Source organism: Candoia aspera, chromosome 16, assembly GCF_035149785.1.
Source record: "Candoia aspera isolate rCanAsp1 chromosome 16, rCanAsp1.hap2, whole genome shotgun sequence".
NCBI lineage: Eukaryota > Metazoa > Chordata > Lepidosauria > Squamata > Boidae > Candoia > Candoia aspera.
Genome location: NC_086168.1, coordinates 4691975 through 4817115, shown reverse-complemented (window position 1 = coordinate 4817115; position 125141 = coordinate 4691975). Strand labels below are relative to the sequence as shown.

The window sequence follows — 125141 nt, the reverse complement described above, 5'->3', positions numbered from 1 at the left end:
GATCATTTGAGGCTGGTCATTTGTGCCTGAGTGAGAACCCTGAGTTGATTTGTTTGATGATCCATTGGTTTGTTTTCTTGGCTATCTATGGTATTCATATTGTTATGAGCTACCCAGAGTTGCACTTTAAGATGGGCAGCTGTGCCATCTTTTAAATAAATAAATAAGCTCTCAGGAGTCTTCTCTAACCCTGAACTATAAAAATGTATATATTCTTTCTATCCTGCTTTGTCAAAGTCCAACTTTCACTTCCATAGAGTGTTGCAGGGAATACCATGGCTTGCATGATTCTGATCTTTGTAGATACAAATGCATCATGGCATCTGACTATCTTTTCCAAGCCCTTCATGGCTGCTCTACCAAGGGCTGGTCTGTGGTGTATTTCTGGACTGCTGGTCCTTTACTATTGATGGTTGATCCTAAAAGCAGAAGTTACCTACCACTTCAGTATCTTCATTGTCATTTCCAAGGCTGGTGGTCATACCTGTTGTCTTAGTATCTTCTCTATCCCAACCATAATTTTACATATTGCATCAATCTAAAGCCATGTAGGTGCTCCTGAGCACATTTTCCATTGACGTTATCCTAAGTAGCCTCCAAAATCAAGTTGTGGCCTTCAACAGCTTTCCCAGCCCAGAAAATGTTATTCTTCCCTCACCAAGAGCAAACTGAGATTAAACTAGCATGTAATTTATTGGGTCTCAGTTCTGTTTTTAAAAAATTGGCCACTTTCCAGATCTCTTGTCCCGAAGACAATCTTGGGGATGTGATACACAGTTTTGACAGAAGGTCTGCTGTTTCCTACTTGAGTTCTTGAAGACTTCTTGGATGGTTGCCACCTGCCCCCTGTGATCTGTTTGTTTTCAATTTATCAAGGAGCCCTGGAATTGTATTTTTTTTGGCTGCTTTAGCTTCCTCCCTGAATAAATTATTTCAGGCAAAGGGATTAGCCCTACACATCTCCTGCAGTGAAAGCAGATGGAACACGTTCATTCAGTTTTATTGCAGTATTTAAAGCAAGTTCAGTTATAGAATTAAAAGGGTCTATGGAGGCCACCAACCCCCCTTCCCTGCTTAGTGCAGGAATCCAAATTCAAGCACCCTTGAGGTCCCTTATTCTGTAACCCAGAACAAGAGTTTTCCATTCCCAAAACTAAATGTTCCTGATTCCTTCTCTCTCATTCTCCAGAGATCTTAGTTTCTAACCCCTTAATTATCCTGGTTCTGCAACTCTTCCCATTTCTTTCTCAAAGTGTGAGACTTGAAAACTGGACCGTATTCGGGGTCTGGCCAATCTTCTGCTAGCACTTTCCCCAAGTTTTCCCACTGCTCCCATCATTTCCCTTGCCACTGTTCCATGTTGTTGAGAAAGGCAGTGCCAAATAAATGTGCAATGGACTTTAGTAACACTGGGGGAATGTTTGCAAGCCTTGCTGACTGAAAAATCCAGCTTAGAGAAGCAACTTAATTAACAGCTGTCCCCACCCCGAGTTTAATTTCTCTCCGGGTTTGAAGAAATGTTAATACTTAATTTTCTGTTCTCAAGTCTCTGTTTGCGCCAATACTTTGTGTGTGTCTGTGTGTGTGTGTGGTGGTGGTGGTGATGGTGGTGGGGATATTCAGCTCCTTCCTTGCCAAGACGATGAACAGTATCGATCAACTGATTAAGCCATCAAGCATGGCAAATGTTTTAAATTTCCTAACCAGAGGTCTCAAAGCTTCTGCTTGTAGAGTTGTTACTCCTTGGGGTTATTTTCTGTTTCCTCCCCGCCCCCCCCCCCCCCATGTGCACATATGTCAGTGAGTGTAATTGGGGATAAAAGTTCAGTATAGATCTAAATTAACAGTTATCTCCATCCTGTATTTTACTGCCTCTTTTGTGGGGGGGGCAATAAAACTAATTAAAAAGTTAAATAAAATAAATGCATAATCCCTTCACTTTTGTTATAGGGACTCCAAGAATTTCATGGTGTCCAATGTAATGCATAGTATCTAATTCAGAAAACCTGGGGGTAGGGGGTTAAGCCTGACAATGTTAACAAATATATAATTTTGGCTGTCTTCGAAAACTTACCCAGTCAGCAAGCCTTTGTCCTTGTTTTCCCTTATTCAATTTTAATATCTTTTCCTTCTTCCAAGGGAGTTCCAGTTAAAACAGGGTTTCCCAGTTGCATCAATTTCTGTCTCCCAGAATCCTCAGCAATGGCTGTGCTGGCTGGGGAATTCTGGGAGTTGAAGTTTTCACACCTGGAAGTTGCCAAGGTTGCAAAACGTTGCACGGTAAAATCTTGGTGGGCTCTCTGATGACTCTCCAAGAATGTAAGTTTAATTATTGTTGACTTGGGTTGATCGCCTTGGGTTTTGACTTGGGTATTGTTGACTTGGGTTGACCACTCTGCAAACACAGTGGTCAAGTTCACTTCATGGACCTCACCAAAGCTAGCCAAATCCCAGGGAATATCTTGGATTTACTTCTGAAGAGACACCTGCATAGGATTGTGATGTAAAAGGTAGTATCACTCCAAAGTTAGCATTCTACCAGTTTTGAGGGCTTAAATGCAGAGGGTTTTTTTTTCCTTTTCCCCCTCCTCCCCTCCATAAACTCCCATAATCCAGGTTAAACACAATTTCCTCTGGAAGGTAGTTTAAATTCACGTGGCTTTGGTAGAGATGGCCAGCAAAGCTTCTGTCTGCCTCTTCAGTATTCACTTAGCATCTTTGGAAAGGAATGATTATTCAAAAGGAAATTAAACAGAAAACAACGGTGCTTTTTTTAAGTTGCTCATTTGCATTGGGAAAATGCTTGGATAATTTCACAACCCCGACATGAATACATGATCCGTTTATCTCACACTATATTCAGACTCGGTTGTTTGTCTGTTCTCCTGGTGCTGCACGCTTGACTATTCTGGGATGCCAGCAATTATTATCTGCAAAAAGTTTCGGGGGGAAGGACTTTCAGTGGTGGCGTTCTTCCCCTTTCAATCAGAGGAGATCGGGGTGGTGTTCTACTGCCAGCCTGGTTTTAAACAACAAAAACGTCTTCAAAAGGCCTGTGATCAAAAGAGAAAACTATCTTATTTCTGTGTTGCTCTTTGGTGGAATGAAAACGCTCGGCAGTGAGGTCGTTTATGGTCCCATCAACACTTTGAAGCAAAAAATATCAGCAGCAACTAATTAGTTGACCCACACCCAATAATAAAAGCTGGTGGCTGAGTCAGAAAGTTAAAGGAGACAGTATATAGTCTTTTAAATAGATCAAGCCCCTTTGGGGAGGATTAAAACAAAGCTCCAAAGGTGGTGATCCATCCTTTTTTGATAGGCATTTTTCCGAGGATAGAACACAACTTTTTGGTGGGCCTCCATAACTAACGTAAATAACATCCAGAGACAGGCCGACTTACTTCTCCCTGCAATTTCCACATTGACAAAAAGGTGCTGTTGTTTGTAAGAATGGGAGGAGAGAACTTTCCCCAGCTGGTTACAATATCTTCTGTATCTATCTATTTTGAAAACCTTGACCCCCTCTTCCTGAAAAGTTTGGAAACCCTCTTTTCAAGGTTACTGCCAAAACTGGAGTCGCAATATTGAGATGGACGTGATCTTTAAGACTGGTTGGGTCACACGTGGCACTAACCATAACATGGCTTACTTGATCTTCTTTTAGCAAGCTGTGTAAGCCCAGCCGTGGTGGCTTGTTCAATAAATCATGGTTTAAAACATGGTTTCAGTCCAGTGAATAAAACCCAACAATTATGGTGGCTAATCCGATGGCTAAACTTGAGGGGTGAGCAAATTCGTTGCATTTGCATGTCCATGTGTGGGATGCTGTGTACATAATTTTAACCAGGTTTGCTGATTTCTCATTGATCTTTCTCCTCCCTGTTCCTAGAAAGCTATCTGAATGGATTTTACCTCAAGTCAATTTCTCTTTCTTCCCTATAATCTGCATTACTGCATTAGTCCGATATGTTATTCTTGGGCACCATCACTGCCATTAATGAAGGAGGGATTGCAACGATCTGCTAGGTTGATTGGCTGCATAAGGTGACCAGATTTGGGCTGTAAAAATCATGACCACCAGAGGGCAACAAAGTTAACATTTTCTTTTATCTCCTTGCTGCCCTCTAGTGGTGGTCTACATTTTTGGAACCCAGATTCTTTCACTTTTATTTATTGATATGAATGTAAAAAAAAAAGACAGTTCTTGTATGTTGGATAAAGTTCCCTTGATTTTCTTTTATGAATTTCCTGTAGCATTTATTGACCCCTTTATAGACTGCTTTGTAAAGAAGACCAAGACAAATCTGTGCAAACAAAAATTGCTTCCTCTGCTTTTGTGGATCTCAGCCACCCTTGCATTTTACCGTCCTTGGCAAAAGAAAAACTCACTTAACATTTATATAAAACTTCCAAATATCCTCAGGGATTTCCATTTGTTTAACTTGCATTGTTTTAATATTCAAGAAAGAGTAAAAAAAGAAATGAATACATGGCACAGGAAAAGAATTTTAAATGTACAAGAAATCAGATAAAAAAGGTAAAAATATTTGTAATAGAAGGCATATCCAAAAAAATAACCCATTTTTTGAACAGCAGATCCTTAATCACATGGAAGACTATGGGCTGATCTTTCTAATAAGCCCCCAAAATAAATCTGGTCTATCAGATTCTTTCCACCAAAATGATCTTTTTAGCCATTGTTGTTGTTTATTCGTTCAGTCGCTTCCGACTCTTCGCGACTTCGTGGACCAGCCCACGCCAGAGCTTCCTGTCGGTCGTCAACACCCCAGCTCCCCCAGGGACGAGTCCGTCACCTCTTGAATATCATCCATCCACCTGGCCCTTGGTCGGCCCCTCTTCCTTTTGCCCTCCACTCTCCCCAGCATCAGCATCTTCTCCAGGGTGTCCTGTCTTCTCATGATGTGGCCAAAGTATTTCAGTTTTGCCTTTAATATCGTTCCCTCAAGTGAGCAGTCTGGCTTTATTTCCTGGAGGATGGACTGGTTGGATCTTCTTGCAGTTCAAGGCACTCTCAGGATTTTCCTCCAACATCATCCCCAATGAATATTTTGGTATATAGTTCAACATCACCTTGATGTATTTACACCTTCTTTCTTCCCCCTAGATCCATATTAAGAAACAATTAAATATTACATCCAAATGGGACAACTGTAGAACAAGCTCAGGACAATGAGCCCTCCAGCGTGTTACGCATTCAACATCCTGAAGTTTATTTAACCGATTTATGTCCTGCATTTCATTCAGGAGCTCCACCCCATATCAGACACTCATCTATACGCTCTTAATTCCCCCAGAGTTCTGCTCATAATGTTACAAATGTCTTTCAACTGTTTCCAGTTAATCTTCACACTTGAGCATCACAGTGGTTGATGAAAACATCCAGGCACTTCCTCCATAGGATGAGAGCAATCAGCCAAATTACACACACACACACAGACACACAAATGATGTGTTTGTTGATACTCCCCGACGCATTCCTTTTTAATAGGTGTCATAATAAATGATTAAAATCTGCACTTAGCATTTATGTGCTAAGTACTCTTCAGCCAGATATAATGAAAAATTTAAGCAACTAGCAATTATTAGGGCTGTCACCCAGTTAAAGGTTTTTTTTAATCGATTTTAGTCATCTAGCTTTTGATCTTAGTGTATGCCTACAGTATTTGTATTTATTGGAAAGGAAGAAAGATGGGGGCTTCGATGTAAAACAGGGAGACCCAGGTTGCATTGTTGATTAGTACCACATTTTGAACCTATGGAATTAGAATCCAAAACTGTTTTCCAAGTTGTATTTACATGTCGTGCCAGATTTACTTCTGAAATACTAAATGATTTTAGACATCAAGGCATACTCCCACAATTTAACTAGCTATTCTTCTGCAGAAGGGACTGTATTTCACACACAGCGCTGTAATAAACTGTAATCGGTAAGTTTGTCAGAGAGGTTAACATTTGCCATTTCTTCTCCATCCTTCCTGGATCGGACTCCATTTGAATGTCTTCTGCTCTCATGAAAGTGAAATGCTATCCTGGTAGGAAGTTCTAGGTTTGGTTGGTGTTTCCATACTGAGCTGGGGAAGAAATAAACGAAGAGAATGAAACCAAGGGCAGTTTTCTGTATGCTGTAGATGTAAAGAAGATCCATCATGGATTTCTAGTGGCGGTGGTGGAGAAACAGCCAAAAGCTGTGACATGGACAGCAACATCAATCGGTCTTCCTGGTGTCTTTCTCTGGCCAACAACCTCATTGGTTTGTGAAAAATGTGTCTTGAAAAAGTGGGCATGCTTATGAAAGTAGGGTTTGAGAAGGAGCCTTCAAAAAGAGACAGCAATAGCTACTGATTTTTCATCCGTTTTCTAAAAACCAGCTTGAAATCCCATCACATTTACAGCCTCTAAATTAGACAGTGTTGTTGGTAGCCATCATTAGCTTCCTGGGACTAGTCCCTACCATATATTTTGAGCAGAGTATGATATGGGACTTCCTCAGAATTCGCTTTGCCATGCATAGAAAATGGTGAACAAATGGACCTCTTGACTTAGGAAGCTGCATGGTGCCTTCCTAAGTCCAGCAACATTTTTGCAGCTGTAACCCATTGTAGAAGGGTTATCTTCTGACCCATCAGCCCATGAGAGGATAATATCCTCAGGTTGGGCTGGCCCAGAAGAGAAGTGCTGTTGACTTGCCTTAACTGGGATGGCTTGAAGTTCATCATGGTTAGAATCTTCTTCAGAGCTTTGTTAACCTGAGTCAAGGACTTGCTCTAGAGTGTTGGGAATCAAAGCTGCTCCATCAACTCCACCCTAGCTAGGTACTTGTTTTCCCACTGCCTGTGTTAAAATAAGGTCAGTCTTCTTATGTATATGAAAATATGGGGTGTAGATGTTCCACACAACAAAACAACTGGAATCTCCACGCCTAGACATTTGCGACAGTAGGAGTAACCGATGTTTTTGAAGTAACCCTGCTGTGTTCTGGTGTCTTTGAATCTTCTTATTTTATCATCTAGAAGTCATTCTCACTTTTCTGCTAGCAAATAGCAGGACATATTTTCTTGCTGGCTACGATTTTGGCTGCGTACCCTCTTTTTCCAAACTTTTATTTCTGAACCGCTTTGTCTTGTCTGAAACTCCTTTCTTTCCAAAGCTTTTGTTGCAAAGGGAGCATCCTTTGATCACATAAAGATTTCCAATGGCCAGGGATTAACCACTCTGCCCTTGAAGGCTGAAGTGAAAAGGGAATCGCACTGTGAGATGAGATGAAAGGGGCTGTCTGGAGCATCTTTCCCCACCCACCCCCAAAAGTAGGATCGATTTTTTGATAGGCGAGAAGGATTCTCAACAAAATGTTGCAGCATGAGCAGAGCTCACCTCCCTTTCAAATCTCTCACGGGGAAGTTTTGGCAATGCTGGGAGAAAAAGGCACCATTTATCTTCCCACCACCTCAAGGGTTGTACCTTTGTGGCAAAAACTTTTGAGGCTGGCCAGCAGGCAAAACTGGTCCCTAATTTCTCTGGGGAAGCTGGAAATGTCTCTTGTCAACATCAGGAACAATTTGAGCTAAATGAATGGCTGGTCTGGCTTATTATAACCCTCTCATTGCTTATTTCAGGAGGAATCTTCCCCATCCACAAAATTCTGGATCTGTGAGAGAATAGAGCACATTTTTAAAAAATCGCAATCCTTAACCACAAAAATGTTACTTCGTTGCTAGAGAAGATCTCTTCCAGATGTCTCAGGTGGCACCTCTCAGCATTTCTGGCCACTGGTCAAGCTGACGAAGGCCAGTGGAGACAGTAGTCCCAAGAAATTGAAGACACGGCATTGTGGGGAAGTGTGGATAAAACTAAGTTTGTGTATATTTAATGGTCTTTTATTTATATCAGCCTGTCTCATCAGGTGACAGCACTAGCTGACCATGGAAAAGTCAAGAGGGTGGACCTGGGTAGTACTTGCCTGAAGGGTCGCCAGAAAGTGCCAAGAGAAGAGGCAACAATGAGAAGTTAAAAAGCATTGGCACAGTGAGCGACGGCACACTGTTTCTACATTGTGTCAGGAAAACATCATGGGTGCGTCTATGAAATTAGCAGAATTGAGCTCAGAAGGAGGACCCTTGGTTTTTATTCAACCATAATGCTATTTCCGTAGCCTGACAATCTGATTTTCAACATCTGAGCAGAAACCAAGACCAGTAAATGCGGTGCCCTTTTGGCAGCGTAGAGTCATCCATCTTGAACCCTACTCATGAAGACGAAGCCAGGAGGTTGTAAGGCAGCTGAATCAGCTGAAGATCTGCTCACTTGGAGCCCACTCAGTGCTGAAGCAATGTTTTATTCTGCTGCATGCGTGGCTGGACAGTGCAATCTTTTATATTCTGATTCCTGGACTGATGGACAGCTCCTTGGCCTTTCAAGGCAATCTTTGGAGCCAAGTGGTGGGAAGATCAGATTAAAATATTCAAAAGATGTAAAGAGGTCATTTCCCCGGAGTAGAGATTGCTGCCATATTTGTAATAGTAATGATGGTCCAGGAGGATAAAGACTGTGAACAACCCAAGAGGGAAAACGCTTAAATGTTGTGTGCATCCATCCAATATTTCCTTCTTCTCTAGAAGGACTAAGCTATCCATGTCAGGAGTTAAGTTGGAGGTATGTCACCCTGTGACATCATGGTCAAGAAATGAATGAATGACTTCTAAGGGGAAAAAAATACAGAGGGACCCCATGCTTGCTTTGTGGTCATAGAGATCTCCAAGCAAGGAGGCTACACTGTAGGGAAACACTATCTTAGGCTGTTCTTGGTTGCATTTTTTCATGATAGACGTTTGGGCTGTTGGAAGTCCTGGCAAATCCAGCATGCCTCATTAACATGTAAATTGAGTTGTCCCACAGTGCAACTCTGAGGAAGCTGTTTGTTGCCACTCCCACTTCCTCTTTCTCTCTTCCTTCTTCTCCACCAGAAGCAAGCACGTGGATGTGTGCTGCTCTCCTCCATTCTGGGCACCATGTGGTGGGCCTGGAATTCCCCTTTCTTCCACGCAGCTCTCGGCAGCTGTAGGGCTGAGAGTTTAGGGCAAAACTAAGTATTTAGAAAGGAAAGAAGAACAAAGGAACTTCATCTTTTCCACCAAGATGGATGTAACAGAAGCAACAATAAAGTCAGTAAGAAATTCTTTTTCTTATCTCAACCTAATGTGCCTAAGCGTGTGCTTCTTTATGCTTGGGAGGGCTGAGTGTGTAAGATCCATAACCTGTGTTTTTCTGGCATGCTCACTGAAGCTATTTTAAAGATCATCTTTTTCTGTGCCAGCTTCTCAGCTGTGTTATAAGCTCTGCTCCATTTCAGTGGTTCTAGCAGGCCACTGAATTGACTTCATGGGCAAGCATATGAGGACTGTGTTTTCTGCAGGTGGCCAGGAGCCTTGCTGAGTCATCTTTCCTTGTTTGATTTTGACGAATGAGCATCTTTCTCAGGCTGGTCCACCTTTGCCCTGTCCACTAGCTTATTCTTCAATAATGAAAGGCCAGAACTGTAGCAGAATAGTTTCATGTCAGCAGAAGCAGGAAGGACTTCTCCAGCCAACTTCCCGTAGCTGACTGTTCCAAAAAGGTGCCTTTTTACCCCAATTGTTCCTCTTTGTGGAAAATGTATTATTTGATGCTTCTGTCTGATCTACTCCCACACTCTGATTTTATTATATGGTGTTTTTCTTCATGTCTCTCCTTTCAGGAAATGAGAAGCTGTAGTTGTCATTGGTGTTATGATGACAATTATAATGATATAAGAATAAATATTTTTGATTCATCAAGGAATAACACAGAGGGGGAAAAAATCACATCTTAGGTTGGTATTCTTGGGAAATTGAAACTCCAGCCAGGATTATGATCTAACCTGTTTAATATAAAAGCACCCAAAGTTTTGGCTATTCATTCTGAAATTAAACATATAAATGATGCAAATTCTTTAACAGATATTTCTATCCATGGGCATCTGTGGAGAGAACAGGAAGGAAAATGACATCATACATGTCACAATGCCATAGTAGCTTATATTCACATCTCTATTTCAGAAGATATAAATACAGAGTTTGGGCCCATCCAGTGCAGGAAGCCATAACATCTTTGGTTTTGTTTGGGCTTAGTGAGTTGTGTGAACCCAGTCATTCTGAAATCTAACTGTGGTTTAGCGTTTAGCATATTGTCAGCCTCGTGGGGTAAACCAGACAGGAATCACAACCAGATGAGCTAATTCTACTCTATTATAAAGCTACCCTGACAAAATCTTGCAAGTATGAAAGTACAATTCTCCCCCCCTCCCTGTCTCCTTTACAGCCTGTGAAACTAGGGAGGGTCTCTTCTGAGTCTCTTGCCCCATCCACTATCTAGCTGCAGGCTATGCTGTCTTTTATCTGACCATTCCTTTGCAGCATCTTTTCACCCAGTCTCCCCAGGTCATTCCTACACACCATTACACATATTGTGTCAACTCAACAAATGGCAATTTTTTTCTATCAGGGCAATTTGTGAACCCAAATACTGGTGGTAGCATGCTAGGGAGATATGGCAATTGAAACACCCAAATCTTAATTCATGGCCATTGAAGTGTGTTTCACTGTTTTCCCAGGAGCCAACCAGAAGTCACTGAACTGCTCCCAAGCAGACGATGGAGACCTATGTCTCTTCTGACATTGTTCTCTTGTAAGTGGGACTTGGAGGCAGGCTACCCCCAATTCAGAGGTAACATGAAGTCTTCAAGACTAATAACCCTCAACAGACCTGTCTGTTTGGTATATTGTTTTCTGCTACAGATTAGGGTTACTATGGTAACTAATCATTTTAGCCAGGTGAAGAGGGTGAAATTGAATTTAATTGTCCTCTCTTCAGGTGTTAATAGTTGAATTGCCTGAAGGGAGGACAGTTAGCTTGTTAGTCAGTTCCTTCTCTTTAGGCATGTAGAGAGTAAGCAGCTCTCAGAGAGCCTGTGAGAATGCAAAGCCTGTAAATAGGTTTTCGTGCTTTCTGTAAATAGATTTATTTTTATAGAAATGCCTGGTGTGTGACTTTTCTGATCTCTCCTGGGCCAAATGCTTTCTAGCACTCTGCCAACACTGTCCTCCCTGGTAAAGCCATCCAAATTAGTGGCCATCCCCATGTCTTGCAGGAATCACTCTTTGAGTGAGATGGGCGGTGACTAAATTTGAAATATAAGTAAGTAAATAAATAAATAAATAGGGACGCGGTGGCGCTGCGGGTTAAACCGCTGAGCTGTCGATCAGAAGGTCGGCGGTTCGAAACCGCGCGGCGGGGTGAGCTCCCGTTGTTAATCCCAGCTTCTGCACACCAAGCAGTTCGAAAACATGCAAATGTGAGTAGATTAATTGGTACCGCTTCGGCGGGAAGGTAACGGCGTTCCGTGAGTCATGCTGGCCACATGACCCGGAAGTGTCCTATGGACAACGCCGGCTCCAAGGCTTAGAAACGGAGATGAGCACCGCCCCCTAGAGTCGGACTCGACTGGACTTTACGTCAAGGGAAACCTTTACCTTTACCTTAAATAAATAAATAAAATTAGTTTCACCAATTAACAACCCTCTAGATGCTGTTGGAATACTATTTCCACTATCCTCTCCCTCTTCCCCTCCCTACTGGCTGGACTAGCTAGAGCTGATGAGTAGGGGGAGCTTTATAACATCTAGAGAACCTCACACTTCCCATCCTTGAAGCTTCTGAAAACCATCACCCACACTTTGACTTCTGCTGGGAAATTAATTGGCAACCAGCATAGACAACTTGTCAGGCCTTAGAGGAAGTAATCTGACCTTTTCTTTGTCTTACGGCATGCCACTGGATGTCCCATCAGGGACTGCACTTATTTCTCTTCCACTAGGAGATCCTTCTTCTGTCTTCTGTCCACATCCACCCCAAAGAGCCACTGATTGATTAATCTTCAACAAAATCAATAACTTTTGCTGAGCTTTTCATTCACCGTGCAACCCAGATGGATTCAGAGTCCCTTTGACAAGGCAAGGCGCACCTGATTAAAACCCAGCGCAGAAAATTACAAGTAGGAGTGGCCGGGGCAAAGATAGGATTGGTAGAACATATTATCGGGCAATCAGCAAATCTATCTTGGATTGGTGCTGATTGATTGAAATGATGAGTAGGAAAGGGGGATGGATGGACAGGCAGACAGATGATGGATAGGAGAGGGGGATTGATGGATGGATGATAGAGAGAGAGAGAAAATTGAGTGGATGGGTGGATGGATAAACTGAAAGACAGATACTTAGTTGAGTGGATGGGTGGATGGATAGATAGGCGGACAGACAAAGCAGTCTTTTAGCAGGATAAAAGGACACCCGCACCCCATCATTAGCACTGCTGCTTTTAATGATACAAAGACCGGCTTTAACTTCAGCTCTTTCTCTGTTTCCATAAAATCTCCCTCCTCACAAGGTGACTTTGCATGCTCTCTTCCTTTTGAAAGAGAAAGAGGAAGACCGTCTACTTTTGATATCAATTATTAATCTACAGGATCTTGGCATAAACTCCAAAATAGTTGTCTGCGTCTGTTATCTTTTCATTTACAAAAAAAAAAAGCATCCCTTTTTTCCCCAACTCGGCTTTGTTAAGTCTGCTTCTGGCAAAGACAGAGTGTTTCGAACGAAGGGGGATGCGGGCAAGTTGGGGAGAGAGATGATCCACGGATGTAGGGTTGGGAAGTCATATCCTCCAGCGCCACCTTGTTCGGGCTTTGATTTTCAGTTGACAGTCTGCTGAAGGATTGATCTGAGTGAAGATACATAATGCATGAGCTCTCCCACACACGTATGCACGCACACACCACCTTCATTTGAGCAGCTGTGCATGTCAAAAAGTTGAATTCTGCACTGCTTGGAAACTATCAGTTTGCAGAGAATATATATATATACAACCAAGTAGCTGGCATTGTGTACACGAACATCTGCACGGTGTATGGGCTAGACCCTCCCAAGTCCAGATGGGAGATTCCACAGAAGGTCATGGAGAATGGCAGGGCTAAGATCCTGTGGGACTTCCAGATCCAGACAGACAGGCAGGTACTGGCCAATCAACCAGACATCGTGGTAGTAGACAAGGACCAGAAGACAGCGGTGGTGACAGATGGAGTGGTGCCAAGTGACAGCAACATCTGGAAGAAGGAGTGTGAGAAGCTGGAGAAGGACCAGGGGCTGAAAGAAGAATGAGAGAGGATGTGGAAAGGGAAGGTCAAAGTGGTCCCAGGGGTGGCAGGGGCACTGGGGGCTGTGGCTCCCAAGCTGGGAGGGTGGCTCCAGCAGATCCCAGGAGCAACATCAGAGCTCTCTGTCCAGAAGAGAGCAGTGCTGAGATCCTGCGCAGAACCCTCAAACTCCCAAGCCTCTGGTAGAGGACCTGAGGTTGAGGAAGACACATGCCACCCATAGGGGTGAGAAGGGAATCTTTATATAATATTATATATAGGTGTGTGTGTGCATCTGTGTATGCCTGCATACTGGCACACATTGATATAACTTATTGATGTGCAAGATGTATATACCCACATACACAATTTATTTTATTTTGTGCTTTTGAGTCTGTCTTGACTCCTGGCGACTGCCTGGATAAGTCCCTGCAGTTTTCTTGGCAAGGTTTTTCAGAAGTGGTTTGCCCTTGACTCCTTCTTCTTCCTAGGGCTGAGAGGGAGTCACTGGCTGAAGGTCACCCAGCTGGTTTTGTGCCCAAGGCAGGACCAGAACTCACAGTCTCCTGGTTTCTGGCCTGGTGCCTTAACCACTACACCAAGCCGGGTCTCTATATACCCAAATAGCCAAAGAGTCCACCTTTACAAGAGGCTTTCTGTTTAGAAATAAGGTGTCCAGCTTAATGGTGTCTGCAGAGATATCGTACGAAATGTTCTTTGCAAATGTATGGAAGCAATTGTCCTTTTCCTTGGTTTTTCCAACTTCCCAGACTAGACTTCCATCCAAGCACCGTTTTGCTAGCTTTCAAGTCTAGATGCGATCAGCCCGCTGGGACCAGTTTCTGCTCACGCTTCCAATCATGACTGCTAAAAAAATTAGGACAAGGTTTCTCACCATTCCAACACACAATCTCCATGAAAATTGTAGTGTGAGCCCCCAGATGGATGGATACTTACTTACTTACTTACTTACTTTATTTAGTTTGTTTGTTTGTTTGTTTGTTTGTTTCTCGGATTTCGATCACTGCCCATCTCCCCCCAAAAGGGGACTCTATTAACACAGTTTTTTGAGGGGGGGGACAGAAAATTCCTCAGCCAATGGAAGAATGGAAAATTCCAACTTCACTCCCACAAAGAAGGGGACCACAGTTTCTAAAAATGTGAAGCGTGGAGCTTGCCTGCCAAGCTCTACCTTGTCCTGTCCTGTCCTGCTGAACTTCCACTCCAAGCATCTTACAACGGCATCTCTTCTAAAAAGCGAATTGTGTCATAATGCATTTGCAGAAATTCATGCTGCAATTTATTGTGCACATTACATGCTATGTATGCATGTTTTTTTTCTCCTCATCGCACTCAACCATCTTGATTGATTGATTTTTTTTTTAATTTATAGAATTTATGAGTAGCCCACTCCCTTAACGACACTGGGCGGCTTCCAAAAATACAATGAAAAGCATCATTGAACCATGATTAAAAATGAGAAATACAAACGTATTCAAGACCAAGCCAGTAAAGTCAGAGAACGTGAATATATTAAAAAACCAGAGCAAAGAAGCACAGTTTTAGCTCCTCCTAAATTGTAAAGATGGGCCTTGCTTCAGTCCCTCGAATTATTTGTTCCATAGAAAAGGTCTGACCTCTTTTGGACAGCCACAGTCTGCTAGAAGCTAAACAAAGTTGTTTCTTGATGGCTTTGCATGTTCTTTGAACTAAAAAGATGCCCACAGCCCTAAGAGAAGTTGGCTGAAAATGAGTGAAGACCAGGGGCAAGGAATGCCAACCATCTACTGCTAGTATGAAGGCCAAGGCATGAAGGGTTTTTGAAGGTCTACATTGGCCCTTCTGGTTAGACCTTCAAGGTAGACCAGCCTAGGAAACCAATGTTGTGTGAATCAGTACTACTTTTATTATAAAGCTATTGTAACAAGTCTGAATTTGCTTTTCCCCCACCCGGCTTTATCTTCATGTGAACTAGGGAGGGTCTTGTCTTGTCTGAGGCACTTTCTCAGGTTACAGTTCTGGCCCTGATTCAGATTTTTTTTTATCTCACCGTTGTATTGGTAGTGGCCCTTCCTCCTGTCCTTCAAGGCCAATCCCTCTGCCCTCTACACTTCTCTGCCTTGGACCACACCTGTCCATCTTATTCTAGTGTCATGTTGGTTCTCTCTTTGGAATCTAGAAAGGGTCAGAGGGAAGTAATTGGAACTGGGAAGTTTGACCCCACAGCTCTTATCACACCTGAGAACCTCTCTCAAGTCTGGTGAGCTTGGAACCCCACTTGAACTTTATCGGTGACTGTCAGCCTTATGAAGTAGACCAGCAGGAAACACGACCAGATGAGCTAATTCTACTTTATTGTAAGGCTACATGAACAGAATCTTGCAAGTCTGAAAGTATCTCTCCCCACCCCCTTTACAGCCCAAGAAACTAGGGAGGGTCCCTTCTAAGCCCTTTGCCCCACCCACCTTCCTGCTGCGGGCTCAGCAGCCTTTTATCTGACTGTTCCCTTGGTTGGGTCTCTTTGCCCAGTCTCCCAAGGTCATTCCCACAGGCCATTACATCAACATTTCAAGGGATGCAACTCACCGTTTCTTGCTGCCTCTTTTCTCCTCTTTTATTTCTTTCTTTTTCATTAGGATAGTAGCATCACCAACAACTTTGGTGCAGGTGCAGTTGAAAAATGAAACCCTGAGATCATAACTTCCCTATTCAGGATGTTTTCTTTTCTCCTTCTTAACATTTCCTAACTTCCTTTTGTCTTGTCCTCCCTGAAACCACCCAGGCACTGGTTTTGAAGCAATTTTTTAAAAAAAGTTCAATCCATGCAAAGAGCAACCTAATGATGGTTAAAAAAGAAAACAAGAGGGCTTTTGGGGGTGGGGGGCAGAGGCTGTTAGGTGCAGATTTGATAGATTATTGTCCATGTTATGAGGCAATTAGACCTATATTTTCCTTTTTAAGGTTTTCCTTCTTATTTGATGCTTTGTTGTTGGATGCATGGAAGATTGGATTATGATGGTAAATAAATCAATCTAATCTGTTTAAGTGGCTGTGTGTGTGTCAGGAGGGGGGAATATGATGTTCTCCTTTAATCAAGGGGGAAATGCTGAACATACTTTGCATTCATTTGTTCAAACTTGCTTCCCAATGCGAAGACTTGGGATCAAGTTGCCCAATTACTATTTCTGGGGCTGCGATCTTCAGAGCAATGTCAAAAACAGTCTTCTGTGATTACGTCTGTGCTTGTTGATTTGCTTTGCTGTTTCTCTGTGTTGGTCATTGGATGTGTAGATTTATATTTCTAGAAGGTTTATATTTGTATTTTAGAAGGTTTATATTTCTAGAAGGTTTATATTTTAGAAGGTTTGTATTTCTAGAAGGTTTATATTTATATTTTAGAAGGTTTATATTTCTAGAAGGTTTATATTTATATTTTAGAAGGTTTATATTTCTAGAAGGTTTATATTTATATTTTAGGTAAAGGTAAAGGTTTCCCTTGACATTAAGTCCAGTCGTGTCCGACTCTAGGGGGTGGTGCTCATCTCTGTATCAAAGCCGAAGAGCCGGCGTTTGTCCGTAGACACTTCCTCCGTGGTCATGTGGCCGGCATGACTACACGGAATGCCGTTACCTGCCCACCGAAGCAGTGCCTATTAATCTACTCACATTTGCATGTTTTTGAACTGCTCGGTTGGCAGGAGCTGGGACTAGCAATGGGAGCTCACCCTGTCACGCAGATATTTTAGAAAGTTTATATTTCTAGAAAGTTTATATTTGTATTTTAGAAGGTTTGTATTTCTAGAAGGTTTATATTTATATTTTAGAAGGTTTATATTTCTAGAAGGTTTATATTTATATTTTAGAAGGTTTATATTTCTAGAAGGTTTATATTTATATTTTAGAAGGTTTATATTTCTAGAAGGTTTATATTTATATTTTAGAAGGTTTATATTTCTAGAAGGTTTATATTTATATTTTAGGTAAAGGTAAAGGTTTCCCTTGACATTAAGTCCAGTCGTGTCTGACTCTAGGGGGTGGTGCTCATCTCTGTATCAAAGCCGAAGAGCCGGCATTTGTCCGTAGACACTTCCTCCGTGGTCATGTGGCCGGCATGACTAAGCGGAACGCCGTTACCTGCCTGCTGAAGTGGTGCCTATTAATCTACTCACATTTGCATGTTTTTGAACTGCTCGGTTGGCAGGAGCTGGGACTAGCAATGGGAGCTCACTCTGTCACGCAGATATTTTAGAAAGTTTATATTTCTAGAAGGTTTATATTTATATTTTAGAAGGTTTATATTTTGGAGGGGGTGGGTTTTTGGAGGCTATCATCCAAGAAACCATTAAAATATATATGACCTCTGGGAGAGACATAAAGAGAGGGAAGTCAGAAAACAGATACCTGTTTCTCTGCCGCCCATCTCGTATACAATGAATACCTTCTTATTGAACTAGGTGGAACCACTAGATCTTGATTCTCCTCAAGTCTAGTAGGGAAAGATCATCCAGACCTCCAAGAGAAGGAAATTCCAAAGAATGGGGGTGAATTCTGAGTGGGAAGGTGAGGTGCAGCAAATAAAATACAAATTAAGCAGTTTTCCAATCTGGGTGTCTTCGAGATGCGTTGGACTACAGCTCCCATCTTCAACAACCATGGCCATGCTGGATAGGGCAGCTGTTGGGAGATAGCTACTGTAGGTTCTCCAATGAAAGGCCAGATTAGGCTTGTTAAGGCTGATAGTCCAAGCCTTAGTCTTTGTGAGTTGGTCAGCCTAGAAATGTGGTTTGTAAAAATATGAATTATAAAGAAGCTGCTATTTTTGAATTGCCAGGAGTTGGTGGGTTCGGTGGTGTTTCAGGCAGAAAGTCCAAGGTGGGGAGAAGCACGGAAAGGGAACATCTGCCTCTTAAATGTCTGCTTCTCATGCAACAGTGGAATCTGTAGAAGTACCACCAGAAGGGAGGGGCAAAATTAATACCAACATAGAATTAAATCTTTGAAAGTAAAGGAAAGTCCAAGGGCTTTCTCACTAGGTATGGTAGTCTGTGGAAAAAGATATGATAGCAGCCTTCAGATACCTAAAAGACAACCATATAGAGGAGGGGGTGGACTTGTTCCTTGTCACCCCAAAGGGCTGGACCAGAACCATGGGGTTGAAATTGCAGGGAAATAGATTCATATTAGATATTAGGAGGAACTTCCTGGTGGTTACAGCTATCAACCAGTGCAACAGGCTTTGTCAGGTAGTGCGTCCCCATCACTGGAGATCTTCAGAGGCTTGATAGTCATCTGTCTGAAATGCCTTTGCAGATCCTGCATCAAGGTGATGACCTCTGAGGTCCCTTCCAATTCTGTGATTCACCAAAGTAGGTGCCAGTTAGCTGGGAAACAGGTCTGAGATCTACCAGGTTAGGTGGGTGAACCCACTTTCCCTGGCTTCAGAAAGGAGTCAGCTGCTTAGTGAAAGAAATCCCACTCAGAATCAACGGGGAGCATTGCTGATCACTGTCAATCTTTATTGGCTGATGTATGTTAAAAAAAAAAAAAGTTGAAGAGAAAGCCAAAGCGCGTTTAAAGTCTTCTAAGTTTGGATTCTGAGTTTGGACTGATGCCTGGCATCGCAGTCTCACAAGCTCTGCCAAGGAGCAGATGAAAATCCTATATGGAATGAATGATTCACTGCGCTAAAAAAGAAAACATCAGCAAACCTGTTAGGGGATAGGCAGGCTTAATCTTTTTTGGAGGGTGTCGCCAACATGCAATGGATTAACCTGAGAATATAAGAGGAGGACCCACCAAGGACAAAGGAACTAGATCCATTTTTGCAGTGGTGTACAATAAAATCTTTTCTCCAAGGAACTGCCCTACTGGTGCAAGTAGTATAGGAATTGGAGCATTTAATTAAGAGTGAATACATATTTCTTCCTTGTTTATCTTTAAGAAAGACTTAAGTGAAGGTCCCCCACCTCCTATGTCAGTGGCCCTCCAGCCCTGGACTTAACCAATACCAAATTAATTGCCTACAATCCCCCGAGGTGGCCTCCATGACACGTACCACGTGACATTCCTGTCCTTTTCAAGTCTTTGGGCAGGACTGGGGATCATCTGTGAGTTTCCTTCCAAGCTAATGAGCAAGCTGCCTTTTTAAAATGTAAGCAGGATGGTTGATCAATGTGTAGAACCATCTAAGATGCTGAAACATGGACCTTGTCAAAGCCAATGGATGGATTTAGAACTGACCGTGGTCCTGAAGTTCTTTCTTCTCTCTGTCCCTTGATTATACAGTTGTTATTCATCATTCAGGTTCTTCCTTCCTTACCACCCAGTTCTCTGTTGACAAAGGTTTAGAAGACATAGATATGGGAATCAAACTTTCATCTGAACTTCTCCTGCTTTCCCAGTTGTCAATTTCAGTGAATCACCTTAGCATTAAAAAAAATTATGGTCTGAACCAACCACTCCCAACCAAATCTCTCTCCGTATGTTGCACTGTTTCATATTTTCCACCAGATGCACCAGCTCCCTGGTGGCTGTGACATGAAAAGGTGATAGAAGAACAAGGAATCTTTGCCTGATAATAAAATTGATGTTAGACATGTTCATTATTTGGATCTGAATTCCACAAGCTGCCTGGGAAAGCTATTGTAGAAATTGAAAATGTATTCATTCAATGGGATCCATAACTAAGCTTGCAAGAATATTAGATCTGAGCACAGGACATCATGTGATTAACTAGTTTACCTGAGACAGAGCCTTTGTGAGATGCCAAGGAAGCTAAAAACTTCTTTCTCCATCACTCTTCTGTGTTCCTCATCAGCATTCCTTTCAAACTTCACCAGGGTAATCATGTTCATATTATTAAACTTGCTTTCGTGACCCATTCTCCCCCCAACTTCTCTTTTTTTACTGATTTTCCCATCTTCTCCTGACACCCTGTGCTTTCTTAATCCATCCACATCATTTGCTCCCTCAAGTTCAGCCTTGGGGGTCAATGATAACGATATGGTGATGAGAACTAGCTAATCAATCAACACTGATCCCGAGCTCCAAAGCATCAACATTAGATTTAATGCAAGGCATTCTTTTGAACCGACTCGGTGGATGCCAGAGGGCTGTGTTTAGAGTGACAGCTGGGGGGTGGGGGGTGGGCAAAGGAGTTGATTTTGAATACATACTCCTGCTGACAAATCAAATATCTGCACTGTGAACAGGACATAGCACTCAATGGGGATAGGTGTGGATCAGACCCAATTTAATTCAGTGGATTGATCTGATCCAACTCAAGCTGAGTTGGAAAACCACTTTCAATTTAATTCAGCAATGCAAAAGCAACCAAGTGGAATATTTTACTTGATTTTGCCAGTATGGAAAGTTGATTCACTTTGGAGATTGGATTGTGTTGGCTTCGAATTTCAATGCACAACTGATTCTTCATTCAGTCCCAGTGGCTTTAAGGTCTCCCAGTGACAACAAGGTTACATTTAATCTTGGACTATTTCTTTTTTTCTTTTTTTTTTAATTTTCTTTGGGGTGTAGAGGTGTGTACCAGCCCAGCCCATTTGGAAAGTGCATGATTCAGAGCCCAGAAAATGAATTAATTTGGCAAGTAGGTTAAACAATGTGCAAAGCCAACTGTAGTATAATTTCTGAATCTTCCTTCAGAAATCTAGGACTGCTGTTTCACAATGGTTGAAACATCTCAGTTTAGCAGAAAAATTGATGTGTTGGTTGTAAGAAAATGCTCAAAATCTATAATCTGGGTTAAAAGGTAAAGGTAAAGGTTTCCCTTGACAGTCCAGTCATGTTTGACTCTAGGGGGCGGAGCTCATCTCCGTTTCAAAGCCGAAGAGCCGACGTTTGTCCATAGACACTTCCTCCGTGGTCATGTGGCCGGCATGACTAAACGGAACGCCGTTACCTGCCCGCCGAAGCGGTGCCTATTAATCTACTCACATTTGCATGTTTTCGAACTGCTAGGCTGGCAGGAGCTGGGACTAGCAACAGGAGCTCACCCCATCACGCGGATTGAACCGCCGACCTTCCGATCAGCAAGCTCAGCAGCTCAGCAGTTTAACCCGCAGCACCACCGCGTCCCTATAATCTGGGTTAGGCCAACTCAAAATCACAAAACAATATCATGAAATATACGTGAGCTGGTAAAATTTAGCAGTGGAACCTTTAATACCCCAAAAGGGGAAACAAAGAATTTAAAACCATTGTGGTGGCACAATTCTAAAGATATCTTTCAAAGACTGACGTGGATATTTTATCATATTGTTCTAATTCATTGAAAACCTAACTTTTCTTTGAAAATTGGCCCACAGCCCTGTTTCCTTCTATCCACAAGGTGGAGCTACTATATCACACTAACAGGATTTTTCAGGGTTGTAAAAAAACCACTTTCCATTCTGCATTTGCCTTGTGAAAATGCAATACAGGATTATACAGTAAGAAAGTGTAATAAAGGATTAATGTCTCCTGAATTTGAGAGTCATTAAATCTGTGCCAACTCCTTGAAATCTGGGGATGCTGCACTTCTGGAGCCATTTCAGTTCTTTAAATGGCAGCACGCGCCCCTCTCTCACAGGGCTATCCCACAACCCATCTCCCGCAACTGTTTACTGATCCCCTTAGTTTGCATTTGAATTCTGTGGTGTTTTTTTTGAACCAGTGGACAATCTGACATCTGCTGGGAGACTGGCAGGCTTCCCTGGGCAGTTGGTGGACCACTGGGAGGACAGACTGCTGGACTAGATTGGCCAAAGGTCTGAATGAGCAGGACAGGGCTTCTCCTCTTCTCCTCCTCTTCTTCCTCTTCTTCTGAAGGCCATCTGCTGGGTGACTGGTGGGCGTCCTTGTGCAGTTGGTGGGCCACCATGAGAACAGACTGCTGGACTAGATTGGCCAAAGGTCTAATTGAGCAGGACAGGGCTTCTGTTCTTCATGTGGGTAATGCAAGACCATCAAGTAATCTCTTTGATTTACCAAAACATTCAAGAATCTCTGCTTCCCAGTCTGAATGCACATTTGCCAGTTATCTGCACCTTTCCCCTTTCGTTCAAGTCACTTAACAAGTTGATGGACTTCTAGCTCCCTCTTATTTAATAACCTGCTTTGCAGCCAATGGTCTGTTTAAATTACACTGCACGTTTGAAGGCAGTGCTAATTCAATACAAGAGGTCTGCCTTCCCATCATTAGCAGATCTAATTGTAACAAAGGGCAAATGTTAATCAGTCAGGGGATGGAAACAATTCTCGGCTTCTTAATGAGGTTGTCCCAGGCCTACTGGCAGACAGGATGAAGCAGCCATCCTTCAGCGGTGGATATGGGCACCACTGAAGGTGGTAGACATGGGTCACCACCTCTAGAAAGCTATCAAGGCTGATGCTGGGGAAATAAAAAGAAGATCAGATTTCTAAAGATAGGAGGTTTAAGTTGGAGGAGCCATACAGAGCTGTGTTTTTCTGCCAAGATCAAAGCAAAACTGGGGAACAATATGTCTCCCTGGTATTTCCAGGCCTCCCAAGCAAAGCTGGGGAGCAACCATTTTTTTTAATCTCACCGTTGTATTGGTAGTGGCCCTTCCTCCTGTCCTTCAAGGCCATTCCCTCTGCCCTCTACACTTCTCTGCCTTGGACCACACCTGTCCATCTTATTCTAGTGTCATGTTGGTTCTCTCTTTGGAATCTAGAAAGGGTCAGAGGGAAGTAATTGGAACTGGGAAGTTTGACCCCACAGCTCTTATCACACCTGAGAACCTCTCTCAAGTCTGGTGAGCTTGGAACCCCACTTGAACTTTATTGGTGACTGTCAGCCTTATGAAGTAGACCAGCAGGAAACACGACCAGATGAGCTAATTCTACTTTATTGTAAGGCTACATGAACAAAATCTTGCAAGTCTTGCATGCCCCTAAAAGTCATGGGGCTGAAGATGAAGATCTTGGGATCTGCTTTCAACAATGAAAGCAGTTGAAAGCACCTAAGAGACTTAGGTGAGGTTCAGATAACACTCAGATTAAGATATTGTATTCATATCACATTCTACGCCCACTGAAATGATCCAGTTTTGGCTTGATATGATGGCCTGTTTCATAGCAGATTGTGCCAATGGCTGGCTTCCTCCAACGGGCCAAACGTCAAAGCACCCAACTTCATTTTAACCTAGTTGAGTGGGTTGTGTGAATGGCCAATAATCTCCTGGGGAATATTGATGAAGTTATAAGAGAAAGTCATTATCTGCCATGGATTGTCACACTGAATAGGTTTCTCATGTGCTAAAGGACAAATGTGTTTTTAAAATATATATTACATGCCACTGGTATGTCAGCCATTGACCAACCTAGCATGCAAAATCAAGTATAATATTAAAATGTTCAGTTGTTAGTTACAAATTGTACATAGAATAACTTTACTATTAAATGTTAGTAGCAGTACACATCCCCATTCACACATCCCCATCTACTATAGAGCAACTATAAGACTAAAATCTGTAAAATGCTATCAAGTAGAAGAAAACTAAAGAAATCTAATCTGAGAAAAAATCTGTTTTCTTACCAAATTATATAAATTTTTCATGTGCTAAGTAGCTAAGGATTAAAATTTTACCAGGGACTAAGGAGCAGTCCCATGGTGCAATTTCATCAGTTGTGGAGCAAAATGATTTTCCGTACCCAACAAAGCCGGCTAGTTTACCACAAGTTTACTCCAGCTAGTTACTCCATTGTAATTATCCGCTGTGACTTTTGTGGCAGCTCAAGGCTGGAAAAATGGGGAAGTGGAACTTGTGTCTGATGGTTGCTGCTTCAGTTTCATTTGTGCGCATGCATGCTCGTGTCTGTTTTGCCTACTAAGCACTATTGTTCCCCTGGAGTAGCTGCGTGTTGGGAGTTCACAGACTCATCAGAAAGTTTATGGGCAGGAATTAATCATGAGCCCTCAGGACAAATTTGTTGAGTCGTAGCCTGGAGGTGGAGGCATGGTGGAAGGAAGGGAGAGATAATGGAGAAATTTTCACATCAGCAAAGAACCAAAATGCAGAGTTGTGCATATTGGTAGGGTGAATCCAATTGCTTTATTATTATTTTTTCCTCCAAGTGGATGCAACCAAAATCCAAAGTGATACAAGAATTCCATGAAAGGTAGAGAAAATATGCTAGTAAAATATTTTCGTTCTTTCACTTGGTTGCGTTTCTTCTACCTGGTCCTTCTTGCCCACCTTCCCTTTATTTAATTGTACTCACACACCACCCTTGGAACAGATGACCTGAGAGAGCCAAAAAGGTTAGAGATTGACAGATGGGGCTGTCCTGATCCCAAAGGCTAAGACTCTTCTTTATTTATTAGATAGATCTTGCCAAATCTTAATTGATTGGTTTTGAGATGAAGCCGAAAGTCAGCAGTTGTCCACCTCTGCTTAATAAGTTACATAACATTAGTTTGAGTTGAAGCGCTGAATGAGCTGATCAGATAATGGTTGCACTTAATGTACAAGCACATCTCCTTCCATTTTAAAAAACCTTCTTAGAGTTGATTGCGAGAAGATTTTTTTTTAATGTTTTTCCTGGGTTGGGTGCTCTGTTTCAGCTGCGATCAGCAGGTCTGAAGCATTTTTCAGTGGCTTCAGAACGGCACGAAACCTGTCTGATGATGCTGCGAAGGGGAGAAAGTCATTTTTAGCCTGGGGGATCTCCTTCAAGTCTCAGAAATATCAGAGCAAGCAAGCAACCCCAGTTGAAATCCTCTTGTGAATGGAATTTATCCCTCCAGGCTGGATGGTGACTGGCAGAATGCAAATGTCGTCTCTCCAGGTGTCAAATGGGCAGACCTTTGGATAAAGCCCTAAAATAGGGTTCGACAACTTTTGTAAGTGCATCCCCAGTGTGTGATCTCACACAATTGTTCTTCCCCTATTTTGAAATCACACAGAGGTCTCACGAGATTTCAGCAATCTAAGCTCCTGAGTTCATGGCACTCTCGGAAACTAATGCTGAAGCCTTGTTTGATTTTTTCACCCCATCATGTTCTGGGGTGAATTCTTCCAACCTGGTAGTGCTGACCTCTTATAAAGCTGGCCATCTTGCAAAAATACTTTTGTTTTTAATCTCCCCCCAATTTTTATTTAATTTGGCAGAGTTAATTGCCATCTCCTGCCCTATGGAATTTGCCTTTCCTTTTCTGTAGGGAAACGCGTGACTTTCACCAACAGTCTCTCTAATTGCTACTGAACTGCCACACTTGTTCAAGACAACTTCCATCCTCCAACAGAACTGACCCAGGGGCTCTAGTTTCAAAAAAAAATCAGTTTTGCCCATCAAGGAATTCCAACTCTCAAGCGACTTCATTAGCAGGAGCACCTCCAGCCAGAAGTGTGGTGTTTAATTATCCTAAAATGCCCTGATTTCTCCCTCCAATCTTACATGTAGAAACCTCATTATCTAAGACAATGTGGTACATTAAGTGGCTGCTGTTAGCTTCAACTTTTCAACACTCACATGAGTTTTGCAGTGCTGAAAGTGTCTCCTTTAACCAGGTCAGGCTATAAGAATAAAATCTGGCAGAAGGGGGGAATCAAACTTTTTCATAATTTCATAGCTTCCATGAAGCCCCCAAAGCCATTGTTCCCAAAGTAAAAACTTTCTGAGTTTTATGCACACCCCTTTTTTCCCCAGTAAGAACATCCAGGGTGTTTTTCAAAATCCTTTTCTGCAAGAAGAAAATGTCACAGGAGGTTATGGGCCAACTAACCCTCCAGCAGCTGGATGCTTCTCTCTAGAGCAGTGTTTCCCAACCTTGGCAGCTTGAAGATGTGTGGACTTCAGTTCCCAGAATTCCCCAGCCAGCCTTGGGAATTAGAGCTCTGGGAGCTGAAGTCCACACATCTTCAAGCTGCCAAGGTTGAGAAACACGGCTCTACAGTAGAGTGCCCAGAGATGTTTCCTTCATAGAATCATGGAGTTGGAGAGGATCCCAAGGGTCATCTAATCCAACCCTTTGAAAGGTGCAGGAAAACCAATTAAACCATCCTCAAGAGGTGGCTGTCCAGCCTCATCTTTAAAAAACGCCAGATATGAGAAGCCACCATAGATAGACTCTTCCCCACATGTACAGATCTCACCCTCTGGAAGTTTTCCTTGCATTGCAACAAAATCCAGATAGATGCAACTTAAACACAGATGATAGTAGAAGGTCTAGAAAAAGAAAAACTTGGGGAGGGGAGACCCACATCCACAAGAGCATCCATGAAGTGAGTGATCCTGAAGATGGAACCTGCTTGTCTGAAATGGAAAAGTCAAAATCAAATCAGATGCTCCGGTCCTGTTTCAAGATGTACCCCTGGATGAGATGGTCAACTCTCTCTCTTCCTTCCCAAAACAGATTTGATGGGATTTCAACTCCCATCATTCCCAGTGACTGGGGAATAGGGGAACTGGAATCAACCAATCTGGAGAACCCTACATTTGGAAAGGGTGGTCTCGTCTCCCTATGATAAAAGTGCCCCTTTCCAATGTTTGTCTTTCGGTCCTTGATTTTCCTTCCTGCCCTAAGGCTGTTCACCTTGATCTTTTCCAGAGGTCGCCAAGGGTGACCAAGCAGACGGCTCGCCTGCTAATGTGTCGCGTTACCACTTTGCATCAATCTCGTCACGTCCTCCCCAGGCCGGGAACGACTCTGGCTCAATTGTGGGCCAGCGGCTATTGAATCAGAAAGATCTTTGGGACTGGGTAACTGTTTATTATTCCCAGCCGGTCTTCATTGCCCTTTCCACACCAGAAAGCTATGGATGGCAGGCAGTAATTCTAAAAGAGGCAGAAAACTGTTTTCTGGCCTGTTCAGGCATTCAGGTTTGCAAGCTCACGGCTGCAAAGCCCCATGTGGTCTTTCTTAGCAGGCTTTGAATCTCCCACTGTAATGGTATGTGGGAATGACCTTGGGAGACTGGGCCAAGAGGTGCTGCCAAGAGAAAGGTCAGATAAGGGATAGCATAGCCCATAGCTGTATAGTGGGCATGGCAAACACCTCACAAGGGGCCTTCCCTAGTTTCTCAGGCTGTAAAGGAGAAAACTGTACTTTCAAACTTGCAATGTTCGGTTAATGTAGCTTTACAGTAAAGTCGAATTAGCTCATCTGGTCGTGTGAAAGCCGTGGTAGGAGAGTTCTAGTCCCGCCTTAGGCCTGAAAGCCGGCTGGGTGACCGTGGGCCAGTCCCTCTCTCTCAGCCCAACTTGGTGCAATGCAGACCAGCCTCCTCATGGTGCACCTCTGGCAACGTGACTTGTCACGGCTGAATAGTCTACACTTCTGGCTGCTGGACCTCACAAGGATTTCCCAGCAAGAAAAAGCAGCATGAACACCCAACTGCTATGCCATATGACAAAAAATAAATAACTTTGTTCCCATCCCTGAACTGCCACAACCCCCTCCCCAAACATGTTCTGCCTCTGACTGGGCTGTTAAGCTTGCTGATTCCTGGCCGGTGATTCAACAGGCTTTGGCTGATGCCCAGGCTGCTTACAAGTTTCAAGCCAATAAGCATCGTTCTTTGCCACACGATTTCAAGATTGGGGATCAAGTGTATCTATCTACCAAATTCATCAAGTCCCCACAACCCTCTAAAAAGCTTGCTCCCAAGTTCATTGGTCCTTTCCCTATTGTTGGTCTTATCAATCCAGTTACTGTTAAGTTGGACCTGCCTCACAATTTGAAACGCTTGCACCCTGTTTTCCATTGCAGCTTGCTCAAGCCTGTCCACCACTCTTCCCTCTGGCATCCCCAACCTCCTCCTCCTGCTCCGATCATGATTGACGGCCAACAGCACTTTGAGGTCAAGGAGGTTGTTGATTCTCGCAAGCTTCGCGGCACCCTCCAGTATCTGGTCCGATGGAAACACTTTCCTCATCCTGAATGGGTGTCTGCTCACCACATTAATGCTCCTGATTTAATTTGCTGTTTCCACTTAGCGTACCCTTTAAAGCCTGCTGCTTAGTGTTTTCTTTCTTTTGGGGGGGGCAGTATGTCATGTTCACTGTTTCAATGTGCACTGTACATTGTAACGTTTCACATGCCATGGCGCTGACGCGCGTTTCTGTTTGGGAGGGAGCTGCTGTGAGACCTTGTGCCAAGCTCTGTATCTATGTTCATTTCAATGGAATGTGTTTGGGTTATGTGCTCGGCTCAAGGCCTTTTCCCATGGACCATCAGAAGCCGTTAGGAGCGCCTGGGATTGTGAGCCTGGGAAGATTCTACGGGGGGAGGGATCTCATTTGCACCGAGGGTTTTTCGTTTGCATTTGGCGCGCTTTCATCATTCTCAGCTTTCTTTGTGATCCTGCACACTATTCTTTAATAAATCAGATATCTTTGCATTCCTGCTCATGAGTCTGATGGTGTTTTAGAATAGGCATTCATTACAATAAGTCTGGTCGTGTTTCCTTCTGGTCTACCTTGTAACGCTGACACCCACTTAGAGAAGCCCATTTTTAAAAAATCCAGGGCAGCTTCCCTCCCAACTAGCATACCCATCTCCTTGACCCTGGGCACACAGGGTGGGGCTCGGATCCACAGCTGGCCCAGGACTGGCCACTGAATGCCCTCTAGATGTTTTGGGCTCTTAAGGCCATCATCTCCGCCTGACTGTGGGCAGTGGTGCAGCCAGGGTTCAGGAGCCCTGGAGAAGAGGTTTCTTGAACCTAGGCACAAGCTTGTCAGCAGCTTCTTCCCTGCCTCCACCCATCTTTCTTTTCCTGCCAGTTCCTTTCCCCAAACATCCTTCCTTTATTCCTCTGTCTTTTTTACTTGTTATCATTTTTCTTTTTCTCTGTTTCTGTTTATCTATCTCAGACTATCATTATCTGTCTAATGTATCTATTTCCCTATCCATCTCTCCAATCTATTATCTGTAATCTGTCTGCCTACCTATTTGTCATCTAGCTATACATCCATCCATCCCTCTCATCTATCTATTTATCTATCCATCTGTCCATCCATCCACCCATCCTATCTATCTGCCTCTTTCTCTCCAATCTATCTTCCTTCCTTCCTTCCTTCTATCATTCTATCATCTATCTACCTTCAATGTTCCTTTGGTCTGTATCTTTCTTTCTGTGTGTTTCTCATTCTATATGGCTTTTTCTTCCTTCCCTCTTGATCTTTCCCTCCATAATGGTCCCTCATTTTTTAAAACTGCCCCCCAGATCTTCATTTCTCCAGGGCCTCCAGTGCAGAGGGGAGGAGAATTAGGTAGCGTGAAGGTGGTGCTTAATTTGGGGCCCAGGGGGTTATAGGGCAGCCCTTTTCATCTGGCCCTTGTGGCATTCACTGCCATGCTGGCCGTGATCATCTTCAAGGAAACTTTTGACTGGCCAATAAATTCTATCATTCTTTTCAGCCAAACTGAAGAATTTGGACAACATACTAAGGGATGGTCAGGGGTCAGGAGAAAATTAGTGCCGGTAATTTAAAATCCAGATTACATGCAAATGGGTGTCTGTCCGTCTCTCAAAAGAGAAGCAACAATTTACAGACAGCATGATAGGCTTGTCAACTTCTACCCTGAGGCAGTTTCAGTTTTTCTGAAAAATGTACTGCAGAGTTGGTTAAATTGAAGGGGCAAATGACCATTCTGGGGCTGGACAGAAGAAGAAAATACTCATTCAATTCCTATTATATTCCTGCTATTAGATAATGTATTGATCGCGCTCTTAGCAATGTGTTTCCCAATCTGCCTTGCAGAGTGAGCATCTAAATCCTCATCCCATGGCAGATGGATGGGTCTCCAAAAACAGGAAGTTTTCTCTCCACCTATGATTTGTGAGTGTGAACCCCACCAGTGACTGTGAACCGTGGTCCTAAAATGGAGTGGTTAGGGCCCTCCATGGAATTCCTTTTTCTCCCAACCTCTGTAAAGATGTTGAGGGATTAGCCTCCAAAGCAAACGTTGGCAGGGAAATCCCATCTCTAATGCAGAGTTAGCAATCATCCAACAGCAAGGGATTATGGGCTTCATTTTAGCACAACCATCTCCAACCCAGAAGTCTCCAGGTGTGTTGGACTACAGGTCCCAAAAGGCCCAGCCAGGCTTTCAAGATGAACTCCATAAAACTAGAAAGGAAAGCATGGCCCAGTGGAATGAAAGTATCTCAGCCAGTGGTCTCCTCACTTGGTGCCCACCGAGGATGGGGTGGGAAGACCTGGAAGATGACTGACGAGTGAAGAGTGAAGGTCTTAAGTGAAGATCTTCACTCTGAAGAGTGAAGCCTGAAGCCTGAAGATGACTGAAGATCTGAAAGATGATCTGAAAGATGACTCTGGTGGCTGGGAATTTCATAAATAAATAAATGTATTAATTTATTTATCTATGAAACGTATTTCATTATGAAATGTATTTCATAAATAGATGTAGATTTAATGAGGTAAAGAGGGAAATGCAACAGGGAGAAGTCATAATAACCATATTTGAGTAAATTAAATTAGAATGACTTTGGATCTTGCCCCACCCACTTTTTATTCAGACCACAGCCACCTTCCATGTTGCCCTGCCCACCTCAGGGAGTGGGCTTGTGACACCCCATCATTAGGAATGGTAGAATTCCCAATGTAAGTCAGAAGAACAAGTGTGTTGCCACTCTCAAAAGCTGAAATGTTGGAAGTCTGACCTTTTCAGCTCTCTTGGACCACTGAATATGTCTGTTGCATTTGCCTGGACTTTTCCACACTTCTGCAGCATTACTTATGCACCGCAAAGTGAATTTGCAACCAAAGGTGAAAATGGATGATCCACTTAGTTGACGTCCTTCAAAGATGCTGAGCTCCCACTGATAAAGAGGTCAAAACGTCCTTCGATAAACAGCATTTGGGGCAATTGTGTCAGCAAGCTATTTTTGGTGCATTGATTTTATTTTTCATTACTTTGAGTATTTACAGTTTCACACACTTGCCTCCTGCCCCAAGTGTTTAGGCTTGTGCACCCGAGATTATTTTATTTTTTATTTATTTGAAGCCTGCCCCTTCACCCAACCTTTCAGCTCCTCCTTTTGAGGTAATGTTGTAAAGGCAGAAGACAAAAGGCAAATAGGATTATAAAACAGAAAGGAAAAAATAGCAATGTTCTTGATATACCATCTTGTCCTAGAGAACAATATTCAAAAGATCATTACATGAGCAGCTTGCCATCCCTTTTCACAGGAAGAGTTGTGGTTTGTTTTAGCTATGGTTGGTTTAAGCCACAGTGAGCTGGGTTCACACAACCCAAACTGTGGCTTGCACATCTCAATGGCTGAATTCCTACAAACACAAAGCCCAAATAAGATGGTGGTTTATCCTGATATGCAAATCCAATCTCTGCCCTGAAATTGCCCTGTAAATTTGAAATGCTCCCCAGACTTGGAAACCACCTTGCAGTTTGCCGGACACAAGAAAAAGTCTAGCCATGCCGGACGAACGATCGAATTTATTCGGGCAATAGCTTTTGTGGCCGCGAGTCCACTCTGTCACAGGCAGTGCAGGATTAATTGTCTCTAAATGTCAGCTGGTGACCTCCCATAGGATTCCATTTTCTGGTGGATAATACGAATTCTAGTGAGTCCTTTGGAGGGTCAATGAAGTTTTCAGCTGGGACGGAAAAAGGTCTTCCTGTGGTTTCTCAGTAGGGGTTCTCCAAGAACACAGTTGAATCCCTTGGATGGCAGATGAATCTTTCAGAGCCTGAAGTTCACTGGAAAAAAAAATCCAAACCTCTTTGTCTGCTTGGGTGACCATTTTCTTTGTCTGGGGAAAAATGGAATTTGTGAGCTGAAAAAGTGTGTGATGAATGGAGCATCCCCCTGCTGCTAACTCTGAGCTGGCCAGACCTTCTGCTTCCTTTCCCTCAACCTGAACAGGACCAAAATCAGGAGGTCAGACTTGAAAAAGGAGAAGAAAACAGCACCATTCAAAAGGGTGGAAGAGGCATCTTGAAGATAACCAAATGCTGTGGGCTGAGAAATCAAGATTGAGAGGTCCTCATCTCCTTATCTGGATAATGTGCTCCACATTTTAAAGATAGATAGACAGACAGGCAGGCAGACAGTTTATTGATTGATTAGTCTTACGGCCAAATCAAAAAATAAAATACAGGTAGTCCTTGCTTAACAACCCTTCAGTTAGTGATGGTTCAGACTTATGACGGTGCTGGAAAAACTGACTTATGACTGCTCTTCACACTTATGGCCACTGCAGTGTCCCCACAGTCACATGATCACGATTTGGGTGCTTGACAACTGGTTCACATTTATGACCCTCGCAGTGTCTCATGGTCGCCATTTTCGACCTCCCCAGCTGGCTTCTGGCAAGCAAAATCAATGGGGAACAGCGAGATTCACTTAATGACCACATGGTTCAGTTAACACTTGCAGTGATTCCCTTAACAACCGCCACAAAAAGGTTGTAAAATTGGGTCTGATTCACTTAATGACCACATAGCTCAGCAACCAAAATTCTGGTCTCAATTGTGGTCGTTAAGTGAGGACTTCCTGTAAAGGTAAAATACAAGACGTACTTCCAAGGTAAAGTAGGTAAAAGAAAATACAATAATAAAATACCTATGTGCTAAATACAAACACATGAAATAGATATACTGTGTTGCACTATATATTCTTTTTTGCCTTTTAGTATTCATAAATAACAACACAGCGGAGACTTACAGGGCTAAGCTCTAAGATCTAAACGTTCTCCAATTATAAAATAATGCAGTGGACTTTGCAGCTTCTGATCAATGTTATATTCAGCATTAACTGTGCAATTTCAGCAACTCTTTGAATGTTTGAAGCACCCTTCTGTCCATTTTTGTTGTTTTTAGTAACATTGATGTAAAGTTCCTACCCTGGAAGGGTTAGTTTACTTTAATCAATAGAGTGTTAATAGCTTTTTCTTGCTATTGCATAAACACCACTGTATTTTCTCTCTGTCTCTGTCTCTCTCTCTATATATATATATATATGTATCTACTGTATGTGTATGTGTATAAAAAAAGACTTTTTTTTACACTGGAAACTACCTTCTCTTCCAAATGTTTTTCCTCTCCTTCAAGGGATTGAACCAAGCACCACCACCACCCCACTCCCAGGATAAGTCCACACATTCTTTGGAATTTCTTTGGGGGGGACGGGTCCAAAGAAAGATGTCCTGAAGATGCCTCTAGCTAAAGAATGTGTACTTAGAAAAGGTGGGGGAGGAGGGGGACGGGGGAGAAGAGGAAGAGGAAGAGGATCGTTCATGGTTTGTGGATACAAACATGGGAATTATGCTTGGTTTATCTTGGTCGAGCAAGGTGTGTGAACTTCCTGGATTGAAGCCGAGTAGCTTCACTTCCTGCTCAGTTCAAGAGCCCACACTGAAGCAGCTGAAAAGACACTGTTTCTCCTCTTCAGCGGCTCTAAAGAGCTGAAGGGAAATCAAGTTAAATTCTTTCCAGCTTAGAAGTTAGTCTTTATGGGCTTCCACGTCCCATAAAGTTTTTTTAGATGCTGGGAGTTTAACGCTGCCGTTGAAGTTATCCCTGCTCTAATTCCACAAGAAATAATCCCTCAAGCTCCATCGTTACTGGACTTCCACAAACAGATGCCGCGCAGGTGTTTTGGGTCTGTATCCCAAAGCTCTTGGCCAGCATGGCGAAGACATGCACCCAACATGCACCCTGACGCACGTAGACCCAATAGTCTGAAAGGACTTCTTGTCTCTGAGATAGGAAGTTCTACACGCACAAAAGCATAAACATGGGCATTCGTGGTCTGTTATTAAACTACCATCCCACTTTCCCGAACGTAAGATATTATTGCTTCCTGACACAGCCGAAGATCTGCCAGATGAGCTAATAGATTTTTCTCCCTTACATAAAGATTTATATAAAAAAATTAAGATATATTAAGATAGCCAATAAGAGCATGGTAGGAAGACTCATGCCAGTGCTGAAGTTCTGACTGAGTAGATTTAGGTCACTGCAATGATTGGAATTGGGGGAAAGGTTAGCCACGTTCAGCATCCACTCCCACTGTAAAGTTTCAAAGCGAGTTGATGGATTTCACTTTTTTTGTCTGAATACTAACAGGGTTCACTGAATTCAGAACACTGCACCCTTTTCACATTTGTTTTTACTTCTTCTTATCCTCTAGGCAAGGTTGCCCTCTAGAGTTTCACTGTAGAAAAAGTGGTTTCCCTGTTGGTGGCCAAGGACAGGCAGGACCTTATCTGTGCCTGGTGGTAAGTCTAGAATTGCATGAAATAGGGATTCAGCCATCGACAGATGGATCACTGAAGGCTCAGTAGATTCAACATGACACGCTGATTTTTTTAAAAAAGGAATATTTGGAACGGTGATTCATAACTTAGCGATGTGGCCGGGAAAATAATTCCCATGATTTTAGTGACCTTGCTGGCAAATAGGATTTCACCTGGATTACATTTTTTCAAGGCTATGATGTTATGATTCTCAGAAGGATGGGGAAGAAAGCTGATCCTGAGGATTGTATTCGGAACGCTGAGAGATGGATCTACTTATGTGAGGTTGGGGAGAATGCTGAAGCTAAATTTCATCTGATGAAGACCCTGGGCCATGCTGCAAAGCAAAAGTTTTCTTGAACTCAGCACCCAACATGCTAAGCCATCATGGTTTGCATGCAATGGTTAGCTTTTCCACACCGTGCTAAGCCATAAGCCCTGGTTTGCACATCCCAAATGGTTGGGTTTTCATGCTAAAACAAGCCCAGGCAAACCATGTCAGGGTTTAGGAAACAGGTCAGCCTAGTTTCTACCTTGCTTCTTCAGCAGCTAATCCAGTTTGGTCCACAAAACTGCCGTCTTCTGACTCCAGGAGTGTCAGAAACAGCAAACTTCGACCAGCTTATGTCCTAACAAAAATGTTAGCCGTTAAAGAGCTACAAAACACTTGATTCCTTCCAGTTTTTGTCTGCAAAGAGGACAAAGTTCTGTGGTTTTTCAAGGAGGACCAGTTGTGTTTGCTAAAAAAAAAAAAAAGTTACCCAGCTGGCATGCAAAGCAGTAAACACATGTTTAAAGAAGTTATTTGAGTTTTAGAAAGCAGTTATTGCATAAAAACACAAATGGGTTCCCTTAGGTGTTTTTTGGCTTAATGCGTTGCAAGAACACAGCTTGCCGATTTACTTGACAATTAATTAAGGTGTTCTAGGAGACCAGAAAATGGATTAATTCAATCATTCAGGCTAGGCACTCTGGGCCAACGCAAGAGTTTTCTTATTGCTGCCATGATGTGAATGCATCTTACATGCAAATAGTAATACCTGTGTGTTCACTAGAGGGCAGAATTGCTCTTTGCATATCTTTTGTGTAGTTCTCTCACCTCAGCACAATACAGGTAGTCCTCGCTTAACAACCATTCATTTAGTGATGGTTCAGATTTACGACGGTGCTGAAAAAACTGACTTATGACCTGTCCTCACACTTATGACTGTTGCAGCATCACTCCGGTCAATGAACACGATTCGGATGCTTGGCAACTGGTTCACATTTATGGCTATTGCAACATCCTGTGATTGCCATTTTCAACCTTTCCGCAGGCTTCTGGCAAGCAAAATCAATGGGGAACTGCGTGGTTCGCTTAATGACCACATGGTTTGCTTAGTGCCCACCATGATTCACTTAATGACTGCTGCAAAAAGGTCGTAAAATCGGGTTGGATTCACTTAATGACTGCTTTGCTTAGCAACTGAAATTCCGGTCCCAATTGTGGTCGTTAAGCGAGGACTACCTGTAGACTACAGAAAGTGCAATAGAACCACTCAAGAAAGGCCCTGAACTTGAAACTTCAATGCCATCTCCAAAACATCTTGATCACTTTGGTGATTTGGGGATGAGAACCGAACCTACAAGAAACCTTGCAGATTGAAGGGCTAATATTTCTTGGTTCTAGTTGTCCAACCCAGCCTTCCTGCAGGATATTCCACTATGTTCTCACCCATTGGGGGCGTTCTCTTCTTGCCAACCATCTCAATAGGCAGGGAATGTTTCTCTGGGGTGGGGTGGGGATCATGGGTTGGTTTGCAAGAGGACACGAGGGGCTGGTGGGTTGGAAACAACCCAGCCACGCCACGTGGCAATTTTCATCATTGTTCAGCAACGTTGAAATGCTTTGTCTTTCAATCTGAACTTTTCATTGTTGTCAGGGTATGGGGGAGTGACCTTGGGAGACGGGGTGAAGAGATGCTGCCTAGGGCACAGTCAAATAAGAGACGGCGTAGCCCACAGCTGTATAATGGATGGAGAAAGAGGCTCAGAAGGGACCCTCCCTGGTTTCTTGGGGTATAAAGGAGACAGATTGCACTTTCAGACTTGTGAGATTCTGTTAATATAGCCTTACAACAAAGTAGAATCAGCTCATCCAGTTGTGTTTCCTGTCTGGTCTACCTGGGCAGGCTGACAGGTGCACAGGAGAGTTTGAAAACACAACTCTGGATGACACTTTCTTTGAGCAGAAAGGAGTCTTTACCAGTTGAAAGGACATTCCATGAATTTTTTTAAAAATTAAAAGCTCATTCACAGAGCAACACCTGAAACACACCACCCTTGGCACTTCCTAATCAATTTCACCCCTTCCTCCTATTTTGGGTTCCTCTCTGTATTTGGCCTGATCAATTTCACTTCCACCTCTGGAGGGGGAAATTGACCAGACAACTGGGAGCCATTTTCCCCTTACAGAGAAGAACTCAGACCCAACAGAGACCTTCTAAAGAAGACCTGAGGTTGATGTTCTCCAGATCAACCATACACACAAACAGTTGCTGGCTAAGAGATACTGGAGGCCAAAGGCCCCAGAGCTGAGGGGCCAAATGGGAGGAAGTGGTCTTCCCATGGGTCAGTTAGAGCCCAACAGCCACCTCCTGATATCAACCCTTCAGGGTAGACCCAACTAGGAAACCAAAGTTATGAATTATAAGGTTACTTCCTTGCAAGCCTGAATGTGCTTCCCCCCTCCCTCTTTTTATCTTTGTGAGAACTGGGGAGGGTCTTGTTTGAGATGCTTTCTCAGATTACAGTCCTGGCCGGGACTCCAGTTTTTTTTATCCAACTGTGGTCTTGGTTGCAGTTCATCCTCCTGTTCCTCATGGTTCTTCCTTCTGCCCATTACGTATTCATGCAACCTAGAAGTTTTCTTTCATTTTTCTAGGGAAAACTCCATTTTCCAGCTGGAGCTCCAATGAGATGGAGGTTCTATTGTGAGAACATGCATTTGGCAAAAAGGAACAGGGGATCCTAGGAAAGGAAAGCGGGTGGTGCGGACGAAACTCAATAACCAGCTCTGAGCAGGAAAGGAAATTCAACCCGGAGCCACCAGAGGGCGGCCAATTTCTGCCTCTTACATTTTGGCCACCCACATTTTTAGGGGTAAATAAATATTCAATTTATACTCTAAGAAGTGGGGGTGGGGGGGCTGAACAATTCAAAAAAGGAGACAAGCCTTGAAAGTTAAAACTTGACATTAAAAATGAGTGAGGACCAGCATTATTAAACATGTGGTGATTAGCATGAAAGATACATCATTTAAGAAGACCTGAAATGTCGGAAGCAGCTTCTTTGCAGCAGCAGAGAAAAGAGTTGTTGTTTTTTAATTCAAAATCTTTGACATTTCAAAGATTTCCTTCAAGAATAAAGGTGAGTGCTGCCAGGTATTTGTTTCTGCCTGAGAAAACTTGGATTTGAAGGCAGCGTACTCATTTTAAAATTACAGTTTGTTGAATTCTTCCCTCGAAGAGATTTTTAAGAGGGGGGTTGGGGTCTCATTGAGTCACATAATGCACCAAAACACAGCCTGGTTTAGTTACAGTTTGGGGCACTGTCTGCATTTGGTCAAGTATGTGGCGTGAACCCAGCAACTCTGGTTTATTTGATAAATCGTGGTTAAAAGAAGCTACGGTTCACCCGATGGATGAACCTTGCCATTCTCGTCTTCCACTGCTGTTAATTCATCTTCCATGTTTCTTTGTTTTAAAGAACTTGGTTGCTTTTTCCACAAAGGGGGGGTCACAAACGGTGGCCCCCTCTCTCACCATTGTCACCAAATGTTGTGCTGAAATTTTCTGCCACGAAAAAGCAGGAAGTTGGCAACTGAGGACAATTGCGTAATATTCCCCCCAAAGAAAGCATTGGAAATGGACCCTCGCCACAGGGACGGCTGTAACAACACCAAACATCTGGATTCCAAAGTATTCCTGGAATGAGGAGTGTGGTAAATGCTCCCCCCTCAAAAAAATTTGTTACAGAGGCAAAGTCAGAAGAATGGCCTGAAATCAGGCCCTCTCCGAGATGCCCGCTTTCAACCCCGCCCTGTGGCTGTCCACGAGGATGGTTGGGGAATGATGGGAGGTGTAGTCCAAGCTTCAGGTTGGGGCCCACCCCCTAACATCAGGTCCCTCCAAGGGGAAGGGGGGAGATGACACTCATTCCTGCAGTCCCCCTGCCCCTTCCCCACATGGCCACAATTGGGAGCATTGTGCCCTGAGAGGGGAAGAGACTCCACTGCCCATTTCTCCTGGGAGATGGGGCCTGGAGTCCCTCCCTGGCCGGGCATGATGGAAGCTTTATTCCTTCCAGGGGAGGCAGCTCCCTTCTCCTCTGCCCTGGGAGATGGGGCCTGGAGTCACCCTGGCCGGAAATGATGGAGCTTTGGCTCAAGGGGCGCAGAGGGGGCGCGCAGAGAGCGCCCTACCGGCCTCGCCCGCAACTGGGCACCGGCGGCCGCCCGGCGGAGAGCGATGGGGCCGGGCAGCCTCCCGCGGAGGGAGGCAGAGGGAGCTCGCTCGCTGCATCCGGCGGGGCGGGCGCCAGCCTCCCCTCTCGCCCGCGGCGGCGGCGGCAGGAGCGCCAGGCGGGCGGCAGGGCGCGCTGTGGGTCGGGCTGGCCCTGCTCGGCGGCGGCACCGGCGCGGGAGGCGGGAGCAGCAGCGGGAGCCGCGCGGAGCTCGCCGGCCGCCTGCGCGTCCTCCGCCCGGGGGCCTGCCAGCGCCCGAGCCCGGCGGCGGCGGCGGCCGAGGAAGCAGAGGCGCCCGGCGCGGCCGCGCCATGTCCGGCAGGGTCGAGAAAGCAGGTGGGTGGCGCGCCGGGCCGGGCCGGGCCGGGCCGAGCCAGGCAGGCCTCGCCCGCCGGGGGACAATCCGCCAGGCCGGCCGGCCGGCCGCGGATGATGGGCAGCGGGCGGCACAGCGGCCCGGCCTCCTGGAGGAAGCCCTTCCCGGCCGGGCCGTCGGGAATGGGGCAGCGCTCGCTCGCCCCCCCCCCCATCGCTCGGGACGAGTGTGCAAGGCGGCGGGTGTGCTTTGCACGCGCAGCGGTGTGCGGTTAGAGCCCCGCGCCTTCCGGGAAGGGGGGTTTGGAGAGGCGGCGGGGGGGCGCTCCGTGCACGTGCGGAGGGGGGCGCGGGCCTCCTGCCTGCGTGTCCCCGTGCGCGCGCGCCCGCGCGCGTGCGTGTGCGTGCGTGTGTTCTGCGCCTAAGGTGGGGGGTCGCCGGGATGGGAGAAGCCCTCCCCGCGTGCCCCGGCGCCGCAACGATCTCAGCTGCAAACGCGTGCTTTCAGGCGCGGGTGCAAATGCGCGCGCGTGTGTTGGGGGCGCCCCGATGCCCGGGTCCGTAAATGCACGCGTGGAAGGCGCGGAAGACCCCGGATCATAAAGGCTGCCCGTGATTGTGTCTCGTAGCCTTGCGCGTTACATTGTCTGCATTTGTGTATATTGGAGTTCGATTCTGTTTACAGATGTGGGCGTGGAAGGTGTACGTCGGCAATAAATGCGTTACATATCAAATGTTTTCGCTTCCTGTCTGTGCCTAAACATGGATGTTAAAATTTGAAACATTAGTTCAATTTCAGTCATTGCAACAAAGTAACCCGTGCAATCGATGCGGAATGTATCTTAAAAAGATACATTCTTTTTTAAGACACAAGAAAAAAGATGGTTATTGGGGCTTGGTTGACAACTGTTCAAGTGCAGAAGTTTAATGAATAGCACCCTATGTTTTATTTATAAAGCATGCAAATAGGCAGATAGATGAATATCTGCCTGGGTGTAACTGCATTTATGTGGAGAATGCCTGCTGCATATTTGCATGCTCCTTTTATAATATGGGTGCTATATACCTCTTTACAAATCGGATATACACTTACGTGTGACATGCACATTAGTGTAGGAAGTGTAAGCATATCTAAGGCCTGGGCTACACATCTGTGTTGCAAGTGCATTATGCATTGATAATGTATTGGGTACCTCTGAGATGAAGCCGCGTTTTTCTTTGTAGAATGTGTGCATCTTTGCATGGAAATTGATCCTCTGTAGCTTGGCACTTTCCCGTGCTTTTTTATATTTCTGGTTAATTGTTTTAACTCTTTTAATTGTTTTGAATTTTATTCATATGCGTTTGGTTTTGTCCGCTTCCCACGTGAGATGGGCAGTTATATAAATTACAGTTATTTTTATTATTATTTAAATCGATTGGCTGCCCAGCTCCGGTGGACTCTGGTGATTGATTGAAATTGAATGAATATTTTTTTTAAATAAACCTTATCGGTGCATCTGTGTATGCATCTGCGTATATAATCTATATGTATGTAAGAGTATGTTAGATTCACACCAATCTGATGGCACATTATCAATTAGTAATCTATGTATATAAAGAGAGTCAGTCTGGTGTAGTGGTGAAGGCATCAGGCTAAAAACCGGGAGAATGTGAGTTCTAGTTTTGCCTTGGGCACAAAGCCAGTTAGGTGACCTCGGGCCAGTCGCTTTCTCTCAACCCTAGGAAGGAGGCAATGGCAAACCACTTCTGAAAAACCTTGCCAAGAAAACTGCAGGGACTTGTCCAGGCAGTCTCTGAGAATCAGACACAAGTGAATGGATTTTATTTAAAAAAATGTATATTTAGATATATACTCTTTGAAACACTTTACCACCGGGTACCTGATTGGTCCCAACCTGTAAAACATTAAAAACCTAGCTGTTTGTCCAGGCATGAGAATCACGAAGTTAGTGAAGCCTGGGTGGGATGGGATGGGATGGGATGGGATGGGATTGTATTTATATCATATTATTATATTATATTATATTATATTATATTATATTATATTATATTATATTATATTATATTACATTACATTACATTACATTACATTACATTACATTATATTTATATTATATTATATTATATTATATTATATTATATTATATTATATTATATTATATTATATTATATTATATTATATTATATTATTTGGCTTCATGCCTAAGGCAGAACTAGAACTCACGGCCCCCCGGTTTATAGCCAGGTGCCTTAAACCACTACACCAAACAGGCTCTCTTTACATACATAGATTATTGATTGATCGTGTGCCATCAAGTTAGTGTCAGCTGTTAGCAACCCCATAGACAGTGGTTGGAAGATCTGAAGGACCAGGTTAAGGACAGATAGTCATGGATAAAATCTATCTATGGGGTTGCCAAGAGTCAATACCGATTTGATGCCATGTAATCAATCCATTCACCTCTTTATAATGGTTTATAAATCTGTACAACTCGTTCACAATCCTACTTCTACTGGGAAGACCTGTTGGCATCCTCCTTCTGACCTCCAGGAGACCCCCACATCCATGCAGTCTTCCTCTTGACCCATGGAATAACAATTCTATCCATTTTTCATAGCCCCGGGGCCTCTCTGTTGCTGAGATGGAGTGCTTTTTGACTGTCATTGAGTCAGCAGAAAATCATATCATCCAGACATTTGATCTGCCTGTTGCTTACTCCTCCCCTGTTCCTGGGCCCTGCCTGTCCCAACTTCCCTCCAGGCTAACAGATGACAAAGCTCAACAAATTTTATATACCTTGAGCTGCGCTCAGACGGTGTCAGAGGATGGTGAAAAGACTGCTTTAACTCTGGTATGGCAGAAGGACAATTTAAGCCTGTCTCGGTCCTGGGCTGGAGACGAGATGCAGATAATGTGGTGGGGACACTGCAGAAAAAAAAGAGGATGATAGGTTATATTCAGCTAGTTGCAAGTGGGGAACACCCTTAGAACAGACAAAGGCCTCAACTTTTTGGAAAATAAAGTTACTACCCAAATCTTACAGTATGGACTTCTGTGGTGGGTCACCTAAGTAATTCAGGCTTAGTCAAACGTTAAATGTCCTTGGCCAGTTTTGGTAAATGGTCTCCCATCCCTGGAGCAGGGAATTGGGAAGGAATTAAGCCATTTATACAACATCAAGTAGCCAACAGGCTGGGTTCACACAACTTTGAGCCACTGAAAAAGCTAATCCAAGCTTTAAATGTTGTGTGAATCTGCCCACTAGTCAGATACGTGTTCAAATATTTGTGGGTAGTGTGTAGCAAGGGAAGGAGTCTTGTGTTTCAGCTTGATGTTTATATTTACTATCATAGAAGAATCACAACTGAAGGATTTCTATTGTGTTTTCAGACTGAGCGGTGTTTTGAGGAACTGGAACACACTGTTAGATGTGTCGTATCTCAAGCAAATTTGGGGAAAATTATTTTTCCAGCATTTGAAAGGAAAACATGGGACAGATTTTTCCCAAACAGGAGGCAAAAAAAAAAAAAGTTCTCAGATGCAGGTGCAGATCCACTCTAGTTTCTGACTTACTTTCTTGTGGATTGAGGAAAGGAATAGATTCTGGGTGTGAACCACCCAAACTTTAGTAAAAAAAAAAAATTTTTTTTTTTTAAAGCTAAGCTTTGCAAAACCCCGGGCTGAAATCTGTTTTTGCCGGGCCCAAGAACACTTTATTTTGTGGCATTTATTAAACCACAGGAAGCAAAGCTACTAAGGAGCATTTTGGACAGTAAATGAAGGTTGATTTTATATACATAAATTTATTTTGGAGCGGAACACAGTCTGCTGGTATTCTGCATTTGGATTCCTTGTTCCCCAGCAGACTGGATCTGGTTGAGCTTTCTTGTCTACATCCTGGGAGGGAGAAATGGTTAGAAAGATGCTCCACTCCTGAACTAAGTTCACCGCTCCTTTGTGATGTACCCAGGGTGCTATATTTAGAGATTCAATTAGTGTTTGGCAAGTCAAGCAGCGAATCTATTTGGTTTCATTAGGCAGCATTTTATTGGCAAGGAGAAATCAATGTGGTGTGGCCGTCGGTGGTGCAAGGACTCGCTAGGTACCTTCCTTGGGGAAATGCTCAGAAACGGTGTGGTGCCACGCATGGCTTTTTCTCAGCTGTTCAGCTGTTGTATAGACCATTTCAGATGCATCTTGGGGCTTAGAAGAATTAGATGCCCACCTGAGATGGTTTTGGAAGTTGGGATTTCTCCAGTGGCTTTGGAAGTGGTCTGTGAGCTTTGGAGGGCGTTCTCCAATTTGGCCTACACAGTGGAGACCAGAACCAGGTGGAATAATCTTCTCCTTCTCCTTCCTCCTCCTCCTTCATCATCATCCCTTCTCCTCCTTCATCATCATCCCTTCTCCTCCTTCTCCTCCTTCTCCTTCTCCTCCTTCTCCTTCTCCTTCTCCTCCTTCTCCTTCTCCTTCTCCTTCTCCTTCTCCTTCTCCTCCTTCTCCTCCTCCTCCTCCTCCTTCTCCTCCTCCTTCCTTCCCAAAGACAAGAAGAAGGTGAAGGTTTCTCCAAAGTTTTTCATTCTGTTCTCCAAGGTCAAGGGTAGAATAGTAAAATCTTGAAAGCTTGTCCAGGTTTTGTTTTGTATAAAACAAAAAGACTTAATGGTCAGGGATAATAAAAGATGTTGTCCATCAGCCACTGGTGCAGATTCCATTAGAACGAGGTGGGCTAGTAATGATTAGACCAGTTGGCTGGGGAATTCTGGGAGCTGAAGTCCACAGATCTTCAAGTTGCCAAGGTTGAGAAACACTGGATTAGGCACCGTGGGGGCTGACTGAAAGTCAGGAAAACCAGCACAGTGCATCAGGCAGAGCTGTGGCAGGCCACCTCTTCTGTGATTGAGCTTTTTAATTTATTTCCTGCTTCTCGATTAAAACTTGGAGTTTGCAGATCAACATGTCTGCTTTGACTGTCCTGTCTCCATGTATATGGGAGATGCGATGCTCAATTCCCATGGATGTGGGACGATGTATGTGTGATACATTCAAAGGGCAGCAAGCTAATGAGTGATTACCTAATTTCCGCTCTCACCCCATTCTCTACTTTTGCTGAGGCTATGCAGGAAAGCCAGAAATGGTTTAGTTCTGGCGGTGGCTGAATGCTGGCATTTTGTGAGAGCGAACAAGGTCAGCTGCTGTTGAAAATCCTGTGGATTTAAACTAGAAACACGGCATCAGTACCCTCTCCTCTGCATAGGTTATGGGCCCAAGGAGGTGATATTTAAATGCTTCTCAGGGTGTCAGAAGGGAAAGGCAGTTTTGAGCTGGGGGGGGAGGGGAAGCAGCAGAAAATGACAGCTGGAGCTTGCTGGAATGCAAAACAGCTGAGCAAAGCCTTAAGCAAAAAGCTGAAATTGGAAACAATTTCTAAATTTATTACCTGGGTGTGGACAGTCCTTTGAATTCTGGGTCACAGAGACTTGAGTCTCCCTCTCTCCCTCTCAAAAAAAATAGAGCTTGGTGTATCCTGAGTGGAGAACATTTTCATTACCCTGAACCTGTAATTTGTTTTTGCCAGAATGCTGCTTTTCGGATTTTTCACTGCTTTTAAAGAAGATGACCGGTCCTTTTGCACTGGGGAGGCAATCCACTGACTGGGTGGTTGAGTTTATTATCACTCGGTTTGAATTTGAAAATGTCGAGTGGTGGAATTTATGCTCTGTCCTGCGGGCACCAAGTCTAGACAGAGATTTGTGCGCTTTCTGATGTAGCTGCTTCACCTTCAGTAGAAGGGAAATCCCTTTGGAATGAAGATGGTAAAGTTCTCTTTGGTAGGACTGGATCTCAGCTCTTCCCACAGAAATTCTTCAGATTCTTTTTTTTCTTCCGATAAGTACTGAGCCCAAAATGATCAGAAAAGGATTTTATGGAAGAGCTGAGATGATACTGCAGGTGGGTGGGCCTGGAAGGGCTCAACCCATCACTCCCCATGTGCTTACATTTATGCCTACCTAAATTCGAATACCTTCCATCTCAAGATCTTCTCTTCTTCACTTTTATTACTGGTGTTCTGGCATGACAGACCTTTTTATCCTTGTAGTTCTCCTTCTATCTTTGTTGGGGGGGGCTGGCTGTTAATCCCAGAGTCTCAGGCTAACTCATGCAGAGATACAACAGGCAACCTCGGGTTGAATTTAGGAATCACGGCATTGAATTATAGCTGGCTGCTGTCGTTCTCGCTCAAGATGGAGACACTCTTGATCTTCTCTTTCATTGGAGAGGCAGGCTACTGATTCCAGGGTTTCAGTAGGTATTCTCCTTGAACACCATTCAGAAAGTGCTTTGACAGTTATGACAGTTATCTCTAAATTTGTTTGTGGTGGAGGAAATTCTTCTCTTTGGTTGGGATGATCAGGAAACCTAGAGTCCCACCACAATGTTGGAAATTGGGGAACATACTCCAGTATCCTGGAATTAGCCTCCATGTAGGAAAACAGCGTTGACGTGCGTAGGTGACCGTCTTCTCCAATCTTACCTGTGCTTCTTTAGATTCAGCTATAAATGCTGATCATCTGTAATGTGCTGGGGATCCTGAGTTTCCAGTTTGCACCTGTAATGGTATGTGGGCATGACCTTGGGAGATGGGGGTGGGGGGGAAGAGATGCTACCTAGGAACGGTCAGATAAGAGAGGGCAGAGTCCTCAGCTGCACAATGGGTGGAGAAAGAGGCTCAGGAGGGACCCTCCCTAGTTTCTTGGGCTGTAAAGGAGATGGCAGGAGATTTGTCCTTTCAGACTTGCAAGATTCTCTAATGTAGCCTTACAATAAAGTAGAATTAGCTCATCTGATCATGTTTCCGGTCTGGTCTACCTCGCAAGGCTGACATCACCTGGTTTGATGGACAGATATAGATTTGTGCCATGCCACCAGAGGTGATGCTAAGATCTAACACGGGAGATACAGATTGATTAGCTGGATCAAAGGTGTTCCTGGTGTAAAGCTCATTGATTAGTCTCTGCTTATTCTTGATCCAGGTAAGCAACCCTTTTTCCAGCTGAGCCTCATCTTCCCAGGGCCTCCTTTTGCCTCCAACGTTGAGTACATTTTCTGGGCAAAAAAAAAAAAAAAGATCATTTCTACTTTGCCCCCAAATTGCTTCTTAGTTGTGATTGCTTTTCTCCAGTCCAATTTTCATTCTTTTTTTTTCTTTCTTTCATGTTTCCCACCCTGCCTGGCCTCACTTCTCTCATTCTGGCCTTCCCAAACTTGGCAACTTCTAGATGCCTGCTGGGTTGGGGAGTATGGGAGTTGTAGTTGGTCATATCCCCAAAGCACAGGGCTGGGGTTAAGGAAGGCTGCTTGCCTCATTCCCTTAACCTCCCTTCCTTCTCTTTCTCTCTCTCTCCTTCCTCCCATCCTGCCTCCATCCCTCCCCTCCCTGCCTCCCTCCTTCCCTTCCTTCTCTCCTCCCTTTCCCCTTCCCTGCCTCCCTCCCTCCCTTCTCTTTCTCTCTCTCTCTCCTTCCTCCCCTCCCCTGCTCTCCCTCCCCTCCTCCCTCCCTCCTTCCCCTTCCTTCCTTCCTTCCCTCCCTCCCTTTCTACTTCCCTGCCTGCCTCCCCTCCCCTCCCCTCCCTGCCTCCCTCCCTTCCTTTTCTCCTTCCACTTCTCCTTCTCTTTCCTTCCTTCTCTCTTTTCCCTTCCCCTTCCTTCCTTCCCCTTCCCTCCCTCCCTTCCTTCCCCTTCCCTCCCTCCCTTCCTTTCCCCTGTTTTTTTTCCTTTTGACCAACTCTCTCCTTAATCTTTCCCTCTCCTTTCTTCTTTCTGTCTCTTTTAATTCATCCAAGTTCACTTTGCTTTCATTTTGCAGCACAATCAAAAAAATTTGGCTGGGGTTTTCTTTTCCCCCCCCTCTTGCTGAATTTCTCCTGGATTTTAATTGTAGCTGGCTGCCTCCCTCAGCTTCTGCCTCTTCATATTTTAGATTCTTCGAGCCGGCAGCCTTGTGGTGTCAGTGCTGTGACCCTCTGGTTGCCCCTTTAAAGGTTTCTATTAATGGTTCTTCTTCTCTATCTTCCTCCTTCCCTTTCTGGTGTTTCTCTCTGCTTGTATTCCTTTAGCCTTCCCTATCACATTGCAGCAATGATTTACAACAGTATTGTTTTTTGAGCATTCTTTCTCGTGAGTGGGTATCCTCTTTCTGAAACGGCCCTTCTACAGTGAAAACATTGTTCACAGCTCTTGTGTGCAGTTGTAGACAATTGATCTCCTCCAGGTTTTTTTTTTAAAGCCTCCTTCCATTGATAAATCCTGCTAGCTTCATGGAGCACCGTAAATAAAACTTGCTGCTTTTTTTTCCTTCCAGAATGCAGGGTTGTGGGACTCTGTCATACTGCTTGGGAGTCTGAGCTGTATTCCATATTACGACTTCCTTGCTCCCAAGGTGTCATTGACAATCTGGTTTCTCCAAGGATAGAAAGCAAGCGAGTCTACTTCGAAAGCCAAAAGGAAAAGACTAAATAAATCTGAGCTAAACTCCATCATTATGCATATTGGCAGCCCTTTGAGGTGGGCAGTCCAAGGAAAACTAGAACTCTTTTTTTTAATCCGTTCAATTGTGTCCGATTTTTGGAGTCTGCCTGGACAGGTAGACAGTTTTCTTGGCAAGGTTTTTCAGAAGTGGTTTGCCATTGCCTCCTTCAAAGGGCTGAGAGAGAGTGACTGGCCCAAGATCACCAGCTGGCTTTGTGCCCAATGCGGAACTAGAACTCACAGCCTCCCGGTTTCTAGCCTGGTGCCTTCACCACTACACCAAACAGGCTCTCCATACAAAGCTAACCAAGATTAAAATGAAAGAACTGAACTCTGTGGTGTGAATGTAGCACTTAATGGCCATTTCTAAGAAAATTCACACCTGAAGACAGACATGTGCTCTCTTATTTTCCATTCCTTGTTCTTGAACCCTTTGACAGTCCAAAACCCAGGGGCTGTTTTATTGTCCAATTTGCATGGAAAGTCCTGTGCTTTTAGAAGCACCAGCAAACGAATTCTGTCTTGAAGTCATCATTCCTGAAATTTCTTTTTCTGGTTGGGGAGCCGGGAAGCCAGATTCTCTTGCAGCAGCCAAATTCCACACATGAATTTAGAAAGCGTTTAGTTGTTGGATCACCAGCGGGGCCAAGCAAACATTCCAGAAAGCCTCCAGATTGTGTTAAGCGTCTTTCTTGGGAAAGACCAAAAGTGTTTTATTTATTTATCTGAATCATATCTACATCTACACACACGCAACTTGTGTGTGTTTCTGTGTGGATGTTTGGAAACATTCTGGAACCTTGTAGGAAAACTGCAAGGCAAGGAAGCAGATGACGAAGTGATCAGCAGTTAATAATGTTTACAAGGAAGGCTTGGAAAATTAACAACATTTAGCATCTGAGACGCTAATGTGAGTAGGTAAGAGACAGGTTCCAGTTCTTTCCTTCGATTCTTGTACCGTTCCAGAAGAAACACACAATGTACCGTTGTGTGTGGTGAGGGGTGGGTGGAGGTTCTGCGTGGACGGTTGCAATTCTGCAATGCATTGGTAGCTTTGCCAAAAAAAAAAAATGAGCTGCAATATTAAGGCGACCAAGGACAGAGATTGTGGTCAACTTTTAGAGCAGAATGCAAAGATTTTAAGCAAATGTGTAAATATGCTGTCTCCTCGTGTGCACCTGATTATTGTTTTATTTGTCTGTAAGCAAGAGAAGCTTTCTTGGTGGTGGTAATGGTGGTGTGGTGGTGACCACAGCGTGCTTAGGTGAGTCTTCCTTGCAGTGACCAATAAAGATGCCAGCTTCTAGCCCTTGTTTGGTAGCTCCATAGGTGATGTCGAGGAAGATGGGCTTGGTTAAGGACAGGTAGTGACAGACATGTCACTAATGGCTATCCTGAGAGGAGCTGAAGACTCTCCCAGAAAATTAACCCTTGTGGTAAGTAAAAAATGGCTTTGACAAAGAAGGTTGGGAGCAGGTATGCAGTAGGACATGCTCCTAACTTATTGTAGCCCACCACTCAGCAGCTGTTACCATTTCCATCCATGGAAGCCCCTCCTAGCTGGAGAAGATGGGAGGCGAGGTCCTCTTGTCTCAGAAGAAAATCAAGTTGAGGAAATCTGATTTGTACAACCTGTTTTGATCCCTTTCCTTAGCTTCCTGGCCCCCAGTGTTGACTCTCTGGATCCAGTCTATTTGCCACCAAAACCTAGGTGGTTGAGCTGTGATGATGATCTAGAACCAGATAAACATTTTTTGGAAGACATGCTATTTGGACTTCTTCGGTAGAGTCTTTGTGGTCCATCAAGTTTGGCCTGATCTGCTGTGCTGTGTAGTGAAAGATCTCAAGTAGTGAAGGATCTTCACTGCTTCCTGGACCTTCTCAGCTGAATACTGATCCCTCAAACAAATAATTGTGGGAAGTCTTCACAAAGGACAGGCATCTGTTAGAAGATTCCTGTCCTTTTTCAGCCAAGATGAACAGCCCTCAGAAAGCTGAGGGACCTGTCATCTTCCAGGTATTGCTGAACTCCACATCTTTCCCCATCGGCCTGACTGGTTGAACCTTGTAGTTTACTGACAATGCAGAGTGCTGGTGCTTTTCTAGCCAATTAGGACCTTGAATATGAGACAGGAGAAAAAGCAGACAACTGACTGGTATTTGAAATAAAAGAAAGCATTGCAGGTGAATTAAAAGGCCATCCAAGGAAATATTTCCACAGCTAGGTGTCAAGTATGGAATATTTCCTCCATCAGTATAATCTTTCTCCCAAGGTACCATGCACTTCAATGCTTTGATTGTTGTTGTTGTTGTTTATTCGTTTAGTTGCTTCCAACTCTTCGTGACTTCATGGACCAGCCCACACCAGAGCTTCCTGTCGGTCGTCAACACCCCCAGCTCCCCCAGGGACGAGTCCGTCACCTCTAGAATATCATCCATCCACCTTGCCCTTGGTCGGCCCCTCTTCCTTTTGCCCTCTACTCTCCCCAGCATCAGCATCTTCTCCAGGGTGTCCTGTCTTCTCATTATGTGGCCAAAGTATTTCAGTTTTGCCTTTAATATCATTCCCTCAAGTGAGCAGTCTGGCTTTATTTCCTGGAGGATGGACTGGTTTGATCTTCTGGCAGTCCAGGGCACTCTCAGAATTTTCCTCCAACACCACAGTTCAAAAGCATCGATCTTCCTTCGCTCAGCCTTCCTTATGGTCCAGCTCTCGCAGCCATATGTTACTACGGGGAACACCATTGCTTTAACTATGCGGCCCTTTGTTGTCAGTGTGATGTCTCTGCTCTTAACTATTTTATCAAGATTGGTCATTGCTCTTCTCCCAAGGATTAAGCGTCTTCTGATTTCCTGACTGCAGTCAGCATCTGCAGTAATCTTCGCGCCTAGAAATACAAAGTCTTTCACTTTCACAGTGCTTTGATACTAGCACCCAAACAGCTAATCAAACAAATAAAGCAATAAAACCCTCAAGCACTGATGAGGTCCTGTGTCAGCTTCTGTGGTGCTGACCATGCTGATTGGAAAGGATGGAAGGTACGATCCTGATGTCTCAGAAGGACATCAAGTTGAGGAAAGCTGGTTGGTCCGATCTGGTTTGATCCCTTTTCCCAGTCCCCTTCCCCCAACATTAAAACATTAGTGGATATTGGATTAGATGAACTTCAAGTTTCCATGGATCTAAGATGCTGTGTAGCATCTTCTATGCTTATATGACTTTCCCTTTCCTCAGCTTCCTGGCTCCTGATGTTGACTCTTTGAATCCCATCTATTTGCCACCAAAACCTAGGTGGTTGAGCTGTGAAGATGGTCTAGAGATGGACAAACCTTTTTTGGAAGTGAAATGAGTTTGAAACTCTCCTCATCTGCAATTGCACGTATTAGCTAACCAATGGAACATTTACAGAGTTTATATTCAGACATCCTAGTTATCAGAATACTTAACGAAGTCACTGTGTTTGCACAATGTGTTGGCTAATAAGCTAACCAAGCACCCTGCATTCACCCAGTGTGCCATGCCTGGGGAAAGAAATGATCAAAATTAACATTAACCAAATTTAGTAGTATGAAGGCAGCTTCAGAGTATGAAACCCTGTTAGATGGGTTGTGTGAAGAGAACTAGAAAGGTCAACTGTGACTAAAGGAGAGCCAGATTTGTACCTGCTATGTGCAACTCTTGCTCACTACAGAAAATGCTATAATATTAATAATATCTTGTTCAAAAGCGAAAGGAGCAGAGAACATGGCTAACTTTAAAAGACCATTGATGACGGAAGTCAGATCAAGATTCTGAAATGCTTGGTAGCGTCTAAAAATTATGTGTTTGCATCTAAAAATAGAAGTGTTTTTTTGCACCTGAAGGGTGGAAGTATATGTAAAATATTTCCTGCATTGTGAGGGTGTAAAGGTGATACAAACGAAATGAATAACTCAAAGATGTTTTCCTGCACACGGATGGTGCGCCAGATTCCGAAGCTGTGGGCAAGTGCGTGAACATGCCTGGAGGAAGAACTGACCAGTGTCCAGGAATGGATGGCAGTGTTGTGAGTCTGTGTGAGTCCCTGTTCTGGTTTTCTAAGGGCAGCTAAACTGAATCCTGTTTCAAAGATCTGATGCAGCCAGAACATTTAGCTGGTCCTGAATCAGAGGCTCAACTTGATTGAAGTCCTCCAAAGATGGTTGTTTGTTTGTTTGTTCGTTTATTATTCAAATTTAATTACCGTTGGGTGTTGTCTCTTCGCAAAGGGACATGTAGTCCTCTAAAAACGGATAATATTTGCTCACAGGAGAGCAACAACTATCAGCAAAGATTGTGCTTTATCAATTCCATGCTTCCCTCCAGATTTACAGGGCTAAAGGGGGCTTGGAGACTCTGCAGAGTATTACTGGCCCAGGGACAAAGTTTAGGATCCATTTTTGTACAAGATTTATGCATCCTTTCCCCCCACTTTGATGGTGATAGGAAACATAATAATGAAAGTGGACAGTCCTGGTTTACCTTTCCACTGTTCTGTCCTGAAATTATTTTATTTATAGCAATGAATGGGATGTTCCTGAAATTTTGTTCCTTTCATTTAAAACTACACCTTGGCAGTCCATCTTTGAAGCTGGTTGAGATGTTCTTTGGAACCAAGACAGCAGGGAGTTTCTGGAACTGCAGGCAAGCTTTTAAAAATCACCAGCCACCATATCTGATCCTGGGGGTGAAAACTGGATTTGACTTGGGCTTTTGCATAGCACAGCTTTTACATGCTGAATTGGGGGCACATTAAGCAGAGGAGGTGGCTGTGAAAAGCGGCCGAAAAAAGTGTCAGATTGATTTCGTTGCAGAAGCGTGACAGCTGGGTTTCAGAAGCCCCAAAATAGAATAGATGAGGGGCCAGATGATGAAAGTTGGAACAGATCTCTGTGAGTATGAGGAATCAACAAATAAATAATCATTTTGCACTAGGAAAACACAAAAACTGCATTCTCTCATTGACAGAAGATGTTTACAATCTGAGCAAGTGTGTCTCGTGTTTATGACTTTGTGTCACATAGCCTGGATTTTTTTATTACTGCCAGAAGTGCTTTATGGTGTGAAGGAGCACCCTTCTTGGTGTTGCTGCTGTTACAAAAGGTGAGACCAGGTCTTCTCGGTGGCTGCCCCATTCTTGTGGAAAGTTTGCTTGATAAAGTGCAGGAGGGCCCTCTCTTGAAATGTCTTGGCTGGTTTTCCTGAACCCGTGTGAGATGTTGACTCAGTTCACGCCTTTGCACCAGTCTGTAATTGTTGATTGCTTCTAGCTTTGTGGGATGTATGCCCACAGGTCTTTTGGTGTTACTTTAGCTAGCAACACAAGAAGGCTGCTTGGTGCTTCAAATCTGAAGGCAAAAAGATGCTTCGGGCTGCACGTGGCATAAATATAGCCTTTGTCAGCAACTCTTTAAAGCAGCTGAATCTTTCCCTGGAATTCTGCTCCAAAGCAAATGTTTGCCTTCAAATCTGGAGCACGGTTATAGCTTGCAAACCACAGCTGATAATTTTAATGTAATCTGTGAATCTATCTAGTTGTGGCCTGTTCAGTAAGTTAAGATTAAAGCAAATTGTGGTTCTCTGTGAAGTGTGAACTCAATTTCTATCTCAGTATGCTTCTCATGCCACAGAGTCTTTCCTAACCACACAAGATGGGAATGGCTGGTCTCACCTCTACAAGAGAATAGCTAGTTCATGATCTGTTGGATTCCATGGACAGCTTCTTGACCTCAAGGATATATTTATATCACATCCCCCAATTGTGGTTGCAAGGGTTGGGATGGTCCCTTCCCTCCTGACTTAGGAGCCAGATTTTCTAGAAAGCCCCTTTTCAGGACAGTTGATTCAACCCACATTGCTGAATGCCATAATGTTTGTGCTGGTAACTCCAGAAGACTGTAGTCTCATTGTTAGATCTTGGCCCCACAAGAGCCGTTTGTGCTTTGCGCACCAGTTCTCACTCAGTGCACATAGTTGTTGGCCTCTGGGGGTGCTATGGGGTGTAACTTTCCATCCTGAACACAGAAGAACACATCTGGGCAAGCATTTCAGATGCACATATGTCACGGATCGGGAATCACTTCTATCAACAGTGATGGTAGATGGTCTAGAACCCTAACCCTTGCTACACGACCAGAAATATTGGATATACGTTGTGGCTTCCTCAGTTTCATTTAAATATAAGAAAAACATTCCTGACAACAAGAGTCCACCTTCTCATCTCTGGGGCTTTTCAGGAAAAGGCTGGATAGCCACCTCTCAGAGATGGTTTCATTGGTTGTCCTGCACATAACAAGGGTTCAACTAGTTGGTCCTTGAGGTCTTTTCCAACTCTACAATTCTATCATTATTTTTTATATATACTGGAGGAGCGTGGTTTGAGGGGCAAAGGACCATGTTTGAGAGGGGCCCTGAGAGCCACAAGAGAGGGATCATATTATAAATGTGAGTGGGGTGGGGATTTCTGGAATGGAGTTGGGGGTCAACTTTTTCAACTGTGATGTGCCTGTTTTAGGAGACACACTCTAGTGTTGGTGTGTTTCCCATTTCAGGAAACTCTAGTCTCCATTTCTCTTGATTGGAGGGAGTATTAAGTTTCCCTAAAAGAGGATTCAGTAACCACATGTAACTCTGGAGCCAAGTTTATCTGTCCCTGTTCTTGAGGATGGGGGTTTCTCATATCCATTGAGAAAAACAGCAGCTTTATTTTGGGTGGGGATGTAGCTTTGCTTCTCCGGAAAAATATCGGTCTGGTTCGAGAAATTTCAGGATGTCTTCTTAGCCTGGGAAATCTTTCTAAAGCATTTCCCTTTCTTTATTCTCCTGTTGCTGTTTATTGAAAGCCCCAGATGCATCAAGGGTGTGACGGTCTTTCAAAGGGAGGGCCGGTGGAAGAACTCTTAAGCTGTGCGGCCAAATTGTTTTAAGGGCAGGGCGTAGACTTCCCAAATCTCAGCTGGGTGAAATGCCTTGCTTTGTTTTTAAGCCAAGAGGTTGGAAGATCTTTCGGATGATTGCCCAAACAGCTGGTTTCTATGAGTTGAGCTGAATGGAGGCGAAGGGGGGAAAAAAATCCTTAGCATCAAACGGAAGTGGTCCCCACCTTGACTGGCTGGCAATGAAACACAACAGCTGTCTCTTTTGGGATTATTTTGTGAATTATCCGCGGCTAGGAATTCCTTAAGAATAAGCTGTGCCATTTTTTAAACCAGTCTTTGGACTTTAGCAAGGAACCTCCCGGGTTGGCTTTAACCAATTGCAACTTTTAAAAATCTTAAGTGGCGTTGGGAAAGTTCCCTACAGCAACTGTGTGCCTCTCTGAAACGTCAGCCTCTCATACTGTCAGGGTGCCGGTGGCAGAGATTTTATTTGGCTAAAGAATATTATTTTAGGTCATCTTTCCAGTGTGTGTTCAAAGCAGCCTTCAACAGATGTGGATTATGTTACATACACTTTTAAGAACAGATGCACCACATCATTATTCCAGGAATTAAAAACCCCTTGTAAGCCCAACAGATAACATGGAAATAAATTTTTAAACCCACGTCCTAGAAAGGAACAAAACTCTGTATTTAAGGCACACATCCTGTACAAGAACACTGTTGTTGATTATTATTGTTACTGTTAGGTTTTTTTGCTACTATTCCTCTTAAGTACTGGTATTTTCCGGTCTTCATTTTATCCTATGGCCTGTGAAACCTGTCAGGCCGGAGACAGTGGATGAGTTAAGCAGGTCAGTGAAGGATCAGATTCTTGCATTCAGACAACATGCCAAGTTTGTAGGTTTATTCTTGGGTGCTGGTGGCTTAGGGTGTTGTACAAACAGCCGTTTTATGGTTTAACGTAACACAGACCTGGAAAATGAGTTGTTTGTAACAAGAAAAGAGTGCGGTGTGGTAACAGCCAGATTATGCTTTTGGTGATTCCCAAAATATTTGTTTCTGCAGCACTGAAGAGACCTGCTATCTTCTTTCAACCTCTTGGCCCTCTTCTCAAATAGGCTGTGTCCCTGTTTAGGGGAATCTCACCCTTGGCCTAGCAACAAAGCCGAAGCTGCCCTCAATCTAATAATAGGAGAAACACAGGATGAAGGTTAGCATTAGCAATACACGTGGTTATGGGTTATGGAGAGGGTCAGAAAACCAGAGGTAGAAAAATAGGGCAGTAAAATAAAAATCCTGCCAGCCCAGATAGGTAGAAAATCCTGACTTACCTCAGTATAAGATATTTGGCCCAAACCAACAAGCTAAGGGATTTGTCCCTGTTTCCAGCGCATCAGTATTTTGTCTCCACCATTTTGCATTGGCTCTGCTTTGGCACCTGGATTCTTGGGTATGTGTGAAAGAAAGACTGAGAGGTATAGCTGCTCCATATTAATCTTTTAGACCTTGGAGATCTTCTAGCTCAACCCCCTGCCCAGAGCAGGAATCCTCAGACCATCCCAAGCAAATGGCTGTCCAACCTATGCTTGAAAACCTCCAGGGATGGAGCACCCACAACTTCAGGTGGCAGGCTGGCCCACTACTTCATAGCCCTGGAAGTCTTATTTCAAAGTTTGGATCTCTCTCCTTCCTTCCAGTGTAAGCTAAGAAACTTTGACCATTCTGGAATTAGGAGACCTGGTGTGGTTTCTTGTCTTCTTTAAACCCATGTTATGACTACCAAGTCAGTAATGAAAATGGTTATTTTGAGGGCTGGAGTAGTGGAGGCCTTCAGCTTCTACAGAAGCTGCCTGAATATGACCTTCTTTCCCAGGCTCAAAAGAGCAGAAGCCAAGAACCAAACAGGAGGAGCAAGGAACAAGGTTAAACTCTGGGTAGCAAGGTTTCTTGTGATTAATGGACGTGGGAGCTGGCTAGAGTCTATCCATCGGACCATCCTGTGATGAGGCCATTCCATTGAACCTTGCTATGATGTTTAGAACAAGGTCCTTCATGGCTGTTGTATTTATGCAACCTTCTGCTGATGCATCAGTAGGGATATTTCTGGCTCTAATTTGTGGTGAAACACTTTGTGATGACCAGTTGTTTTGGAAGAGATCAACCTCAGTGGTGACCTTTCTGCTCTATTTCTAGTGCCTTTACTTCCTCTAAAATCCCTTGTTTTCTAAAACACACACACGTACTCCAGGCATTGGAGTTCTTATGAACTGCAACTTTTTTGAGTCATGTTGGCTGAATTGCCTTCTCAAGAAGTTTTCTCGAAAGGTATCTTCTGGGGAAGTATGACTTATAACCTCCTCAACTTCTCCATCTCTCTTCTTCTCTCCTTGCTGTCCCCCAAATAAATCTACAGGTGGGTGTCTATAACATGAGAGGTAGTAGGGAATTACTCTGAGAAAATCTTGATTCCTTTCCAATTTTTGGTTTCCAATTCTTCTGGGAGTAAGTCACCCCCTTTCAACTGGTTTAACGAAATCACTTCCTTTGTTTACTGGGCTAGATAGTGCACCAGAAAGAGCAGACAAAGCACCTGAATAGGAGAAATGAACTGAAATTGATTTCTCAAAAATCAATTCACATTTGGCTGTGAGAGCAGAATGAATCCAATGATAGATTTATGCAGAATTGTGGGTAATTTATGCAGTATATGCAGATTTCAGGTGAACCCTTCCATTAACTCAAAAGATCAATGATCATAGAGAGTGTGTTTATCTTTTCATTCATTCATTCATTCATTCATTCATCACATTTATATAGCCACCCTGGGCAGCATACAATTTAAAAAATTGAAAGGCTGATTGATTGTTGCAGTAGAAAAAGAGATTTTGCTTTGGTCAGCTAGGAAAAACTTAATTTTCCTTTGGAAGCATCTGGGAGCACCAATGGATTTTTATGACCACAGAGAACAGACAGCTCAGTATGTCTGACTTCATGCCCAAACAGTGAACTTGGTTTAAACCTGTAGAAGGAAACATCTAATTCTGTTTTCTTTTCTGCCCGGCTTTTGAACAACTAAGTGTTACCTGCATTTCCATGGTTGGCAGATTGAATGAAAATGGTGTCTTGATACATTGATACTTTTAACCTGAGGACAGGGTACCCACTCTCTTTGGAGTTCTTCCCACTTCGTATCCCAATTAATAGCTTGTGGCTTATTTTTGTGTTTTGGTTCAGTTACTGACTGTTTAGCTCAATTTCCAAAGACAGCATTGCTCAGTATGTTACTGATTGCTAATATTTCTGTTGGGCCATCTTGGGATCAACAGGATTGCCACAGACTATGTTTTTTTTTTAGCCTATGAAACAGAGAACCTAGACAATATAATGTTGGAAGAATCATAGAATGGAAGGGTTGGAAGAGAGTTTGAAGGCCATCTAGTTTAGTGTTATTCAAACTTGGCAACTTTGAGACGTGTGGACTTCAGCTCCCAGAATTCCCCAGCCAGTGCTGGCTGGGGAATTCTGGGAGTTGAAGTCCACACGTCTCAAAGTTACCAAGTTTGAAAAATAGTGGTCTAGTCCGACGCCCTGCCAGGTTCAGGGATTGTCTACCAGAGCATCACTGACAGATGGCCACCCAGCTTCTGTTGAACTGCCTCTAGCAAAGGAGAGTCCACCACCTTCTGGAATAGTCTGTTCCATTGTTGAACAGCTCTTGGCATTAAGAATCTCCTTGTCATGAGTACTGATGGTGAGCAGGAGGAGGCCCCTATCCAGGGGGAAAAACGCATGCGTAGTTTAGAGGCTTCGAACCTTCCTGCTAAGAAACTCAGAGCAGACCCATCTGAATTCTTGGATTTATCTGTAAAGATTTCCCATGGCCTTTCAGTCTGTCAGGATTTTCTGTCTACTAGAGTAGGGCAATAAACACTAGAGGCCTAGATACCATCCAGCGTGGTCCTTTGCTCTAAGATAGGACACTCCTCCAGATGTCCCACCAAAATCCACTTCCTTGTAATTTAAGCCCCTCCTTTCTTTTCTTCTCCCATCTTCTGCAGTGACATTGAACAATCCTGCCCTGTCTTCTCCATGACAACTCTTCAGATGGTTGAAGACAGCTATTGTGTCTCCCTGCGTTCTTCTCTTTGCCACTCTCCACCAGAAGTGTGCTTATTGTTAGTTGTGTATTAATGGTGAGGACTTCTCCTGGTTTTCTTGTTTGAGTGTCTCACACTGGCAGCAGGCATTGCTCTTGAGCTACTAGAAAAGTGTACTTATGGGCTGTAGAAGAGGCCGGGTTACTAACCTACCCCTCCTCCCTGGTTTCAGAATGACTTACCATTCTAGGCATGCCTTCCAAATATGGGAAGGAGCCACAGACAGAACAGGGACAACAGGCAACCTCCTTAGATGGCGAGTTACGTTGTGTTCCATCAGGAGTGATTTAAGTCCAGTCACACTTAGTATAGAGAAAAGACAGACCTTCTCCGTATCAGAGCAGTAAATCACAGGCTGCCTTTGTACAGCGGGCTAAACTCAGTGTCAACCATGGCTAGTCCGTTGTAGCTTATAGGTAGTGCCAACTCAGCCTCCCAATCAAGGTCAGGGGGTTATGCAAATGGAGTCATTGGAGGTTGGTCTTAATTTGAACTTTCATTCACATTTTAGTTGTTCAGTTTTGTTCCTTGTGGTTTGCTGGTATCAAAAGAAGCAGTGGTGTCCAGTGGAAGCTGTGATGACATCATATCCATCATGGCATACAGACAGTCCTCGCTTAACGACCACAATTGAGACTGGAATATTGGTTGCTAAGCAAAGCGGTCATTAAGCAAATCCAACCTGATTTTATGACCTTTTTTGCAGTGGTTCTTAAGCAAATCACCATGGGTGTTAAGTGACCCATGTGGTTGTTCAGTGAATCACACAGTTCCCCATTGATTTTGCTTGCCAGAAACCAGCTGGGAAGGTCGAAAATGGCAATCGCGTGACCATGGGACGCTGCGACCGTCATAAATGCGAACTGGTTGCCATGTGCCCAAATCATGATCACATGACCACAGGACTGCTGCAATGGTTGTAAGTGTGAGGACTGGCCATAAGTCTGCTTTTTCAGCACCGTTGCAAGTCCAAACCATCACTAAATGAATGGTTGTTAAGCGAGGACTATCTGTAATTGGCACAATGACATCACTTGCCCCTTTACAACACCAGCGTACATCGCCTTCCCCTTCCTGCTATTGTTTTGATCTTCATGCCACTCCTAGGTCTACTGAGCTCAGTCTCTGAAAATACAGGATTTTATAGGATCAGGCAGAATCCTATTGGCTCCCTTTGTGTCACCTGAATGTTGAACACATAACTGCAGTGTTGGCCACCCCAAGTAGTACTGTTGAAATGGAACTTTTGCCCACCAACCTATAGTGTTGCAGAAAGTAACCTGCTAAGATCCATGACCGGATCCTCTTGTTCAAGAACTCTGATTTGTGCAAGATTTTTGAAAAAGGTCAGGCTTGTTTGCATCCTCATATTACCACTGAATTAAAGAAAGAGCCCTTTCTAGATCCTCAGGTCCATCAATTCCAGCATCCTGTTTCTCAGAGTGAGTGGCCCAGACATCTCTTGGGAAGCCTACAAGCCGGATGTGAAGGAAATGTCACCTTTCCTGTTGCTACTCCCTGGCCATGCGTTTTCAGTGGTAGCAAATTCCATAAGTGCATTTTGTCTGAATCGGGGAGTCATAAAAATAGGGTGTGGCTGATGTCTTGGCAGTTGTCTACCCACCAAGGTGCTCCAGAAGAGCGATCTTCAAGTCCTAGAATTGGCCATTGCAGAGAATTCCCAAAGTTGGCACCTATCCATCTATCCATCTGGAGAAGGGTAAGATTGAGGAAGGCTGATCTAGTCCAAGTGCCATATCTTCACGGTATCTTCTATCTTGGTTGAGATACTTACTTCCATCATTGAACTGCTTCTGCCATTCAGATACTCTTCCTAACATTTAGGCAAAATCTAACCTACACCGAATTGAATTGGTCTTGCGATCAAGGACAAATGGACACCCCTTTGGGGTGTCAGCCTACATGGGTATTATAGACCTCCAGAGAGGTCCATTTCTCTTTGATAGGTCTTCTCCAGATGAGAATCATTTGCAGTCCTTCCAACTGTTATTATATTGTTCTTCCCCCAAAAGGAAGCTCCTTAGATATCATTGTAGCAATTATTTTGTTCGATTTTGGAATTAAGTGATGCAGTTTTGGAATTAAGTGGCTGAGGACTGAGCTTTGCAAAGAGTGTTGGGACCCAAACGGAATTCTCAGTACCAGGACAAAAAAAAAGCCAACAATAATAATATTACATTTGATTTCTTTCACTGGGAATAGTAATAGCAATAATATATTAAACTTGTGTGCCATTTGACTCTCAACAACTCCGGGTGGCTCACAACAAATGAAGTTACAATAAAATCAATAAAACATAAAAGGTAAAGGTAAAAGATGGCAAACAGGATGAAGCTAAAATTAGTTAAATTTTAAAAAATTAAAATTAAATAAGTTAATTTAATTAAATCTAAATCAATAAAGTTCAGTAGACACAGCCACTTTCCATCATTTGCGTTCCTCTCCTTCTGCAGCTGATTCCATTCCACCTTCTCCATTCCCACTTTTGTTTATCAGGGTTTAGAGGTTGTTAAACCATGGTTGGTGTTGGTTTTGTTTGTTCTGAAGTTCTGCAAACCATGGGGACACCAGCCTTACAACCTTCTTCCCTGGCCCCAGGTTGGCTCCCATTTCCATTTGCTGCTTGAGATTAAGGCTGGTGCTTCCTTGAACATAACAATAATAATTACATCCCTGGAGGTCTTGGCATCTGAGCTTGTAGACCACTTGGGTAAGATGCTGATTGCTTTTCCCCAAAGCCACGCTTCCCCCTCCCCACGGCTGTCTGTTTTTCTGGTGAAAGGGACCGATGACATCACCCCGTTGCCTGGACGATGGGTAAACAGCCCCTGGCAACAGGGGGCTTCATTACAGAATCCCGGGCCACGCTATCAGAGATGCTTTCCAAGAAGGAGATAGACAAAGGAGTCCAGAGAAGAGAATGAGATGCAGCCTCAAGAAAGGCAATGGAGCCCAGATAGTCCTTTCTTCTCTTCCTTTACCCCCATCTCCAGCTTGAAGCACATGATTCTAAGAAAGGAGCAACCCCAGGCATCCTTTTCATGTTTTCTGGAGGGTGTGACTCTCCAAGCTGGTTCTTGTCCTGCAACCCCCTTCAGGCACTTCATTTTTAAGTGCCTGCGTCATTCTCTGTGGTTGCCTTCTGTCCTCCGCCAGGCTTCTCAACAGAATGCCCTTGAGATGTGTTCAGTTTTAAAGCCTGATGTTTTTTCTGTCAGTCTGGTTTCTCTCCTATCTGGTGATAGCCCTTGAGATACTGAGCCCAGGATCATGTCTCCTGTCCATCTTCATTTCTCCAGGCAAAGCATTCCTCCTTTCGCTGGCTTTGTGTGACTTCTTCTCCACATCTCAGACCATCCCCCTTCCTTGAACTTGTTTCAAGACATCCAAAAGGTCATGTTCCTTTCAGGTTGATCTTGAGTCTCGGTGACTTGATGGATAAAGTAGCCTACAGTAATGAGAATTTTTTTCTTGACTTCCCAGACTAGCTTGCAACTTCAGAAATCAAAGCAGGATGAGGCTGGTCATGTCCCCTCAAGCAGAGACAATTTTGAACTTGTTGTCCAACCCTTTCTAAAAAGGCTGAGATGGACAATCCAACTTTCTATGCTCTCCAGAACCTTATTCTACTCGATGTCCTCATTTGACAATATAAATTCCTATTACTTCAAGGCAGGAAATCCATACAATCTATACTGTAAACCCTACAGCTAATGTCTTTTTAAAAAACTTCTTTTTAAAGCCAGCAGCCTCCTCTCCATGAAAGAGAAAAAGGTGAAAACTCCTGCCAGAATCTTCTGGATGACTATTGTCCTTTTTTGATACGGTGATCTGTAAGCCATCAAGAGGTTCTAGAATCAGGGCAGTCCTGATGTTTTATGAATCAATAAATATAAATTATGTGAAGCAGCCCAGCTGATTATGGCCACCATTTTGGCTTTATGACCTTCTTCAAATATTAAGCGTTCCCTGTCCTTGTCTCCCAACAGAACCTTGTCCCTGTTTGGCCAAAGAGGTTAAAATAACTGCATCCTTTTGCCAAATTTTCATTTTGGATTCCAAGTCCTCATCCTGAGCAGCAGTTCTGGCTGTTCGTCAAACTTTCTTCTTTAAAAGCGCTCATGCACCTTTTCAATGGAAACCGTCTATAAATGTCAGAAATCAATCAAATCGGTAGCCCAGACAATTTACTATTAATTCAAACCTTAACCCCTATTGGGGAAGCTGAATTGGTCTTACCCATATTTTTTCACTTTTAATGGGCCAAGATTGAATAACCTCTTTAATCATCAAACCATTACAGAAGTTTAAAAGAAGAAAATGATTTTTCTCTTCTTAGCCAAGGGATCAACTGCAATTTTTTGAAAGGGGGGGCATGCAAATCTGTACAGTTTCCCTCGTCTCCCACCGTGCAGTATTACAGTTTCTTGTGTATTATCTTGTGTATGTCCTTGTTTCTTTGTGTTCGTGTGTCAGTGAATGTATTTGATCTCTGGCTGTCAATAAAAAAATAGATGAAAAATATAACAGAATTCTTCTCTTTGACCATCCATCCAAATCGAAAACCCATTCTGAACTCTTGGCTTTCCGAAAATGTTTACATGTTTCTCTGCTTTCCCTTTGTGTTATTTTCATTGCTTTTTTTTAACCCTGCTTTGTTGTCTTTTTAACAAATCTGATTGGCCTCCCTTACAAGATTATTGGAGGCATCTCTGTACATCATTGTGTGTAGGATGATGAAAACGTGTAAACGGAGAAAAAGAAAATCCTGATTTGTTTTTTTTAATTGGCTTGAACTTTTCATCTGGGGGGATGGCAGATCTAGTCGTCTTCCCTGCTTAAACCCATCCATCCATCTCATGTTCCCTTCTTACCTAGCACTGCAGCAGGGGATGGCTCAGTTGCTGCTGCTGAAGGAGAACAGAATCCAGAGGACCACGTTCCTCTGCTACAAATAATTTTTTTTCACTCTCTTGGCCTGCCCCAATGGGCAGCATGCAAGATAATGAAATCTCTGAGTCATCCCACCTTGTCTGGGCCAGCGCGCTCCCTTCCTTCCTTGTTAGTTAGTGTTCAGGTCCAAGCCAAGTAGAGTTCAGCTGTGGTTCGTCCCTCTGGAGAAATGACACACAGCTGAAGACATAATGTCTCTCTTGTGTTGGCACCCTCTTTGAGTTCCACCCGGCTCACCCCTCCACCCTCTTCCTCTGGCTATTTTCCAAATAGCCCCATTCCCTGGAGAGAATTCGGGGATCGCTCCACCCGAGCTACAAAGGGTCGGCCGGGCAAGTTTCCAGGATGTTTTGTGGCGATTGCTCTTCTGCTCAAAAAGAAAACTAGCCAGCCATTGTGCAGTGGAAGCCAAGCACGGTTCTCCCCCATTGCAAGGGTGCTTCGTTTGAGACCCCTCCGTGTCCCTCAAGCTGCAAATAATCCAATAATCCCGTTAAATCACTCCTGTGCTCTTGAGCCACTACGTCAGCAATTGGGTTTATCTGTTGCGTGCTGATTTTTTAAATCCAAGGTTTGTTGGCTAAAGCTCAGGTGACAAGGTTCCCACTTTACAGCCTTGTACTTAAGCACGATGCTGCTCACCACGGGCAACCAGAAATTCCATGCAGGCAAGCGCATGGAGTTACGTAAAAATGACAGCAAGCATGGACTGGTCCTATGTCTGTGCACATGGTCCCGACTCTTTGCCCAGCGTAGAAATGGAGCAGGTAGCTTGAGCAAGGAAGCCATTTCCTCACCCCCTCCATAAAGACTGGGTAAAACACTTACTTACCAGGCAAATTTTGGTGTTTCCTCAAAATTGGAGTTTGGCTCCTTCACAGCCAACCTTCACTTAGAAGACTCTGCGAACAGCTATCCCGACTCAATTAACAATGATTTTCCTCCCCTCCCTCCCAAGGTCTTTAAATTTCCCTACACTAAGGGTGGCAAGTATTTTGTATTGAGTTGGTCACTATTTGTGGTATCCACAAAAAGGACGTTGGGGTTTATTTTCCTGAATTTTGAGGATTATTTAGATTTATAAGGCCAGCTTGAGTTTTGGTTTGATGGCCCAATAAATCTTATTCCTCCTCCTCTTTGTCCTCTTTGTCCTCTTCGTCCTCTTCGTCCTCTTCTTCTCCTTCTCCTTCTCCTTCTTCTTCTTCTTCCATCTTGAGTTTTGATTTAGTGGCCCTATAAATAAAAATTATAATAGTAATTACCACCACCATCGTATTTCAAAGTTGTTGTTATTGCCTGTTTAAGAGTGGAATGGGAGGGGTATGAAGGAATGTTTCCATCTCCCTAATGCTTAATACCTACATTTTATAGTTCAGCTTTTGTATGTAGCTATTGGTTGGTTGTGTTTAGTTTTTATTGTTATTCTTGTTGTTATCATTATTGTGTGTTTCTGTTGTACACCGCTCAGAGTCACACTGTTTGAGTTGGGTGGCCTTATAAATCTTGAAATGAATGGAATTGGATGGGGTGGGGTGGGGTGGGGTGGGATGGGATACCGAAGTCCTCCTCTGCAGCAAGAAATAATAAAATGAAATAAAATAATAATGGAATAGAGTAGAGTACTAAAGTCGTCCTTTGCAGCAAGAAAGAATGGAATGGAACGGAATGGAATGGAATATCAGGGGCTGAAAGGATCAGTTACTTAGACTTTATTTAAATATATGGAAATGCTTTGTGGTGGTAACATCTATCCAACAACAGAACAGTCTACTGAAGGAGCTGGTGGGTTCTCCATCTCTGGAAATTTCTGAGATGCTTTCATTGGTTTGGCTAAAGAAGTGGTCCTAGGTTCTAGGTCCAAGCTTTGTGGCCACCTTCCATAAAGGTGACTGCCCAGAACAGTCCTGAGAAATCCCACCAGTCTGGCCCCTCTGACATCTTTCTTTTCTTTTCTCCTTTTCTCTCCTTTTCTCTCCTTCTTTCTCTTTCCTTTTCTTCTTTTCTTCTTTTTTCCTTCCTTCCTTCCTTCCTTCCTTCCCTCCCTCCTCAGATTTCTCTTTTTGCTTCCTTCTTTCTCTCATATTTATTTCCTTTTCTCCTTTTCTCTCCTTCCTTTCTCTCTTCTTTCCCTTCTCTTCCCTTCTTTCCCTCCCTCCCTCCCTCCTCCTTTCTTCCTCTCTTTCCTCTTCTCCTTTTCCTTCCTTCTCTGATCTCTCTCCCTCTCTCTTTCCTTCCTTCCTTCCTTCCTTCCTTCCTTCCTTCCTCCCTTCCTTCCTTCCTCCCTTCCTTCTCTTTCCTTTTCTCCCCTCCCTCCCTCCCTCCCTCCCTCCCACTTGTACTGTTAAATTCATCCTGTCACTTCCCAGCACTCCGGCCTTCCTGCAATAGGCGTAATGCTCTGGCGTAGCTTGCTGGAAGGGCTCCAAAGCCTTGTACCCAACCATACGTCAGCCTGTTAGCCAGGAATGATGGATTGAGGAGGTTAGAGGGGAATTGCTTTGCGTCCCTCCCCCTCCTCCCCCTCCCCTGCTCTTGTCTGGAATTCGCCAGCTGATCCTTTCCCCCCCCCATAGTCAGAAGTCAAGCGCGTGCTGGCTTGCGGCAAAACAAACTCTAGAGCCTGGGGAAGGCTGTGACTCAACGGTTGGAGCCTGTTCAGACGCAGCTGGGCAAGGCACGCGCCCTTTAGCCAAACAGACGCAATTTGCAAGGTTTCCATCCGTGCGCGCCCCAAGCACACACGTGTGTTTGAAACTCACACTTGGAAACCAGAATAGCCGAAGCTGCAGCCTCCAGGTGAAAATAATCTTCTGCCCAACAACAGCATTGTTTCTGTCATGAGTAAGGATGGTGAGCAGGGGGCTCCCATCCAGGCTGTCAAGCGCATGCGTAGCACTGAGGAATTAGGTAGCCATTCAAAGAGACACAGATCAGGCCCACCTTAACCTTTGGGGTTTATATGGCTGGGTTTTTCCCACGCTTCTTCAGTTTGTTAGGATTCCTGTTATGTACAAGCAATAAACATTAGAGACCAGTTCCTTGTCTCAGCGTGTTTCCTGGCAGTTAGGACAGTTTCTCCGTTACGCCCTCCAGTCTGGGCTGCTTGGTTCTCCTTTCTTGCTAGTGTTCAGACTAGGCTTAACCCAGCCTGCCCCCTTGTCCAGCTTAGAGAGGAGAACGCAAGTTAAAATGGGGGGGGGGGGAATTCATGGAACTTTGTTTGTGTACATGATAGCTGGAGTGAGGTTATTGTATGCACCAGGATGGGAAGATTCGCCACTCCCGACAATGGAGGAATGGATGGTGAAGATGATGGAACTTGCTGAGATGGCTAAGTTGACTTCTTTGATCAGAGAAAAGACAGATTCTCCTGTTGGGGGAGAGGGGCGGTGATATAAATCTAATAAACAAACAAACAAACAAACAAAATCGACATTTATTGATGACTGGAAACGGCTTATGGGCTTTTTTGCATGAAAGAGAAAAAAATGAACTTATGATTTATGGTTTTGATGATCAGACAGAATAGATTATAGAAAGAAGGGTTGTAACCATAGAGTAAGAGGTAAACTTATAATTGTACTTATAACTGCTGTAAAGAAGATCAGAAGCCACTTCTTTATATCTTTTTCTTTTTTTTCTTTTCTTTTACTTTCCCCCTCTTTCTTGCACATTTAGCTTTCTCTGATTTCTTCCTTTTTCTTTTCTTTTTCTTGCTTTGTATTAATTTTTATCTTCCTTTAAAAAAAAAAAACCCTTTAATAAAAAAAATAAAACTGGGCTTCTGCAAAATGACTTCGCCCATGCCTCGCTCGGAAAAGTGGCAGGTAACAAGTTATTGGAACCTTCTTGAAATCAAGGAGACTGAAATGGCCTTTCTAGTTACCTTAAGAAGAGGCCTGAACGCGGGGGGGGGGGGGGTCAAGCTGTCCCATTTTTGGGAATCTAAGGGCCTTTGGGGAAGTATCAAAGGCAGCCCCGTGCAGCATAAATGCTATTGTATGTATTTTTTAAAAAATTACGTTTTAAATCGATCCTAGGGAGAATGAAGGCAGTGCAACTCGTAACAATTGCAAACCAAGTTTCATTGCATTGAAAGCATCAACCCCCAAGCTGTAGAATGGGAACTAAAGAAACTGCAGGATAAACACAAAAAAGAAAAGAGGAAGGAAAGAAGGGGGAGGGGAAAATGTTTCTGATCCTAGTGGTCAGGATTTTGATGTTTTTTTAGTTAAAAAAAACTTATTTCGCCATAGTTTTCATCCGAGTTTATTGTTCAGTAGCATCCATCTTGCAGTGGACTGATTACAGGAGTCCTCACTTAACAACCATTCATTTGGTGATGGTTCAGACTTACAATGGTGCTGGAAAAAACCGACTTATGACTGGTCCTCACACTTACAACTGTCACAGTGTCCCCCAGTCATGTGATCATGATTTGGGCGCTTGGCAGCCAGATCACCATTTTCAACCTTCCCAGCCGGCTTCCAGCAAGCAAAATCAGTGGGGAACCACGTGATTTGCTTAACAACCACGTGGTTCACGTAACGCTGTGGTGATTCACTTAACAACTTCCGCAAAAAGGTCGTAAAATCGGGTTGGATTTGTTTAATGGCTGCTTCACTTAGCAACCAAAATTTTGGTCCCAGCTATAGTTGTTAAGTGAAGACTACCTGTAATCTTACATTGTGGTTTGGTGTGTTTTCTGTTGTACTCTAGCCTCAATTTTCAGATTGGGGTGGGCTACAAAAATGGTCAATACGAGCCGAACAAAACAGCCATACGGTACGAGTAGGTATTACAATCCTAACTGACATAGAAGTTAGAGAGAGCTACCACTATAAACTCTTATTAAGCTTGAGATTTTAATAATTGGGACTAAGCAAACTTTTCCCAGCACTCCATTTCTGTTCATCCATGTTTCTGCCTCTTCACCTTTAATTTCGACATCTTTTCACCCTGCTTCCATCTGTCCTTCGTTTGTCACCCTAAGCCAGCCTTTCTCAACCTTTTGACCCTGGAGGAACCCTTGAAATATTTTTTCAGGCCTGGGGGAACCCCTGCCCATTCAGGCTCAAAGATAGGCCAGACGTTACAAAATTATTATATTTGTTTCATGGATAGGCCTGTATGTATGCATTCACCGTGTTCTGAAACTAAAAATAAAGAATGAAACTCACCTCTTCAATGTGAAGTTGCCCAAGTTTGAAATAATTTTTTAAATAAATCGTGATCTCCCAGGGAACCCCTCGTGATCTCTTGTGGATCCGTAGAGATCTGCCCTAAGTCATCAGAGAGGAGGAAGAAAACCAGCTAACCAAGGTTAGCCCTTAACCAAGCATAGCATGCTGGGCGAATGCAGCTAGCGTCTGGCTAAGCCTGTTGCGCAGACTCAACTCCACAGTGCTATTTATGACAGCCTCTGCTTTTGTGGAAGATGTATGGATGTATGGAGAAGCAGAGATCGTTGAGGGGCTGCACAATGTTTTGTTTGAATGGGCAGCACAGTTTTTAAAATCTAAATTCAACCCCAGTGGGACTGAGATTTCTAGTGGAAGGAAGCATTGGTTTAGGAACAGATCCTTGGACTTAATCAACAAAAGGTCCATATAAAGGAATCCAGAGTAATATGGATGGCAAGGGGTATAGTGTAAATTTCTGTATAAAAAAGTGGGTGAAATGGAAGGCAAAACAGCATTTTTGTATAAATGCGTTGGCACTATTTTAGAGAGTAATGGAAATGATGGCTCGATTTATGGGCCACCCCCAGCCCAAAGTGATGGGCATTTAAATGTTGTCAGTTTCAGCTGGATGAAGGAAGTTCATGCATTGCCTCAAACCATATCTAGCCAGCTTTTGAAGAGATTTGTCGTCTCCCACACCTTTCAGCGTTTTCTCTGACCAAACTGGTCAGCTTCGCCATTTCTGCAAGTCCGGTTCATTTTATAATCCAATCTTCCACTGTAGGTATCTCATTGGTTTTCCATCTTTTTGCATGCAGTAATCTTAATTACCATACACAGTCTTAATTTCCCCTATTTCTTTTCTAATTCCCTGCCAGTAAAACCCAACAGGAATAATTCTGGTGGGTTGTAGCAGGTTGATCTTGAATTCCAGGTTAAGAAGATGAAGGGTCTTTAAACCTGGATTCTTCCCAAAGGAGAGGGCTGGCCCTTCCTTTCTAAATAAATGGTCAACACACGGAAAAAGCGGATGGAGCTTGCTGTTCAAGTGGTAGGGAGATTGCAGGCTTTGCCATGAAAATACAGCTTCCCCCCCACCCCCCCACCGCGCAAATGCAGAGGAATTTCCTAGGATGGTGAGAATAGTCTGCAGGTGTGGATTGCGACTGTATGGTGTTACCAGGCCTGGGATGAAAAACAAGTGCCAGAGTACAGCTGGTGCATTTTGCGGCCTGCAGCGGCCACTTTGAGTGTGACTCAGCAGCATCTGCTGGAATTTTGCTCAGTTTTTTTCCTCTGCGCTTTTGTCATCTGACCACACAAGTTTGTGGTTTGTCTTCTGCCTTTTTCTGAGTAAGTTGGCTTGTTCTTCCAAGTGGCCAAGAATCTGGTCCTCAGCAGCAGGGAGAATTGGGAAGATCTGTCATGCAAGGGTCCAGTCATCTGCAAAGAGAAAGAATTGGCCCAAGGCAATCACCCTTGTTTTCTCTTTGTGAAGCTACTTAAACAAAAAACAAAACAGAAAACTTGGGATTCAGGTATATTTTTACACAAGTAGAAAGCTGCATTAGAAAGGAAAATTCCCACCCTCCCACAGAGATCCCATTTGCTTAGCCCAGGCTTTCTCACCCTTTTGACCCTGGAGGACCCCTTGAAATATTTTTCAGGCCTGGGGGAGCCAAATCAATTTGTTCTGGGGCTGGAACAGAGCGAAAGATTGGAAATGAAATCAAAGTAAGTTTCATTTTCACCAGTAGCATCCCTGAAGCCCAACTTCTTCTTTGCTTCCTGGGCTATTAAAATTCTGCTTGTGTGAAACAGGTGCTCAATAGCTTAGGGTAAAGGCAGACAGGATTATTCAGCTTCGGGAATTGAATTGAAATAATGAAAAATATCAGCTGGTTGTGAAGAGATTGGCCACTCACCAATGCCAAAATTCAAAGCCATAAACTGCACAGAGGCTAGAACAAATTGAAATCGGGGGACGAAAGGGAAATCTACAAAAGGCAAGATTTTATTGTTCGTCACCCCCTTTTCTTTTCCCACTTGGCATCCAGCTGAATATAATTTTTTAGTAATTTAAGTTTAAAAAAATACACCTCTCTCTTTTACACTTTGTTTTTTCTGCTGTGGACCCAATATTCAAAGACACATTGGATTGGGGATTGTAGAAATTGCTACCACCATCTACATTATAAAGCAGGAACTGAAATCTAGAATGTAGTTGGCATCTATAACGAGAGACATGGAAATCTTTTGCACTTGCTAGCTTGGCATTGTCTTAGCATTTTCCATATGGTAAGATGAAAGCTTTCTCAGCCACTGATCTGAGGATGGTGGAGTTTCAGACCACGTGTTCCTTCAGATTGGATTCCAAATAGCTACTTTGGAGCATGGAGGGGCACAACAGTAGTGAATGTCTGCAGCTCTTTAAAACAGCTGCGTTTTTTCCTGGAATTGTACACAGACTGGCCTGAAAAGATAATGGCCGTTAAAACGTTGCAAACCATGTTCACAATCCTGGGAAAAGATTGGACAGCTTTAAGAGCTGTAGGACTGTAAGATCTGGGGAAAGACACAGCTGCTTTAAAGAGTTGCAAACAGGTACTACATTTGTGATTACAGGAAAGGAAGCGGCTATTTTAAAGAGTTGTAGCAGGTGCGTGTCAGCGTCCAGTGAATCAGGTGAAGTTGGCTGTGAAAAGAACAGGGTTGTGGCTGCTGTGAACCCACCCACTTAACCTAGGAAGTTCCAGAGGTCAGGCACATCCTGGCCCATTGCTTGGCTCAAGTATGGTTCCTGTTCCAATTTATTGACAGCCTTCTTCTGTCCTTTTCCTAGACTCTCAGCGTTCCCATCTCTCTTCTTTCACCATGAAGTTGAAGGACAAGTTCCATTCACCCAAAATAAAAAGGACGCCATCTAAGAAAGGGAAACAGCCTGATGTAGTGGTGAAATCACCTGAGAAGGTCATGAACAAGGTGAGCTGGTGGGCCTCAAGCCCAGGAGAAGCAGACTGTACTACCACTACTCCTGAGTGAATTGGTTGAGGAGGACTGGCAGTGAGTACAGGTAGTCCTGACTTAACAACCACAATAGGGACCAGAAAACTGGTTGTTAAGCGGTGCAGTCATTAAGTGAGTTACCATGTGACCAGATCCAATTTTATGACAATTTTTATGATGGTTGTTAAGTGAATCATAGGTCGCTAAGCAAATCCAGCTTCCCCAATGGATGTTTTTTGCCAGAAACTGGCAAAAAAGGTTGCAAATCATGATCATGTGACTGCAGGATGCTGCAACTAGTCATAAATGCAAGCTGGCTGCAAAGTGCCCAAATTGCAATCACGTGACTGCAGGGGTGGTATGACATTTTGCAACGGTCATAAGTGTGAGTACAGGCGGTGAAGCACTTTTTCTGAGGCTGTCGTAACTTCAGACTGTCGTTAAATGAACCGTTGTTAAGTGAGGGATACCTGTATCAAGTAAGTATCAAAGTCCTAGTAAGTATCAAGGTTCCTGGTAAGTATCAAGGTCAAAATGAAAGCTTCTGAGTATCACAAGGCAGAGTGTACACATGGGTGTTCAAGCCAAATGAGGAAATGTGTGTCAGCCCTACCAGGTAGACCAGACCAGGAATCAACTCCACAGGAAGGCTAAAACTGCTTTGATTGAGTTTGGCTGTAATACCAATCTTGCAAGTCTGATTGAGCTGGATGTCCCCCCCTTCTTATACTCCAGTGAATGAGGGAGGTGTCTGTCTGAGCTGCTTCTGAATATTATCTCGTTGCTCTGGACTTAAAAGCTGTTTCAGCCCCTTTGGCCTAAGGAACAGATTTTACATATTTCCATCAAGGTCATCTTCCTGACTCTCTGCATCATGCCTGATGTCATCCGATGAATGGTGCAACTTACGTCTTTGCATTAGACGTTGAGTGCAAGTTCATAATTGTGGCAGTTACGTGAGGATGTCTCCATGGTTATCTGCAGATCCTGCAAAACATGGGATAACCTCACCCAACCTGGATGCCCTCTGTATGTTTTGGGCTTCAACTCATCAGTGGCCATGTGGATGGGGGAATCCTGCGAGCTGTCATCTGCCCATCCAAAGGAGGACCTTAGATTTCAGGACCTTGGAGACTTCCAACTTTTTCTAGCCTTCCTGATCTATGGCCCCACCCACAATACTCTACCCATAAGGAGTGAAAACCCTTAAAGGGACAGGCCTCCGTTGTGTCCCTGAGGCCATCTGTTTCCTCTTGGCTAGTCCAACGGCACCAATAAGTGGATTTCCTTTTGAAGAGGAAACACACGTGGTAGCAAAGGGAAGTTAAAACTGCTTTGATTTCACTTTCTTTTTTATTGAATGAAGCTGATCCAAAAAACCGTTGCCAAATTGCCATTTTCAAGGTGATTGAATGATTAAATATAGGGAGGGGAATTATTGCATTAACTGCATTTCATGCATTTCATTTTAATTAAATTCAGACCTAAATTGGATGAAATCTATTTGGGGAGGGTCCTCACCCCCCCACCACCACTTTTTCCTGGCCCTCCCCAATTTCTGGAGGATACAGTCTATGACAGCCTTGCTAACCAGGGTGGCAATTTGCCAGATGGGGTGATTTTATTGACAAAGCAAGCGTTTCAGCAGGCTGCAAGATCAGTCCCTGAGGAGCTGGAGGCCTAATCCATTTTAACAACTTGATTTGTCCCTTGAATCAACAGGAGGGGCCACAACTGGGATGCTTAACAACCCGCGGGGTGTTGCGTTGTTAGCCCAAGAGAAAAGCTCCAAATTGGCCTATATACACAAGGAGGTTGTATCAACAACTTCCTTGCATTTATTTTCAGAATCCTGGCCTGATCAACCTGGATGCCCCCTGAAGTGGAAACAGGGAATCCTCAAAGCAAGTGTTGAAATGCCTAAACCTGCATTTGGGCATTTGGTACAAAGCTACACACACATTTTTTAAAATAATCTTTATTAAAGCTTTTAAGCAAGAAGATTAAAAACGAACACACCCTAAAGTAAGAAGGGAAAAGGGAAACGAAAGAAATCAAAGAAAAAGGATGTGCGAGAAAAGAAAAATAGAAAAGGAACATATAAGGAAGTGGCTTCCGAGCTTCTTCACAGCAATTATAAGTACAATATATTTTAACCTCTCTCTCTAACAATACGTCATATTACTCTTCTTTCTATAATATGTCCTGTCTCATCATCAAAACCATAAATCTCAAGTTCATTTGTTTCATATTTACATAAGAAGTCCATAAGAGGCTTCCAGTCACCAATAAATGCAGATAGTGTCTTTTCTCTAATCAAAGAAGTCAATTTATCCATCTCAGCAAAATCTGTCGACTTCACCAACCCTTCCTCCAGGGTGGGAAGTGCCAAATCTTTCCTTCTCTGTGCATATAATAATCTTGCTACATTAATCATATATTGAAACAACCTTCCGTGGCTTTTTTTCAGTTTATCCCTTAATACTAAAAGGAAAAGTTCTGGGTTTGACTGAATGTGGATCTTTAATATCCTCTGTACTGAAGTATCTATTTGAATCTAATATTTTTTAGCTTTTTGACACATCCACCAAGCATGATCAAATGTCCCTTCATGCTGTTCACATTTCCAACATACGTCTGAAGCCCCTTTAAAGCTACACACACATTTACATGCCAGCCAACCCTGTCTTCTTTTGAAGATCTGGATCCCCTGGTGCTTTCCCCTGCTGAGCCCAAAATGTGGCGCTTGTTCCCATTTGATAGTGACCTTTGCGCATCGGCCATTTCTCACGCATGATCGGCTTCAGAGGATTGCCGGAGGAAAGTGATGCTCCTGGAAACTCAGTGCAGCGGTGGCTGTTTCTCTGGTTTCTTCTTCTTTCATACGTTGCATTAAAAGCTTTTTAGAGAGCATGAAAACTAGCCCAAACTCAGACAAAATAGAGAAGAGAAAGGAAGAAAAAGATGGAGAAGGAAGAAAATGGTGCAGGGAGAAAGAATAGACGGAAATAGGAGACACTTCCAATTTTCTCTGCAGCAGATAGAGGGATGAGTACAAAATTATCTCTTGCTTTGTGATTACAAAAAAATCTCACCTTTTTCTATTATCTTTTTTTCCCCCTGATCGTCAAAACCACAAGTCATCAGTGCATTTTTTCCGTTTCATAAGGGGGTTCCAGTCAACTGTAAAGGTAGATATTGTCTTTTCTCTATCAAGGAAGTCAATTTGGCCATCTCAGCAAATTCCATCATCTTCACCAGCCATTCCTCCATTGGGGGTAGTGTCGAACCTTTCCACTTTTGAGCATATAAATAGCCTCGCTCCAGTTGTCATATATAAAACCAAAGTTCCATGATGGCTCTTTCTCCAGTTTCTTAAATCAAGCTGGAGCGATGCAGAAAATGTGAGAACACCATTGGTTGATATGCTCACACGCTGCAGTCCTCTGAAAGGCGTGTCCTACCATTAAAGGGGTGGGTGGCAGGATTTGCTTGCATGATCCCTGTGAATGTTGCCTTGGTTCAGGGTACAGAATATACAGGTAGTCCTCGCTTCACAACCATTTGTTTAGTGATGGTTTGGACTTATGACGGTGCTGAAAAAACCGACTTGTGACCAGTCCTCATACTTACGACCATTGCAGCATCCCCACAGTCATGTGATCGCTATTTTCAACCTTCCTGGCCAGCTTCTGGCAAGCAAAATCAGTGGAGAACCTTGTGATTCGCTTAACGATCGTATGGTTAGCTTAAGACTCGCAGAAAAATAATGTGGATTGTAAAGGATGGTTAAGATAATTGCAAGCCACTGATCTGGGAAAATGAATTTGGTGTTGCTTTCAGTAAAAATACACACTTTGTTGTTTATTTGTTCAGTCGCTTCCGACTCTTTGTGGCTTCATGGACCAGCCCACGCCAGAGCTTCCTGTCGGTCGTCAACACCCCCAGGTCCCCCAGGGACGAGTCCGTCACCTCCAGAATATCATCCATCCACCTTGCCCTTGGTCGGCCCCTCTTCCTTTTGTCCTCCACTCTCCCCAGCATCAGCATCTTCTCCAGGGTGTCCTGTCTTCTCATTATGTGGCCAAAGTGTTTCAGTTTTGCCTTTAATATCATTCCCTCAAGTGAGCAGTCTGGCTTTATTTCCTGGAGGATGGACTGGTTTGATCTTCTTGCAGTCCAAGGCACTCTCAGAATTTTCCTCCAACACCACAGTTCAAAAGCATCGATCTTCCTTCGCTCAGCCTTCCTTATGGTCCAGCTCTCGCAGCCAAATGTTACTACGGGGAACACCATTGCTTTAACTGTGCGGACCTTTGTTGTCAGTGTGATGTCTCTACTCTTAACTATTTTATCGAGATTGGTCATTGCTCTTCTCCCAAGGATTAAGCGTCTTCTGATTTCCTGACTGCAGTCAGCATCTGCAGTAATCTTCGCACCTAAAAAAAAATACTAAGTATGCAAAACATTGAAAAGTTGAGTCACCTAATTTGAAATGGCCTGTTTTCCATGCAAAAGTCCTTCTGGGAGTGGTTTTCCATTTGAAACTGTCTGGTTTGATCATTTGGGAATGGTGAGCTCAAAACTGCTGGGTTTCAGACCTGTCAAAACACAATGGGAACTGATTTTTGGTTCAGAATGGGACACTTTGGATTCAGAATGGTTGGACTTCAAAATGGTTTGCATGTATTTAATATTCACTCTGTTAAATAGGAAAAATGCCTTTGTAACAATGCTCTCTCTGTCTCTCAGAACTTGACTTGGCTGGAAGAGAAGGAGAAGGACGTAGTGAGCGCCCTACGCTATTTTAAGACCATTGTGGACAAAATGGCAATTGATAACAAGGTGTTGGAAATGTTGCCCGGGTCCGCAAGTAAAGTCCTGGAAGCCATTTTGCCCCTGGTTCAGACGGACCCACGGATTCAGCAGAGGTGAGTCATGATGCGGGGTGTTGACTGGGAAGGGTGGAGAGTTTGGTACTAGCTGGGTGGTCACTCACCCCAAAGTCTGCAAAAAGGATTGGGGTGCTTATTTTTGCCTAATTCTTCCCCTATGGATGCTTCAGGTCTTCTTCAGTGTCTTATGTGGTTCCTTAAACCATATCAAATATTTGCACCAGCAAGTTTAGCTAGAGTTAGAGTTTAGAACCATGGTTGTGTTCACACCATATTTTACACCAAGCTGCAGCCATGTTTACAGAACTTGTAAAACTAAGTCATTGTCAGTCTTGCAGAGGTTTGCAAGATGGGGCTAGTCTAGAATTTTGCCTGAACTTGTCCCATTTTATCCACTTGATGTAGTATCATGACATCATCAGATGTCTTCTGGCCATTCCCTCATTCTTTGGGGTCTTTATCTTTTTTCTTAGACTCTCCCTTCCTGCTTCTGCTGGCCCATTGCCACCTTCCTTAAAAGGGAGAAGGTTCTTTGGGCATCCCACCAGGTATGTCCACTGAATAGCCATCTCTGATTGCTGTGATCTGCTCTGAGATCAGAGACAGCTCAGTCAATCACCACCAGAGTTCTAACATCCAGAATTCTTGTCCTTCTCAATTGAGAAGAAGGATTTGCATTGATGTGGCTTGCTTCTGGTGGAGCAACCAAGGTGAACATACTTCCAGCCTGTCCTTTATCATGCATGTTTATCTATTGGGGAAGCAACCTTTGACCCTCTCTGTGTGGGTCTACTCTGGCTCTGGATTCTTTCCATTAGACAGGCTGGCCAGATGCGGGGCATAGTCATTGAACAGCACCTGCAGCACCACCAGGAGTCTTTCCCTAGCAAGTCAAGTCTCTCTTGAATTAAGCTCAACTCTTGGTGACTTCATGGACGTGAAGTTTTCTTGGCAACAGTAAGAGGTTTGCCATTGTCTTCTTCCTGGATGTTTCTTCAACTTGCCAGTCTAGCTTATATCCCTTGGGTTTCCTAGTAGAAGCTCATCCAAGGCCTAACCAGGCCCAATCCTGCTTAGCTGTTGGAGATCAGCCAAGGTTGGGTGGATGGTGCCATCTCTTCATGGAAACATCCATATAGTTTCCTGACAATAGCTTATTGTTGCCTTCTTTGGGGATATGTTTTTTCAACCTTCTGCTCTAACCCAGGATTTCCTGATAGTCTCCCATCCAGGGACTGGGCCTCCTTAACTTCATGAGACCAGCCAAGTGCTGCCATCTGCTGTTGGTGCCTTGCCTCGCATGCCAATATATAAATTCAGAAAGTTGATGCCTATTTAAATCAGGAGGATTAAATTAAAGTCTCTCTGCCTGTTCTCCCTTCTATCTTCTGCTTCTTTCACCTCTACAGTTCTGCCATCACTTCCTGTTACAGCCGAGTGTATCAGAGCCTGGGAAATTTGATTCGCTGGTCCGATCAGGTGATGCTCGAAGGCATCAACTCTGAAGACAAAGAAGTGGTGAACACGGTCAAAGGGGTTATCAAGGCCGTTCTGGATGGAGTTAAGGTATGGGCTCTCCTTGGTTGGTTCCAGCAATACATGTTAGAGCTACTGTCCTCAACCAGATGCTCTCCAAGAATGTTGGGGCAGCTTCCAGAATTCCTCTCCAACGTGAGAAAGGATGACTTTATGGTTGTGGAACCCACCAGCTTCCCTGACCATTGCAAGAATGAAATTGTGGTGCCCCTTGACAGCAACTGGTCACAATAAAGCAAAATAACCGTAAAACTCCAGGCATCATTACATGGTGGTTTAAATTTGCAGAGACTTCTGTTCAATCCCACTTAGTGATTTACAGGTGGACTTTCCATATAATTGTCTATTACATTATTCCTATGGAGGCAAGATTTGGAGAGAAGCCCTCTCTGTTAGAACGAACGATCCTATGAACTGGGCGGCACCATTAATCTTTGTGTTGAACTTTTTAAAGATGGTGGTATTTGGTTGGTGGTGGTGTGTGTTGAAACCTAATGCACAGGCAACCAATTCAGTTTTCATCTTCTCAATTCTGTTCTCTTCTCAATTCTCATTTTCTTTCCCATTTTCACCAAAGATGGCTTATATCTCTTCTATAGTATGCTCTGTACCTTGATGGGCAGTAGTAAACCTGGATTGCCTTGAAAAGAATCTTCTGGGGGGAGATGGGTGGTGGCCAGATTTGAAGATTTGAAAATAAAATTGGAAATAAATAAATAAATAGAAGAATCCCTACTGTGGCTTGGCTCCTTCTAAAAGCTGGAGCAACAGACCAAACCAGAAATGGAAAGGCTTGCTCTGTTATACAAGATGGGGTTTCCATCTGATTTCTCCTAAACAAGCCAGGATTGCAAGATGAGAACAAAGTGGGTTTGCAATTCTGGCTAGTAAACAGGACTGAGCACCAGGAGCTGTGGTTTGGAGATCACCATAAATGCTCCATCCTTGATTTAATTGGAACTTTCCAACATACCGTTCATTTGCAGTAAGTCAGGATGTTCTGGGATTCCAGCCAACTGTGGCATCTGATTGTGGTCAGCATAACTAAACCAACTTTGGATGAAGAAGCCGGCAGACTACCTTTCCTGCAACCTCCCATCACCCCATTCTTATCTTCCTGGCCTCTGAAACTTGGGTACATCCAAAACCAAAATTTATTTTCTATGACTTTTGCTACTTCCAATGGCTCCTTATGCCAGGATTCTGACCCAACACTCTGGCTTCTGTGCTTGAATATTCTGAGAAGCCAATTTCCCCTTTTTTTTGCTATTCACTACCGGAAGTTGCTATATTTAGATTGACGATAAAAGCAGAACATCTTCAGGCGCCTAATTGCCCAGCTATGTTGAGATTGTTCATGCTATAGATTTGATTTTAAGTAGATAAATATTTGTTTCCCCCTCCAACTCACCCATGGGTTTCTTCTCCCCCGACTCCAGAACTTAAACTGTTAAGCTACGGAGGAAGGAGAGGTGGGCTCCCAAATTGAGCTAAGCCAGAGGTAAATAATGGGCAGTGTGGCTTGAGCTTGTATTGAACCCTAACCCTTCTGTGGCTTCATTGCATGAAGATATGGAGCCAACAATGGAAAAGGTGGGGTTGGAAGAGTGGGAGGTGAAGGAAGAAGTAAGGAATGGGGACAGTGAGGTTCGAGGGTGTCTTCAACAATACTGTAACAACACAAGTTAAGCAGCAATGGGGTGGTGATCCCACACATGGAAACTCTACTGCTCGATTCCTCTTCTGTTGTCCTGAAGGCCCCAGATTTTACAATGCCACATTACAGTCTTTCTCAAATGCATGGATGTTATTCATCAGAACAGCCTCCTCCTCTTTCTGTCATCAAGAAACTCTCTTCTCTTGTGCAGTGTCAAAGTTGGGTCATCTGCAATACCTCCACATGCTCAGCATGTGTTCCTGGAGCCATTTCTGAAGAACTTGTCAATGTTGTCTCCTCGCTTCTCCTATCCAGCCCTAGCTTCTGGGTTTCCATGCAAACAACATGAACAACATGGACATTCAACAGCTCTTAGTTGCTTCTCAAACACGTCCCTGGGTTTGGATGCTTGCTCATTCATTCATTTATTCATTCTCTCATTCGATCTCCATTCTTAAGTGTGAACTTTTGGGATGGACAATTGTACCAGTTGAAATAAGGAATAAATTAAGGAGTTTTGAAGGAGGGAGAGGATGGCGTCTCTGGGGCAATAAGATGGATGCAATAAATTTATAGGGTTTTTTTTTCTTGTATTCCATTGATGACCAGGAGCTGGTCAAGCTCACGACTGAGAAGCAAGAGCACCCATCACCCACAAGCCCAGTCAAGCCCAGTTTACCTGTGTGTACAGCAGATAGGTGAGTAACCATGGACATCTGATGAACGTTAAATTGGAACATCCCTTGTGGCCTATAGGATTTACAGCACAAATGGAAATGATGCAGGAAAAAGGGGGGAAAGATCAGCAGTCTCTCCCCATTAGACAAAAAGTTCAGACAGATTTCTTCCGAGGAGCTGGGCACATTGTGGTCCTGCGGTATCACATATGGCTTGGAGCCCTGGTGAGACTACGTTGTCCCCGTGGGTGGATTCACAAAAGGTAGGCATGAGTCTAAAGTGCCTGGCACCCTTCAGTTCTGCAAGTGTCTACCTACGAGGTTCTCTGTATCGCCTTATACGTCTGTCTATCTTATCATCTATCTACCCATTATCCTCTCTATTGCTCTAGCTATATCTCCTGTATCTATCATCTAACTACCTCTCCATTTATATCTTCTACCTGTCTGTGTCTGTCTCTGTTTCTGCCTATCTTGTCTACCTAATCTAACATCCATCCATCCATTCAATTATCCATCCATACATACATACATACGTTCATCCATACATACATTCCATCCATCCATCCAACTGGATAACTGGATAATTATCCAATTATCCATCCATCCATCCATCCATCCATCCATCCATCCAATTATCCATCCAATTATCCATCCATCCAATTGGATAATTATCCAGTTATCCAATTATCCAATTATCCATCCATCCATCCAATTATCCATCCATCCAATTGGATAATTGGATAATTATCCAATTATCCAATTATCCATCCATCCAATTATCCAGTTATCCAATTATCCATCCATCCATCCAATTATCCATCCATCCAATTATCCATCCATCCAACTGAATAACTGGATAATTATCCAATTATCCATCCATCCCTCCATCCAATTATCCCTCCATCCAATTACCCATCCATCCATCCAATTATCCATCCATCTATCCATTCATCCAATTATACATCCATCCAATTATACATCCATCCATCCAATTATCCATCTATCCATCCACCCATCCAATTATCTATCTATCTATCCATCCATCCATCCATCCAATTATCCATCCATCCAATTGGATAACTGGATAATTATCCAATTATCCATCCATCCATCCAATTATCCATCCATCCATCCATCCAATTATCCATCCAATTATCCATCCATCCATCCATCCATCCATCCAATTATCTATCTATTCATCCATCCAATCATCCATCCATCCATCCATCCATCCAATTATCTATCTATCTATCCATCCATCCAATTATCCATCCATCCAATTGGATAACTGGATAATTATCCAATTATCCATCCATCCATCCAATTATCCACCCATCCAATTGGATAACTGGATAATTATCCAATTATCCATCCATCCATCCATCCATCCATCTATCATTCTATCTATCATTCTATCTATCATCCATCCATCCATCCAATTATCCATCCATCCATCCATCCATCTATCATTCTATCTATCATTCTATCTATCATCCATCCATCCATCCAATTATCCATCCATCCAATTATCCATCCATCCATCCATTCATCCATCTATCCATCCATTCATCGATCTATCCATCCAATTATCCATCCATCCATCCAATCTTCCTCCCTCCCTCTCTATCCTCTATCCATCTTTTATCAACCTATCATTCTATCTATCATTCTATCTATCTATCAATCATCTTACCTACCCATGTCTGAATTTCCAGCCAGCATGCCAAAAGAGATGGGACGTGGTGGCGCTGCGGGTTAAACCGCTGAGCTGCTGAGCTTGCCGATTGGAAGGTCGGCGGTTCAAATCCGCGTGACGGGGTGAGCTCCTGTTGCTAGTCTCAGCTCCTGCCAACCTAGCAGTTCGAAAACATGCAAATGGGAGTAGATTAATAGCTACCGCTTCGGCGGGCAGGTAACGGCGTTCCGTGTAGTCATGCCGGCCACATGACCACGGAGGAAGTGTCTTTGGACAAACGCCGGCTCTTCGGCTTTGAAACGGAGATGAGCACCGCCCCCTAGAGTTGGACGCGACTGGACTTAATGCCAAGGGAAACCTTTACCTTTACCTATGCCAAAAGAGACAGTCACCTAAAGAAGCAAAGGCATGAGATGCTAAGAATAGAAAAGCCAAGCTGAAATCTTTGCATAAGTTGGAAAGATGTGTGATCTTTTTTTAAAGAAAGGCTGGGCCCAACAGCAGCTTTTCCTGGTTGGCTGGTGCCACACATGCTCATGATGTAGCCTTACCAGTGTCTTCCCCAGGGATCAACTATGTCTTTCCCCTCTCCAGCCAGCTGGAGCTTCCCTTGACGGATCGTGAGATGGAGATTCTCAACAAGACAGCAGGGATGACTCAGGCAGCAGAAGTGTCGGTGGATGCCACAGACGAAGAGATTGCCCCACCTAAGCCACCCCTTCCTTGCATTCGGGTCGCTGAAAACAGGTAGATAAATCCATGTAAGAAGTCAAATCCTGCCCTATAGCTGTCTAATGCTGAATAGGGGCTGTTTTCAGAGTACAGATAGTCCTTGCTTAACAACCATTTGTTCAGCGACAGCTTGGACTTACAACAGCACTAAAACCCAACTTGCGACCAGTCCTCACACTTACGACTGTTGCTGCATCCCCCCGGTCACATGATTGCAATTCGAGCACTTGGCAATCAGTTTGCATTTACGACCATTGCAGCATTCTGCGGTCACACGATCACCATTTTTGACCTTCCCAGCTGGCTTCCGGCAAGCGAAATCAATGGGGAACCATGTGATTCACTTAACAACCGCATGGCTCGCTTAACAACCATGTAATTTGCTTAACGACTGATGCAAAAACTGTCGTAAGTTTGGGTCAGATTCAATCGCTTAGCGACTGAAATTCCGCGCTCAATTGTGGTCATAAAGTGATGACTCCCTGTATATCCTTCACCAGGTCAGCTTGTGAAACTAGTCAGCAGAATAGTTCAGGTTTAAGCCACCTTCTTTTACATACTCGCTAAAAGATATTTAAACAATGGCCAAAAGATCATTCACCCTCTTTCTAGTCCCTCCCCATCCTGACCCTAACGGCTTCTAATTAAATGTGTGAAGGGTGCACCTTTGGGGTTAGCCTTTCTGTCTTGTCTCTATCGTTATGTACCAGACTGTGGATCGCAGCAAATTCTGGATTTTATCTGAGGAGGTGAGCTGGTCTAAAACAATTTGGGGGGAAATCCGGTGCCACCGCTGAGAGCTGATGATTAAACAGGGTGGGACGTCTGGACTCTTCAAGAAATTGTGGTAGAATTCCCAGTAGCAAATCTCAACCATTCAGACATTTAACCCTGTATCCAGTTGCTTGCATCGGGGCCCAAGGTTCACGCACAAGACAGACTGGTTTCTTTAGCGCAAAGTAAACCTTGCAGAAGAGCGGCCATCATGCGCAGGAGTGCCGTTCCACCCTCTGTCTTTCGGACTGAACGGATAATTCATTGTCTTCTGCCAAGCTTGGGGAAACCTGATCTGGACTGATGAGTTCCCGTCTCACCAGCAACCTTCTTCACATCTGCCACTACATCAGGCTTGTAGTGAAGGCTGCTGTGATGCCTGAAAGTCTACAGAACAGCCATAAAATATTGTCCAGCTTTCCTTCTCAGCTCTACGGGAAGGATCTGGAGCGCCCAGCAGCCCGTCTACTTTTACTGGGGAAGTTCCCAAAGAATTATTTATAATATCTACGCATTTCCTGAATTTGCATGCCTGCCTGTCTCATATCACCCCAATCCAGTTGAGTTTTCCCACCCCCACTCATCCCGATGACTGTAGAAACCACTTGACAAAGGGCAGGGTGCCAGCGGTCCTTTGTCTCACTGTAATTTATGCTCCGTGAACTTCACTGGAGGAGGGACGCAGAAACAAAATGTGCAAACTTGCACGCGTGGACGGTGCTCTACAGCTGATTTGCAACCTGAGGTTGGAGTTAAGGGGGCGGGAAAGAGAAAGAGAAAGAGAAACTTAAGAGGCACTTTAACCACATGCACTAAATCTGCAGAGTGTGTCAGGCAAAGAATGGGAATGGGGAAAACCCTCCTGTTTTCCATCTAACCCTTTTGTTTGAAGTGTGCTTGGAAACTTGTGAGCAACACGGCGTGGTTTGCTAGAAAAGCGTGGGACGCTTGAAAAATTTCCAGCCGGGCCCATTTTCTCAGTCCTCAAAAGTAGCTGGAATGCCCCAGAAACTAGACATTTGCCACTACGGTGCCCCTAGAAAGATCCAGACCCCACTGATTTATCAGCCCCATTACAACAGGGCGATGCAATTGGAGGATCTCCCCAGAAGCGTTAGACGGGGCCTTCAGAAACTTCTCTGTGTCCTCACCAAATTCTGATTCTAAATGGGATAAAAGAGAGAGCTGACCACAAAGATGATTGGAAAATTAACTCTACCGTCTAAATTTTGTTATAAGGATATGGAAAGTGAAGGGAATCAAAGGTAGCATTTCTCTGGAGCCTTCATAATACAGTTGGGTGTGCCCACCACCCCCGGGAAAAGATGGACGCACCTTCCTTAGGAACCATGTTTATCCATCCACTGAGATGTTTTATTTTTAACTGTGATGCACAAACTCAGCACATGAGTTTCATTTGTGGGCAATTTGCTTCATTAATTTACCCATGGAATTAATTTAATTTTGCAGGTAAGGAACAGCTGATACAAAGAATATCCCAAGCTTGCTGTAGATTAGTTGACTCTGCTATGGTTCCATGTTATATGAACCTGGACTCAGGAGAGGGTAATTGATTGTTACTTCCCCTTTGGATATAAAGAAAAGAGTGGTTTTAAAATCAGCTCTTATAGCCACCATCTCTCTACTGTGCCCAGTTCAGTTTCAAAGTATTTTTACATCCTGCAGGATGAACTGGGGTTAGCTATGTTGGCAGAGTGCTTAGAAGGCATTTGGCCCAGGAGAGATCAGAAAAGTCACACACCAGGCATTTCTATAAAAATAATTTTATTTACAGAAAACAAATATATTTAAAGGCTGTTTGCTGAGAGGAGAGATTTCTCTCAGCTGCATACTCTCTGCAAGCCTACACAGAAGGGAAACTGAAACTAAAACTAAAACAAGTTCAGGCAAGTTCCTCCCTTAGGCAATGCAACCATTAACACGTGAAAAGGGGACAATTAAATTCAACCTCTTCACCCAGCCAAAGTGATTAGCTACCATAGTAACCTTAAACTGTAGTAGAAAACATATTAACAAGCTAGTACTGTTATATCCTGGTTCCATGCCACTAGTTTTTAATTCTTTTTCCAGCACCAGCAAAGTGAACATCCAACCTATAATTGAGTTTATTCAACAAGCTATGGTTAAGTAAAATGTGGTTCACAAGTTGCAGTGGGGCTTGTTTGAACACAGTCATTTTGGCTTGTCCAGCAAACTGTGTCTCAAACAAACCATAGCTCAGCTTGATGTGCAAGCTCAGATAGGAAAACATGGTTTCAACTCAGGCTACAAACCTCAGTTTAAAACCAAGGTGGGATGCTAGTTTCATATGGTAATTGTTCCTGTCTTGCTAGTGATGTTTCAGGCAGAGAAGTACCGTTGCAAATGGGCTGCTGTTGGTGTAGCTACATGGTGGATCTCCATGAGCTTCTGACTTCTGTGTTGGCAATGATGTTGGAATTCCCAAGGCTGTTGTGTCTCAGAGAAACTGGTTTACCTGTTCTGAATTCCTGCATTCTGCTTACAGGTTTGGAAATATATGATTCACCCATGAGGTTTCTTCTGCTTTTTCTTTACATTTTCCTTTTTCTTCATCTCATGCAGCCTCCCTCCTGCCTTGCCACCTAAGAAACGTCAGTCGGCGCCATCTCCCACGCGAGTGGCTATCGTAGCCCCCATGAGCCGGACAACCAGTGGCTCCAGTTTACCAATTGGAATCAACAAACAGGTAAATTATCAGCTGTATCCATCCAAGACGCTGCCAAGGTAGGATGATGTGTCCACTTAAAATCTCTCTCCTTAGCACAAAATTTGGGCACTGAACTTGGAGACACGTAGAAATGTAAGGTCATCCCCTGCTGCCACTGCAGTGCCAACTGCTTCCATTTTTCCAAAATAACAACTTCCTTTCTGGATTCAGACATTTAAAATGTACCCGTCTGTTGCCCCATCCACACAGAGAAGATTCAGGAGTGTTGTCAGAACACCCATCCTGTTTTGCTTCCAAGACCTTCCCATTGACTAATTCAGGGTTTCTCAACCGTGGCAACTTTAAGATGCGTGGACTTCAACTCCCAGAATCCTCCAGCCAGCATGTATAGACTTCAACTCCTAGCATGCCAGCTGGGGAATTCTGGGAGCTGAAGTTCACACATCGTAATGTTGCCAAGGTTGAGAAACACTGGACAAATTTATTAATTCTGTCCTCTTTGAGAAGGAGCACATTGCAGGCATCTGTGATTTGTCTTTCAGGCCAGGAAATCATGTGGTGGGAAAAGAAAGCAAGGACCACAGGAGACCAAATTTGGAGCTCAGATTCCTTTTAGAAGATGGATTTTCAAGCCCTCCTTGAAAATAGGAGGTTGTAACATCTCAGAAGGGAAACTGGTCATAAATAAGGAATGGAAATAATAACATTCACGGTGACACAGGCTAATCTTTCAGCAGACTGGTTATGAGTGGGCCACGTGACTAAGAATTGCAGATTTAGAAGATACCGGACTGAAGATGGCTCCTCTCTCTCTCTCTCTCTCTCAATCCATTCTTTCCTCATTTGCGTTGCCTTCATGCTGTCTTCCATATTTCTGGACTTTTTCTTTGTAACAATGCTAAGTTTTAAGGCATGTGCAAAGCACCAAAAAGGAGTTGTCTTTCTGTTTCACAGGATTTCATCTTCATTTATTCCATCATCATCATCATCATCATCATCATCATCATTATTATTATTTTGGTGTGCCCAGCTAAAAGGCTGAATGAAAGCAAACATCCAAAGAGGGCATCTGTCAGGGGTCCAAAAGGAATCGGTTGTTTAAACAAGTTGGCCTAACCCATACCCCTTCTCCTTCCTTCCCCCAGGATTTTGAGAACGATTGCTATCCCCAGCGGAGGCTGTCGGGGGGCAGCCAGTCGTATGGAGGGGAATCCCCTCGCCTCTCGCCGTACAGCAGTATGGGGAAGCTCAGCAAATCCGACGAACAACTTTCCTCACTGGATTGTGACAGCGGACAGTGCTCCCACAACACAAGCTGTGAAACGTTAGGTAAAGACTTTGGGCATCTCCTCTTGGCTGCTGACTGGCTCAGCACGTGTCTACCGCATGCCAAAAGGTGCGGTAACCCGTTGCATCCCATTCGTGATGGGCATCGGGGATTGCCATGATCACCGATGAACGAGGATGTCCGGGGCTGCGCACACACCACACTTGGCCGCTGCATCGTTGGAAATAAGAGTTTTCAAACCACGGGAAGTCAAGTTCAGGGCCCCACAGTTTCAGAAAAGATGGAGAGAAACTGGAACAGGTTCAGAGAAGATCTGTCATGAGTAATGACTGGAAGCCAAGTTCTCCAAGGAGAGTTTAAGGGGAATGGGGTACAGGTAGTCCTTGCTTAACGACCACAATTGGGACTGGAATTTTGGTTGCTAAGCAAAGCAGTCATTAAGCAAATCCGACCCTATTTTACGGCCTTTTTTGTGGGACTCATTAAGCAAACCACTGTGGGCATTAAATGAATCACACAGCTCCCCACTGACTTTGCTTGCCAGAAGCCAGCCGGGAAGGTCGAAAATGGCAATCACATGACCACAGGACACTGCGATGGTCATAAATGCAGACTGGTTGCCAAGTGGCCAAATTGTGATCTCATAACCAGGGGGATGCTGTGATGGCCGTAAGTGTGAGGACCGGTCGTAAGTCAGTTTTTTCAGCACTGTCGTAAGTCCAAACCATCACTAAATGACCGGTTGTTAAGCGAGGACTACCAGTACGCTTAGCTTTGAGAAGTCTGTGCAAGAGATATGATAGCCCTCTTCAGGTATGTGAAAGGAGGTCACACAAGTAGATGACGAGCTGTCCTCCGAGGGTAGAACAACATTGGATTATAGGTTCTGGTTGAATCTGAGGAAAAAACTCTCTTAAAGTAATATAACCATGGACACAATCATCAGAGGGGTGGACTCCCCTTCAGGCAGAGAACAATGAGGTGCCTGTTAGGGATATTTCAGTTGGATTATTGCATGGAGCATTGGTGGTCTACAATCAAAATTTATTGACGGTCCTGGCCCAAGCACAGTAAGAAGGCCATCACTGCCATACAATCACTATAAAAGAGAAATTTTAAAAATTGTGAGAGGATCCTAAAACAGCAGCTAATGCGAGGGGAGAACCAGATGGCTTCTGACATCCAGAGCTACCAATAAGGATTTTGCAGCCTTCTAAGGGGGTTCTGACTGTAGCCTTAGCTTAGCATAGGGTACGATTTGATTACAAATGAGCGTCCTTTGAGGTGTGGTCTACCTAGCCTTGAAGCCCCTTCCAAACTGAACTTCAAGGGAGCGCAGGAGGAGGAAGATGGGTGGTGGTGTCACAATGCAAGAAGTCCCATGAATCACATTCTGGGGACCTCAGAGCTGACCCAATGCCTTGGCACAGCTGGAACTGAGAGACTTATGAACGGGCCCCTGAGCACATTAATTCCACCATAATTAAAATGCCTAACTGCTGTTGCACCAGACCTGTGTTTCATTTACAAGGTAACCAAAATGTTCTAACTGCTCTACTGATACTGAAAGTGAATTTGGTCCTTGCTTGGTGGGCTCACCACCCAGAAGGAAGGAAAAAAGGACAGAGGTTGATTGATGATGTGCCATCAAGTCAATGATGATGTTTAGCAGCCACCTAGGTGCACTTCTGTCCAGGATACTTCGTCCCCAACCTGGTCACACAGATCTTCCCTGGGTGCACCCGCTGCTGCTTGAAACAGCCCATTGGTGGGCCAGAAATGTTGGGTGGGATCATGGGATCTATATTTGGAGAGTGTCAAACAGGCCAATTGCTCTAACTTTTGATTCAAATCTCTTTATTTCCTGACTCCTTCTCCAAAATGGTGGCATCTCCTGGTAGTTTGAATCTGCCCATGTTTGGTACAAATCACAATTGGGACCAGAATTTCCATCATAAGTCATTGTGGTCGTAAGTCAAGTCACCACATGACCAGACTCAATTTTACAACCATTTTTACGGTGGCTGTTAAGCGAATCATGGGTTGTTAAGTGCATCACAGCAGCCATTAAGTGCATCCAGCTTCCCCAATGGGTGTTTTTTGCCAGAAAATGGCAAAAAAGTCACAAAATGTCATCAAGTGGCTGGGACGCTGCAATTGGTCATAAATGTGAGCCAGTTGCCAAGCACCTGAAATGTGATCATGTGACCGCGGGCGGGGGGCAGAATGAGACATTTTGTGATGCTCAGAAGTGCTTTACAGGCCATAAAGCACCCATTCTGAGGCTGTCATAACTTCAGACCATCGTTAAACAAACGGTTGTAAGTCGAGGACTACCTGACTTGTAGGTGCTCTTCTCTGCCTTTTCCCTGCTTTGTCCCATGGCGATCCTCTCTCTCTTTGCTCTTCCTCCAGATCATTATGATCCTGATTATGAGTTCTTGCAGCAGGACCTCTCAAACGCTGACCAGATCCCCCAGCCAGGACTTGGCATGCTCAGCCCTTTGCCGGAGTGCCTGCGGGAATCCACCTCCCCGTTTCTCGGACACTCTTTCCAGCTTCCGGAGCATTGTATCTCCTCAACAGCTGCACCAGCTGCTGAGATCCCACCAGCCCTCCCTGAGAAGAAGAGGAGGGGAACAGCAGCCTCCACTTTTGACGTCCCCAGCTGTCGGGTCCTCCTAGAGAGGCATCCTTCGCAATACGACAACATTTCGGAGGAGGACTTACACATCCCCCCTGTCTTGCCTTGGGTGTTCACGCCTTTTGCCGCCGTGCTGCCCTATCAGCCTGGGAAACCACCACCCCCTGTTGAATTCCTCACGGATTTCGCCAGTCCCAATGCTGCCTGCGAATCCGAGGAGCCCCCTCCCCTGCCGGAGAAAAAGAACAAACACAGTAAGTGCACCCTTGATCCTCATATGTTCGGCTACTGCTGTAACCGTGGGGAATTGGGACCATGCCACATTTTCAGTCATTGTGGTCAGGAGTATTTCCAAGGGTCACAAAAAGGTGGGAGGCGCCTGCCCGCTTTAAAGAACATAAGGACATCAGCCGTGCCCGGCTGAATCAGAACAGCTGGTACAGCAGTCCGTTGTCCCAGTGGTCAACCAACTTCACAAGGAAGCCCACCAGTCTCCCAGGAGAGGGCCTTCAGAGAGAGTCCCGTTCCCATCAAGGCTAATAGCCCTTGATCTCCAGGACTTTCATGAATTGGTCCAACCCTTGTTTGAAGCCAGCTGAGCTAGTTGCCAGGACCATCTCATAAAGCCTTTGCGGTATTAGAAAGAAGTAAGTCTTAGGAAGTGCAAGCTGGTTTTCCCCCACCCACTCACCCCTGTGAGTTTCTCTTCTACTTTCCATCTGTAGGGCAACAAACATTTCAAAAAACAGCCCCAAACTTCCTGCCCGTTGTGTGTTTTTAAAACCACGACGGAGGAACTTCCCCGCCCCTGCAGAATTACAACAAACTAGACTAATGTATGATTCACTGCCGGGATCTGGGTGATTATCCCAACATTGACAGGCTTACAAGCAATGGTTTGATTTTAGAGAATTTCCCTTTCAAGAAGCATACAGATTGTATGATTACTCAGGACTTTTAAATAAATAAATAAATAAATAAATAAATAAATAAATAAATAAATAAATAAATAAATAAATTGTTTAGTGTCATTTTTTTCACTCAGCCCCCAGATTTGCCTCCCCACCCCTAAATATATATTTTTTGTTCATTTGTTTAGTGTCATTTTTTACACTTGGCCCCCAGATTTGCCTCCCCACCCTTGCCTTTAGCCACTGGTTTAATCACATGGCAAATCCCACTTAATCCTGGCTTGTTTGGATGCTTGCTTAGCGGTTAGCAGACTTGATTCAAGGAAGCTGAGAATCCCAAGAAAAGGGAGGTGAAAATATATGAGCGGGTTTTACTAACTCAGATGAGAATTTGCCCTCTGGGTTAGCAGTTGGGCACTAGGGATTAGTCGAGTTCTGATTCTTATTTATTTATTTATTTATTTATTATTTGGATGGCTTTGGTGCTTTGTTTGATTTGGGCTTTCTGCAGAGTAAGACTCCAGCCAATCCTGTTTGCAAAGCAGGTTTCAGTGGCATATCATTGAGGCAGGAGTGGTGGCCATGTTTGAGCCTTCAAGCAGAAAGCCCCCTCCCCAGCTAAGCCATCAGGCTTTTAAAAAGTCAAACTTAGTTGTGGCTTGCTGCAGGACCAGCAGGAACCTGGATGATGGCTTAGAGTGGCACAATGGGTGGGTTGGAGCGGCGTCAGGGCAGAGCGTCAGATCTGCTACTAGACACCCTCAAACGTCAAACTGTCTTTGCTGCCCTCTAGTGGTGGTGCAGATTTCTGTGCCCACATCTGCTAGCTGATGCAGCCACCACGGTTGGAAGACCGCCATGAAGTGGTTCTCCATGGAGGAACAGCGGTAGCAGCAGCACTTCATGGTGGTCTCCCAGCAGTGGTGGGTTGCATCAAGTATCAGATATAAACCCTTGTGCCTTCTAGGTGGGTTGGACTTTAAATCCCATGATGTCCAGCCAACATAGCTTTTGGCTGGAGAAGACTGGGTTAGGGTGTTGGGCAGCAAACTCCTTCACATACATCAACTCCCAGAATTCTCTATGATTGGAGAATTCTGGGAGTTGGTCCACACACTTGCAAGATTGCTGGATGAGTTTGTATCACCGCTGTCTCCTCATCTAACATACTTTCATTTGGTGAGTGAGATGGGTTGTGGGAAACCAATCTCTCTTTGAGTTCCATATCCCTGGAGTAATTATACACATGAGTTGAATGAGTTCCTCACTAAGCCAAAAACTACTAAGCTCAGGAAGTTCTCTAGAAGAAAACTGTGCAACCCAACTGTATCTCCTTGGCTCCTACTTGTCAAATTTGACCCGTAATTTAGGACACCCAAGCTGGTGTGATGACAGAGCTGAGTTTTCCTTCTGTGCCTCTCTGAATCCATCAACCCAACCAGGGGACAGGAAGAGGGAGAGAAATTCTTCCAAGTATCTCACCAAGAAGGTGACCTCGAGATGTCCTTTCTCTGTTCCAGTGTTGGCCTATATGCAGTTTGTAGAAGACTACTCTGAACCACAACCTTCCATGTTTTACCAAACACCGCAGAATGAACACATCTACCAGCAGAAGAATAAGCACCTGATGGAGGTGTATGGATTCAATGACTCCTTCAGCAGCGCAGACTCTGGCCAGGATCTGGCCCCACCTCCTGCCCTCCCACCAAAACAAAGGCAGCTGGTGAGTCCTATTATTGTCCTGCTCCATCTCGGCTGAGTTTGCGTTCTTCTTGCCCATCCTAAGAAGAAGGGAGATGGAGACCCTGTTTTTGCTTCCGGTCATCATACAGTGTTGTTAATTTGGCTTTGGGATTTTGTTTTTGGTAGGGGGTGTTTTATTGCATTTAACGTTCATGGTCTATCCCCCAACTGGTGCCTTCCAAACACATTGAGCTTCACCACCCATAACTGACATCCATGATTCAAATTGTACAGGTAGTCCCCGTTCAACAACTATTTGTTTAGTGATGGTTCGGACTTATGACAGTGCTGAAAAAACCAACTTATGACCGGTCCCCACACTTATGACTGTCACAGCATCCCCACAGTCACACAATCAAGATTTGGGGGCTTGGCTACCGGTCCACATTTATGACTCTTGCAGCATCCCGTGGTCACATGATTGCCATTTTTGCCCTTCCCAGCCAGCTTCTGGCAAGCAAAATCAATGGGGAACCGCATGATTTGCTTAACAACCACATGGTTTGCTTAACACCCATGGTGATTCATTTAACAACCACCGCAAAAAAGATTGTAAAATTGGGTTGGTTTTGCTTATTGACTGCTTCACTTAGCAATCAAAATGCCGGTCCCAATTGTGGTCGTTAAGCGAGGACTACCTGTAATGCGAATGATCAGGAAGGCATCAGGTCAGGTTGGGAGAGCCAGCAGAGATAATTCACAGATCCCAGAGGGGACAGAAATGAAGTTTGTAAAGAACACCTCCGTCTCCCAGGGATTAGCAGGAAATATTTCATTGAAATGCCTAAACCTGGAATAATCAGGTTTGATTCTGAAAACAGAACAAGAAGGCTGTGGATGGTGAAAAGCACCAGGATGAGATTAACCAGGTTGCGGGGAGGGAGTGTAATTCTCTGACTCAGGTGTGAGTTTCCCCCAGCAGTCTGATCTTGCGATAAGCACGTGGTCCCTCTCCCCTCTCCCTTGTTCACCTGCCTTCTGAGGATTGCCCGCAACCTCCCTTGGTTCCTCTTCTGTGTTGTGTTATTTGGGCTTTTCCGGTTCCAGTTCAATCCCCCTTTGAAGAAGACAATCGAATCCTTGACTCCTTCACCCCTCATCTGTCGCCATGTTAGCAGGAAGCAAATACGTTCCTTAAGCAACCCACGCCTTCGCATGCAATTGCTGGTTTCCAGCTGTCTGATGTATTTCTTCCAGCTGGATAGAAAAAGAATCTGGGATCAGAGGGCTGGACGGGACCTCAGAGGTCTTCCAGTCCAACCCCCGAGGCGGGCGCTGAGTTCCTGTCTCCCGCCAACGTACTTTGTCCCTTTTTCTTTCGTCTTTCTTCCTCTCTCCTTTTCTTTCTCCCCCTCCAGCAGGCATCTTTTGCTGCTTCCTTCTCTTCTGTCTCCTACTGTGTCCAGACATCTAAAGGGCCTCCGGCCTCCGAGGAGGTCGGCACGGCTCAAGGCCTCAGCGTGTCCGTCTCTAATTCCTTCCTCCACCAGAATAGCTCCTTTCCCGCGCACTCGGTGAGTTACTAACTGAAGACCTTTCCTTTCACAGCTTGCTTCTACTCTTTCTCTTTTTATTAGGGGATGATGGGGGGCAAATCACTTTCAGGGATCCCTCCATTTTTAAATATACCAGGAGTTGTGTCTTTCTAGATGCTGCGCACTGTGGTGCAATTGCGCCCAGCACATGGAGCGGGCTAGAAAAGGAAAATACACTTGCAGATAAGCCCATCCGCATATAAGCTGATCCTCAAATTTTTAACCAAAATACCTGAAATATGTGCCATCTGCGTATAAGCTAACCCTCAAAATGTTTGTGCAAGTAGTCCTCGCTTAACAACCATTCATTTAGTGATGGTTCAGACTTAAGACGGTGCTGAAAAAGCCAACTTGCGATCGGTCCTCACACTTACAACCATCACAGCGTTCCCTCGGTCACATGATCACAATTTGGGCGCTTGGCAACCACTTTGCATTTATGGGTGTCGCAGAGTCCTGTGGTCACATGATCACCATTTTCGACTTCTCAGCTGGCTTCTGGCAAGCAAAATCAATGGAGAACCATGTGATTCGCTTAGCGACCATGTGGTTCGTTTAATGCCCACGGTGATTTGCTTACCACAAAGAAGGTCGTAAAATTGGGTCAGATTCACTTAATGACCACTTTGCTTACCAACTGAAATTCCAGTCCCAATTGTGGTCATTAAGTGAGGACTACCTGTATGTTTTAATGCTCATTATTGGCTTATCCATGGTTAATCCACAGATTATCCAATTTTCATGGTATTTTAGTTAAAAATTTGAGGGTCAGCTTCTCCACAGATGGGCTTATCCATGAGTATATATATGGGATACACGGGTACTTTTAAGGTATTATTGCATGTACTCGCGGATAAGCCCATCTGCGGATAAGCCAAATCCAATTTTGGGGGTGGATTTGGGCACCGAAAGTTCTCATCTTATTTGCGAATGCATACGGTAGCTAAAATTTTGCTGGACCAAAAACAACATCAAAAAATCCCACAAGATTTCATGGCTCTGTCGCTCTTTGCAAGATCTTGGCATTCTTGCCCCAGCTGGTGTGAGATTAGGCATTCTGATGAAGCTTTGGCCACCTTGCTGGAGCGGGGGCATGTTTAAAAATGGTTTGACTTGGGGGTTATACAAATTCTGTCTGAGGACGTTATATGCGACTTGGTGGTGAAGAGGTCCAATGTCTGGGAGGTAGCTTTGGAATGCATGCTGAAATGTCAAAGATAATTGAAAATGTCTCACCAGGATTGATTTTCACTGAAATAAGGGAGAGGGAGATGTCTGATCTCTAGGAAGGAATGAGCAGAGGAAGGAACCAAGCTTAGATTCAGGAGTCAACCACAGTTCACTGGTTCTGCAGGTCAGTGTGAACACCAGCGTGTCTGCTGCAGGGATCTCAGTTCCTAACCAGGATTCCCCACTATCAAACTACCCCTGATAGGCAGATCAGCACCAGGTGACTGGGAGTTTTTGCCACTTCGATGTCCCACAATGCCCCAGCATACGCTGACCAGCAAAGGCATTGTGGGAAAGCAATATGGCAACCAAAGCTGGATCCTGAGAAGGGAATGGGTCTCAGAGGGATCTCAGTGATGTTGCTGGACTGCAATTCAGGGAATGCTTTCAGGAAGCCATGATGGATAGAAAAACTAAAAACAAATTGTAGAGTCCTCTCCAAGAAGGTCACTTATTCTGACTTTTGTTTTTGCTTCTGAACCGGTTTGATTCTTTGCTTGCTCAGGTAGTCCTCAACTTATGACCACAATTGGGACCGGAATTTCCATCATAAGCCATTGCAGTCGTAAGTCGAGTCACCACGTGACCAGACCTGATTTTATTACCATTTTTACGGCAGTTGTTAAGCAAATCCAGCTTCCCCAATGGGCGTTTTTTGCCAGAAAAATGGCAAAAACCATTGCAAAATGTGATCACGTGACCATGGGATGCTGCAACCGGTCGTAAATGCAAGCCAGTTGCCAAGCGCCCAAAATGCGATCATGTGACCATGGGGGGGCAACATTTTGCGACATTCAGAAGTGATTTACAGGCCGTAAAACACCCATTCTGAGGCCGTCGTAACTTTAGACTGTCATTAAATGAACGGTCGTAAGTCGAGGACTACCTGTTTACAGACTTATCTAGTCTGTGACATCATAGGAGTTGAGTTCTCATACATCTGGAGGGTTGCCACGAAGGGAAGATTCAGATTTCTTGAAAGCAAACTCTGAAGGTTCCCAATCAGAGGCTGGAGGACCATGTATCCTATGATGAATCTGTGTACCCATTAAGATTCCATGAAACATTCTGTCTGTCGAACATTTCCCCTCAAATGCCAATTGCAAAAATAGGCATACCCACCCTGGCACACCCAAAAGCTTGACTCCAGACTCTATTATCTGGGCAGTATAAATTCTGAATTTCTATCATCAGTTTTAAACGGTTGAGGAGCTGTGTCTGGAGGCTAAGCAGAGTTGACCCTACTTGGCGTTCGGATGGGACACCCCTAGAAAATCCCGAGACTGTGATTGGTCCCAAAAGAAGGCAGTGGGAAACCATTTCCATGTTGATGCCCAGAAAACAGCAGCTTTGATTTCATGAGATACTGGTTTGACTCGAGGGCAGCTTGACTTTTGGAACGGGGTGGCCAGCCTACGAAGCTGCGATGTTATGATTATGATTATTGGTACTGACAGCAGGGGGCAAGGTGGTGAGGTCGTAATATGGAAGTGGATGGTGGTGAGTTTCTTCAAAATTTGTATATATGGCTGGAGAAGCAAAGCTTAGTCTTTGGGGGTTTCCGGTATCCCTTCTCTTTGCTTGCTGTTTGGTGCTGATCCTGTGTGATGGCTCAATGCCCCTTCCTCCATGCATTTTCCATGGGAAAGTAGTGGGAAATTGCACCACCGGTTTCTGGCAACCTGTCACCCAGGTGCAACCCTGGGATGCCTAGCAAGGAAATTCAGACTCCAGGTTGTCTTCACCTTTTGCAGAGAAATGATGTTCTTGCACTGTGTGGAAGGGTGACCTGATGTGGGATAGCCTCAGCTGTCCACCATGCAAGCCCAGGCCATGATTTGAAATCAGTTGGATCTCCCCTTGTGTGGGTTTGATCATACCTCTGCTTCTCCCATCTTTCACACTGTCTTTCCCAAAAGGATGCGGTTATGAACACAGCTCCCTGAGTATCCAGAAGTTTGTGTATTCTCTATCCTGGGGTGGCAATCCTAGAAATGTTTTTGCAACAATGCAGGGACAGTGCTCTATGTCTACAGATAGTCCTCGCTTAATGACCACAATTGGGACTGGAATTTCGGTTGCCAAGCAAAGGGGTCATTAATCAAATCCGACCTGATTTAAGACCTTTTTTGCAGCAGCCATTAAGCAAATCATCACAGGTGTTAAGCGAACCACATGGTCGTTAAGTGAATCATGCAGTTCCCCATTGATTCTGCTTACCAGAAGCTGTCCAGGAAGGTCAAAAATGGCAATCACATGACCATGGGACACTGTGATGGTCATAAATGCGAACCGGTTGCCAAGCGCCCAATTTGTGATCATGTGACTGGGGGGGAACACTGCAATGGTTGTAAGTTTGAGGACCGGTCGTAAGTGGGGTATTCCAGCACCATCGTAAGTCCAGACCATCGCTAAATGAATGGTTGTTAAGCGAGTACTACCTATATATATTCTTGCCGGAGTGTTCAGTTCGTTCTGCAATTATTTGCAAAGTGCCAAGGCCAAGCTTATGTAGGGTTTTTATCATGGTTCAGAAGGTCTGAACAGGAAGAGCGGAGAAGTAGTAGAATTACGGAGGACTGTTCCTCCTTGTTCTACGATTCTGTGGTTTCTGCTGTGCTTTTTCAGGCACTTTGCCCTTTCAGAGTGATCTATAAAATTGTGAAGCCCGTGGGAAAATAGGATGCCATGAAAAGGAAGCCGGGTCATCTGTAAACGAGGGCAAGAAAGAATTGAACGGGAAAGAAGAGGATTTTTATCTTCAGAAAGGATAGGTGAAAAAAAGAACAAATTGGGGAGTGAAGCTCACAGCAGAGAAGAAAGAGGATGTAAAAGGACAGGATGAAAGGGGGAAGCCACTCATTTCAAGATGTGGCAGGAAAATGTGGGTGGGGAAGGCTCACTATCCTGCCTTGGGCTCCTTGGAGATGCCCTTGGATGGGCGGAAAGGAAGAGACATGGAGACACCAGTGAGGTCTCCCTTCCCTAGTCAGAGGAGAACCAAAGATTTCCCTCCTATATCTAGCTATCTAGCAAGCCTCCCCCATCATTTCACTCCTGGTCCCTAGACGAAAAGAAATGTCATTGATTGCCCGTGAAACTTGTGCAGTTTCAGATTGCAGTCTTGGGAATGTAGGGTGGAATCTGCTGCTGTAGACGCTCATTCCTTGGCCAAATGGAGGGCGTTCCTTCACCTCCGTGGGGAAAGGACCTGGGCGGTTTCAAGGGTCTTGGAGACGGTCCAGGTCTCTCGAGGGCACCCAGTTTCATACCCATGAGTCGAATTGTCTTAGGCCAGTGGCTTGCCAATCTGTGGCAAACCAGCCTCAGCGTGCCCTCCGGTTCGGTGTCTAAAAGTTACACAGGACCACAGGGAAGAATGGAAATGGAGAAGTTTATTTTGAACCCTGGACCAGGCCCATTTGGTGCATCCAGGTTTTTATAGACTGGCCAGCCATTGAGAAAGCAGGCCAACACATCCTTGGGGACCAGAGAGATCCCTCCCTTGAGCCTGTTCCTTTTTCTGATGCTGCCCATGCCCTGGACTTGAGCAAATGCTTGGCCTGTACCGAATTCCTCAGCTCTCCTCCTCCTATCATAGCATGGCCTTTGCAGAGCGACTTTGGAAAGAACGCCCTCCTTTTCTGAAACTTCCCTTCTGCATTGCCTCCTTCCTGTTCCTGGCAGGAGGAGCAGCGGGTGGGGGCCTTTCTCCGCCGTGTCAGCTGCTGCTGTCACCTCTTTGACCCAAGGAGCAGAGCAGGCGTGACGGTGGCGGGGAGAAGCAGGCGCCAGCTCGCTTCCAAGGGAGCTGGGAATGCTAAGCCAAAGGCAGTTCTGTAGGACAGACTCAGCCTTCTTCTTGGCTTGGGTTCCCCAGGGAGATCATCCTCGAAGTGTGGAGAGCTTGGGGAGGGTCTTCCAAATGGGGTTCTTGGCCAGTGGTGGCTGTAGGCTGAGCTGGGCCTCCCCAGAGACCAAAGCTTGCTTGCTTGCGTGCAACAAGAGGTGGACTTTTCAACCCACCTGATGTGCATTTTCAAGCAGTTTGCTGAGCATTGGGCGCCGGGCCCAGCATGATCGCATATTTAAAATCCCAGCGCTACTCATATATGCTGCACTCGAGAGCCAAAGGGGGATGGCGGGAGACGGGAACGTCCAATTTTGTAAGCCTCGTTCCACCCGACAAAACAGCAATTCCCTGGCCTCGGGCCACTTGCAGATGGACTGTTTCTGCCAAAGGCCTTTGCGTGCTTTCATCACTCATTCTAGTTTTTTTTAATGTCTCTTTTTTTCCTGCAAGGGAGAATCTAATTCAGTTCCCTCCGTCGCCTCTGAGTTCTCAGCAAGCAGGTCTACAGCTTGGAGAGGTCCCCATGCCTGAAGATGCTAGGGTGAACCTTCCTTAGCCAAGACTATGGCAGAGTTGTGAGGGTTCAGCTAGACAGACTGACTTCAGACTGCCAGAGAAGGGAAAGGGTCTTTAAAAAGGCAATACCAGAGCCAGAAATCTCTCTCCATTGAGGGTGATAATGTCTGGGGCTCCATGGATTAGAAGCATCCAAGTCCCCCTGTTTGACGATCGCAGTTAAGGCGTCCTGCTGCCGTTATTTATTTATTTGTTTCATTAAATGTATGGAGCCGCCCTTCCTAACAGGTTGGGCTACGATTCGCGGAGTTGAGATGGCTGGAAGTCCTAGGGGTCGTCATCCCAAAGGCCACCAGAGTAGCGAAGAGCCACTCTAGAGTCTGTTTGGCTACCATGAGGAAGGTCAAGCTAAGTCGAGGTCTCCTCAAGCTTTACTTTCGCCACTGTGTGCATTGTTCTAATTTCTTGTCTCTGTCTTTTTCTCTCCTCCCCTCCCCTCCTCCTGCTCATCTGCTCCCCCCCCCCCCACTTCTGTCCTTCCTGGTTGGCTCGGTGCCTTTCCCCCTTCCACTTCTTCATTTTCCCATCTTCCACCACCACCACCACCACCACCACCACCACCACCCCAGTACAAATCAGTCTTCAGGTCTTTCTCCCAAGACTTCGTGCCTCGTGGCCAAGTTTCCATCGCTCCCTTTCTTGCCTCTACCTCTGCCACTTCCTCCCCTCCTCAGCCTTTCCCACCTGCCCACCAGTCTCAGAACTCCGACCCAGCGGCAGGGCCAGCCATGGCTGGCCGGCCCCTCGGCACCGTGGAGCGTCCTCCTCCTCCTCCCTTTTCTTCTTCTTCTCAACACAGCAGCACAAACAAAACGGCTTCTGTCTGCCTTCCTTCTGAGCCCTTTTTCACTGATTCTCTCCAGAAGTCTTCGGTGAGGACCCTGACGGTGCACTGCTGTCCCTTTGGGTCAGGCTGTGGGGATTGTGGCTCAGCTTTAGCTTGCTTCGCTTTCTATGGGCAGTTGGGACATCAAGTAGACAGAAGGGTTCCCCATCTGGCTCCCTTGGCTGGGATTCTTAATCATCCCAGGTGACTGCGGTGAACATGAACATGGCCTGCGTAAGGATGAACACCTGTTAATCTGGCTCTTTGGTAGCTGAAAACTGTTTCCTAAGAAATTACAAAGATGTGGGACATGACCCTCAAAACAGGCCCGGTGTTCAGATTTCAAGAACCGGGCTAAGACAGTTTTCCCCTGAAAAAGCATCTTTTCTTCTCCCCGGCCACTCCACCGCGTTTTGAGATGTGCCATTAATGGGGAATACTTCTGCAGTTATAATTCGGGAGGTGGGGGCTGTTAAGATGTGTCTATGTGGTTTTTAGGAACCCCTTTTAAGCACCCCCTTGTGAGTTGTCCCAGAATCGCTTTGGGAATGACTGTTACCAGTTTTAAAAAGTTGGGGCGGGGGATTTTCGCAGCACGGAGGGGGTTCCCACCTGCCATCTCCAAATAGCTGGGGAATGTCTTGGTCTGTGAGCCCAGCTTGCACCAGTTTGTCCCATCGTGCTTTGCTGGGGGTGCTGCGTTCATCCTGCAAGGGGGGTCACCCCTTTCCTTCCCTTCTGTCTCTGTAGAGTGACAACGTTGGCGAGGCGCCAGGGGAGGGTGACTACGTCAATCTTTATTCCTCGGGTCAAAGCAATGGGGAAGTTCTCCCCCCCTACTCTGAAGGAGTAAGTAAACCAGGCTGAGCATTTAAGGAGTAAGTAAAACCAGGCTGAGCATCGGCAGTGGCATTGCATGCTTGCTGGAAACCAGGAGCAGGGATGTGTTGGGTCTCACCCCTTCCAGCATTCGGGACTTGGACTCCATTTGATGCTTCCCTGGTTTGGCGCATAATACCACGACTTTTGGGGTCCCTTTTACCAAAATGAGCTTGATCCCTCTTTGGCTTGATTACCTTCCTCCGTAGAACTGGGCTGTATTGTAGTTTAGCTGATTGTGGTCCTACTTCTGGTCAAGCCTTGTGGTTGTGCTTAGACTTCAGGAGGTGGAAAAATGTAGCAACGTAGGGCCAGAAGGAGCATTAAGATTTGGGGTGTGGTGCCTTCCGCAGGTCAGAAATCTAAATTAACCCAGTGAGGATAGGGGAGAGTTAAAAAAGAAAAGGTTTAACACACACACCCCCATGGGAAGGGCAGGCCATCAGAACATTTCAGAAAAGCTGATATCATCCATTGGCAGAAGTCTACAGAAAGATGTCAAACCTTTGGATTCACAAAAGGCTTACAGAGAGACCTGGGCCATATATAGTAACAAGATAGTCCAATCTTTGGGGAATGATACCCCATCATTCTAGATTCGGAGGGTTCATTCACTCAGTTTTTAATTCTGCCGGACATTCTGTCTTTTGGTTGCTGTGTCTAAAAACTCCAATCAATAAATCAAACTAAGAAGTACTAGCAGGCCTTAAGGGGAAGTCCCAGATCAGCAGAGAGTAAGAAAGAAGGAAGTTTAAGAAAGGGAGGATCAAAGACAACCCAAGGGGATTTAGTATACTGAGTAGACACAGAAAATAAACCGAATCGGGAATCGGTGGCAATATGATTGGGGTGGAATGGATGTGATGCAAAAGGTTATCAGTGGCTGGCTAGAACTTGTAATGGCCTGTTGTTGTTGTTGTTGTTGTTAGGCTGTTTCATTGCAGATCCCTCGATGAATCCCCTTCGAACCCATGAATGGAGATTATGTTTCATATCCCCCTATATAAATATCTTCGCCAATCCAGCATCCTCCAGTGTGTCAGATTAGTTCCCAGAATTCAGAATTTCTACCCAAAATGGGAAAAGCATTTTTTTTTCCTTTTAACAACCTCTGCTAAGGACTTTCCTATTGGTCTCTGTGGATTTTAATCTCCCCTCTGTCTGTTGCTGTGCGTGTTTCCAGCCTAGAAAATGTGAACTCTGTACTTTAATATCTTTGCTGAAGAATTTGACGGACTTGACTGCTGGTGGGGAGAGAGGAAGGGCGCCAGAGTTGAAGAAGTGACCAGGTTTCTCAGCAAAAAGAAAATTGGGTTCATTTACATCGGTGTTTTTCAAATTTGGCAACTTGAAGATGTGTGGACTTCAACTCCCAGAATTCCCCAGCCAGCATGCTGGCTGGGGAATTCTGGGAGTTGAAGTCCACACATCTTCAAGATGCCAAGCTTGAAAAACACTGGTCTACACTTCCATTTGTAGAATGCACTTCTGTTAGCACCAATGTAGTAACAGAATTGTAGAGTGCTGTGTATTTGTTTAAAAACTTGATTTTGATTTGGTTCAGTTGTGAGAATATAATGAGTGCCTGGAGCAGAATTATTTTCTTTTTCTGAGACAAAATAAGTGTTTGATGGCCGGTAGGTCCTTGCACGATATGACACATGGAAAACCCCCTTGCAATTTGTGATTATCCATCCTAGAGCAACAGTCATGCTAACACCTCAGGAACTGCAGGTAATCCTTGCTTAACAACCGTTTGTTTAACAATGGTCCAAAGTTACGACGTCCTCGGGAAAAGCGCTTTATGACTTGTACTCACATCTACGACTGTCACGAACCATCGCACCGCCCCACGGTCACGCGATCGCAATTCGGGCACTTGGCAGCCAGCTCGCGTTTGCAGCATGCTAGTCACATGGTCGCGATTTACGACCTTTTTTGCCAGTTTCTGGCAAAAAAAGTTCGTAAATCGCGATCGTTTGCCAGCTTCTGGCAAAAAAAAATCCACTGGGAAAGCTGGATTCACTTAGCGACCATTGTAAAAATGGCCATAAAATTGGGTCCAGTCACTTAATGACCACACTGCTTAACAACCAGATTTCTGGTCCCTATTGTGGTAGTTAAGGGAGGACTACCTGTAGCAAATACTTATTTTGCTAAAGCAAGGGTAGCTCTCTGCTGCAACAGCAACTCGTACAGTACATAGTACCGCTTCTAACAAACTGGGTTTATATTTTCCCCAAGCTGTTAGGTGAGGGAAGGAGGGAATAAAACCCCCAAATGAGTAGAACAGTTTTGACCCACTAGTCTGGAGCCTGACGGGCCGGATCTTACTCCGCCAAGAGAGCAGACGTCCTCCCTTGAGATTCGATTCGTCTTCTTGAAATGAAGCTGGTGCCAACTTTTTGTGGCAGAGTTCTGAACCTCCTCTGATCCTAGTTCACCATGTGATGAGCCCTAGTTTGATTCTGGTGGGAATTTCTTTCACAAAAATTCACAGATATGTATGAGGGAACAAAGTGTGGAGATGAGGTGGTTCCTTCCTCCAGTCATCTCAACTTTTCTCAGACAAATGTCGAGCCATCAGCATTTGGTGGAATGCTTTTGACCAAATCTATGATTGCAGCTGGTGCGGGGGAGGGACTGGGTGGAGTGGGGGGGAGAGAGATTAGACTAAAAAATTAGTCTGTTAGTCCCCCATGCGAACACACACACACACCCCAAGCCATCTGTCCTCCTTCAGTGTCATCTCCCTGTTATGTGACTCCTTTTGGAGACCCTGGAAAGGAGACTATATTTCCATCGTTGCGAGGTTGCCCCAAAAGAGGGGTGGCAGGTCCCAGGCTCGGTGTGTCCCCTCCCTGAGACGCAGCACTTGCTGAAAATGGGTGGCCCGGTTTCGCCCCCTTTTGCGGTAAGCAGTGCAGAAAAATTCTAACAGCAGCCCCCAGAGGTTAGCCTGTTGATATTCAGGCCAGATTCTTCTTAATCTCGTGAAATATTTTTCTGGAATGTATGTGTCAGCCTTGCGAGGTAGACCAGACAGGAAGCATGGCCAGATGAGCTAATTCTACTTTATTGTAAGGTTACATTAACCGAATCTTGCAAGTCTGAAAGTATATTCCCCAACCCCAACCCCACCTTTACAGCCCAAGGAACTAGGGAGGGTCCCTTCTGAGCCTCTTGCCCTGCCCATTATCCAGCTTCAGGCTAAGCTGCCACTTATCTGACCATTCCCTTGGCTGCATCTCTTCTCCCTTCTCCCAAGGTCACTTCCACACACCATTACAGTTTGAAAAGTTGGCAGCAACTTGGCATGGATTTTCTTTCCTATGGTTTCCAGGCAGAAAAGTTCTGGGTGAAGCTCTGAGCAAGTTCTCCGGTCTCCCTTTCTCTACTCAGTTCAGAATGGCAAAGCTTCGCCCGGAATTCAATGAGGGCATCTGGCATTCAGCGGCACCCCCCGAATTTTCAAGGAAGTCTCCAAGGACATTATGTATATGCTGGGTTATATCCTCAGACACGCCTGGTTAATGACACAAGTCTTCTCCCCGCCTCCCCAACTTTCTTCCAGGAATCTCCCGTAATTAAGGATGACCACGCAAAAGATTCTGCATCTCTGAGTGGGACCCCAGGGAAGGAAAACCACGAGAATGAAAGGTGAGGTTTATTCCTGTTGATTCCCCCCCTCCTACTTTTTAGGTATTTTAAATTCTGTTAAATTTCCTTCAGCTATCTGTTATTTCCTTTATCAACATACACACATACACACTAAGGAACACTACAGTGGAGATCTTAATATTAAGTAGTTTGTTCAAGACTGAAACTGTTATCATATAACTAATGCTTTGATGCGAATTGCAGGGTTTTTTTTTATGTTATACTCAGTTCTGGACGAAAAGTTAAATAATCTTCTGCTTGTAATATTGACATCCTAAATTGCAATTCATACTGATAGAATTTTTACTTTTCTTATTTTCAGTACTTTAAGCTTTCTAAATAATAGAATGTTAATCATGTTTAATCATATTTATTATGGAAACATTACTCCACTGAAAACTGCAGTGAAATCCTATAGTGTCTCAAGATTTATAGTATTGCAATAAAAGGAAAAGAAACATCCCTGTTGACGGGGCTCGGTGCAGGCATTCACATGTTTAGTGCAATTTATTTTATTTTATTTATTTACATTTCAAATTTCTATCACTGCCCATCTCTCCTGAAAAGGGGACTCTGGGCGGTTAGGAGGAGCGATATTCTGATGCCTTTCTTACAAGTACTCTGCAAATGCCACACGAGAGACTCGGGCTTGATCCCATTGCCTCTCCCACGTGACCTCTTTTTTCCAGTTGGTTAAGTTTATCTTTTTGTTCTTTTTCACCACCCTTCTCCCCACTCCCTTCCCCAAATCAACATTTCCACAACCTTTGTGAAAACTGATTAGAGAAATTTCACAAAGATAAAAACGAGGCAACCTTGATAACGTAAGATCTGTTTGTCTGTGTCTATATTTTTTTCATTTTTCATTTTACTTTTTTCATTTTACTTTTTTTCATTTTGTTTTTTGAAATTTTAATTAAAAGAAAGAAGGGAAAAGGGATCTGTACGGTATTAATACTATATACCACTAGCTCAGTTCTTTCACATGTTATTAAATCTAGACCATATAAAAACATACTACTCCATCTTAATTCTACCATATAAAGACATGTAGAAAATTGACAAAGAGCACATCTCTTGAATCCACTCTTCAACTTCTGGAGTGTTATTTTGTTTTCACCTGCACAGAATAATTCTCTTAGCCAAACTCCAGGCTCAGCAGATATATTTTTGGACTGTAATTTAGCATCGTGTTTAGCAAACCCCAAAGCTGTACTAAAACATGATGACTTGAAGCCAAAAAGGAACATGACCAAATCATATGAGTCAAAAAGCCCTCAATTTTTTTAGAATGCCAAAACATGTACAAAATCTAATATCCATCTGTTTTTAAGCATTCTCTGGAGGACTCCAATAAACACAAAGCTGGATTTTCAGATGAAATCCACATTTCCATGGTTAACCTTTGGCCTATATTCAATTCCTTCCAAACACCATGAGGACTAGAAACCTAGTGATGATGGGCCTTCTTTCAATGCAATGCATCCACTTTTGTCTTACCTCCAGACCACACAAGTCACTCGAATCTTTGGAAAACCCTCAGATGGAGGAGGAAGTTGATGAGTTGTCCCTAGTTAACCACAACGAAATCATGTCCAGGCTGACGTTGAAGCAGGAGGTAAGTCTCCTCTTCCCCTTTTGGGTTGTTTTTAGATTTGTGATTGAAACCAAAATGGACTAGACTTATTATAAATGCCAAGGAAAGAAATATTGGACTGAAGTCGTATTCTGCACAAAGCAATTGAGCATTGTGTTCCTCCTTTAAGGAGTTTCTAGGAAGGAATATAGAGTCGGTTTCTTTGATCAAGGTTAAAATAGATTATGTTCCTGGCAATCCTTAATGAACTTTTGCTGACACCAGGACTGAAAATGACAAGAGATGGGACATGGGATGAAGTAGATAGTCAACAGCTATTGGGAAAAGTCTTACAACGCCTTGAAAATCCTTGGCAGGAGCTGAGATAAACATGAAAATGCAATCCTAGATGAAATTGGTGGGTTGGGATTTGAAATTCAAGAGCAAGAGGGTGTTGAGGGTTACCTCCTTGAGGATTCCACCGCCTTTCCAGACAGCCTTGTTAATCTCCATAGCTAGGCTTTCTAACATGACACGTCCACACAATCTGAATTATTTCCTTGCTGCTGGTGGAACATGACTCATGCCAAACTATGTGGAAGGTCTGGTCTCTCTTAGGATGAAGCAAAGCAAGGCGGGTTGGAGGTCATCTTCACGCAGCAATCCTGTGGAGCGTTTGTCCTACGCTCAAGACTTGGTTTGCACAGCAGCGATCCCACGGGAAGCGAAGATGGCCATTGCTGTGTGCAGATCTGTTCAGGGAACACTTGGTTACAGTGACAAAAGGAAACATGTGCATCATCTCTTAGTTTCTTTGGGGTTCTCCCCCACTGCAGGGCGACGACGGCCCGGACGTGCGTGGTGGGTCAGGAGACATCCTTTTGGTGCACGCGACTGAGACAGCCACTGTGGAGGGGACGGTGAAAGGTACCACGGAGGGAATGTGGATTAGCCCTGGGGCATGGCCCCCATTCCCAGCTGGTTGCTTTGCCCAGCTAGGTTTTGGCAGACAAGACACTGGAGGAAGGATGTCTGAATAGGATCCCTGAACAGGAGCTGCTGAGCTTCAGTCAAATGAGAAATAAACCAGATCACCTGCTGGAAAAGTCTCAGCAGTGGTTATAATTGTGTCTGCATGTGAGAGAGAGTATGTGTGAGAATGTGCATGGAACAGGGGGGTTAAACCTCTTATAGCCACCCTCCCACCTGCAATCTGAGCTATGCTGTGGCCTGGCAGGCAGGGGACAGCTAACATCTGTGATTTCTACTAATGGCTTCCCTGGTTGCTCTTAAGACGTGTTTGCTTCGCCCAAACCTCATCCCTCTGGGTGTTCCTGGCCTGGCAGGGTCACAGTGCTTAGAAAACCACCCAGGCCCCCGGGGTGGGGACAGCTGTTTCATCAGAAGGACTCACCACTCTGTTTTCCTTCTTTGCTTCCTCCCTCGGCCAGACCTGGTGCTGTACTGTGAAGCCTTCTTGACAACATACCGAACTTTCATTTCCCCGGAAGAGCTCATAAAAAAACTACAACACCGATATCCTTTGGGAAAATTGAGGGGCGACTCTCCCCGCCCCAGGAGCTGGAGGTCCACCCTGAGAAGCGTGTGGTGCCCAATATTGGAGGGTGTTGTTAGATTATATTTTCTTTCCCATCCTGCTGCCCAGAGGGGACGTGAAGTAGCAAATGATGACAAAGCAAAGCAAGCTCCTTCCCTGATACCTTTTGTGTTCTCAGTGTTAGAAGTATTTCAGAAAGGACCTTTCTTTCGCAGGAGGCCACTGTCCCGCTGATTTCAACCGCAGCGTATTTTTCTCACCATAATAAGCATTTAGCCGTGCTTATGAAGTGTCAGTGGGCAGCACAGCAAGAGGGCCCCACTTAATAGTGTCAGTTATCAATATTATTGATTATATGCTATACAGCACTAATTGTTGGTTTCCTTACTGTCTTTCCCTTCTCAATCCTAATCTCAGTGCACCTGGGAGAAGCAGCCTGAGAACATGAAAAATATCCAAAACAGTCCCCCCTCCCCATTTAAAAGGTTTTAAAAAAAAATTTTTTTTTTCTTTAAAACGTTGGCGACCCCTTGTAAAGGTATGGGGTGGAAAAGCCATGAGGTTTTTAGATGTATGTTTGTAAATTGCATCCCTTGCTCAGAGTCACTGTGTGAGATGGGTAGCTCTGTCGATCAAATAGAATAATGCCAAAGAGCCGAGAAGAGCCTTAAAAAAAAAAGGCAGCAAGATTTGAAAACAAGGAGCTGGTCTACACATTTAAAAAGGCGTATAAAATTCTGGAGGTGTTGAGAGAAAGAAAAGCAAAAATCCATGAAAGGCCCTTAAGAAGGAAAGGAGCAGGGAGGAGAACAGAGGAGAAGTAGGGAGGGGAGGGGGAGGGGGAGGGAAGAAGGAAAGGAAGAGGAGAAAGGAGAGGAGAGGAGAAGGGAAGAAGGAAAGGAAGAGGAGAAAGAGGAGGAGGAGGGAGGAGGGAAGAAGGAAAGGAAGAGGAGAAAGAGGAGGAGGAGGGAGGAGGGAAGAAGGAAAGGAAGAGGAGAAAGGAGGAGGAGGGAAGAAGGAAAGGAAGAGGAGAAAGAGGAGGAGGAGGAGGGAGGAGGGAAGAAGGAAAGGAAGAGGAGAAAGAAAGGAGAGGAGAAGGGAAGAAGGAAAGGAAGAGGAGAAAGAGGAGGAGGAGGAGGGAGGAGGGAAGAAAGAAAGGAAGAGGAGAAAGGGGAGGAAGAGGAGGGAAGGAAAGGAAGAGGAGAAAGAGGAGGAGGAGGAGGGAGGAGGGAAGAAGGAAAGGAAGAGGAGAAAGAAAGGAGAGGAAAAGGGAAGAAGGAAAGGAAGAGGAGAAAGAGGAGGGAGGAGGGAAGAAGGAAAGGAAGAGGAGAAAGAGGAGGAGGAGGGAAGAAGGAAAGGAAGAGGAGAAAGGAGAGGAGGAGGAGGGAAGAAGGAAAGGAAGAGGAGAAAGGAGAGGAGGAGGAGGGAGGAGGGAAGAAGGAAAGGAAGAGGAGAAAGAAAGGAGAGGAGAAGGGAAGAAGGAAAGGAAGAGGAGAAAGAGGAGGAGGAGGGAGGAGGGAAGGAAGAGGAGAAAGGAGAGGAGGAGGAGGGAAGAAGGAAAGGAAGAGGAGAAAGAGGAGGAGGAGGGAGGAGGGAAGAAGGAAAGGAAGAGGAGAAAGAGGAGGAGGAGGGAGGAGGGAAGAAGGAAAGGAAGAGGAGAAAGGAGGAGGAGGGAAGAAGGAAAGGAAGAGGAGAAAGAGGAGGAGGAGGAGGGAGGAGGGAAGAAGGAAAGGAAGAGGAGAAAGAAAGGAGAGGAGAAGGGAAGAAGGAAAGGAAGAGGAGAAAGAGGAGGAGGAGGAGGGAGGAGGGAAGAAAGAAAGGAAGAGGAGAAAGGGGAGGAAGAGGAGGGAAGGAAAGGAAGAGGAGAAAGAGGAGGAGGAGGAGGGAAGAAGGAAAGGAAGAGGAGAAAGAAAGGAGAGGAAAAGGGAAGAAGGAAAGGAAGAGGAGAAAGAGGAGGGAGGAGGGAAGAAGGAAAGGAAGAGGAGAAAGAGGAGGAGGAGGGAAGAAGGAAAGGAAGAGGAGAAAGGAGAGGAGGAGGAGGGAAGAAGGAAAGGAAGAGGAGAAAGGAGAGGAGGAGGAGGGAGGAGGGAAGAAGGAAAGGAAGAGGAGAAAGAAAGGAGAGGAGAAGGGAAGAAGGAAAGGAAGAGGAGAAAGAGGAGGAGGAGGGAGGAGGGAAGGAAGAGGAGAAAGGAGAGGAGGAGGAGGGAAGAAGGAAAGGAAGAGGAGAAAGAGGAGGAGGAGGGAGGAGGGAAGAAAGAAAGGAAGAGGAGAAAGGGGAGGAAGAGGAGGGAAGGAAAGAAAGAGGAGAAAGAGGAGGAGGAGGGAGGAGGGAAGAAAGAAAGGAAGAGGAGAAAGGGGAGGAAGAGGAGGGAAGGAAAGGAAGAGGAGAAAGAGGAGGAGGAGGAGGGAGGAGGGAAGAAGGAAAGGAAGAGGAGAAAGAAAGGAGAGGAAAAGGGAAGAAGGAAAGGAAGAGGAGAAAGAGGAGGGAGGAGGGAAGAAGGAAAGGAAGAGGAGAAAGAGGAGGAGGAGGGAAGAAGGAAAGGAAGAGGAGAAAGGAGAGGAGGAGGAGGGAAGAAGGAAAGGAAGAGGAGAAAGGAGAGGAGGAGGAGGGAGGAGGGAAGAAGGAAAGGAAGAGGAGAAAGAAAGGAGAGGAGAAGGGAAGAAGGAAAGGAAGAGGAGAAAGAGGAGGAGGAGGGAGGAGGGAAGGAAGAGGAGAAAGGAGAGGAGGAGGAGGGAAGAAGGAAAGGAAGAGGAGAAAGAGGAGGAGGAGGGAGGAGGGAAGAAAGAAAGGAAGAGGAGAAAGGGGAGGAAGAGGAGGGAAGGAAAGGAAGAGGAGAAAGAGGAGGAGGAGGAGGGAGGAGGGAAGAAGGAAAGGAAGAGGAGAAAGAAAGGAGAGGAAAAGGGAAGAAGGAAAGGAAGAGGAGAAAGAGGAGGGAGGAGGGAAGAAGGAAAGGAAGAGGAGAAAGAGGAGGAGGAGGGAAGAAGGAAAGGAAGAGGAGAAAGGAGAGGAGGAGGAGGGAAGAAGGAAAGGAAGAGGAGAAAGGAGAGGAGGAGGAGGGAGGAGGGAAGAAGGAAAGGAAGAGGAGAAAGAAAGGAGAGGAGAAGGGAAGAAGGAAAGGAAGAGGAGAAAGAGGAGGAGGAGGGAGGAGGGAAGGAAGAGGAGAAAGGAGAGGAGGAGGAGGGAAGAAGGAAAGGAAGAGGAGAAAGAGGAGGAGGAGGGAGGAGGGAAGAAAGAAAGGAAGAGAAAGGGGAGGAAGAGGAGGGAAGGAAAGAAAGAGGAGAAAGAGGAGGAGGAGGAAGAGGAGGATGGAAGAAGGAAAGGAAGAGGAGAAAGGAGAGGAGGAGGAGGATGGAAGAAGGAAAGGAAGAGGAGAAAGGAGAGGAGGAGGAGGAGGAGGAAAGTCTTAATCGCGACTCAACTGAATGATTCCATGTGCACAACACTTTACTTTCTGGGTACCAGTACCGAACTGGTTTATCACTGTCTTCTTCTAAAACGTTTTCTGACTTGCCAGTGTGGCCTACAGCCTTCGGGATATGCTGATGGGTTCCCATCCAGGGACAACTGCCTTGATTCTTTTAAGACCAGCCAGTGTTGGCTGGATGCTACCCCCTAATGTTACTTCTTTAACTCACCCTCCAACATATGAAAAATTCTGTCATTGTCCAGACAACAATAAGAAGCGAGTCAGCAAGAACACATTTTTCGTCCTGGTGCGGGTGGTAGATGAATTGTGGTGAGTGGGGGGCCCTGTTAAATACGGTCGGGTGGGATTTGATTTGATCTGCAGAAGAAGAAGTGAGAACCAGTCCCTGGCTTTAGGTCAGTACCTAGTCAATATACTAGCTGTATTCCTGTAAAATTCCTCCTGTAAAATGAACATAGTATATGATTAGTGACTTATTAGATGTCCTTCAGTGGATCCAAACCTTCAGTAGATGTAGCTGGTGGGCTGTTGAATTTCCTCCTATTCTCCTCCTGAGAATCTGAGTTTTCCCTGATCTTAAATAAGATTCTCAGCATGTTAGTCCTCTATAATCATGAGGACTAAGACGTTGAAAATCTTGTTTAAGATCAGTGAAAACTCAGATTCTCAGGACCCCAACTGAGCCTCCACCTTGGTGACCCACCAAAATATCTCATCACCAACTGTACTTCTTGGGGGATTTGAAAGGGAGGCTTCACCGGATTTCTTTCTTTCCCAGTTTGGTAGAGCTGACCGAAGAGATCCTGAAGCTGCTGATGGAGCTGGTCTTCCGTCTGGTCTGCAACGGGGAGCTCAGCCTCGCCCGCGTCTTGCGCAAAAACATCCTTGACAAAGTCGACCAGAGGAAGATGCTGCGTTACGCCAACTCAATCAAGCCTTTGGCTGCTCGATGGGTGGCAGCCAGGTGAGATGGGATGATGGGCTTTTCAGGCCCAAACAGCAGGAAAAAAACAGAATTTTAACTAAGAAAGCTGTAGTTCTTGATCTCCAGATTCAGCATGCCAGGCTGGAGGTCCTGCAACGCTGCTAAATTGATGGATGGATTTTGTGACGTGAATAATAAATAAAATTATTTATTTATTAAATGATTTTAATAAGGGTATTAAACTTTCATTCTAATAATTGTATTAAAATTATTAAACCATTAATTTTATTCCTTAATACAACCCTTTTACTTGTAATGGTTCCATGATAATCTGTGTATCACAGGAGTTCTCAAGCTTTGTGGTAGTGCGACTGCGTGCCACAGAACTCCTCTATCAGGTGTTCAAAATTCTGGTGTGCAATTCCCTGTGCTTGGGAGAATAACTTAGCTAACAGAAGAGCAGGCTTGCTAGGTGGAATCCAAGCTATTAAAAATTTGGGGGCGTGAATTTTGGGATGAAATGTGTTGGATGGAGTTTGTCGAACTACCTATTTAAGGCACAGCAAGTGATAACCCAATGCTAAAGCATTATTTTTGGCCCGACAGGCTTCATGCTGGAAAGTTTAGATCACCTGCCCCAATCAGTTGCAATTAATCAGCATGGATTTCTGACTTCTGTTTCATTATGATTTTATACATCCAGCTAAGGCAGAAGGTGGTTTGATTTTATTTTCGTTTTTCTTGCTCAAAGTTCTATGTAAACAAAGCCCTGCTGGATTATTGAACAGGCTTTAAAAAATCATGATGTAATGTTGCAGGGAAATTCAGCCATTCCCACATCACTCCCTTGAACTAGGTTGTGGGAATGGCAAAACCTTAGAAGTTGAGTTGGAAAGCTAAACCCGACTTTTTTCTGGTCTTCAACACACATTTCTGAGCCTGGAATTCTTGATTCCAAATACCTCTTTTTTGCACGCATTTTAGTTGATGTTCCTTTTTCTAAAGACCTACTGATATTCCTAATTATTTCTGCAATCAAACGGATGAGAGATCCAGGATGTTGAATTTCTTGCTCAGCCCCTGAGTTCAGGATTTTTTCTCCCTTTGAATGGGAAATATATACTCTTCTGGGTAAAAGCCATTCCCTTTCTCATCTTACCTGTTTTCCAGGCCTGGCACCCTCCATGATTTTCACAGCCATGAGATCTCAGAGCAGCTAACTCTTCTGGATGCAGAGCTGTTTTATAAGATCGAGGTATGGTATGACAATGATACATTGAATTTGCCTCCAGAATATATCCCCAACCATCCCGAACTAAGATCTCTTAAGAGTGGGTGTTCTCTCTCTCTTTTTTTTTTAAATAGTGGTTCTATAAAGTCAAAAACCTCTCTCGAAGGAGGGTGCCCGTTGTATCTCTGCACGATATCAGTGTCTGGAGGTTGGTCCCTTTCGAAACAAAGGAATAGCTGGTCTCTGAATGTTTTTTTTAGTTCTTCTACCACAGCAATGACCTGGAAGCCCCCTCTCTCCAATTGCCTGTTGCATCCCTGCATAACTCTCTGCTCAGATCACCTACTGTTGCCTGTTCTGCCACCTTGGCTGTGGCAGGGCTCTGAAGTCACCCCCAGGATACAAATTTCAACAATCTGCCCTCCAAGGAGGTGGCCTGAGTTTTCTAATGGATGCCTCTGAAGGCAGGGCCTTTTAAAGATTTTTTTTTCAAGTCTAAGGGGCCTTTTTGGCTAATGCCAGCGAGAGGGAGGGCAAAATATCTCTCTGCTTTCTGAAATTTCAGGAATGGGTGGCCAAAACCCATAAGCCACACCCAAGGAATAGGGAGAGAGCCAACAAATATCCCTGAAGTCTTTCTTCCCCATCAGAAATAGACCCACGCCAGCTTTGGGGATATATTAGCAAAAAGGGGGAGGCAGCCTTAAATGGAAATAAGACACTCATCCCCACTTAGAAGTTTCAGATCCTGATGCACCAAATAATGTCCAGGTTGTCCTCAAGTTACAACCACAATTGGGACCGGAATTTCCATTGTATGTTGTTGCGGTCATAAGTCGAGTCACCACGTGACCGGATCCGATTTTAAGCCCATTTTTACGGCAGTTGTTAAGTGAATCAGGGGTTGCTAAGCAAACCACCACAGTCATTAAGTGAATCCAGCTTCCCCAATGGACATTTTTTGCTGGAAAACATCACAAATCGTGATCATGTGACTGCAGGGCGCCGCAATCGGTCGTAAACGCAAGCCAGTTGCCAAATGGCTGAATTGCAATCAAGTGATCGTGGGGGTGGTACAACAGACATAAGTGTGAGTACAGGTCGTAAATCACTTCTTTCCGAGGCCGTTGTAACTTTGAACTGTCGTTAAATGGACAGTCGTAAGTCAAGGACTACCTGTATCATTTCTTTCTAGTTTTTTGGAGCTTTTCCTGGAAGAAATCATGGTCCTAATGGGTTTGAAAGGGGGTGAAATGGACAACACAGCTGAGTAGGAGGCTTTGTGCATTTGGCTTAGATTTAAATTTTCCAGACTGGAGTGCTCTAAATTTGATGCTGGAGTAATGGTAGAGCTACATATCATCTTTTCTATGTTGCCTTCATCCCTTTCAGATCCCTGAAGTTTTACTTTGGGCGAAAGAGCAGAACGAGGAAAAGAGTCCCAACTTGACGCAGTTCACCGAGCACTTTAATAATATGTCTTACTGGTAAGAGAGAGGAAGGGATATTGGGTCTTCTCCCACTGAGGTCTTCACAACTCTGGGCAGAAGATAGTACTAAGTTCTGGGTGGTCTGTTGACAAGACACTGTGTGCATTAAGCTGCACACCAGACATACCTTCCCTGACATCATGTAGCATTTCATACGAACTGGATGTTCTCCAGATACATGTGGTCACTCCCAGAATTCTCATCAGTGACCATCCTGGGTGGGGAATTCTGCGAATTGAAGCCCACCCATCCAGAGGATGCCCTTCAACTCCCAGAATTCTTAGCAGTGGCCATGTTGGCTGGGGAATTCTGGGATTTCAAGACCACACCTATGGAGAATGGCCAAGTGAGAGAAAGCTGGTTGATAGAAACATTTCCAACGTGGTATTTCCAGGATACCAGACTTCAATTTCCAGAAAAATCATTCCGAATGACTTTTCTTAAAGGCTAGGTGAGCTCAAATTGCAAAATAATGTTTCTCCAGAAAGACAGAATGAGAAAAAAGCTCAAGCAGAAATGATGGAGAAAGATCTGCTGGTCATCTGATGAATGTATAATTTCATTAACAATAAAACCAAGGATTCTTGCAGAACCAAACTGATCTTTTGAAGAACATCTAGAAGAGCATCCAATAGGTGTGGGGAGGGGGTGTGTCAGAACAAACATTAAATGTGATATAATTAAAATAAAGTCACGTGCAGTTGATTTGATGGTTCCCTTTATTTAATGGTAACTTTGGGGGTGTCCAAGATCTGCCACCAAAGATTTGGGGAAGTCAAGCTGCAGAAGTCTAAATTAAATCTTCAGGGTTCACCACCTCCATCACTCCGCTTTTCTTTGATGCTGTTTGAACCCAGAAACTTATAAAGAGAGAAGTCTAAAACTTTCCCATAAAGTTCTTAAACCGTAAGTGACTTTGTTCTGAAACGTCCCACCAGGGAGAATGACAACTCTGGGAGATGAAGCTGAAGAGAGAAATGAACCATGCCTCCCGTTCAGGCTAGGGGACCCTGGCAGACTATTTTTTTTTTAAAAAAAAGTTGGAATCAGTTTTGCCTTGTGCAACAAACTATCTGGGAGTCCTGAATCTTGTGGATCTCCCCCCTTTTCCAATCCACAGGGTCCGTTCCATAATCATGCAGCAGGAAAAGTCACAAGATCGAGAAAGGCTGCTGCTGAAGTTTATCAAAGTCATGAAGGTAAAGATCCAACGAGGGATGCTCGGGAGGGCCCAGAGGTCGAGGCCCAGCCCAAGGAACTGGACTAGCTCTGGATCAGGACAGGCTGTGGATAGGCTTTAGAGGGGCAGGATGGCAGAATTCCAGGCTAAAGAAATCCCTGCATTTTTTTTCCCTTCCAAACTCTTGAACAAATGGATGAAAACGATTGCTTTAGCTGCTGAGGTGATGGTTTGGGAGAAATTCTCTTGGGCGGAATGTGATCCTTTTGTGTTTGGCGATGAGACAGCCAAGGGTTGAGTGGGAATGACCAATCTTTTATGTTAGAGTCCCCTCTTGAGCCATCTGCAGCCACCCTGGATTCCCACCCTTCAAGTCAATCCAAGGGGAGACCTCAGGAGGGAAGTCCTCCGGCTGATTTTCAGGTTGGGAAGGGTGAGCAGTCGAGGAGGCTGCAGGGGAATAGAGAGATGGGGAATGCACAGTCTTTTCTCCAGCCCTCTGCAGCCTCATGGCCTCCCAGCTTAATCCCAAGGAGAGATACAAGGGGAGAAGGTTATTCAGAGGAGGAAGTGGGAGCAGCCAAGGAGGCTGCAGAAAGACACCGAAAAGGGGAATGGACAGTCCTCTTTGCAGCTCCTCTGGCTTCCCAGCTTAATCCCAAGGGGAGATACAAGGGGAGAAGGTTATTCAGAGGAGGAAGTGGGAGCAGCCAAGGAGGCTGCAGAAAGACACCGAAAAGGGGAATGGACAGTCCTCTTTGCAGCTCCTCTGGCTTCCCAGCTTAATCCCAAGGGGAGATACAAGGGGAGAAGGTTATTCAGAGGAGGAAGTGGGAGCAGCCAAGGGGGCTGCAGAAAGACACCGAAAAGGGGAATGGACAGTCCTCTTTGCAGCTCCTCTGGCTTCCCAGCTTAATCCCAAGGGGAGATACAAGGGGAGAAGGTTATTCAGAGGAGGAAGTGGGAGCAGCCAAGGAGGCTGCAGAAAGACACCGAAAAGGGGAATGGACAGTCCTCTTTGCAGCTCCTCTGGCTTCCCAGCTTAATCCCAAGGGGAGATACAAGGGGAGAAGGTTATTCAGAGGAGGAAGTGGGAGCAGCCAAGGAGGCTGCAGAAAGGCACAGAAAGGGGGAACAGACAGTCCTTTCTCCAGCCATCTGCAGCCCCCCTGGGTCCCCACCCAAGGAGAGACCTCCAGAAGGATCTCTTTCAGATGGGAAGGGTGAGCAGCCAGGGAGGCTGCAGAGGGACACAGAAATGGGGAAGAGACAGTCCCCTCTCCAGTTATCTGCAGCCTCCTTGGCTGCCCACCCCTCCCTTCAATCCCAAGGGAAGGCCTCAGGAGGGAGCTCCTTCCAGGGGGCCCTTTTAGATGGGAAAATGAGGGCTGCCAGGAAGGCTTCATGCGTTGCAAAGGCAAGTCACAGAACACAGTTGCCATGACTCTTCCTTTTGCCGCAGCACTTACGGAAACTCAACAACTTCAACTCCTACTTGGCCATCCTCTCTGCGCTGGATTCGGCCCCCATTCGGCGCCTTGAGTGGCAGAAACAGACCTCGGAGGTGGGTTGGTTTGACTTTTTATTCATTAGGCGTATTCCTCCTCGCTGTATACGTCTGCATATGCAAAAAAACAGAGAGTTTGGTGACATCTCAGAAAGCTCTTCCAAGCTAGTCCACCACACCTTGCCAGCTCCAAGGTTGAGATGACCAAAGTAACAAGAACTGGAGGTTCATGGAAATCAGCCCTCCTGACTGAGGTGCAGCCGATGCCCAACTAAGCCAACCTTTATCAGCCCTTGGCTGTTGGAGATGCAATTCAGACCTTGATAATGTGCTCATATGGTTTGGGCACGTCCTCCCCTTTTGATCAGAAATGTGTAGGATCATCAGCATGAGTGATGGTGGCTTGGGGAATTCTGGGAGTTGAAGTCCACACATCTTCCCGTTCCCAAGGTGGAGAAACACTGATTTAGTTGAGTGAAGCTTGTATAGCAGCATTTTGGTTTGGTTATTTGGTGTTATTTTCTATGTTACTGGATGGGGGAGAAGGGGGGAGCTGCCACCCTTAATGCCAGCCCAGCTCTCATTATATTATCAACACAAACCAAGAAGGTAACAACCCCTGAAATCAGAACCGCATTGAGAAATGTCGGGCCCCTTCAGCTTTGTGTTGCCATTCTGAAGCTGCAATGGATGTGTGAATTAGAATTTCATCCTTGAGAGTTAAGGCTACAGACTGCCTTTCTTCTTATTTTTCCTAGGGCTTGGCTGAGTATTGCACCCTGATTGACAGTTCATCCTCCTTCCGGGCTTACAGGGCTGCTCTGTCTGACGTGGAACCCCCTTGTATTCCTTACTTGTGAGTAGCTTCACAGCCCTCCTTTTATTCATCTCTTTGGAGGACGTCACAAAAGTCATCCGTTCAACTTGAGCTAAAACATCCTTAGCGGTTGGTCCTGCTAAGGGCTGAATGGTCCGCAAGAAATTGGTCCTCGTGTTCATCCAAAATTTATCCTCTCCTCCTTAGCCTCCTCTTGTCCGCTCCAGCAGCAAGGAAGGCTTTGCTTTCTTCTAAATACAGGCAGTCCTCGATTTATGACCACAATTGAGACCAGAACTTCCGTCACTAAATGAGTCATTAAGTGAGTCATGCCCAATGTTATGACCTTTTTGGCCACGGCTCTTACGCAAATCACCACGGTTGTTAAGTGAATCACATGGATGTTAAGCAAATCCACCTTCCCCCATTGACTTTGTTTGTCGGAAGCTGACTGGGAAGGTTGCCAATGGCGATCACATGACCCGGGGATGCTGCAACTGTTGTACATACATGCCGGTTGCCAAGTGTCCAGATTTTGATCACGTGACCAGGGGATGCTGCAACCGTTGTAAGTGTGAGGACCGGCCATAAGTCCCTTTTTTTCAGTGCCATTGTATCTTTGAATGGTTGCTAAATAAATGGTCGTAAGTCGAGGACTACCTGTAACTGGCCCCAGCCATCTTTAGAATACATTCATGTTTTTCTTGCTTTTTTTGTTCTCCAGATTAAACATGACTATTTCTTTCAACCTTATAATTTCTTCTTTTTAAAAAAAAAACAAAAAACAACTCTATTCAGATGGACTTTTTCTCACTGTGGAGGGGCCAAAGGCATCCCTGCCTGTTCACCAGAGAGAAATATTTGACATTTGCAGATATTCCAAATGAATCAGGGGGGTGGGTGGGAGGGAAAGAATCCTTGATTAAGTTCTCCAGCCATATAACAACCCCAAAGCTGCATTTTCACAATTTGTTCAACCAGATCCTTAAAGTTCTAGTCATCGCGTGTTGTACGCAGCAGTGCTAAGCTTGGTTAGTATTATAGGGAGTCCTCGTTTAATGGCTGCCTCATTTAGTGACCGTTCGCAGTTACGACGGTGATGAAAAAGTAACTTTGTGACCAATCCTTGCATTTACAACCTTTGCAGGTCTGTAAAGCAAAGCTGAAGTAAGATTGTAAGATTGTGATGTTTCACTTGGCGACTGCTTCACTTAATGACCAAGTTGCCAGTCCTAATTGTGGTCACTAAATGAGGACTCCCTGTAATTTGGCATGTCCCTGGGGTTAAGACGTGCAGCCCAACCCACTCCCTTGTTTATGATTTACCAGCTGTTGCAAAACCAGAAAGTTCTCCCACCAAAGCTTGTAGCGCAAATGCAGACCTTTCGCCTTCCAGCTGAGTTGCTCTTCCAAGCCATAACTGGATGCTCTTCCTTTTCTCCTCTTTTCTCCCCCAGGGGCCTGATCCTACAGGACCTGACCTTTGTGCACCTGGGAAACCCCGACTACATTGATGGCAAAGTCAACTTTTCCAAGCGATGGCAGCAGTTCAACATCCTGGACAACATGAGACGCTTCCAGCAAGTGTAAGGGGTCCCTGCTCCTGCCCATGGCTTTGTGTCCCCCACGCCCGTGTTTTGGGGAGCCGGGCTGAATGCTGAGAACTGGACCATGCTTAAGGAGAGGCCAAGTAACTCATCACTCATAGAGCCAGGAGATCAGGAAGCTTTGTCCCCCACAATTGGGCTGTAAAGGTATGTGGGGAAGACCTTGGGAGACAGGGGGAAGAGATGCTGCCTAGCGAATGGCCAGATAAGAGAGGGCACAGCCCCCAGCTGCATAGTGGGTGGAGAAAGAGGCTCAGGAGGGACCCTCCCTAGTTTCTCGGGCTGTAAAGGAGACAGCAGGAGATTCGTACTTTCAGACTTGCAAGATTGATGTCAGCCTCACAGGGTAAACCAGACAGAAATCACAACCAGATGAAGTAATTCTACTTTACTGCAAAGCTACATTAACAGAATCTCGCAAGTCTGAAAGTACAATTCCACCCAACACCACCCGATCTCCTTTACAGCCCCAAAAATAGGGAGGGTCCCTCCTGAGCCTCTTTCTCCACCCATTATGCAGCTGAGGGCTGTGCCCTCTCTTATCTGACCGTTCCCTAGGCAGCATCTCTTCAACCCGTCTCCCAAGACCTTTCCCGCATACATGGGCTGAGCGATGACCCCCAGCACCCCTGCTCATGCGGTCAGTGGTTCAGGATGCTGGGGGTTGGATTCAGAGTGACCAGGAGAAATGCGGCTTTACGAGCCATGCTTGGCATTCTGGCTGTAGGTGATCTATTGCCTCCCGTATTGTAAAGAATCTTGGAACTTAGAGGAACAAGCAGACAGCCATCTTCCCCCTTTTAAATTTTAATTTAATACCTTTATTTTTTGGTAACAAAGTAATCTTTAAGCTTAAGGGGAAAAAAAATCATTTCCTGTTTCCCAGGATCTTAGCTCCTACCCATCTAGCTGCAATCAATCAGGATACAATCAATTCTTTTTGTTTTAAAGTGTTGTTTGGAGTATCCAAAACATTTAGCGAGGCCAGCGTAGTCTCTGATATAATTGTCTGAGGTTTTTTTTTTCAAAATTGATTTTTATTAAACGTTTTTACATAGCCAAAAGACAAATACAGAAAAATGTAAAGAAAAGAAAGAAAAAAGAAAAAGCGCAGAAAAGAATATAGTTAAAGAAAGGGAAAAGAAGATGGTTAAAGAAGCGAATTCCACCCATCTTTACAGCAGTTACAGGCTGACCCATTATCCGTCCTCCATCCTTAACATAATCATCTGAGTTTCATTTGTCTTATTTTAACACAAATTTAGGTCCAAAAAGACTGCACAGTTTTACAACACCAGCTACATACAAATAGTCCTCGACTTACGAAGGTTCATTTAACGACGGTCCGAAGTTACAACGGCCTCGGAATTAGTGCTTTATGGCTTGTAAAGCACTTCCGAGCATTGCAAAATGTCACACCACCACCACCACCATCACCACAGTGACATGATTGTATTTCAGGTGCTTGGCAACCAGCTCACATTTACAGCCAGTTGCAGCATCCCACAGTCGTGTGATCGCATTTTGTGACTTTTTTGCTGTTTTCTGGCAAAAAATGCCCATTGGGGAAGCTAAATTTGCTTAATGACTGTGGTGATTTGCTTAACAACCCATGATTCACTTAACAGCTGCCGTAAAAATGGTTGTAAAATCAGGTCCGGTCACGTGGTGACTCGACTTACAACCACAATGACTTATGATGGAAATTCTGGTCCTGCTTGTGGTCATAAGTCAAGGACTACCTGTATGAGAACCTGAATGTCTTGCTTTACGTTTTATTCATTATTTGTCAAATTTTACCACCGCCCATCTGCCCCCGAAGGAGGGACTTTTCCCCAGTGCGCGGGCCTTATCCTGCACTATTACGCAACACCAACGAAACGCAACTTGACCCGTTCCTGTCTGAACCGCCTCTTTCTCTCCGATCTTCGCAGGCATTACGACATCAAACGTAACGATGACATCATTTCGTTCTTCAACGATTTCAGCGACCATCTGGCTGAGGAGGCCTTGTGGGAACTGTCGCTCAAAATCAAACCCCGAAACATCACGCGGCGAAAGACAGACCGGGAAGAGAAGACTTAGAGCGGGGCGGGGAGCAGCGAGGCCGTGGTCATCAAATTGGGCAGAGCCCCAAGCCTTGGCATCTCGGACCAGATCTCTGTCACCTCCTGAGATGGTGGTGGGAGAATCTCCAAGCCCCCCGATCTTTTTCCCTAGCTGCTGGGCCGTCGTACATCAGATTGGAAAGAGAGGGGGGGAAGAACCGAACCGGTGGCTTTCCGCTTTGCCAGATGCCAAGTTTTACTTGCGCGCGGGGTGGGAAAGAAAGAGGGAACCATCCAGCCTACGTTTTTGCACACTCCTACGTGGAGGACAGAGGTGCCAGCCAAGATCTCTCACACCATGCCAGGGCGTAACCAGCCAGGATGGGTTTGGTCAAGGGTGTTTCCTGATGACCGCTCCAAGGAGAACCATCTCAGATGCTTCTGCTCTATGAGAAAATCTGGGAAAGGCAGAAGCAGGGAGGCTGGGAGGGGTGGAGATAAACCCTGGTTCCCCGCCTTCCCTGGCAGGGTTTGCGTTGACACAGCAACGTCGGATGAAGTCGGTCACCTCAAGCCCTTACGGAGAGGGACAATAGAAGTCGGACCGTTCTTCTCTCAATCTCTTCCATACACTTGGAACACTTCCTTCAATCCGGGACTCTGGCATCGTCTCTTAACTCCCCACTCCATCCCACCTTCCTGATTTTCACCGTGGGAATGGGAAACTTCTAACTTAGTGATGGTACTAGCTTGTAATGCAGTAAATATGTAGAGAAAAAAACCCCAGCCGCCTGTACCTACGGGATTCTAGGACCACTCCATTTTTGTCTGGACGTGCATGTTTTGATTGCCCGTGGATTTTTTCTCCCCCTCTTTTGGGCTGTTTGTCATTTTGTTTGGGTTGGTTATTATTATTATTTTGTTTTGGCAAGGAATCATTAAAAAAAATATTGGATAGGAAAGACGCAAACAAATCTCTACTCTGTGAAGGCATCGGCCCAGCATCAGGATGGAGCTGGCTGAGGTGATTGCCAGTTATATCAAACCCACCATGGGCAGAATTAAACCAAGATGGTTTGGATCTTTGGGCCCCCAAGGTGATGGCTAAACCTAACTTTGCCCCCCCCCCAATTAAAATAAGAGGCAGAATCCCCCTGAATAGTCTCTTCCAGCACACCTTCCAGATGTGTTGGGCTACCACTCCCATGCTACACTGCCAGCATTTTTATTCTTCCTCAGCTTCCCTCCAGGCATGCACTGGAGAAATTTCTAGGATTCCCCCCATTCTCTGCTCCTTGAAATCAGGCTCCGAAGGTTGTTTGTTTCCAAAAAGAATGTTGTTTTTCTCATTTGGGAGGGTTCAGGTTCCTGGCATGACAAGAAATAATAGGGAGCCCCTGTCGTGCTTTGATTGTCTTCTCCTCACAGTGGCCAAATGTGGAAAATCTGGGATTTTCTTGCTCTACAGCCCCCTATCTTCTCTCTCCTCTTTCTCCATCATCATCATCATCATCATCCCTTCTCCTCCATCAGGACCACCATCACCAACACTCCTTCTTCTCTTCCTCTCTCCTCCTCCTCCTCCATCATCATCCCTTCTTCTCTTTTTCCTTATCCATCTCCTCTACCACCACGATCATCATCATCCCTTCTCCTTCTCCTTCTCCATCATCATCCCTTCTCCTTCTCCATCAGGACCACCATCACCAACACTCCTTCTTCTCTTCCTCTCTCCTCCTCCTCCTCCATCATCATCCCTTCTTCTCTTTTTCCTTATCCATCTCCTCTACCACCACGATCATCATCATCCCTTCTCCTTCTCCTTCTCCATCATCATCCCTTCTCCTTCTCCATCAGGACCACCATCACCAACACTCCTTCTTCTCTTCCTCTCTCCTCCTCCT

General features: G+C 44.7%; 1 protein-coding gene across 1 annotated transcript; it reads left to right on the top strand.

The window, feature by feature from the left end:
• Nucleotides 1–39155: 39155 nt before the first annotated feature.
• Nucleotides 39156–124168, top strand: RAPGEF1 (Rap guanine nucleotide exchange factor 1). The gene is made up of 26 exons (XM_063315978.1): nt 39156–39313; nt 71882–72021; nt 76798–76976; nt 78350–78506; nt 80743–80831; nt 83104–83256; nt 86620–86743; nt 87871–88054; nt 90429–90911; nt 93089–93291; nt 94670–94825; nt 101075–101377; nt 102082–102180; nt 105785–105870; nt 107377–107488; nt 108283–108373; nt 108898–108982; nt 112649–112741; nt 113211–113396; nt 114528–114612; nt 115981–116075; nt 117199–117277; nt 118721–118822; nt 119524–119621; nt 121040–121168; nt 123124–124168. The coding sequence occupies exons 1-26, from the start codon at nt 39289–39291 to the stop codon at nt 123272–123274; spliced, it is 3687 nt and encodes a 1228-aa protein (XP_063172048.1). The 5' UTR covers nt 39156–39288; the 3' UTR covers nt 123275–124168.
• The last annotated feature ends 973 nt before the right edge of the window (nt 124169–125141 follow it).

Bases quoted from the DNA above. Each gene is read 5' to 3' on its own strand.
- RAPGEF1 (XM_063315978.1), top strand. From the start codon at position 39,289: ATGTCCGGCAGGGTCGAGAAAGCAG. The intron at 80,832-83,103 runs GTGAGTAACCAT...TCCCCTCTCCAG, and splicing joins CCTGTGTGTACAGCAGATAG to CCAGCTGGAGCTTCCCTTGA. The intron at 86,744-87,870 runs GTAAATTATCAG...TCCTTCCCCCAG, and splicing joins CAATTGGAATCAACAAACAG to GATTTTGAGAACGATTGCTA.